Consider the following 133,861-nt stretch of genomic DNA (forward strand, 5'->3'; position numbering starts at 1 on the left):
GGCCTGATTGAAGTTTTGACTTCTATTACTCCAGTCATGGTGGAGTCCCTTGAGGATGAGTAGGAAATGCCGCTAGACCCTAGATGGTCTGTGCCTGATATCTGAATTCTCAGCCATTCCACACCTAAAGCGGCTATTGCTGTTCAGATTCTAATAATGTTTTTGTATGTCAATGCTTGTCTCCAATAATGCTCAGACATTACACAGAAATGGCATGTGGAAGTTCACATTCATCACTGTAGGACTGCACTAGAAAATGTCAGTAATTCACCCATATGTTTCTTTCTCCTCTTTTAATTTCTTCCTTCCCTCCCTTTTTTTTTTTTGATCCTTTCATCCATTTTAAAAGGAGGTATTCAAAAGATAGTACCTCTTGCCTTAAATCTGCTATTCTACCAGTGTTTAAAAGTAGGTTATTTTCCTTATTTATTGCCTTCATTCTTTCCTCTTTTAAAGCTTCTCTGGAGAGTATAAGGATGGTCAAAGAAGAAATAGGAAAACAGGAGGAAGGAAATGAGGGAATTCAGATGGTAACACAAAGGTTAATCGAGAGGAGTAACAGCCAAATATGAGAAGGGAAAAGTAAATTGAAGTTGTAAAGAAAGAAATACAAATGATAAATGAGTGAAAGTGTTCATCCAGTGATTTCTGGTAAGACTTATTATCCTGAAACTTGAGTTTGGTTTTCTATAAAATGGGAATGCTATTCCTTCTTGGTAAAATATAGTCTTTGAAATCTTTGTATTATAGTCAGTCTTTACCAGCAAATCATTAAACTTCTTCTTCTTCTTCTTCAAAAAAAAACCAAACAGATTTCTAGTGAATGCCAGCATCAGTTATTTTTCTCTGGTTTAAAGCTATAGCAGATATTGGAAAATATCGATTATTCAAAAATCACCTTGGGCCTTTCTGGCCGATTTTAGATAATACATTTCCCTCTTTTATCTCTTAGGATATAAATTTAATAAGTAGACAATTCTTAACAAATTGTGCCCTTTGCCATTTGACTGTAGGTTGCATGTGTGTGCTCCAAAGGTATATATAAGGCATTTTAGAATTATTTAACTTTTAGAAAATCATTATGATATTGTTATAAATCAGTCATTTTGTTTCTCTTTAAAAGCCAACCTGAAAGGACAATATTTGGACCATCCACTGATAGGTCAGCCTTCTGATCTTATAAACAGATTTCTTTACTTTGTCTTTCCAGCTGTGGCCCAATCCTGTCTTACTAAATTTGCTAAAAAAGATAATTTTTTAAAGTTCTATAAAGGACCCACTTTGTGGCCCAGCTCTAGAGCTTTGCCTCTCCTTCTTATTGTCTTATATTAGGTGAAGAAAGATTCTAAAAGAGGGATGAGTTATTCTTGCAAAGCTGCTTTTCTGTTAATATATTCCATATTCAACCTCGTGGCCTATACATTACTGCATTTTATATTACTTCATTACTGTACATTTTGTTATTGATTTTGATTAAATCCATTTGGAAGTCAATATTCACAACAGTAAAAACAGAAGGTATGTTCAACTATTATATACAGTACATTTATCCTCCTCTGTCATACCCTGAATGTGCATTATAGATCTGGGAGTCTCCTCTGCCTCTTCAGTAAATCTCATCATGAGGTGCTTCCAAAGCAAGAAATCATATCCAGCTCATTACTTATTGGTGCATTCCAAGCATGCAGAGCTTGGACATGTTTAGTGTTTATAAGGCTTAAAACACTCCCCGGTCCCTAAACTGTCTCTATCACTAATCCTGTCACCAGCCAATCCTGTCAGCAGCTGGCTGAGTTTCAGTTTATTATTTACCATGTGCTGGAAGTGCTCTGTGTTTATGAGAAAGCCCCTTAACTGGCCTTGCTGTTCCTTAGGCAGAAGGAGGCTTCAATAGTCACAGGGGAAAGTGACACCTTTGCTATTAGCATTGGCTTTGAGAGGAAAGAGGTACAGGGCCAAAGAATGAAGCCAGCTGAGATCAGTCAGCTGTGATTAAGACAGAGTAACTCACCAATAGTGAAAATAGCCAATCAGCTGGAAACAGGCTTCCAAAGCTTTCAAAACACAGTCACCTGCCAGCTGAGCAGCGACCACTCAGCATCTATTGTTGCTGAAGAGAACAAAGATCAAGTGTTTGCAAGTGCTCTTAAAAAGCTGCAAACAATAACCTTACCCCCCATGTTTCTGGTCCTACCTCTGGCCATTCTGTAATAGATAATTGTGTGAGTAATAATTTCTCATATTGTGGAAGACAAAATTTCTTAAATGTGGAAAACAAATATTCTACTAAAAATAAAATCCTATCTTTATTTAAAAATTTGATATCTCGTTCACCATGGAATTTTGCACTAATTTTGATTTTCAAGAATATTACATTAAAGTATTATTTATCTTGATTAAAGTTGTTTTGGTGTCCCCTTATATTGTGCACCTGAGGTAAGTACCTCACTCACTGTACCCTAGCCCCAGTCCTTTTTATTAAACATTACCATGTGCTCATAGCATCACAAGGAGACAGACAGTGTAGCCATTTTACAGATGGTCAGCTGAAGCTGGTGAAGGTTAAAAGTCTGGGGTTATTCAGAAAGGTCATGGCAGAAATGAGTAGTCTAGAACTCTGGGTTTCTGAATCCTGTTATGGTATTCTTTTCATTTTGGAAATTGCAGGCTATGCCAGTTGCACAAAAATTAATCTTAGCCAGTATTATAATTAACATACATATAACACTTTACATATAAAACATTGTTCACCCTTAATCCTCATAACAACTCTTTATATAAATAATATTCACTGTTCATAAAAAAAGAATTAGAGGGCCACAGAAGTTAAATATTTGACCAGGATCCCACAGGGAATAAATGGTAGAATATGGATACAACTGCAGGTTTTCTGAATTGGAATCTTATGCTCTTTTAAACTAGGTATGAAAGATTTTTTTAAACAAAGCACAAAAGCTGCTGAATATAAAATATTTATAAATTTGGCCATATTAAAATAAGCATATTAGTAGGTAAACTATAAACAACGTAAAATGACAAATTGCAAATGGGGAGGAAATATTTCTTATATATACATATGTATATGTATATATATTATATATATTATAAAAACTGACAAGATTGGTATGAAGAATGTGTAAAGAAACTTATAAATTAATAAGCATAATGAAAAATGGCAAAATGGACAAAACTGTAAATGAGCATATGAAGAGAGGATTCAACTTAATACTCTTTCAGAGCTTTGGGCAATCATTTATTATTTTATCCAGCAATTGTTTATCAAGTATCTAATATAGATCAGATTTTATTATCGTTTTAAATTATAAAAATGAACAAAATACAGATTCTACTAGGATGAATATACAATACGGTCAAAAAGCTATAGAAACAATACTTGCAGTGCAATGTGGTAAGTGTTTTTATAGAATATCAGCGAAGTTCTTGGGAAGCCAATAAGAGAAAGGAACTAATTCTAGAAGGAATAATTTTGAGCAGGAATTTGAAGGGAAGAAATACATGGAACCAATGAGGTGGTTCAAAGCTCCATTGAAAAAGTAGGATTTGAACTTGGGCTGGAAAGCTGGCTAGTACCAAGATGATGAGCAGGATCGGTAGTCCTCATTTGGAGGGGCAAAAAGAGGTAGTGAGAAAAGTGACATCATGGACACACATCTGAATAGAGAAGCCAGAAGTAAGTGAGTAGTGATTGGATGGGTTATATTCAACAAGACCACAGGTCTTGAATAAAGACTTATGACTTGATGTGATAAAGAGAGGACAGCATTTTAGGTTTCTGAAAGAGGGCATAACATAAAGGAGGTTTGTTTTCAGGTCTTCGCTGATGAGTGGCTTCCTTCAAAATTCCTTCCTGCCCTCTTGCACTGTTGGTGGGAATGCAAATTGGTGCAGCCGCTCTGGAAAGCAGTGTGGAGTTTCCTCAGAAAATTAAAAATAGACCTACCCTATGACCCAGCAATAGCACTGCTAGGAATTTATCCAAGGGATACAGGAGTACTGATGCATAGGGGCACCTGTACCCCAATGTTTATAGCGGCACTCTCAACAATAGCCAAATTATGGAAAGAGCCTAAATGTCCATCAACTGATGAATGGATAAAGAAATTGTGGTTTATATACACAATGGAATACTACGTGGCAATGAGAAAAAATGAAATATGGCCTTTTGTAGCAACATGGATGGAACTGGAGAGTGTGATGCTAAGTGAAATAAGCCATACAGAGAAAGACAGATACCATATGGTTTCACTCTTATGTGGATCCTGAGAAACATAACAGAAACCCATGGGGGAGGGGAAGGAAAAAAAAAAAAAAAAGAGGTTAGAGTGGGAGAGAGCCAAAGCATAAGAGACTGTTAAAAACTGAGAACAAACTGAGGGTTGATGGGGGGTGGGAGGGAGGGCAGGGTGGGTGATGGGTATTGAGGAGGGCACCTTTTGGGATGAGCACTGGGTGTTGTATGGAAACCAATTTGACAGTAAATTTCATATATTAAAAAAAACAAAACAAAACAAAACAAACAAAAAAAATTCCTTCCTGTTCTAAATGTTGGCCAAGCTGCATAACTCAATGTGGGTTTTGTGTGACTACATAAGGAAGGAGAAATGGTGATCATTGGCCTCAATCAGAGCCAAATCTGGCTCTCCCTACCGTGTCCGCTGGGTTTGGAGAAAGATTAGCTCTGTTCACAGAGGGCAGAACTCAAGGGAAGAAAAGAATACCAGAGTTTCAGGTTTCAGAAAAGAAGAGAGGCTTTAAAGCCTCAAAAATGACAGATCATAAAATAGAGCAGATGAAGGAGAGGTAGAGAAGAACAAAGGTCATCACTATGGGAAGTGGCTGCATAATAATAATTATAACACTCAATTAATACCTTATACTTACAGAACACTTTTGGCACTTTATCATTAAAAAATGATTTCACACTGGAGGGTCAGTTTCACAGATGCTGAACCTGATTTTGATCAGAGAACTGTTCTGAAAAGAGAAAGAAGATTGGACAATTGGTTGAGGGCTTTCTTTGAGAAGACAAAGGAGGTTTGGTGATTAATTATGAAAGCATGGCAATGAAGAGGTGCCCCAAATTATTAAGAATTAAAGTGGGGCCATATGATTTAATGAGATGTCCCTTTATTTCATTAAGGAAAAACCTAGGTAGGTCAGGGGACATTGATCCTAGAACTATGGAATTTTAGATTCAGATAAAATCTTTGATCACCTATTCCAAACCCCTCCTATGGTCCCGTAGCATATTATTTCTTTTTCTACAGTTACATTTCAGTGTTTCTTGTAGCAAGTATAAGTATTGCATTTGCCTTTTAATTCCTTGGAGTATTTTATAAACCTGGGTAATGCAGTCCTGTTTAAAATTGACAGTTATAGATGGTTTCATCTTTAGCCCACGTCTTTCATGACCTCAATTACTGCATTAAAATACTGTTAGCAAATTAAGATTCAAATAGCATTTATTACACAAAATCAAGTTCCCTTTACAAGTAATTTACATATTGTCACAATGACTCTGTGCCAATTGCTTACAATTTTGACATTGTGGGAGAGTGGCCAGCACTAATGCACAGGATTAAGACATAATTTATTATGAAACTTTCTCTGCTGTGGATATTTAGGGAAATAGTGCAACGTAACAGAAGTCAGTGCACATAATCAGTGTGGTTCTTTAGATTATCCTGTTTTAGGACATGGCAATGCAGTAATGGTTCTACCTGTTTAGCTTCTGGAGCAGAAGGAGTCCAATACTAAGATGATTTCAGGTATACAAGAAGGAAGAGAGATGGGCTTCTTTTGATAATTTGAGCCATTCTCATAAATCATCTTTTTGTCTCCATCTGTCTTTTTAAATTTCATCTCCTTATTTCATCTCCAGATAGTATAGTGATTAAGAGAAAAGATGTTGAGCAGGATTGCCTGGTTTCAAATTTTGATTCTGCTATATTTTTGTTGTGTGACCTTGGGCAGCTCATTTAACCATTCTGTGCCTCAGTTTTTTAATATGTAAAATGGGACTAGTCATATTACTGCTATACTGAGAATTTAAATTAATTAATAGAACAATGCCTCACTTACAGTAAACACCACAAATACATAGGCTATTTATTATTGGTCTTTGTGTTCTAGGTGTCTATATCCCCTTTCACTTTTTTCTTTCTATTATAGCACTAATGTCACATATATTTGGTCACTTTTTTTTTTCTTAACATGCTTGTCAAACTCCCTAATTCTGAGCTCTTCCATGGCAGAAACTGTGTATGCTTCTCTTTGATTCTGTCCCAGTATGTATATTGGTTTTATAGTTGCCCAGTTTGGGAGATAGATGAATACACATTCAGTACATGTAATTTTCAAAGTAGTTCTCTTTTTTCCCAAATAAGGTCAGTGAAAGAGAGCTTTTGAAAATAGAAGTCAGGTGGTGGGAGGCTTTGAGAATTCCTGTCTTTTGTCCTCTACCCGATCATCCCCTCTCAGCCTATCTGGTGATTGCTTTGGGTTTATCCATTGAGAACTACTGGCAAACTGAAATGATTTCTATCTTTCCCAGTGTTGGGATGGCAGGTGAGAATACTCCGTTTCTGTATCTCCAGGCCCCACAAAGCCCTCAGGGATATCCACACTCAAGAACCCATAAATGTCTTTTTTTCCTTCCTGCAGTAATTCTCATTACAGCAGAAATAATTTTTCAAAAGCAGTGCTTCTCTAAGAGTGATCCCAGGATCAACATCATCAGCATCGTCTGAGAACTTATTAGAAATGGGCAAACTTGGGCAAATTCTTGGCCCCATCCCAGACCCTAATGAATCAGAAGCTGTGGTGATGGAGCCCTGTAATCTGAGTTTTAACAAGTCCTCCAGGGTATTGTGTTGCATGGTAAAGTTTGTGAAACACTGCTCAACAGGGTCTTGGTTCTCTAACAGCACATCACTAATAGCAACTACCCTAGAGAGGGTAAAGAAAGGATTAGGCAGCTGTCATTGCCAATTAAGAGCAGCTACAACAAGCTATCACTGAATGGTCTGGGCCAGGGCATGGTAGTAAGTGCTTTCAGGTGTATTAGCTTATTTAATTTTGACCAGAGTATTAAAAAGGTGATAATAATCCAGTGTTGCCAGGGAAGAAAACTGAGGCACAAACCTTTACCCAAGGTCACTGAGCTGGTAACAGAGCCAGAAATTGAATCCAGGTCTGTTTGACTCCCAACTTATGCTTCTGCAACTATTTCACTTGACTGTCTCAACTTTTAAAATGCACATCCTTATTCTTTGTGCTGAGTTTAAATGATTCCTATTTCAGGCAAATATCCTTTATGTTTTTCAGAATGCCACATATTTGTGTGTATTTGTGTGATAGTATTATCGCTAAATTCTGTTTTTTGATAATGTAGGTTAACTATTTCATTTCAGCAAACATTTGTTGAGGACCTACTGTGTGCTGGGTATCACAAAAGCATACGCAGAGGTGCTCACACTGGCATCTTTGATCTCAAAGTGGTCACTCAGATAACTCACTGGGATCCAAAATGATTTGGGGAAAATAGGTTGAAAATATCCCAGATATTTAATGCATACATACCTTAAATATAAAAGATTTGCTATACTAAGATAATGAGAAACTGCTCAATAGGTAATCATAGCAGCTAATGTTGAGATTAATTAATATTGCTGACTAAATGTTATATTAGCTACTTTAAGTTATGGTCTGAGGTAAGAGACAATGAGCAGCATGTTTAGAATACCAAGGTTCATCCCCATGTTTATAAGCCTATTTGTTCTCTCCACAAGCATTATTGAGGGTTTGCTATGTATTCCACCCTTTACAAGGTGTTGCATGTGATAAGAAAGAACTAGAAAATAGTTCTTCCTCTCAAGGAGCTAGCAAGGGACTTTGTCCTTTGGGTTGCCCTGCTGTTATCAAGATCAATCACTTGTTTTAAAATGAATGTTCTATTCTGCTTAAGGCTATTAGTGATCATCCTCACATAAAAATGATTTGATTTCTCACCAGCATCTTTGAATTTCATTTAATATCCAGGGGTCTCAGCTCAGCCGACTTTCTTTTTAAAAAAATCAAATCTGTAGTCAAAGCATAAAGTCTTAACTAATGTAACAAATGCTTAACTTTTATTCATTCTGCAAATTGATGAGTGCTATGAGATGCAAAGATGAAAAAGAAAGTCCCTATGCTCAATGAAATCACAGTCAGGAATGCAAATGCATTATTACAATGAAAAGAGATGCATACTACCACAGGTGTGTGCAGATAACTAATGGTCATCAAGAACAGAGTAATACAGATCTGTGTGACGAATTGCTTCATTAAGGCAGTTATAATTAAAAAGAGCCTTGAAGCATGATTAGACATTCTTTGGGTAGACATAAAGGAAGAAAATTCTAAACATAGTGAACAACATTTGTAAAGCTATGGGTACATGAAGTAGCATGACATATTAAGGAAACCATGTTTAGAGTTTGGGTGTATTTAGGTGAAGAGAAAATAATTTAGGGAAAAGAAAAGTTTTGAATGCCATGTTCAGGAACTTGGAGCTTATTTGATGAGCAATGAGGATCTACTGAGGATGTTAAGCAAAGCCAGATGATCCTTAAGCAAGAGAATTAGAAGTTCATATCTGTGCATTGAGAAGTTCTATATGGCTGCAATGTAAATAATGACTGGAATTATTATGGAGTCATTAGGGGGTGGATAGTGAGGAATAGATAAAAGAAGACTTAGCTAAGAGTATACCTGACAGGACTTAATGATTGGATGTGTAAGGTAAAGAGTATTCAGCCTTGAATATTCAAATCTTCACTTTTTTACATATTTGTTAGTTTGTCTTTGACCTTTGTCTATTAAAAGTTGATAATATTTGCACTAATTGTGTGAGCACACAGACCAATGTGTGGTCTGTTGCCCCTTTCAAAGCAAGAACTTTCAAACTGTCCCTAACTTTAGAGGCCCACTTTCCACAGAAGTTTTGAAGAGATTGTTTACAACTTGAACTTTGAGACTGAGTCTATAATATTGCCTGGAGCCATCGCTTCAATACTGATCACGAAATAAGCAATGAAACACCAAATGATTAACCTGCTGACTTGCTGTTCATATACCCTAAGTGCTCAGCTATTGCCTGGATGGAGGCAGAAACAACTGATACACACCCAGCTTATACACATACATGCATAGTCAGTTTTTGATGGCATCTAGATGTGGCCTTGCATTCTAAACCATCCCTGATTCCCACCCTATCCTATCCCCCATCAAAAGTCTTCTCCTCCTCTATTCTCCTGAAATTCTCTGGTGGAAATAAGAGAGTTAACAGCAGAGTCTGTATATATGCCTGGATTGTAAGCTCCAGGAGGGCATGATCTTTGTCAGAGTCCTCTTTCTGAATCTTTGTCAGTCATGATTTTATATAGGACATAGAACATACTTATTATGGCTCAAATTTGCATTTCCACACTCTTGTAGTCTTTCTAATAAATAATACACTAATTCCCCCCGTCTGACCCTCAACTTATCCCCATGATAATGACCAGAACATAAACCTAAGAGCTTTGGCTATGCCAGCAAACTGACTGGTTCAGTGATGAATCAGCAGTGAGCAGGTCAATGTAGTCAGCAGAGATAAGAAAGTACGGCTGGCTTATTTTTGAGATGGAAAATGTACCAGAGGTAGTGAATTTTGAGCCATGTTTTTTGGTAAGTGCATAATTTCTCTTCAAAATATAATAGTGGCCTATGTTCTCTCTCTCTCAAAAATAAAAAAAAAAACCATAAACATAAAAAAATTAACTTATAAAAATGGGGTGCCTGGGTGGCTCAGTCACTTAAGCATCTGACTCTTGGTTTTGGCTCAGGTCGTGATCATTCTCAAGGTTTGTGAGTTTGAGCCCCACATCAGACTCTGTGCTGAGGCGGAGCCTGCTTGGGATTCTCTGTGTCCCTCTCTCTCTGCTCCTTCCCTGCTTGCTCTCTCTCTCAAAAATAAATAAATAAACATTAAAAATAATTTGTACAAAATATAATGGCCTAATGAAATACAAAGTAGAATATTTTTAGCACAATAAAAGGATGGTTAATATCTTCAGGAAGAGTTCTGATTAGCATATGATCAGAGAGAGTGTGGGGCAAATCTATATATACCCTACAGGGACCTTTGACCTAACATGGCCGAATTCTCAACTCCTTCAGAAACATATTACACTGTAACAGGAATTTCCCATTAGCAGTACAAGAAGCACAACAGAGATGCTTGTTGAATATAAATTACTTGTATGTTATCAAAGCAAGAGAAATATTGGAATGGGAATTTGGAAGTCTTTGTCACATCCCAATCTCACACTGGCTAGCTGGATGTCCTTGTGCAAATCATTTCTGTTTGCTGGCTTTTAGTTTATTTTTTATTGGATTGGATCAGGTGATCCTAATACTTCCCAGCTCTAACTCAATGACTCTATGATGCTGTGAAAAACAGTTTACAGATCTCTTAATGGAGTATTGTGCCTGGATGAATAAGTTACAAAATCTTAGAAAAAAAATTATCTCAATGATTTCCTTAAATGATATTTTATAATTTTGAATGAGTGATAAGTCTATGAATTTTACTAACTAACACAAGTAAACAGGAAAAACATGACTAAAGAAGATACTTAGTAGCATTCTAAGACAATGTTTTTGTTCAACCCACTTGTACTGTACTGGGTTATGTTTCTTTTTGGGAAACTCGTTGATGTGTATCTTCCATATGTAAAAGGTGCAGTTTTCTGAGTCAAGTAAAGGTTTGGCAAAAAGGCAGAAAAATCAGTTATTTAGAGAGAGAGATGTGATTAAAAAGGATGTTCCTCAGCCTCTGATAGATCTTCCCAATTCAAGGAACATAAATCCACTTGGTGTGATATTCTTGATACCAAGAAAGTGTTTCCTGCACAATTTCATTTATTATAAGTGGAAACTCATTGGAAGCTGGATTTTGGTAAATAACATGGTAAAAACATGGGTCAGGTTCTCAGAGCATTCATAATCTAGTCAACATAAAACAAGCAACCAAGTGGGGCGCCTGGGTGGCTCAGTCGGTTGAGCTTCCGATTTCGGCTCAGGTCACAATCTCACAGTTTGTGGGTTTGAGCCCTGCATCAGTCTCTGTGCTGACCGCTTGCTCAGAGCCTAGAGCCTGCTTCAGATTCTGTGTCTCCTTCTCTCTCTGCCCCTTCCCCGCTCACGCTTTGTCTCACTCTGTTTCTCAAAAATAAATAAATGTAAAAAAAATAAATAAAAAAGGCAACCAAGAGAGTTAACACACACAAATTACCAATATTTCAAAGTTTAAATATAAAGTTAGCATCATAAAATAATAGCATATTGAAAAGCAAGAAAAAGAACAGCCACTGAAAATGAAATGTCTTCCTTTCCTTACTGAAATGATTGGTTCTAGCTTTGAATTTCATAGTTAGAATTTTCTGAATGGAAGATCAAGACCAAAGGAGAAATTAGTACAGTAGAATGAGAAATAAGGGATCTGGCTGCTAATTCTGGCTCACAGACTGACTGAGCAACTTTGAGACAGCCTGTCCCTTTTTTTGGGCCTCAGTTTCCTCATCTGTAAAGTGAATAAATTGGACTTGACCACTGTTTCTCTGTCTTCAGAATTTGTGGACCTCTGTGAACATTTCCATACAGCCCAGTGGCCCATTACCCCCAGTTTGAGGAACACTACTTTAAAGTTAAACTTGATTTCTTGGCACAGTGTAGTTATAAAACGCAGGGCGAAATGCTGGTGCTGAAATCTTGGGTTTGCTTTCTGTTATGTGGTGGTCATCCAATTGATTCAAAATTTGTTTATCCTAATTAGTCCATTGAACAAAGTACTTACTTTATGCTAGAACTGTTCTAGGCACTTAGGAGTTATCTAAGAACCTAATAGACAAGATCATTGCCCTAACAGAGATTATATTCTAGGACAGAGAAACATATTATGAACTATAGAGATAACAAATAAGGAAATTAATTTTGAATTAAAAAATTAAAAACGTTTTCATAGGCAATTCAAGGACCCCTGAAAATATACCCATGGATTGCAGTTTGAGAAACATCTGAGCACAGGAACCCTTGAGGACTGTGCTTCAGTGACTGGTGGTCATACCTTTGAGATTGAGCAGCAAGCAGAAAGCTTTCTGCATCCAAGCATCCTAACTGAACAGAAACAGTTTTAACAGAGTCTCTTCAGATTCTAGAAGCAGCAAGGGATTTTCCTTACCATAGCTTTGGTTTGTGCCTCACCCTGTTCTGAACAGCATGGAGGTGTTTCTAGGCACAGAGCCAAAACTTCATCACAGGGCTCCAAAGAGCACAACTCTGGAAAAAAAAAAATCATTAAATTAGGCAAAGATCCAATAAACTTAAATTTTCTGTTTTTGATTGCTTGCTGTGAGGAACACTATGACATGATTTAAAACAATGATTTAATGTAGCAAGAAGAGAGGGACTCTAAAAACCAAGTAGTGCAGTCATACAGTTCTAATAAAATTTGTCTATTATGTGCAAATTGATTGCTGGTGCCTAGATTTACATGATGTTTATGATATCAGAATATCTGACAAAAATTGATGTCAATATTTATGCCTCTATAAATTACTCACACAGCACTATTATGATGGCTTCTAATTAAAGTGGAACCAAACTAATTGACCTTTAAATCCAAAGGACTTTGTAACCCAAAGCTCGTCCACATTGGTATGACAGGATGTACTAGCATGGGAAAAAATGGAGCCTTTTGGGTGGCACAGTATTTTAGCATGAAAAATAATTATACATTCTGCAAGAATTGGTTCCACTAAAAGATGGATTTTAGATTTGATTCACCCTGCATTAAATTGTTGCTGTGTAGGTTCATGACAAACCACATCTGTGGCTTTACACCTAAAGTGTTTGAAAGATTTCTTTTTCTTCAGCCACGAAATACCTGCTGCCTGTTTTTAAATATGTAAAGTGAGACAATCAAATCAAAGACCCTCCTGTTTTATTTTGAACATTTTATTTTGTAACAATTTTATGTTTTTAGGAAAGTTAGATACTAAACTTGTGCTCCTCAGAAATTATATTTTATTCATTTTTTAAAGTAATCTCCTTTAAAACTTAACACAGAGCTTGGCAAAAGGGAGGAGGAGTGCAATAGGATATGATTTGTTTTTAGGAAGAAGGCAAAAAGAATGAAAACAAGCACAGTTCTTGGTATAAAGATACCATTTTATGTATAAGATAACATTTTGTATTCCATTGTTATTCCTAACAAAGCTTGGCCCTTGGCTTTACTTCTCCTCCCATTAATAGATAGCCAATTGTATTTTCACTAGTTATTTTTAAAAATCCAAATATTATTCTTTGAATGCATATTACTAGAAACAAAATTAAAATAAAATTTAGGTAATTCAAGTAATCATGGGGGAAGAAACCTGGTTGTTAGTCTGGGGTCAGAATACCTGGATTCTTATTTTATTTCTGATAAAAACTTGCTCTGTGTCCTTGAGCAGCTAACTCTCGTTGAGCATCTTGCTTCCTCAACTGTAAAATGAGGAAGGTGAATTCTGTTTTTTCAGGTCCTTTGCAGCTTGAAAATGCTATTGCTTCCGATACAAGTCGGAGAGTGTGTGCATTTCCACTGGACTGCACTTACCTTTCCTCCCTCTGCTCTCATTTCACACTGCAACCGTGAAGAGGCAAAATGATGAGATGCAGTTATTATACTAGTGTGTATTTTGATTAATGTATTCAACTAAAGATTGTTGAATATTCAGAGTTCATCAGTCATGGTTTCCAAACTTGTGAGCCTTTTCAGTATTCAATTGCAAATCCTTCTTGTCTTTGTACTGAAAAGATTTCTATCTGCATTTCTTTTCCGTTTTGTTATAAAACTCATTACTTTTTTATTACAGACTTAGTGGAGCCTTCTCTGTTGAATTGAATCATATGATTCACTATTAGCTGGACATTTAATACTATATTGTCTTTATATTGTTCAGTATTCTTCTTGGTTCTTTTATTTGCACTTTGGAAATGTCTTGGAAGAAGAAATTGAAAGATGATATTACTTAGAAATAATTCACCCCTGTCCCAGGAAGGCAGTGTTTTAAAGATGATTATTTCAACAAAATGTACTACTTTTTTTCTAATTCATATTAATGTAAGCTCCCTACAATAATGAATAGAGAGAATGAGTCATTAGGTGATCCAGAAAATAAGATATTTTTTCACAAACGTGGCTGGAAGACCCACTTCCAAAATGGCTTCATTATTTACGTGGCTGGTGTGTCAGTGTTCCTTGGCTACTCTTTCTATGTGGTACCTCTTCTTCCAGGCTTTTCCATGTGGCTTAGGTTTCTTACAGTATGACACTCTCAGGGTAATTGGACTTTCTACATGGTAGCTTACTTCCCCCAGAGTGATAATTCCAGGAGGCCCAGGGAAAAATTATAAGGCTTCTTATGACCTAACCTCAGTAGTCTTAGAATATTACTTCCATCTCACTCTGTTACCTAAGCACATAACTCAGGCTGGCCTAGGTTAAAGAAAAGAGGGAGAATAGATTCTACCTCTCAATGATGGGATGACATAGGCAGACATGGAGAGAAGGAATTGATGGTGGCCATCTTGGACACAAGCTACCATAATATATATATTATGAGATCTTCTGAATTCTATATATAGTTGAAAAATTCATGGCGATAACATGATTCAGCTTCCTTTTTCTGTGGTCAGAAAATAATAATCAAATATTTATTGTTTAACTCCTCCATCTACCTATTGAAAATTGGCTGAGTTTGACCCTCAGTGGCAATAATAAATAGGTCCATCATTGCCTTCTTTGCTAGAAATCTACATATATTCACCAAAACTACCAGCAAGATGAGCTTGAAAATCTCTTGACTTTTAAAGTTTTCTCCCTTGCAGTAAAGTCCATTTGGCCCAAAGGGTGAGCCAATGTCAATTCTAAAAAACATTCAGATTCTTTACACTGACTTTAACCATGTTACCAGTAAAATCAAGAAGTTCTTCAGCTCCTGGATTCAGATCCCATTTGTTTACAACCTAAGACCATTTTCTTGAGATCTCATCCTTTGTATACTGTACAAATGTCTCCCAAGCTCCTCTTATAGTATAGCTACTTAGGCTGATGGTAGTTTGCTTCATTTGCATGTGGTTTTTCTCATTAGAATGTGATTAACATGAAAAACACCCCATACCCAGTGAAACTAGGAATGTATCCTTTGTGGTTCAGTCTTGGCACAAACTTACACTCCATTGAACTTGCAAGCTATGATCTTGGTTCTCACATTATAAGAATTTAAGCAATCTGTGATTTTCTCCTCTTTATTTTGTCCATTTATTATAGTATCAAGGACTTTATTCTTACTGAATGTCATAGGGCTAGAGTCTTCTCATGATGTATGTCCCTGTTCAAATGTCCCAGTTCTCTCTGTAACAAACTTATTTCTTTCTTAGCACTTATTTCTATCTGAAATTACTTTTTGCATTAGTTTACTTGTTTATTGTTCTAATTTCCACTGTTTTATGTCCAGCTCAAGTAACTAGTACCAAGTATCTGGGCAGGTGCTTAGTAACTGTTAAATAAATTAAATAACCACAAAAATAACTGAAAACACATTTGTCATTAATTGGTTTGTACTATAGTGACAAGGTCAAAGCATATTTTATATGTCAAAATAACACAAACAACATTATAATTTTTTTAAGTTTATGTATTTTGAGAGAGAGAGAGAGAAAACACGTGGGAAAGGCAGAGAGAAAGGGAGAGGGAGAGAATCTCAAGCAGGCTCTGCACTGTCAGAGTAGAGCCCAACCTGGGGCTTGAACTCACAAACCTTGAGATCATGACCTGAGCCAAAATCAAGAATTGTACGCTTAACTGACTGAGCCACCCAGGCACCCCAACACAATCAACATTAAATTAAAACTAATTTCTTCAGTGGGGAAGAAAATTTTCTGTTGAATTAAAATAATCACTGCATATTTATAATCAACAGTACTTGGTGCAGTTGTAGGAGGACAAGCAAGCAAGAACTGAAACATTTAATAGCACTTTGCGATGATAATGGTTCATGTTGAATAGATATTCTCAAACACTATTGATGAGAATGCAAATTAAGGAAAGCACATTACTATATGTATCAGGAACATTAAAAAGAGTCCTGTCTTTTTACCCAAGAATTTGATTTATGAGACTTCATCATAAGGAAAAATATGAAACAGAAAAAAATAATATATATAAGATGTTCATTGAGCTATTGGATATAAGACTCTATGTGTCTAACAATTATGGAAAGATTCAGTAAGCTATAACACACCTACAAATGAGAAATTACCTTAACAATAAAAATTACATTTACCAAGAGTGAATTAACATTGAAAACTACTTACAGAAAAGAATTTTAAGTATAAAAAGGCAAAGTGCAAAATTATATGTATAATATCATTCCAACTATGCCCAAATATAAGTGTAGAGAAAAAAGTATAAATTAAATATTTTGTGAATGAAAAAAAATATTTTTTCTTATTTATATTTTTATGTATTTTTTTAATCTCTTACAATGAGCATTCATTATTTTTTGAACATTCATTATTTTTATAAACACAAAAACGGCCTAAAATGAAAAAAAAAAAGGTTTATAATAGATCAGTGCAATACTATTAAACAGGACTCTTCCAGGCTTGTCAAAAAGACCTAAATTCTAGTTCAGACTATAAGACATGGCAATTGAATAAGGGGCAACAACAAAATGCTACTATTGGATGGTGTTTGAAGATCATTTTTTCTTTGTTTTTTGGTGTGTGTGTGTTCAAAATAATAATCCTTTATTTCACTTAAATATTTCTTAGAGAGTTCAAGTCTCCTTTTGTTCTTATTTCAATAGATAGTAGGTTGAACATGAAATTGCCAATATTTTGCCATTTCTGATCTATAAAAAATGACATTATCATGCATTTGACTTAATATTCTCTGTATCAAATATTGAGGTAATAACAATGCCTAGTGATTTTTATAATACCGTATACTATTTTGGTTTTTTTTTTTTTTTGCAAGTAGTGTTGATGCACATCTTTAAATAAATGGCTGTTCACATCCAGACTGATTTGGCAGAAACAGTAAGTTTTCATGCCAGTTTAGAGAGGGAAGAGGGGTTTAGGAAGACAAAGGGTTGAGAGAGACATTTTACAATATATCATATATGAGTAATGATATCTCAGTTTGTACTTTAAAAAGCACTGGTGATACTTAATCTTTCAATAACACTTTATAGCTTACAAAGCATGTTCTCATTAATTTTTTGATTTAATCCTCAAAACCTAAGAGAGATAATTTTATTCTCATTTTACTGTTTCTGAGTGATTGTGATTTACAAGGTGAGGCAGCTAGAAAGTGGAAAAGCTAAGATTTGAACCCAGATTAGCAATCTATATGCCAGGAAAAATTTGCTAGTTAATTTATGCATGAGAAGATATCTTAATTTTGTAGAAGTAAATTATAGCCAATAATTAAAGTTTGGAAATCTAGTCATTTCTAAAGATAATTGTTGTCAAAAGGTTGCCTGTATTTCTCTTAAATTATATTCTTCACAACTATATAATTTTTTCAGTTTTCTAAATTAATGTTTTAAATATTCTGTGAATGTAAATTCCATATCTTTGAATTAACAAAAATGTTTTGGACAGTGTTTCTGGCAAGTGTAAGAGCTGATTTAAAATTAAAATGTAGTTGGAAATCTATATAGTGGTCTGTGAAGTATGGATTTTTGCAATGATTGTTTTCCAAAATTCATGTTAATATTTTAAGGAAGAGGGAGAGAATCTTTTATTCTTAGAAGTCCTTGGAAGAGATCCACTTTGAGAATTATCTCCTTTTTTTGAATCTAGCAAATAATGTCATTGGAAATAAAAAAGCAACTCAGGGTAATAGAGAAGATGTCATGTAGCTTTTGTAGGCAGAACAACCCTGGGAATCATTTGCTTCTTGCCTAGAGAAAGAGGCATTTGTAAACACAGTATGAAGAACAGAGCCTAATTCCAATGGGGCTTTTCTGTTTGTCCTGTCAGTGGAGCCCTCCTTTTCACCTGATAAATAAAGCACTGCATTCCTCCTGATTAGGGTTTAAGAAAAATCCCACTAATTCTACACACTTCACATTTATGGAATGAGTGTTTGCCAGTTTCCTATTTGTTTGAGGCCATGTAAATCACAAAATAAATAACAGCAACCCTCTCTTATAATGCAATGAACTGTGCCACAGATAAGGGGGATCAAAATTATACTTATATTGGATTTTTCTGTATACAATTTCATTAAGGATCACATGCCCTTAAAGAAATTAAAAAAAAAACAAACCAACAACAACAATCTTTCACCCTCATCTCTTGGTCTCATAAATGTGTTTACTGAAGGAAAATTTTATATTGGGAAATAATTTGCTCCTCTCTCCCCCCAAATAGCCTGGTTTTCATTCTTTGTAGCGAACAGATACTCTATTTCAAAATTATCTACCTGTGTCATTGAGTGCTTCTCCTAAAACTGTTGAGAAAAATGCCCTTTATGAATCAACATTTTAAAAGAAATGCATGAGACTATTCCTGAGTCAACAGTAAATGCATACATCATTCACTTACAATTGTAATTTTAAGTGATCTGCTTAACCTTTGAAATTTTGAAAGTTCCTATTCTTGTTCCATATGCTAGTTTTTATGATGTATATTCATTTCAATGTGGAAAATCTCTCTGTCATTGTGAATGTTTTTTTTTTTTTTTTTTTTAAACAGACACTTAACAGTGTCCTGGTTTCATGTGTGGCTAAAGCAAACTCAATCTGTGAGCTGGAATGCATTGGACATTGTTTCCAGTAGGTCAATAAAATGACAGATGGATTTGAGCCAAGTTGTAGCAGAGGACACACATCCTCTGTTGAAATAGCTGAAAAGACAAATTAATATTGAAGTGTGGAATACTGAATTGGACTGTCTTTCAGTGCACAGAAATAGACTAAAGTAGATTACCAAAATGAGGCATGTGCACTTCAGGCAACTAAAACAGACTTGCTATGCAAACATGAGGTGGTAGATGAAGACTGGAATGAGATATTCTGAAAGTGGTTAACAGTTTAGCCTCTATAATATGCAGTAGGGGATCACAGAAACATCTTGAATCTCAGGACCCTTTCATTGCCTTGAAATTAAGGAATGTCTACATATACAACTCCTAGGTAAAATCATAGTTGTCATTTTTATTGCACTATAGGAGTATATATTAAAGTATCAGTCTCATTTAATAGTTTATTAATGCAGAAGAAAAAAAACATAACAAAATAACACAAAACTAAGTGTTGCATCAAAATCTGTGTGATACCAATTGTACACACACACACACACACACACACACACACACACACTTCAAATTGCTTTCCTAGTCTAACACCTGACGTATGACATGATCAGGCCTGTATTTTATTTTATAGACCAAAGTCTGGGAAGAAAATTGCACCTTTATTTTCATTAACTTTTAAATGAAATGTAGCATTTCCACTGATAATGAATGCAGGAAACCAACCACAGTGGTATTAGAAGTACTGTGACTTCATCACCAATAGAAATGACATATTTTCATATCACACTATGGTCATTGCAAGTCTTTTGAAATACATTGTTTACAACTCATTGTGACTTTGAAATTAATAAAACTTAAGTATATTTTTGAATATTTTATAACTGTATTTCACTATATTTGGTTTTCTTTGTAATTCTATTTATGCATTAAAAAAAATTTGAAGAGGTAGTCCACAGGCATCACTAGACTGCCAAAGAGGCCTATGGCAAAATAAAGGTTAATAATATTTAAAAAAACTGACCTAAATGATCATCTTTCAACTGCTGGGCACTCAATTTTAATCTTGTGCCTTTGCCTAGAAGGCTGTTACCCCCATGTTCCATCCTCATCTTTCATGTACAGTCTGGATGTTAGCACATCCATTAGATCACTCTTGATCCCACTAGTCAGAATCAGTTCATTTATATATCAGTTCCTTTATATTCCCTCGAAATTGCTTTTTGCCATTTCTTTTAGAACATACCCTGCCTTTTTTTTCTAATTAGTTGCTTTCTTCTGTGTCTCTGCTTCTAGAATATAAACTTCTTGGGGGCAGAAAGTTTTTCTTATTTAATTAACATTACATTGTTGAATCTAACTTAATCTCACTGTGGTTGGAAAATGTGGCCTCTATCTTCATACTTTGGAACTTATTGAGACTTGCTTTATGAGTTGGTACATGATCAATTTTTGTAAATGTTCCATTGATGCTTTGAAATACGGGATAATCTGAAGCAGTTGGTTGTGGTTTTGTTAATTGTGTGATTCAAATCTATATCCCCACTATTTCTTTTTTCCCTGCTTGATTTATCAGTTATTTAGAGACGTGTGTTAAAATATTCTGCTATGGTAGTAGATGTGTTAATTTTTTATTCTGTCATTCAACTTTATATATTTTGAATCAATATTATTAGGTACATAAAAATTTAGAACTGTTTTATCTTCCTGATGAACTAGACCTTTAATCAATATACAGTGATAATTTTATCTCTAGTAATGCTTTTTCTGCATTACAATACATTTTCTCCAATATTAATATAACCCAGTTATTGGGTTAGAATTTTACTGCTATCTTTTTCCTTTCCTTTGGTTTCAATTTTTCTGTGCCAGCCATAATGCTATAAGTGTGTGTTTTCACATGTAAGGTTTTATACTTTTAAAAATTCATTCTGAAAATCCTTGTCTTTTGCCTGAAGAGTTTAGGCAATTTCTAATGTTTGTGATTATTGAAATATTTTTATTGATTTTCATTTTTATTATTTTTTTAACTTTCAGTTGAGATATTTTCTCTCTCATTATATTTTTTCTTCTATTCACTTGAAAATCTTAATACTTTTTATATAATTTTAGTCATTTCTTAGAAGGCTTAATATACATTTTTAAAAGTCTAACATTTATCATTATCTTTGCCTTCCACTCAAATAATATGAAGAATGTTTGGCCCCCTTCTTTCTTGCCTACTTATTTGCTATTTTCTTTTTTTTCTATGTTTATTCATTTTTGAGAGACAGACAGAGCTTGAATGGGGAAGGGGATGAGAGAGAGACACAGAATCTGATGCAGGCTTCAGACTTTTTTTCTCAGACTTTTCTATCATCTTACTTTTGTCTTTAGAATTTCATTTACTCACATTTGGGGTGGGAGTAAAAATTCTATTTTTGTTTATCTACAATGTTTTAGTTTTACTCCGTCCTGCTTTTAAATAATTTTGCAGAGTATACAAATACAAGTTGAAAGTAATTTTCTCTAAGCTCTTTGAAAATATGATACTTCTGAATTTGGACTTCTATTTTACTAAGTCAGTTGTTAACTTTTTTTTTTCTTTGTAGGTAATCTGCCCCTTTCCCTCCCATCATAAACTGATTTTTATCTTTGATGTCACCACACTGTCTAGTTGTGGATTAGTTTTTATTTATTCTGCTTTAGATATGATGAGATTCCTAAAATTGAGGGCTTGATATTTTTCATCATAACTGGACAATTTTCATTCATTATCTCATTGAATATTTTAAGTGTCCCTCTCTTGTTCTCTTTCTTGTTGATTCTAGGTCTCTGACACATATTGGACCATCTTTTTCTATTCTCTATGTCTCCTAACTTTCTTCTCATATTTTTCACCTCTTTATTGTACTGTGCTACAGTCTAGCTAGGTAATTCCTTCGGGTCTATCTTCTAGTTCACCAGTTTTTTTCTTTAGCTGTGTATAATAAATTTTTTCTTTAGCTTAACATATGTTAAGTTTCTAATTTCAGCCTCCATGTTTTTCACATTAGAAATTCTATTCACTTCTTTTTCACAACTACCTGGCTTACTTTATGGCATCATTCCTTTGTCATACTTTTAATTCTCTCTTTTATTTCTTCAAACATATTAATCAATCTTATTTAATATTCTATATCTATGTAGTTCAACATCTACTGTTATTTGCAGGTATGATTCTTTAGTATGTTGTTCCTGAAGATTATATCTCATGATAATTTATTTATTGTATGATTGGTCATTTTGGTTTTTGTTTTCTTTTTGTGAGCTCACATTCCTTGGACTTTGTATTCCTTGGGCTTTCCTATTACTGCTGTAACAAATTACCATTAACTTGGTGGTTTAAAAGAACAGAAATTTATTCTCTTACAATTCTAGAGGTTAGAAGTCCAAAAAGAGTTTCTTTGGGCTGAAACCAGTTTATTTTCAAGTGTGCACTCCCTTCAGAGGCTCTGGAAGATGAGCAATTTCTTTTCTTGTTCCTTGTTCCAGCTCTTAAAGCTGTACTGCTTGCATTTCTTTTGTTTTTTCATCTGTTTTCTTTTATTATTATTTTATTTTTATTTTTATTTTTAATTTAAATCCAAGTTAGTTAACATATAGTATAAGAATGATTTCAGGAATAGAATTTAGTGATTCATCACTTACATATAACACCCAGTGCTTATCCCAGCAAGTGCCCTCCTTAATGCCCATCACCCATATATCCCATCACCCCACCCAACACCCCTCCAGCAACCTTCATTTTGTTCTCTGTATTTAAGAGTCTCTTCTGGTTTGCCTCCCACTCTGTTTTTATCTAATTTTTGCTTCCCTTCCCCATGTTCATCTGTTTTGTTTCTTAAATTCCATATATGAGTGAAATCATATGATATTTGTCTTTCCCTGACTGACTTATTTCACTTAGCATAATACACTCTAGTTCAATCCACATTGTTGCAAATGTAACATTCCCTTCTTTTTTTATTGCTGTGTATATTCCATTGTGTATATATGCAACATGTTCTTTATCCATTCGTCAAGTCAATGGACATGTGGACTCTTTCCATAATTTGGTTATTGTCAATAGTGCTGCTATAAACATTGGGGTGGGTGTGACCAAAAACAACAAAACCTAGAAAGAACCGGAGAACATCATCAGAAACACCAACTCTACAGGCAACACAATGGCACTAAATTCATATCTTTCACTAATCACTCTAAATGTAAATGGACTAAATGCTCTAATCAAAAGACAGAATACCAGAATGGATAAGCAAACAAGACCCATCTATATGCTGCCTACAAGAGACTCATTTTAGACCTAAAGACACATGTAGATTGAAAGTGAGGGGATAGAGAACCATCTATCATGCTAATAGACATCAAAAGAAAGCTAGAGTAGCCATATTTATATCAGATAAACTAGACTTTAAAATCAAGACTGTAACAAGAGATGAAGAAAAGCATTATATCATAACTAAGGGGTCTATCCATCAAGAAGAACTAACAATTGTAAATATTGATGACCCCAACTTGGACAAGCCCATATATATAAATCAATCACAAACATAAACTCATCAATAATAATATCATAATAGTAGAGGACTTCAACACCCCACTTACAGCAATGGACAGATCATCTAAGCAGAAGGAAGAAAAGTCTCAAACAACCTTATACCTAAAGGAGTTGTAAAAAGAACAGCAAATAAAGCCCCAAACCAGCAGAAGACAGGAAATAATAAATATTAGAGCAGAAATCAATGATATAAAAAAAAAAAAAAACATACACACACACACACACACACACACACACAATGGTAGTACAGATGAACAAAAACAGGAGCTGGTTCTCTGAAAGAATTAACAAAATTGATATACCCCTAGCCAGATTGATCAAAAAGAAAAAGGAGGGTTGCCTGGGTGGCTCATTCGATTAAGTGCCAACTTTGGCTCAGGTCATGATCTTATGGTTCGTGAGTTCAAGCCCCTTATCAGGCTCTGTGCTGACAGCTCAGAGTTTGGAGCCTGCTTCGGATTCTGTGTCTCCCTCTCTCTCTCTCTGCCCCTCCCCCACTCATGTTCTGTCTCTCAAAAATAAATAAACATTAAAAAAATTTTAAAAAAAATGAAAGATCCCAAATAAAATAATATCATGAATGAAAGAGGAGAGATCACAACCAACACTACAGAAATATAATAAGAGAATATTATGAACAATTATATGCCAACGAAGTGGGCAGTCTGAAAAAATGGACAAACTCCTAGAAACATATTAACTATGAAAACTGAAACAGGAACAAATAGAAAATTTGAACAAATCCATAACCAGTTAGTTAATTGAATCAGTAATCAAAAATCTCCCAACACATGAATCCAGGGCCATTTGGCTTTCCAGGAGAATGCTACCAAACATTTAAAGAAGAGTTAACACCTATTCTTTTGAAGCTGTTTCAAAAAATAGAAATGGAAGGAAAATTTCCAAACTCGTTCTATGAGGCCAGCATTACCTCGATTCCAAAACCAAAGACCCCACTTAAAAGGAGAACTACCGACCAATTTCCCTAATGAACATGGATGCAAAAATTCTCAACAAGATACTAGCGAGCCAGATCCAATAATACATTATAAGAATTATTCACCACGATCAAGTGGGATTTATTCCTGGGATGCAGGGCTGGTTCAATATCAGCAAATCAATGAATGTGATAAATTATGTTAATAAAGGAAAGGATAAGAACCACATGATCCTTTCAATAGATGCAGAAAAAGCATTTGACAAAATATAGTATCCTTTCTTAATAAAAACCCTCAAGAAAGTAGGGATGGAAGGAGCATACCTCAAGATCATAAAGGCCACATGTGAAAGACCCACCACTAATATCATCCTCAATGAAGAAAGCCTGAGAGCTTTCCCTCTAAGGTCAGAAACATGACAAGGATGTCCACTCTCACCACTGTTATCCAACATAGTGTTGGAAGTATTAGCCTCAGCAATCAGACAACACAAAGAAATAAAAGGCATCCAAATTGGCAAGGAGAAAGTCCAACTTTCACTCTTCACAGACGACATGATACTCTACATGGAAAACCCAAAGACTCCACCAGAAAACAGAACTCATACATGAATTCAATACAGGATATAAAATCAATGTACAGACATTGGTTACATTTATATACAACAATAATGAAGCAGCAGAAAGAGAAATCAAGGAATCAATCCCATTTGCAGTTGCACCCAAAATCATAAAATACCTAGGAATAAGCCTAACCAAAGAGGTTAAAGATCTATATGCTGAAAACTATAGAAAGCTTATGGAAGAAACCGAAGAAGTCACAAAGAAATGGAAAAACATCCCATGCTCATGGACTGGAAGAACAAATATTGTTAAAATGTCAATACTAACCAAAATAATCCATATATTCAATATAATCCCTATCAAAATAACACCAGCATTCTTCACAGAGTTAGAACAAACAATCCTAAAATTTGTATGGAACCACAAAAGACCCCAAATAGCCAAAGTCATGTTGAAAAAGAAAACCAAAGCTGGAGGCATCACAATTCTGGACTTCAAGCTGTATAACAAAGCTCTAATCATCAAGACAGTATGGTACTGGCACAAACACAGACACATAGATTAATGGAACAGAATAGAGAACCCAGAAATGGACCCAGAGTTTTATGGCCAATGAATCTTTGACAAGACAGGAAAGAATATCCAATGGAAAAAAAAAAGACAATCTCTTTAGTAAACGATATTGGGAAAACTGGACAGTGACATGCAGACAAATGAACCTGGACCACTTTCTTACACCATACACAAAAATAAACTCAAAATGTATGAAAGACCTAAATGTGAGACAGGAAACCATAGAAATCCTAAAGGAGAAAACAGGTAACAATCTCTTTGACCTCGGCCACAGCAACTTCTTTCTTGACATGTTTTTGGAGGCAAGGGGAACAAAAATGAACTATTGGGACCTCATCAAGATAAAAAGCTTCTACCCAGTGAAGGAAATAATCAACAAAACTAAAAGGTAACTGACAGAATGGGAGAAGATATTTGCAAATGACATATCAGATAAAGGGTTAGTATCCAAAATCTATAAAGAAGTTATCAAACTCAATACCCCAAAACAAATAACGTAGTGAAGAAATGGGCAAAAGACATGAATAGACACTTTTCCAGAGAAAACATCTAGATGGCTGACAGACACATAAAAAGATGTTCAACATCACTCATAATCAAGGAAATACAAATAAAAACCACAATGACATACCACCTCATGCTGGTCAGAATGGCTAAAATTAACAACTCAGGCAACAACAGATGTTGGCGAGCATGTAGGGAAGGGGGAACCCTTTTGCACTTCTGGTGGGAATGCCAACTGGTATAGCCACTCTGGAAAACAGTATGGAGGTTTCTTAAAAAATTAAAAATAGTACTACCCTATGACCCAGCAATTGTACTACTATTTGTACTACTATTTGTCCAAAGGATGCATTTCTTAATTTATGGCACCTTTTCTCCATCTTCAAGTCTTAGCAGTGTAGCATCTTCAAATGTCTCTGCAGTGTCCTCACATCACAGTCTCCTCTGTGTGAAGTTTCCCTTTGGTTCCCTCTTATAGAGGCACTTGTGATTACATTTAGTGCCCACTCAGATAATTTAGGATAATCTCTTCACATCAACATCCTTATCTTAATCACATGTGGAAAGTTTCTTTTGCTCTATTAGGTAACATTCACAGGTTTCAGCGATTAGAATATGGACATTTTGAAGGACCATTTTTTAGTCTACCACAGACTTTATCTGTGGAAATTACTTGAGACTTAGTTGTAAAATATGTCCCTCCATAGAAGACTTGTAATTCTAGTTTTTGATGGTATTTTCTAACCCAGAACTAATTTAAACTGTATTTTGGGAGAACCAGATGCTAATTATCTGGTTACATCTGCAGGAGTGTAGCATATGGAGATAACTTCCCCTTATTCAATCATCCAGAGCCAAGACCAAGATAATCATATATCAAAACCATCTTCTTTTGTTGGGTGATTTTTTTTCCCCTACTGAGGATATTATCCCTTGAAGATCCTGGTTTTAGGGGAAGCTTGAATCCAACTTATTACTTTACCTAGGTCATAGGCTTTTTCTCCTATTTCCTGTAGATATCTATTAAAACTCAGATTGTAGACTGTCAGAATGGATATATTTCTCCAGGGCAAATGCTGGTTCCAACATTCTCCCCTGTGCATTAACACTTCTATATTTTCTTTCTGATCTTGAAGTTCTCTTGCTTTCCCATCAGCACAGCCATACTTTATTTGTTTTAAATATTTTATTCAATATTGTTAAGTGTGCTACATTATCAGGGCATTCTTGAATGTAGGTTGCAATATTGTCAGAAATAGAAGCCAGATATTGAAGGGTCCCTCTCCCCAACAGCTAAAAGAAGGACATCCAAACTGTGACTAATAAATGCTAAATTAAATAAGAGCATAGCAGACTGGAGCTTGGAAAGACATTAAAATTGAGTAGTAACAGAGACCATATGGCCTGGGTGGCTAAAGTATTTGCTATTTGGCCTTTTATGGAAAAAGTTTGCTGAAGGATTGTCTACAGAGTTAATTTTGACCATCTCCAGGCCAGAAGAGGGATGATGATAAGTTCCTACTCAGAAGTCTCGGTTTGTCTTAAAGAGAGTATCCTTCATCTTGGTGATAAAGAACTACCTGCCTCAGAAGTGCCTCTGAACTTTATGAACCCCAGGACTCACCTACCATGCCTTTTTTCCCTGCAATCACTGATGTGGGTAATGTGTAAAAAGGTAGCATGTGAATATCTTTTAGTGAGACTCCTCCCCATTTCTGTGGGCCAACCAAATTGACTTATGAATTGCTGAGATGATTACTTATGGCTTCATGTTGACTTATAGATTTAATATGTTTGAGGGAGAAAAAAGAGGAATCTGGGTTGGTGTCTTGGCTCTGTTACCAATTAGCCAAATGGATGTGGAGAAGCCATATCGTATCTGTAGGTCTCACTCTTCTCATCTGTAGAAAGAAAGATAAATTTAGTAAACTGCAAGTTCCCATCTATTCCACTGTTCTCCGATTGTTAAGTCAGAATGAAAAGTTTCATCTCTTTTTCCCAAGGTACCATCCCTTCCTCCTTCATGAAGTTTACATTAGTAAATACATGTAAAGTCCTGAGAACGGGCTTGGCACAAAATACAGCCACAATGATTGTTAGCTATTGCATTGTTGCCACTAATATTACCAAAAAACTCTTAGGGTGAAAGCCTGAATTCATTAATCCTTTTTCAATGGATGGTAGTCCCTCATGTTCCCTAGTGAAAATTTGTTTGAGTATCCTAAGCACTGGAAAAAAATTCTCATTGGCATAAAACAACATCCCAATGTTCTCTGTGCCTTCACAGGGTTTGATTAACCTCCCCACTGCTGCTGCCAGCAGGTGAACCACAAGCCACAAAGCATTGACCAGAATCTGTATCTGCAGAAGAAAGAAGGGGAATAATAAAACTCAATTTTAAAACCAAAGACTGAGCCAGCTCTCCCTGGTGGTGTTTATGTGCTGAATGGGGGGAGAGTAAAGGTTATTGTGATGGTTATGTTAGGACAGTAGCAAGCTTATTGCAGAGGTGAGAATGACTCTCAGCCATACTTGCTTTCGCTAGAAATCCAATGTTCTACATGTATTCTGTATCATTCAGGGTCCTTGAAGGAAATAATTTATTCCAGATAGTTCAAATGAAGAAATAAGGTACAGAAGAGGCAAGGCTAAGGCAAGGTTAAAAATAACAACAACAACAACAACAACAACAACAACAACAACAACAAACATTGAGGGATGTTGAAGCAACCAGAGACTAGATTTAGTGGAAACTCTTATCACCACTAGGGCTAAAGGGGCTAGGAGAGCAAAGTGTGGTTGGAGCTCAGAGAGAAGGGCGGGCCAAGGGAGAGGGGCTTCCTGGCAAAGGGCAGATATGGAGGGATGCAATAACTTCCAGAGAGGAAGGAAAGGAGCAGGGAAGAGATAGCCCAGCTCCTGATATGTTTCAGTGCTTCTCATTGGCTGAAACAATTGGAAAACAGCCAGCAAGGAGACCAGGAAATGCCTCTATAGCACAAGGCAGAGCAGAGAAGAGGCAGAGAATGAATGAGAGGCTGCAGAGAGAACACAGAACAACTATCCTTTTCCTCTGGAGCTTTGCTCTCATGTGTCCCTGGCTAGATATTTTTCTTGTGCTTTTGACATGTGGTCTCCTATTGGTGTTTTGCGATGAGAACATGTGAGTGAGAGTAAGTATGTGTTGCTTTTGTCTAGTCTGTGTCTTCATGAAAAAAAGTACCCAGTTTAAACAAGGAAACCTGAATTCTGGCCTGTTAAAGAAAAAAAAATCATTCATGATACTTGTTAAAGTGGTAAGGCAAACTTTATTCAGGAGTGCTGTGATAGGATATTGCTGTAGGGGAAAGAGAGTGAACTCAACTTGGAATATAACAAGGAATAGTGGGCATTTATAGGCAAGGAACAGGGTGAGAGAGTCAATAGATGGAAAATTACTAAGAGGGGACATCAGGTGTGTGGGGGGTAGGGAGGGAACAGGGGGAACCTAGCTACACTTACCTAACAGGATTCTTGATGAAGGCAGGTCAGGTGGTTAGACATCATTTGGGAGATAGTGGGGGACAAGGACGTCGGTCAGATATTGGGGGTGGAAGATTCTGGCTACGTTGACTAAGTAGGATTCTTGCTAAAACTGTGCTCTTGAGGACATGGCCAAGAATGAGATGTGATCACACATAGAGGAGCATATCTAGAGTTTGGTCAAGGAAAGAGTCTTTGCCAGGTTTCAGTTCTGCTGAAAACTTGGATAATCTTAGACAAGTCACTTAACCTTTTATTTTTTATCTGTAAAATGGAGGCAGTAACATTTTTCCAGTCTTTCTCATGAGGTTTTAAGAATCAAATGGAATGATTGTTAAAAGCAAGCTGCAAAATCAATTTGACAATATAAGCCCTGAGACTAGAGTGGGAGCTGAAGGGAATGTCTTTACAGTGAATGTGATTCTTGGTGCCCAGGTTGTGTGGCTTGGGGGTCTGGCTAACAACACACAGAGAATGTGGCAGAGGTGGTTATCCACCTTCTTGCCTTTCTTCCACAACATTAGAATGATCTTTTGGCACATGACTGCCCAGAGACGTTCCATTTTCTAACTTCCTTTACTGGGTGTGGATATGTGGGTTGAGTAAATTATCTTCAGTGGCTTGTGAGAAGTGATGTGTGACACTTTTCATGTGTGTCTCAGGACCTCTTACATTCACTCTTCCATGTCCTTTCCTTTTTCTCCCTGGAAGGGATGCTAATAGAGTAATCTGGAAGCTACCTATACAAATTGCAGGACCATCACCAGTTTGAGTCCTTCAAAGACTATTAAGAACAAAGCCTGGGTGCCTGGTGTCTCAGTCAATTAAGCATCTGACTTCAGCTCAGGTGATAATCTCACAGTTCCATGAGTTAAAGCCCCACATTGGGCTTCTGCTACCAGCACAGAGCCTGCTTTGGATCCTCGGTCTTCCTCTCTCTGCCCCTTCCTCACTTGTGTTCTCTCTCTCTCTCTCTCTCTCTCTCTCTCTCTCTCAAAAATAAACATTAAAAAAAATAAATAACAGAGCCTCCTACCCCAAAATCTTCCTCAGTAAACTCAATACTCAATGTGTGAGAAATAGCAGTCTGTATTCCTTTAAATTCTGGGGTCTCTTTGTTTAATCCGTAAAACAGGGAGCGAGAACATTTCCCACACTTCTGCTCAGAACATAATCTGGCTCTGCCAGTATGGTGACCAAGTGGGGGAGAATACGGGAGATGGCATTTGAGAAGGACAGATAGCATCTTCACAGAAGCCATTGGCAGGCATCTCCATCTAGCCACAGCAGGATCTCCAGATACCAGGGCTTACAGGAAGCAGACATCAACAAAGAAGCTGGAGGAGAAAAATATGAGTTGATGTGCTTTTAACATTCATTCAGAAATAAATAAACGATACTTAAGGGTACAGGGAGAGCAGTTAATTCCTGTATGAGTAACCTAAGACTATTAGATGCATAAATTGCAATATTTATTGTTATTAATGACACCTCATTTTCACTTTGTATCAGAATGCTTTGGGATGCAAGAAACAACTTGAGTTGTTAGTTTAACTAATATATATGCTATTTATTTCACATAATAAGAAGTACCAAAGTGGAATGGGCCTCATGCTTTGTACAAGCAGGGTTCTACATCTGTTCTCTGTGATTCTCTCAGCTCTGTTGTTTTCCTTGTAGATGTTTTTTTCTCAGGTTGGCTTTTCTGATCATCACAGGATGGCTATCAGAAGCAGTTATTGCAATATGCTTACTCGTTTATTTCCAGTAAGAGGGAAGAGCAAGGAAGGGAAGGAAAAGAAAGAGGATGTGAGAAAGCAAAAGAGAGAGAGAACTGTTCTCCAAATGATAGAATCAGATTCTTTTCTCTGGTCTTACTGGGCCACCTCAAATCATGTGTTCATCCTTAGACCAGTAACTATTGTCAGGGAAATGAAGTCCTCTATGGAGGTCTTAAGTTAAGACTCCTGACTGTAATTGGCAAAGAGCATGGGATTGTCATGATGGCCTAGATCAAGAGCCTGCAAACTATGACCTGCAGCCAAATCCAGCCAGCTACTTTTTAATTATGTCTTAAGAGATGAGGATGGTTTTTACCTTTTTAAATGATTATGCCTCTTGACCTACAAAATCTAAAATGTGTACTATCTGACTCTGTAAGAAAAAGTGTCTAAACTTCTAGACTACTCAGAATCTGTATCTCTGGAGACAGGGATGATGAGACACTTTTCCTTGAGGCACGTAGGTGGTGTTAGGAGAATTCCCAAAGTGCTAAGGAAGTTTGCTTGAAAATATGAGGATAGATACATCTAATTGTAAATGTCAAATACTCATAACTTTGGTTAACTGTCACAATACCTCTCCATCAGTGCATATTACTAATTTAATAATTAATGTGTTCATTATTTTGTTCTGAACTCTGTTCTAGGTACAAGATAATAATCAGAACTCACCTATGAATAATTTCTCAACCATAATCTTGCCCAAACACATAACAGTCTCTCTGACCTTTGTTTTGGTGTGCTGTGGGAGATGAGGGAACAAAGGGTCTCAAGTAATACATATGTAAAGTGGACCGTTTAGTTTCTAAAGTACCACATCAAATGATATAAAACACTAAAAGTAATAAGATGTTCTCAGTACAGACCAGGGTCACCTGAAATGCTGTTCAATTAAGCTCTCCAAAAGGCTTAAACAATAATATAAAACTTGGTCTTGTGTTTTGAATGTAGTTAGAGAAATGTGCAGTTTAGATTTTAAAAATCAATGTAAATTAGTCTTAATCTGAATTCATTTCAAGAGAAAGGCAATAGTCTAGGATATAGTATAGTGATTAGAAATCAATTTTTACTGGTTTTATTTTTACTGGTTTTATTTTTTATTTTTTTTAATGTCTAATATATTCATTATCTAAGACCAGCTCTACAGAAAGGTTTGAAAAAAGATAAAACACCAGTAGATCATGGTGGGTAAATGCTTGCTGTCTATTTACTTAAGCAGCTTTGAGATTGTGGTTTAGTTTAGGATTTAATGGGCAAGGCTGAGATTGGAAATGGAAGTCCAAGGCAACTAACCATACTCCTTGTCCAACTATCTAGGGATACAAAGAAACTTAACCAAGGAGCAGGAGAAAACATTTACAAAATTGCTTATGGTCTCCAGTGAGGGCTGCTGGTTCAGAATACAGTCTTGTTTGAGGTGTTGATTTAGATCACTGCTTAAAATGTGACCTGAGGCACCATAAAAAAGAATGAAATCTTGCCATTTGAGACACAGTGGATGTACCTAGATGTATTATGTTGAGTGAAATGAGACAGAGAAAGAAAAATACCATATGATTTCACTTATATGCAGAATCTAAAAAACAAGACAAACAAAACAAAACAGAAGTAGACTCATAGATGCAGAGAACAATTAGGTAGTTTCCAGAGAGATGAGAAAATAGGGGAAGAGGACTAAAAGATACAAATTTCCAGTTATAAAATAAGTAAGATGTGGATATAAAATATACTGCATAGACACTATAGTTAACAATATGTAACAACTTTGCATGGTCAGGTATGGTAACTAGATGTATAGTGGTGATCACTTTGTAATGTATATAAATGTTGAATTAATATGGTGTACACCTGGAACTAATATAATATTGTATGTCAAGCACACTTCAATAAAAATCAGTGACCAAGACAATTTTGGTGAAATTTGCAGTTTGTAAACTATAAAATGCAATGCGATCAGTAGGCATTATGATTATTCTTCTATTTTATTTTTCCATATCAGTTCCCTCATCTACTCTTCATTGTTCCTAGAATCAGTATCAGGACCAATTCCTGCCAAGAGAAGAAGGCCACACCCAAAAGCATGGCCATTCTAGGCCTGAGAGGGAAATATGTGAGTGTGTGTATGCGTGTGTGTGTATGTGTGTGCACTTCTATGTTCTGGTTACGAGGATTAGTCATTGGTCAGATGGAATAATAAGAATCAAAATACTAGCTGCAGTTGAGCCAGATTCCATACAAGTCTCTTTGAGTATATTATTTCTTATCCACACACGTAAACTTAGGGTTACACTTTGTTTCTGGTCTATAGATAAGGAAACAGGCTTGGAGAAGTTTGATAGCCTGCCCACACATATACAGGTAGGGAGCAGAGAGTCTGGATTGAGAGCTTGGATATGAAAGCCCAAATTCTTCCTCGAACCTCCAAAGAACATCCACTCTGGGATAGCTGGTATATCTTGAAATGATCTGCCTTCTACCAGGCAGGGAGATCAGCCGTCAGTAAATTTCTAGTAGCGCTCCATTCTTTCTCTAGAGGTGGAGGACCTTTCAGGAATTAGAACAATTATCTTGGAAACCTGAGGTGGTGCTGGAACTCTCTCTCTCTCTGTTCAATAAAATAACAACAACAATAGTCGTAGTGCTTAACACTTATTGAGAGATTACCATGTATTACCTGGGAGTAAGTTTTATTATTACCCCATTTCCCTATTTCTGAATTGAATCAAAGAAAAAATGAGAAGTTTGCCAAAGTCACCTGGATACTAGAGGCAGATCCAGGATTCACATCCAGACCATCTGAAGGGCACTCACTGAGAAGATTCCTTGGCCAAGGCAATTGAGGTAGATCCCCACCTCTGCAGAAAACTGGCTAGTCTGGCCCCTTGAAGCTCCTGAGCCTCAATTGGACTCCCATCTGTATTACCGGGGTGGATCACATCTTGGTGGTCCTCCCTTCTGACTCTCCTTGGGTATAGGAGGAGCACAAAGATCAATGAAAGCAAAAAGCAAGATTCTTCAACTTGTGCAGTTTTTCTTAGGGGATGGCTTTTGTTTTCGTGGCACTCTTTGGCCTCTTTGGCCTGGCAGTACGTCTAGGTAAAGCCCAGAAGCACTTCTTCATTTAGGGCCCATCCAAGGTTAAAAAAACAAAACAAAACAAAACAAAACAAAACAAAACAAAACAGAAGAGAAATAAGGATCCTCTGCTTTTATATATCAATGAACCACACATGACTTGCCAAACTTTGCAATCATATTTCCCATGCAGTTTTTAAGTCAGAGGTTTGGTTGGAAGCTCAGAGTATTGTCAGGCATTTTCCCAGAGCAACTACCATGCTTGTATTTTGGAATCAGTTACTACTAGGAGATCTCCCACTAGAAGGGCCAATTCAAAATGCAGTAGGACAAGATACCCAGAACTCAGGCTTTTAGGCACCAAGACCCTCCTGAGCAGACTCCAAACATGGAGCATCCATGAGTACCCAGTTAGCAGCTGCTCCAGAAACCCATTAACTTTATGGGGTGCCTGGGTGGCTCAGGCGGTTAAGGGTCCAACTCTTGATTGCAGCTCAGGTCATGATTTCACTGTTGATGGAATCAAGCCCTGTATTGGGCTCTATGCTGACAGTGTGGATCCTGGTTAGGCTTCTCTGTCTCCTTCTCTCTTTGCCCCTCCCCTACTTGCTCTCTCTGAAGAAAGACAGAGAGAGAAAGGAAGGCAGGAAGGCAGGGAGAAAGAACAAAAAGGAAGGAAGGAAGGGAGGGAAGGAGGGAAAGAAGGAAGGAAGGAAAAGAAACCCATCAGCTTTAGTGCTGCTTGAGGCTATGCAGCTTGTGCCAGTTTTTCTCATCCCTAAAGGAAAGTAGCCCCTATGGCCACAAGCCAAGAGGCTCAGGTGGCAAAGGATCTGATGTTCTTCATAGTTGTATCACTGGAGCCCGGTACTGGGTCTGGCTAACAGTAAAAGCTCATGAAAGTGCCAACTCATTCTGTCTCTATGGCCATTTCACTTCTCTCAGAGACATTTTTTCCCACCCAAAAAATGGTAAATACTCATGGGATCATTTCAGGTGAAAATGAGACAATGCTTATGAGCAAGCTTGGTAAGCTTCAAATCATTATACAAATGTAAAGGACATAAGAAAGCTCTTTTTAACATTACCGCTTCTCAAATATACCCAAATAAGCAAACTGTCCTGGCTTATGGCAGTTGGGGTACAGGGCCATGAGAAACCAGGAATCCTACTTCACAGGGCGTTTTGGAGGAGTGAATAATAAAGAGGAAAACATACAGCATTTATTTGAGAAACATTTTGTAAATAGTATTCCCCCAACCCACATAAGCCCCATTGTTTCTGTACAGGCTGAGAAATTTCCTCAGTGAACCATTTTGTTTCAGTTTCTCCCCTTCGGTCACAGGAGAGAATTGCATTTCCCTGCCCTTCCTTGAAGGTGGGGTGTGCCTGTGTGCTGGGAATTCTCTGTTTGCCCATTGGATACATTGCCTTCCCTTCTCTGCTCTGCTGTACACTCCAGAGGGCTAATCCCTAAGGACTGCATATTCCAGGTGACTTAATTTTAGAGTTAGATGAGTTGTCTCTTCTTTTAAGATTCAGATGAAATTAATCTACCAGGTTCATGGATTGTCTTGCTGTCCTGAATGGAACTTTTTTCCCTCCCAGATATGGAATTATCCATTTTATTTATCTGTGCCCACTCCCCAAGCTCACAATTATAAGGGCTTTGTGTATATAACAGACTTCCCTAAATGTTTGGGAAAGGAGGCAGTTTATGTCACAGATGGGCAAACAACTTAGAACTGAATAGCAGATATTCTTATTCTGGTTATTGTTTCTTTGTTCTTTCCATCAATCCAGGCTTTCATCCTTCGTAAATGTGTTCATCCTTTTCTTTCCTTTGCCCTCCCTTCTATACCCAGCTCTGGGGCTCCCTTTGTGTAACCAAAGATTATTAATAGCTCTGTCAGATGAGGGGACATATTCTCTGGGCCTCCCCTCCTCCTCCTCTTCTACCTGTCTCTGTAGTGGGAAGGGAGCTGAGCAGAGATACATTCCACATCAATGTGGATTATGTCATGTCACCCTCACACCCTCCTCTACAGCTCCAGCCATCCCCAAGTCCTTTCAGAATACACCCGCAGGTACAGCTAATTGGGGTTTCCCTGCCTACCCCCTCCATACACATACTTTGTGTTCTAGTCTGTATTGACTTTCTTTTCTTTTGCTCATCATAGGTATGAGACCATCTTGAAGGTTCTGACCAAGAGTAAAGGGGCCAAAGAGTCCTGGCTATAATAAAGACCATAGACTGCCAGGGCTAACATGCAGTTGCTGACCACAGAATCTTCCCACTGGGGTGTGGGAATGTAAGTTGGCTTCATACCAAACTTCAGCTGCTAAACTTATTCTCTGAACAGAAATAACCTAGGGTCTTAAACAGGGTTGTTCACAGTTTGGGGAGTTCTGGCCATGTCTCCATTTCTTTCTACCACAAAACAAACTATCCAAAAAATTCCTCATCATGGGGCACCTGGGTGACTCAGTCAATTAGGCATCTGACTCTTGATTTTGGTTCATGGTCTTGAGTTCCAGCCCCTCATCAGGCTCTGTGCTGACAAAATGGAGCCTGCTTTGGATTCTCTCTCTCCCTCTCTCTCTCTTTGTGCCTCCCCCCACTCATGCTCTCTCTCTCCCTCTCTCAAAATTGATAAATATTAAAAAAAAATTTTTCTCATCTTTCCTGGGAAATCAACCAAAGCATATGCCATACCTTTCCTGATTCAGAATTGCACCACTTTCCCCCTCCTTTTCACTGGTGCTCTATTTCAGGTCCCCATCTCTTGCCTAGACCAGCACAATCTCCTAATGGCACACATGCCATCCACCCCACCCCTTCCCTACCTATCCTCTGCACTGCTCCTGGTAAGCTTCCTGAAGTCTGATGCAACTGAGGCAGCCCCTTCTCTGTCTGTATTTTAGTGAAAAAATATTATCTTTGTGGATTTTATCTTTGATGGCTCAGTCAGTTGAGTGTTCGACTCGTGATCTTGGCTCAGGTCATGATCTCATGGTTTATGGGATCAAGCCCCATGTTGTGCTCTGCACTGGCAGCATGGAGTCTACTTCAGATTCTCTTTCTTCTCTCTATGCCCCTGTCCTCACTGGTGCTTGCTCTCTCTTTCAAAAATAAGTAAATAAACATTTAAAAAAAATAATAGAGGTAGTACTTGCTCATTGATGCAGAAAATAAATATTTAGATAGAAAAAGTGAGAGTCCTTCTGACCCTGCTCCAATAACTCCCTAGAGGTAGCCATAGTTGATAGTTCATTCTGTATCTTTCTATACACTTTCCCGTGTATGTACAGACATATACACAGACATAAATACATGCACACACATATGTATACATACATGCACACTTCAGTAATTTCTGAAACTTGATCTTTTCATTTAAAAATATATGGAGAGATCTTTCTATATCAACACATATCAACCTACCCTTTATTTTCAAAAGCTGTGAAATACTCCATTTATTTTATGGATTTACTGATATTTATTTAACCAATCCCCTATTGATGAACACTTAAGCTGTAACAGTTTTTCCTGTTATAGACTATGTGATTCAATGTCATCTCTACCTATTCTTTTTTAGATTTTTAAATTCCTGCTGACTCTTGTTTTTATAAAAGGCCAACAGCATTTAAAAAAATAAAAATGTTTTTTAATGTCCTAAACATACAGTTAAAAATATCAAATGACACTTCTAAGTTTATAATGAAAAAGAGCAGTCCCTTGTCCTTCTCCATTCTGCAGTTCCAATTACAACTCTTTATGTAACATTTTTTTTAAGTTTTTATTTAAATTTTAGTTAGTGGTGTAATATTAATTATGGGTGTATGATGTGGTGATTCAACACTTCCATACATCACCTGGGGCTCATCACAAGTATACTCCTTAATCTCCATCACCTATTTAACCCATCCCCCACCCACCTGCCTTCTGGTAACCACCAGTTTGTTCTCTCGTGTTAAGAGTCTGTTTATGTGTTTGCCTCTCTCTCTCTCTCTCTCTCTCTCTCTCTTTTTCCCCCTTTGCTCATTTGTTTCTTGAATTTCACATATGAGTGAGATCATTTAGTATATATCTTTCTCTGACTGACTTACTTCACTTAGCATAATACTCTCTAGTTCCATCCATGTCATTGCAAATGGCAAGATTTCATTCTTTTTTATTGCTGAGGAATAGTGTTATATATATTATGTATATATGTAATATTAATATATGTAATGTAATGTATATTTATACATATATATAATGTGTATATTATATATAATATATATATATTATATACATATATATATATAATGTGTATATTATATATATAATATATAATACCACATGTTCTTTATCTTTTATATGGCTGAGTAATAGTCCAGTACACACACACACACTACATGTTCTTTATCTATTCATCAATTGATAGACACTTGGGCTTCTCCTAATATCTTGGCTAATGTAAATAATGCTGCTACAGACATAGGGGTGCATGTATCCCTTTGAATTCGTATTTTTGTATTCTTTATGTGAATACCTAGTGGTGCAATTGCTGGATTGCAGGGTAGATCTATTTTTAACTTTTGAGGAAACTATACTGTTTTCCAGAGTGACTGCACCAGTTTGCAATCCCACGAACAGTTATCAAAGCATTTCCCTTTCTCCCACCCACACCAACATCTGTTGTTTCTTGTATTGTTGATTTTAACCATTCTGACAGGTGTGAGTTGATATCTCATTGTAGTTTTGATTTGCATTTCCCTGAAGATGAGTGATGCTGAGCATTTTTTCATGTGTCTGTTGACCATCTGTATGTCTTTGGAAAAATGTCTATTTAGGTCTTCTGTCCATTTTTTAATTGGATTGTTCATCTGTTGGCTTTTGGCTACTTATAAGTTCTTTATATATTTCGTATACTAACACTTTAACAGATATGTCATTTGCCAATATCTTCTCCTATTCCATAGGTTGCCCTTTATTTTGTTGTTGCTTTCTTTGCTTTACAGGAGCTTTTTATTTTGATGTAGTCTCAGGAGTTTATTATTGCTTTTGTTTCCCTTACCTGAGGAGACATTTCTAGAAAGAAATTGCTATGGCCAATGTCAAAGAAGTTACTGCCTGTGTTCTCTTCTAGGAATTTTATCATTTCAATTCTCACGTTAAGTATTTAATCCATTTTGAATTTATTTTTGTGTATGGTGTAAGAAAGTAGTCCAGTTTAATTCTTTTGCATGTAGCTGATCAGCTTTCTCAACTCCATTTGTTGAAGAGACTGTTTTGTTTTGTTTTTTTTCCGATTGGATGTTCTTTTCTGCTTTGTTAAACATTAGTTGACCATATAGTTGTGGGTTCATTTCTGGGTTTTCTATTTTATTCTATTTATCTCTGTGTCTATTTTTGTGCCAGTGCCTAACTATTTTGATTACTACACTCTTTGTAATATAACTTGAAGTCCAGAATTGTGATGTCTCCAGTTTTGTTTTTCTTTTTCAATGTTGCTTTGGCTATTTGGGGTCTTTTGTGGTTCCATACAAATTCTAGGATTGTTTGCTCTAGCTCTGTGAAAAATGCTGGTGGTATTTTGATAGGGATTGCATTAAATGTATAGATTACTTTTGGTAGTATAGACATTTTAACAATATTTGTTTTTCTAGTCCGTAATATTGAACTTCTCTTAACATATTTACCTGTACTCATTTCTTTTCTCCTATAATTTATTTTCTCTAGAATTATTAATTGTCCTATTTCTTCATTTTCTTTTTCTTTTTTTTCTTTTTTCTTTTTTTTTTTTGGCAGGAGAGGCAGAGAGAGAGAGGGAGAGAGAGAATCTTAAGCCAGCTCTATGCCCAGCTCAGAGCTCATTGAGGGGCTTGATCCCATGACCTTGGGATCATGACCTGAGTCGAAACCAAGAATGGGTTGCTCAACCAACTGAACCACCCAGGCACCCCTATTTCTTCATTTTCTTAATTTCCCATATATGTATCAGGTATTAACCAAAAAGTTATCAATAGAAGTGAAAATCTTGCTTTAAATTTTTTTTAATGTTTATTTGTTTTTGAGAGTGAGAGAGAGCGAGAGTGAGCAGGGGAGGGGAAAAAGAAAGGGAGACACAGAATCCCAAGCAGGCTCCAGTCTCTGTGCTGTCACCACAGAGTCCAATGGCTCAAACCCACGAGCCATGAGATTATGACCTGAGCTGAAGTCGGACCCTTAACCAACTGAGCCACCCAGGCACTCCTCTTTACTTTTAAACTCTTTGGTTATTCTAGCAGTTTTGTTTTGTTTTTGTTTTGTTTTCTTTTTCTTTTCTTTTCTTTTCTTTTCTTTTCTTTTCTTTTCTTTTCTTGGAGGTATCTTTTTCTACAGATTTATACCTTCATTTTATAGGCAAGAGTCATTTTCTTCCTCCTACAGTTGCTATACAACTGTCAGTTATCATCTTGGTTCTTATATTCACATCAACCTGGGTACTGTCTTTGCCTCTCTCCTGTGTTGAATGTCCTGTTTCTTCAGTGATAGGTCTAACTTTGTATTGTTTATTGTCTTTCACAATACCTCCACAGAGTAAGCACTCAAATATTATTGACTGAGAGAATGAATAAACATGTGAATTGAATTAATGTCTTATTGCTGGCCTGGATCATTGGTTGAGCCTCCAAATAAACAGCATATCTCCACTTTTGCTAAGAATTTAGTGAAATCCCCGGAGAATAAACTTGAAGAATGTAGATAATAAGTTAACCCTCAAGTTTCAGCCTCATGGTCTAGCATAGTGGTAGAATCCGTGTCAGTAGAAAAGTATAAAGTTGGCTGGTCTTTGCAGAAACAGCCTCCTGCTCTTGGCTTCATTAACTCTCTATTCAACTGAGCCAACCAGCTGTAGGCAAGCAGCTCAGGAATTATCCTGGCAAGCTGGTACCCATATTACAGCCCCCAGCTTTTTGGCCCTAATGAGGATTGCTATTGTCCTTGAATTTAGCCCAGTTCCTCCCAGAAGGCTGCCCTTTAAGGACACCTCTCATTAGCAGTCACTGCCCCAACAAGGTGAGGAGGGCTTCCTGCTCTCATAATGACTGTCTATGTGTTTTGTCCAGACCAATTTACTGCTGAAACCCACCTTCACTGAGTAGAGCTTTGCTGTAAGCTCCAGAGGTTACGGTCAAGCTTTCTTCAAAAGTCTTTTTTTCCAAAACCTTAAATCATTAATTTGTTTGCCTTCCACTGCACTTTTTCAACCTCAGTCAGCATTACCCTTTCCTTGCCCACAGTTCAGAATTACAAGGACCTCACTGAACATGGACTATTTGCAGGCCCTCTTTGACTCTCAGATTTTTATGAGAGCAGAAAGCCCCAAGTAAAAAGCATTTTCTGCCACAGTGTATTTCAGAAGTCTTGGTGTCAGGGGCTGTTGCTTTCACCAGATTGCACAGATGTTGAACCAATCAAAGAAGTAGGTAAAGGTGAGAGGGTGCCTATAGAAAGGGAAGAGAGGGCAGGTGTGAGGAGGCAGGAGGCTAACTAGAGTGCAGGATGCTTGAGGCAGTTTTCTCTCCCATTTCCAAAGTGGGAGATTTTTCCTCAAAAATAATGTTGGTTCATTCTTACCAAGAACCTGCTCTATGCTGATTGTAGGCGTATATTATCTCACTGTATCTTTACCATAGCCTTATAAGGTAGGAAACAGGAGAAAGAATGGAAGAGAGTCAGGGCATCCAGGACTGGGGGTACAGCATCCTATCTCCTTATGGTGGAACCAGGCATATACCACTCACACCTCCTCTCTAGCAAGGTCTTGCTATCAGTTTCCATGATAGCCTCTGCCTAAAGCCTTTTCAAGATGTGCCTCAGCATCACAGCCTGAGCCTCAGTGACATATGACACCCAACCTGAGACAAGTGCTGGGGTAACCAAGTATCCCAATTTGCTGAGGATTATGGGGTGCCTGAAATGTGGGACTCTCTGTGCTGAAAAAGAAAAATCTTGGGCAAGCCAGTACAAATTGGTCATCCTATGACAACACAGATGAGCCACATCTACTCCACAGTTCCCCACTGGGTTGGCCAAGTTTTGTCTGACCTCAGACCTGATCACATCCTATTTGTCCCTCTGTCTGATCTGTTTCTTCCTCTCCCTGCCTTAGGTATTGATCTCTGATAAGCATCTTGCACATCAGATTCTATCTTAGCCTCTGCTTCTGAAGACCCCCCCTACAAACTCCCACTGCCATAAATCATCAATGCTCTGGAGGAAAACCAAACACAACCAAGCAAGTATAGTATGTAGGAAGGAGTTAGGTCAGAGGATCTGACATTTTCACTCTCAGACACAGAGACTAACCAGTTACAAAAGTCATAGTACACAGAACCAGGCTGATGATATTCTGACTTGTTAACCTCTCATTGGTTATGAGACAGGAAGAAACAGCCGAACAGTAACCAGAGACATTTGGAAGAATGCAGGGCGTGATGGGCAATATTGACTTGCTCAGACGTTTACACAATTGTTTCTCCTCCCCTTTGTAGGCATGTTCTTGGTACCCTCTGACCTCAACTTCTAGCCTGTACTCTTCTAATCCTACCTAGACTTTGCATTGCGGCTGCATTTTGGTGAGGATATATACTTTTAAATGTTTATTCATTTTTGACCGAGAGAGAGAGAGAGAGAGAGAGAGAGAGAGAGAGAGATAGGAAGAGAGAATGAGCAGGGGAAAGCAGAGAGAGAGGGAGACACAGAACCTGAAGCAGGCTCCAGGCTCTGAGCTGTCAGCACAGAGCCTGATGTGGGGCTTGAGCCCACAAACTGAGATTATGACCTGAGTCAAAGTTGAATGCTTAACTGATTGAATGACCCAGGCGCCCCTGGTGAGGATATTTTATCACTGACTGAAGGACTCTCTGGATGCCAGTTTCTTAACTTAAAAATGGATTTTGGTGAGGATGTAATTTTTCAATTAAGAAAAATCCTAATCCTAGCAATGATCTTGTCCTTAACTATAGGTCAGAGATGATGCCTTTTCCCTAGGAAAATCCACCTCCAAGTTCCAGCGTGGTAACATATGTCCTGTCTACTCAAATGTGCATGAAGATGGCACATGCCACTTTGCTACATCTCCTAAGGTTTCTGAAGTTGCCAAGGCAGGATGGTTTGGGACAGATGTTTGGACAGAAAGGTAGATAGTGGTTGGGGAGGCATCTCTTCTGATAGTCAAAGTCCTCTCTGTGTGACAGCTCTGCCACATCCACATCACATACTTCTTTACACTTCATCACACCTGTTCACACTTAAAGGCATTGACGAATCAATTAACAGCATCCTGTAGGTGCTCACACATCACTTTGCATCAAACCAGCCATACTTTTGACAGGGACTGACGTTTACCATCCTCAATGGAAACTTCCCAAGGAATGAATCAAAATGCAACCAAACTTGACTGCAAAATCTTTGGGAAGATTAGTAAGGGCTACAAACAATTCAAGTTTAAAGTGGGAGTGAAGTCTCTTGTTTATTTTAATGTGACAGCCATTATAATATGTGGTGTGCAACTGCCACTCACTTGCTATGCATTTGACCTTGGGAAAAGAGGATTCCCTCTAAACTGGGTTTCATCTTTAGAATAACTCAGATAATACGTTATCTCACAGGATTGTTGAAGATCTAATGAAAGGCTGTGTGTGAAAATACTCTTGCTACACAGCAAAGAACTATGTCAGTGTATGGTATTTTAGTGTACTGCAAAACAAACTGTAAAACAAACAATCCAACAATAATATGTTGATGAATAAATTCATCAGAAAGTCTGACAAATAAAAACAAAATAAAACAGTGGTATGGACCATTATGAGTAGCACAGGCAGATAGAAGGAAGCCTTATGAAGAGATTATTCTGCAAAGGAAATTTCTTACCTTATTTCCTACAATTAAGACACCAAAAGCTTGATTGAAATAGTTATACAAGAAGTCGTTCTTAAAACACTGGCCTGAAAAAGGCACAGAGAGGTTAAGCATCTTGTTTGAGGTCACACAGCCAGGAAGTATTGGAGCTAGCATTTACTCCAGGCAGTCTGTCCCCAAATCCATACATGTAGCATTCACTATACTGTTTCTCTGAGAGAAGAAGAAAAAAGGTGAAAAGTAAAATGTGTGATTGGCAGGCTCTGAGTGGAGCATGGAGACAAAAGTATCCTTCGCAGAATGTACTGTGACATGCAGCCCTGAGCACTGGCAGGAAGCTGTGGTGAAGGGGAGACCAGGGCAGCTGCCAGCCCACTCTGGCAGGCAGCAGAGGGGACAAGTGAGCCTTATTTTTAGCAAGAGCATCTCAGCAGCGTCTTGGACAGCTTGAGAAATGGCAGAAGTTGATCCTCAGACATGAGACCTACACGTTGCTGGTGGAGTGACAGGCTGAGATCATGGGTGTCTGGAAGCAAGAGGGCTGCAGTGTAAGCTTCAGAGTTTCGAGCTTCACACACATGTCAGAACAGCAATAACCACAGTAACATTGCCAATCAGAGGACACCAGCAAACTTGCACCAGCATTTCTATGTAAAATCTTAAGACTTTCCAGAGAGCTCTGAGACAGGCCTTTAGCCATCACCAAGTCAAACATGAGCCTTAAAGACGAGAGAGAATAAAAGCCACTAATGTGCAAAATCCAAGTCACCCCTTGTCAGTAAAATGCCTCCCTGGATACCCACACAGTGGGAGAAGACCCCTCCTATATCCAGTGTCCATGCCGTAATTGAATTTAATCCTCTGCCAGAATTCAAGGGAAGCATGCAAATGGATCCTTCATTCTGCCTACTTTAAGGTTTTTCTGTCTGCCATTTCCCACCCCCCCCCCCCCCCCCCCCCCAGCGAACTGGCATGGGAATTGGTTTGTTGATTGACTATTATTGTATCTCAAGAATGACTTTCTGGGATAGAGAGAATTTCCCATCCAAGAGTATAAGGATTTACTCTTCTTCTGAATTAGGAATCCTGCTAGGCCCATGGGACAGACCTTTGGTCAGCTTTCTAGCATCCTGCAATCACACCACAAAGGGAGCTCATGTTTTGCCCAGTAGGTGCCATTTGGGATACTTAGATGAGCTACCATGCTTCTTTTCCTTTCTTTCACCACCAGACTTCTCATTCCTTCATCCTTACATTTTGCCTCTCTGCAGGCACAGAGAGATCTCCTCAAGGTCACCAGTAACCTCCAAATATATCTGTCTTCCGTTAGTCCACATGCTTCATAATATCCAGGTTGCCTTCAACTTGGTTTCCCCCCAACACTTTCTTAAAACTGCCTTCTTCCTTGGCATCCATATTTCCACTTGGCCTGGGTTCTTCTCTTCCCTCTTTGAACGTGGTTGTTCTCCTTCCCTTGGCCCTTCTGCTTCCTATCACTGGGTCCCCAGCACAAGACTTAGCTCTTGGTGAGTGCTGGGCCCTGCCATGAAGTGTTGAGCAAACAGGCTGCTTCAGGGAGGGTTTCTTGGTTTGGGGGGCAGCTTAGAGAATTGGGGTAGGGGCCTCCTAACCAGAAACATACAGACTTGCAGAATAATTTTATCTTTCTGCACAGTTTTACCTTTAATTGGAGGCTCAGGCTCACTGAAGAGCAATTTTATTTTTGCTTATGTTTCAAAAGAGAAACTGCATGTTCTGACAGTTTGATGCAGTGTATGAAATTGCTGATTTATCTTGTCTTAAGAACAGATCTGACAGCTAAAGGTCTATGATGCTTATTTTTATAAATATAAATATATCATAGTCAAGCTTCTTTAAAGCACTGGTGTCAAGGGACAAAAAAGCCTCCGTTCTGATTGGGTGGCCACTTTATGTGAAGTTATGTTTTAAGACATGGCGCTGCCCTATGGTGAATCTGAATCAACATAGTAACCGGGCATGCTATAACACTGTTCAGCTAGGTAGTGAAATATGTTATGTTTGGTTTAAGATACACCAGGGTGATTTTAAGTATCATTTTCTCCATGAGCACTGTTAATGTTAACTGTTACGATCCCTCTTGGTCTCTACAGTGAGGTTTCCCACAGTTGCATCAAGAATAAAAGCAAATGAAATTTGTGTTAAGACCTTTTAATTCACTGAATTAAGGATTTCCCAATTAGAGGCAAAAGGCAGATTTAGCAAAAGAAATGTATAAGTATTTACTCTCTGTTTAAAGACTTTTTGGATTAAAAGATATTGGAACGGATAACAGCACAAAATTAGTTTTTCTGTGATGGCAAGGTTAAGACTTCTGCTGTTGCTAGGATATACCTCCCTATCACAGCTGATCTTGACGGTGAAAATTGGTGCCTTAATTTCCCAGCGGTCCGTGCTACTTCTGACTTAGGCCTCATTCTGGTTAATCACACTGTCATTCTCACTGCAGATTGCCTTTTGACATCTTCATCTGCACAAGGGTCCTACAGCCAAGACTCAGTGTGTGGAGTCAATTCAGTGGTCTTCAGTGGTCAAGACTTGGTTTCTGGGACCTAGTACTGATGGGGGAGGAAAGGGGCTTAGGAGGAATGTGTGTCACAACTGTGAGCAAGGTTGTAAGGAAAATAGTATTTCTCTCTGTGTACAGGGAGCTATGATTTGGAGCCACATGCAAATGAAATTATGGAAAGAATCTTTTTTTTTTTAAGTTTATTTATTTCTTTTCAGAGGGAGACAGCACAAGTGGGGGAGGGGCAGAGAAACGGTGGGAGGAAGAACATCTCCAGCAGCCTCAGCATTGTTAGAGGGGAGCCAGTTTCAGGGGCTTGAACTCACAAAAACCTGAGATTATGACCTGAGCTGAAATCAAGATTCAGCCACTTAACTGACTGAGCCACCCAGGTGCCCCTGGAGAGAACCTTAATGTGCAAAGTCAAAGTCTGAAATAATGATAGCCAGTGATTTCTAGTGAGGTAATATTAATGAAAAAAATATATCACTTACAATTTTGAATTCAAGGAAAATGGAAAAATCAGGTGTATTGTATTTGGAAATCTAGCTTTTATCAATCCCTATTTTATTTTATTTTTTTAATTTATTTTTTATTATTTTATTTTTATTTATTATTATTATTTTTAATGTTTATCTTTATTTTTGAGACAGAGAGAGACAGAGCATGAGCTGGGGAGGGGCAGAGAAAGAGGGAGACACAGAATCCGAAGCAGGCTCCAGGCTCTGAGCTGTCAGCACAGAGCCTGACACAGGGCTAGAACTCGTCAACTGTGAGATCATGACCCAAGCTGAAGTTAGACGCTCAACCGACTGAGCCACCCAGGCGCCCCAATCAACCCCTATTTTATACCTAACCAGTCAATATATAAATAGAACCTTGAGCCAGTACCTCATTTCCTAAGTCTACAGTGGCTCATCCAAAGTATTTCTGTATTGCCAGTTATTTAAAAATGTCAAGAGGGGCACCTGGGTGGCTCAGTCGGTTAGCATCCGACTTCAGCTCAGGTCATGATCTCACAGTCTGTGAGTTCGAGCCCCGCGTCGGGCTCTGTGCTGACAGCTCAGAGCCTGGAGCCTGCTTTCAGATTCTGTGTCTCCCTCTCTCTCTGCCCCTCCCCTGCTCATTCTCTGTCTCTCTCTGTCTCAAAAATAAATAAAAACATTTAAAAAAAATGTCAAGAATGTGTGTTTTTCATTAGAGTGTTATTGCAATAGAAACCCTTACCTTGAATTATCACCAGGATTTATACAGCATCCAGTTTTAGGTGTAGTGTGTAACAGACATATCTCTAAAGCTCATACAACTCTATGTGGTAGGTATGAAGGAACTAAGGCTTGGAGACGTTAAGTCACTTATCCAGGGACACAGAGCTGGTAAGTAGCAGAACTGATTTGAATCTCCTTGTCTCTCTGGTCCCTAAACCCATAGCCTTTCCATTGCAATACATCAAACTTCCTCCTGACTGAGTTGGAAGTGGTATAAGTATGTGACTTATAAGTTATATACAGTAATTATGGTAAAATAGACACAGGGTGTGTTTATGCCTGCTTTTCATTTGCAATATTTTGTCTTATGCTTATGTTATAGATAGAATTCTGGTCTGGGGCTACCAAAAGTACCCATACTCTGTTGGTAGAGGCTGCAGGGAGGGGCAGTAGCAGGTAATTTTGCAATTTTGTCACCACCAGTTGAGTCCTAAATGATATGCCTCCTGCAGCTCTTACCTGAGCATCACTCACTGAAGGATCCTTTTTTCCAGAATACTCACTGTGTGGAAATTCTGTTGCACCAGTGGAGTGAAATCCAACACTTAGAGTCTACCAGGGTTTCTATAGGTGATCCAAGTGAGTTGTTATGCATAGAAACCTGAGGTCTGTAGCCATAATTCTGATGTGAACCCATAGGCTGTAAAGGCAACAGTATAGGATGTACATAGGATGTAAAGGCAACAGGAATCACTGTAGGAAAACTCAGGGAATCCTGAGGTTGCAACCTAGATGAAGGAGAAAATGCACAGACCTGAGTCTGGAACACAAGCTTATGTGTTGGGGGAAAATACTTATGGCTTCTTGGCCATTACCTCTCAAATAAGGAACTTCATAAACTTTTTCTCTTAGATATTTGAATACCCGTGTACTTGCTTGAAAGACCATTTAATTCCTTCTTAATATTGATATACTCTTTCATAAAGAATTCTGGGGGCACCTGGGTGGCTCAGTCGGTTGGGTGTCCGACTTCAGCTCAGGTCATGATCTCACAGCTCATGAGTTCGAGCCCTGCATCGGGCTGTGTGCTGACAGCTCAGAGCCTGGAGTCTGCTTCGGATTCTGTGTCTCCCTCCCTCTCTCTCTCTCTCCTCTCCTCTGCTCATGCTCTGTCTCAAAAATAAATAAACATTGAAAAAAAATTTAAAAAAAGAATTCTGGGAAGTTACTTAGATGAAACGAAAGACAAAGATGACTCAGTCCACTAACTCAACTTGTGACTCTCTGAGCATCATTTAACTTCTCTTAGGGTTTCCACAAATTGAGTAGATGAGGCTGTGTGTGCTACAGAGTTCCATTCCAGTAAAAAATTATGTGACTAAAGCCATGGTGATTCACAGTGCTGATTTTTAGTATCTTCACATACTGACATGTCATATCCATCCAACTCATAATTACAGTTCAGAAAATGGCTGCCCCTCAGAGAAAATGCAGACATACTCAGGTTACAAGACAGCCTCTGGGGCCTTCTGTTTTATCAGGCAGTAGTCTATTTCCTCTCACATCCTTTTCATATCTCAGTTTCCATACAATAACTCACAGTTAAAAAAATTTTTTTAATGTTTATTTATTTTTGAGAGAGAGTGTGTAAGCAGGGAAGGGGCAGAGAGAGAGAGAGACAGAGAGAGACAGAGAGAGACAGAGTCTGAAAGGCTCCAGGCTCTAAGCAGTCAGCACAGAGCCCATTGTGGGGCTTGAACTCACAAATGGTGAGATCATGACCTTAGCCGAAGTTGGACTCTTAACTGGCTGAGCCACCCAGGCCCCCAATAACTCACATTTTTGAACATTTACCACATGTGTCTGTGAGATACTTTAACACAAATGGTCTCATGTCATCATCCTAACTTACCCTACAAGGCAGACACTTTTCTCATCCCAGTGTACAGCGTTTGGAAACCGGAGGCCAGGGAAGCAAAGGGACTGTACAGTTTGACACAGCTGATAAGTGGTGAAGACTGAATTGGAACCCCAATCTGCCTGACCCCTAGTCTGTGACATTCCCCTTCAGAGCACTGCCTCCTGATAAATGAGTATACCTGGTCTCATGTCAATAACTCCAAATATTAAACTCATGTGTACTCTACAGATGCCCGCATGAAAATATTCACTGTTCTGTTTAACAGAGAGCTAAGTTTAAAAAAACAAACACACACCCACAACTCTAGTTTTCCTCTCTGGAGTGCTCACTGGTCACACCTCTAGGATGGAGTATAGGTGGGGCCCTGGCTGAGAACAGACCTCACCTCACAGTGGGGCCCTCCCAGCTACCTTCCTCCTTCCTTATTGCCCTATCGATTGGCCTCTTTCATTTACAAAGAATGCAGCACTTGAAGAAGAAGATAAATGGCTGTGAGTGTCTGCCCTGATCCCCTTCCTTCCAGCTAATGACTGAAGGAAACCTGACTACTGGGTTTGGGGCCAACCAAACTCCTGGGGCCAGGAGTAAACACACCTTTCAATATGCAAAAACTAGGAGTCAAAATAAACAAAGAGGCAAAAACAAATCTGAAGCAGTCACCACCTCTTCCTTTGCCTGAAGTTGAAGAAAAACCTCCTAATGGCTTTATCATTTTTATAGACCAAATGGATTTTTCAGTTATAGAGAAATGTAGACAGCTAAGGCACTCTTTAAATCAACTTTTTTGATTAAAATTAGCAGATTGGCAAGTCAAAAAAGCACCATAGGGTACATTCCTTGTTGAACAAAAGAAAATCTTCGCCTAGAACAGGTCATCTCTATTTTCTTTATTAACCTTCTGTTACTGAAAATATCTAATATGTCCTTAGAACATATAGGGATTGGCCTTTTTCTTCTGCAGGGCCTGGTGTGGCATTCAGCATGTGCAGCTCAGAGATAAAGGGTAACTTATCTGTAATAATCCCCAAAATAGCATGCACAATATGCTGATAAGGATTTGCATGGAGCAAACAAGAAACCATTTTAAAAGGTGATGGGAACTGGGCCCTTCACAAAGAGCATGTAGGGCTGAAACAACTGCGATTATTAAAGAAATTTCAGAAGTGGATGCAGCCTGGCCCTCATCCCATGTGTCAGTTCACTTTCCTTTGTGTGTTGAGTTTGTCTTTGCTTTGGCACCATGACTAAACATCCCACTCAAAATGAATCTGTATTTCACTGACACACATTTGGTAAACGAGATGCAGTCCCTTTCGGCTCTGGCAAATACCAAGGGCTTCTTCCAGCTAACCATGTGTTTCCACAGTCAGTGCCAATCAGGTGGATGGAATTCATTTTTCTAGTACATCCCACCTGGTGCTCTATAGTTTTTAATCCATGGATTCCCACAGAAAAAGCCTCTTTAACTGTTTATAAGCCACACACTCTGAATAGATGTAAAAATGACATTGATTTTTTTTAAGCTTAGAAAGGGTTCACTTGCTCTTTCTGTAGAGGATGCTGCCAATAATTACACTTTTGGCATACGGTGCCAAGTTTTCCAGATCAACCACGGCAACTGAAATAGCAGGAATCATCTAGAATGGAAATGAGCAGCTTATTTCTTCTTTATCTTCAGTACATGTTTCAACTTTATCATTGCCTTGCCATATCTCTGTAGTAACGTGTGTAGCATAGATTTTCTTCTGTACCTTTCTTTCCTTTATAAAATAATCGATTATGATATCAATAATTATGATAATCACTTTCCAGCAAATAAATATATTCAATATACAAAAAGACTATCTAGGGTTTTTTAAACAGTCTTTTGAGGTAAAGAGTTATTCTTTTCTCTCTACTTGCAGAAGGCAAAACTGAGGCTCAGAGAGGTTGAGTGATTTACTCAAAGCTACACAGATAGTAAAGGGCGACTTGAAACATGAAGTCAGGCCACTTAATTTCAGAGTCCGGGCTCTTTCCATTATTCTATGCTGCCTGCTGAGAATGCCTTCATGGAGGGAATTTTTGCCTCTAAAACCCTGTAATGGACTTTTCAACACACTGAAGTCCAACTCAGAGAATCCAGGGACATATACCACCCAGGCCATGTCCACAAAGAGCAGACAGCCACAGAGCGATGCAGAGCATACAAACAGCTGCTCTAACGCCCAGCCATCAATATGGATTACTGCACAGCTGATGGAGTCCAAGGAGAGCTGCATCAATTTAGCAACAGGCAGTGATGAACAGCGTGAGCTCTGCCGTCGTCCATTTTGCTCACTCCTAGAGATGGGCGAATCTGCCACTTGAAAATAGTGGGGTACACAACCAAGGCGGCTCCCCTACAGCACACAGGTCATCTGTTATGGTCTGTTCCCCTGTGGCTCTGTAAGAGGGTCTGGACAAGCCTTGCATCATTATTGCAGCCCTTTAGAAGGGGATGTGGTTCAGGAGAACAGGCTCAGCCAGAGCCAGCTTCTATTGGCAAGTCTTGTACCTTCCCGTACACTCGCTCTGTCCTTCTCCTTCCCATCCCCCATGGCTGCCATGGAGCTGACAATAAAAAACGATGCCCTAGGCTGTCCTGTTTTTATTATTAGTTATATGGCATCATAAATGTACATAGAGATGTTCAGTAAATGAAATTGTGCCAAACACCAAACAGGGCCACTGCCCCAAAAGATCTTTTGGCCTCAGGGCAATGGCAGAACAATATAAGAGGAACAAAGGGAGCTGAGAGCCAGATGAGTGAGGTTTTAGTACTGTTTGGCGTTTCAGAGGGGGAGGAACAGGCTGTCCGGCAGGCTGATGGAGCGGTACAGACAGCATGCAAAAAGCATCGTGGCCACAAAGGAACTTTGAGGCCAGCAACCAGGCTCTCAGGAACAGGCTGAAGATGATTTTGGGAAGTCAGGGGAATCGGGTCCTTCTGTTATTTAATAAGGTAAATACATAAGGGGGGGAAGGAAGGTGTGATTATTTGCTTTTGATCACAAGCAGTCTGCCTCTGTTAGGAGAGGCATAAGCTGCAGGCTCACCCTCTTTGTAAGTGTCCCTTCGGATTCCACATAGTATTAAATTGCTTCTCCGGCAGATGCAATGTGTAAATATAGGACAATAACTGGAAATTTATGAGGTTAAATACTGAGGAATTGCTGAGTAGTAAAATGAAGAGACATAAATTACAGGAAATGCTGCCCTTCAATGAATACATTATGTATAATAATGAAACTTTTAAAAGGCAACAGAAACCAAATATCAGAAGAGGGTCTGGAAAGAGAAAAGCCAAGTAAAGAAGTAGGACTAGGACAGTCCAAAGTCAGCATTGCTTTGTCACTGTTAAACTGTCACATCTGTTCCCTTAGATTTCTGTGGCTCTTTGTCCTCAGAGAGGTGACCTGATGTAGTAAAAAGTATGGAGAGTGTGGTGGGAAGAGAAACTGCCTCACTACCCATATGACCTTGACCAAGTTACTTAATTCGTATGATCCTTGGTTTTCCCATCTGTAAAGTGGTTTTAATAAAACCTGATGTGGGGAACAAAGGCAGAAAGAAATGTAGATACAATTAAATTTCCTTATAACCTGCAGCCCATTGGCAAATACTTGAGGTAAGCAGAATATGACATTCCTCTAGGAACTCCCAACTCTTTTAACGTTAATGCTTTGCTAAAGGGAAAAACAACCTTAGCTTGACAATAGCTAGGCCTCCTGGATCCTGAGAGTCCTCTTTAGCATATGAAAATCCTTTCAGAAACTTCCCCTCTCTTTACTTCTTTACCTCCCTCAACTCCCAAGTATATAATCCACTGCTTCTGCCATCCCAGTGCAGCTCTTTCTGCCCAGGAGTCTGGTCCTTGTGCTTGATTTAGTAAAACCACCTTTTTGCAACAAGATGTCTCAAGAATTCTTTCTTGCCACTGGCTCTGAACCCCACCACAACATTTCCACATCAAAATCCATTTTTATAGAATTAATAGAATTAATAAGGATGGACTTGTAAACCACTTGGCCCAGCATATAGGAATGTTACACACGCATGCGCGCGCGCGCACACACACACACACACACACACACACATACACACACACACACACACACCACACAAATGAATTTCTTCTAAGGTTTATGTCAAATAATAATGAAGTATTAGCAAAATACAGAGGAGGAAGATGGGTTGTGGCCAGAAAGATTGGGGAATGCTTCCTAGGTGAGGGAGCTTTTGAAAACAGGGTTAGGTTTTAGTGAAGAGATGGAAAGGGTGTGAATCAAGGCAAGGCAGAGAAAGAACAAAGAGTGTTATGGGACAGGAAAGCAGTGAAGAGGGGATTAAGGAAGATGGACATTGGGCCCAAATCCTGGAAAGTCTTGACTGGCGTGCTAAGCATTTGACCATTGTTCTATAAGCACTGGGGAGACCAGAGGTAGCAGAACATGGAGTGACATGATCAGAGAGGTATTTGAGAAGATGTCTCTGGCGCAGCATGAGAAATATATTGGAGTGGGGAAAGACTAGAAGCAGGAGGCCAATTGGGAGAGTGTGGAGTAGTCCAGGCAAGCACTAACGAGGACCTGAGCTGGGACAGAGGCAGTAGGAATGGAAACAAGAAGACAAATATGGGGCGCTAAGGAGGCTGATATGGTAGGAGTGGGGTGAGGGACTACAAGAAGTATAAGAATGCTCCCCAGGTCTAGGAGACTAAGGATCTGATGGTGTCATTAACAAAAAGATGGGAGAAGTACATACAAGTGAGGTTTAGATTTACGGAGTCTCGAGTTCCAAGAAGAACTGTTGAAGAGGCTACTGGCAATGTAGTCCTATGATTTGAGTCTGGACTGATACCCAGATATGGGAGTCACTGACACTACAGTCTAAATTGATGCCATAGCAATGATGGGGTGTACCAAGGGAGAGAAAATAGAGTGTAGGTAGAAAACAGTGGGAAAGAAGGAAGGAGAGGATAAGGGAAAATTCCAGAAAATGTGTTTGTTTTGGGGCAGGAAAAAGGGGCTGCAAAGATATAGAGACAAAGCATGAGAGAGGGCCAATGAGGGTGTTTCTTGCTGACAGAACCATCAAAAATCAGAGAGCAGTTGAGATGAGGAAGAGCTAAGAAGAAGCCATAGGTCTTGGTGACTTGAGAAACTAGGATTTATTCCCTGCCTTCTTCCAAAAGGCATGTGAAGAGGCTTAAAAGATCACAATACTCTTTAAGCAGTACAATTCAAATTAATGTTTTAAGAAAACAACTCAAAAGCCAAGTAGAATGAGGCACTGGGGTGAGGTAAGTACCGTGGCTGAGCACTCCATTTAGCACTGACCTCCTTGGCACAGAGGAGATATTGAGGTCATGGTGTGCCTCTAATGTTTGGTTTCATAGAGGGAAGGAGACCCACAGCTTAGAATGCAAAGTGATATGAGGTGAGGTGGTGAGGAAGGAAGGGGAAAAGCACATCTAGAAAACGTCTAAGCGTGGTTTTGTGGTGCAGAGGAGAGAGGAGGACCATATCGGCATCTAGGGTAAAATGTAAGTTGTGGTGACAAGGAAGAACAAGGATGAACAGATACACTGTCCAATACACAAGACAGACAAAAGCAGCCTCTCATACATATACCTTTTCTATACATGCAGAAGCATGCACATGAAGAGGGACATCTGAAAGAGCAGGGAAGAAAATTCACACAAAAGATGCCACTCACTTAAACACAGGTAAGGATCTGGGGCAAGAACATTACACATGCAGCTAGAGCAAAGGTGCTGAGGTAGGATGAGGCATGGCACCTCTTGAGTGGTGAAGGGTTTCTTTCTCAGATCACATTCAGTAGTCTACCTCTTAAATTCCACTTGACACAAAGGTTTTATAAGTCTTTGAGTGACAAATAACTAAGTGGAGACATTTCCCTGGTACATTGCTTGGAGACCTTGCCAGAGTTTCTGCAGACAAAGGATCCCAGCAGCTACAGCATGGAAGGAAGTGGAGTGGCTGAGAGGCCCTAGGGAAAGGGCCACATTGGGCTCCCTTTTGAGCCAGGGGTTACAGGCTTCCCCACAGGCCTCAGGTCTGCTTTCTTCCCCTCTTCCATGTGCTCCTGTCTGGGGGCAAAATGTGGGGGGGAGTGTAGGTAGAATCAAAACACTTCTCCCTGGATGTGCAACTGCATTTCCCCATTTCCCAAGGCTTTACCTGTATTTGTGATTTTCAACCTTTCAGGAACCATAGGATGTTTTCTGTTTTTTTTTTTATGATTCCATAGAACACTCAGATGACATAACCTAAAAGTATTGTCGCCTTTGTTGTTGCTTTCTTAATTTGAAAATGAGGTTAAATGGGATGCCTGGGTGGCTCAGCTGGTTAAGCGGTCTGACTTCAGCTCAGGTGATGATTTCAAAGTTCCTGAGTTCAAGCCTCTCATCGGGCTTTCTGCTGTCAGCGTGGAGCCCACTCCAGATCCTCTGTCCCCCTCTCTCTCTGCCCCTCCCCTGCTTGTGAGCCCGCACACAAAATAAATAAAAATTAAATTAAAAAAAGAAAATAAGGTTAAATCATAAAAATCAAGCAGTTATTCACATTTAATGGATTAGCAATAGCCATTCATTGGAATATTTGAAAACTCGCTGATGTTTTATTAGATACTTTTGTTTAAATGTTGGATACTGTTGGGAAATACACTTTATTATAGAAACCATAACAGTTACTGTTATTGCCTTCTTTCGACTAGAGGTCCTTTTACAAAAGAAAAAGGGATTATACAGAAATTGAGGAATAATAGAACTGACAGTTTTTAGAATGTTTTCTATGTGTTGGGTACTTTGTGTCTATTAACATATTTCAGTCTTCAAACAGTGCTTTAAGGTATGTTAAAATGAGGCTCAAGGAATTTAAGTGATGCCCCACATGGTAATAGTGTCAGGAACTGAGTCCAGGAACATCTGACTTGAAAGTCTATCTTCTTTCTATTTTACCACACTGACTCCCAGAGCAGAAGACAACCAGTCTGAAATGGAGCCATGAAATGGGCTTCTTCTCCCTTAAGTTCCCCAAATCATTCCTACTGAGATTCCAAATGCCTGCCAGCATGCTTATGCGTTGGATCAATTGTGTATGTGCACCCCCAATGAGTATTTTGTTTTTCACAAGCGTTGTACAAGTGTTAGGTACAAGAGGGGTTAGGTTTGTTCTGTGCTGTTCAGGAGGCAGATCTTGGACAAATGGATTAAGATGAAAGGGGACAGATGGTAGCTCAACCCAAAGAAGAGCTTTCTGACAGAGTAACCCATTCTATGTGAAGGTATGAAAGAAAAATCACAAATAGGGACACAAAATGGATCCAGAAGGAGGTAAATAATAATAGGTACTATTATACCCCTTTATTCAGTGAAGGAAATGGAGCTACGGTACTTAGATAAATTGCCCAACATGGTGCAGGAATTTTCCTCAGTTTGTTTAAAAACTCCTTCAGGCAAAAGAAATAGGCCAGTAAGATGGGCCAGAGATTCTGTTGCGTATCAGCTTATTTTTTCCCCAGCTGGTGCTTGAATTCTAACATGCAAACAAAACAGTAGACTGAGACAAAAGGATAAATGGGCAGAGAAGTATCACTTTATCTTTTCAAAGCAGTCCTTTTACAAAGAAATTGAGTGGAATATCTCTGAACCATGACTCAACTCATTTACCTCTCTATATCTTCACAACAGTTAACTTACCTAATTATTCATTTGACAAACATTTATTGGGTATCCCTCATTCTTTTTTAAAAAAAGTTTATTTATTTATTTCAAGGGGAAGGGGGAGAGAGAATCCCAAGCAGGTTCCACCCTGTCAACACAGAACCTCATGCTGGGCTTGACTCATGAACCATGAGATCATGACCTGAGCCTAAGTCAAGAGTCAGAGGCTTAATTGACTAAGCCACTCAGGGGCCCTTGGGTATTCCTCATTTTAAACATGATGCTAAACCCTGGAGATACAGTGAGGACTAAGACATTGTTCCCTCCCTTAAAGGACCCCCATTTCCCACGAAAAGAAGCTAAACAAGCCAACGAATAATTATCATAGATCAGGCTGTAATGAAATACCCCGAGAGGTAGGCACAAGCAAGTGTTATGGGATTTGAAGAATGGAATAAGGAATACTTTTTAAAGGAGGTGGGGGATCTGGAAAGACTTCATGAAAACAAAATTACAACAGTACCTTTTGAAAAATGGATCAAATTTCAATAGAGATAGGAAGGGAAGATCTGAGCCAGGATCTTGACAATTAAAAAACAAGGGGTGTGCTGAGAATAAAGATATACAAATAGGGATCGAGGGAAGCGAAGATGCAAAGTCATGCCAGAACTGAAATATAAGCCATCTTGAAATTCATGGACTTTCGTTTGGACTTCAGGGGAGGCTATAGGAAGTATTTACAAATAGATCTCATAGGCTAATAACCAACATACCCATGAAAGACATGGAAAGGAGGACGGTCAGGAGGCCGCAATGCCAAAGAGCAGGGATGAGCCTTTATCAGGGCTTGGGAGTTAGCCAGGCTCCACTCTGAATCCTTACTCCTCCCAGCTAGTCCTACCGCTCCTAGCAGCTAGTTATTTCTTCTCTCTGGCTTTCAGTTTCCTCATATGTAAACACTTAGTTTGTTAGTTTGTTGGGAGGCCTGAATGAAGTACTGTGTATAAATCTTTGAGGAGACAATAAGCATCCATGAATGGTAGCAAAACCAAACTTAGGAACAGCCCACTGGTTCAACATGACTCATCGGCTCACCAGTCTTTCTGGAAAACCTATTAAGTGCTTTGTATGTAGATTTTTACACTCTCCCCTGGGTCTGACCTACTCTAAAGGAAAACACCATCACATCAGAAGACTTCACTTCCATTTTGCCATGGTATGCATCAGGGTAGTGGGGTATTCCCTGCAAGGTGCTTTCTCTATAGGCTCTTTTTGAACCTCTACCCAGCAATAACCACACTACATAGCCAGGATGATTATGCAGGACTGATCCCAAGGACTTACCTAGAGCACAAAAAGAAGTCTTGAGGAGAAGAAGAAACAATTAACTGCTTGGTGTCTGCAGGGCAAAAATAATGGGAAGAAAGCCATCTCAAATGACCATCCACAAGTTGGCCTGAGACACACTGACTAAGGAGAGAGAAACAGTGACACCTCTGTGAGGTCATACCTTTTTCAGATTTGATGTAGCTCATAAATGCACGGCACAGACTATTACCTGAGCTTTCCTTCATATACTGTGATTATGTGTTCAGTAAATAGCATGGAAGACTGTAAAGACTTTGTTGTGAAATCAGGCAACATTAACTCATTAAGTCAATAATTCATGGACTCTTTTATCTAAAGTGGCAACATCACACCATCAATTCACAAAACAGCCACTTCTCTGAAGTGTATGTGATGATAATAATGGATTTTCTAACAATACCCTCTCAAAGCAAGGTCACTGCGCTCAGATGCTGTGGACATACTGATCTGACCTAGGTCAGCAAAACAAGCTTTATTATTGAACCTAATTATGAACTATCAAGATAATGGTCTAGACTAAACTGTTTCCTAGGGGATTATTTAGAAACTAGTAAGCCATTTTAGTTTTAAATCTACTGTACTTGGCAGTACCTGTGATGATGCAGGAACTGTGTTTCCTACATAGAATGGACTACAATTCCTGCAAATACTTTGCAATCTTAGGAACAGTAGTGATATACAATGTTATGCTGTACTTGTACATAATTTTCAGGTTACTGCCTATGCTGTTATATACCCATCTTACAAATAGCTATATAGATATAGCTCAGATAATTAAAGCTCATAATGAAGTATGCAGTTCTGAGTGTTTGTAGTCAGTTATGTAATGTGACATACAGGGACACATGGTTTGCTGCCATAGCTTTTGTGTCTTAACTAGGGAACTGCTTGTAAAGATATTTATTTCTCGTGTCTGTTGAGAGGTTTTCTCCTGCCTATCAGTGGTTAATGTATTTCTTCTATTCAGATTCACAGATGGTACTTCATGATTGCCTGACATTGGGTAATGCACCACACTGGCTTGCTTCTGCATAAGAGTTAACACTAGCGGTAGAGTTGTGGAAGAAGGAACCAAAGAACACAGTATTTCCTGGATTGTAAACTGCACCAACAGGTTTACCACAGCTTTGAGGGAAAAATGCATTTTAGGCATAAGGAAATAAGATATATCCTATTTGGAGGCACCTGGGTGGCTCAGCGGGTTAAGCATCCAACTTCGGCTCAGGTCATGATCTCACAGTTGGTGACTTCAGGCCCCGCATCAGTATCTCTGCTGTCAGCGCAGAGCCTGCTTTGGATCCTCAGACCCCTCTCTCTCTGTCCCTCACCCAATCACACTCTCTCCCTTAAGAATGAACAAACATTAAAATATATATATAATATATATATATATATATATATATATATATATATATATAGCTCCTATTTGGTGAAGTCCTGGTAAAACTACTCATCTTGCATGAATAAAGACTGTACTTTTAGGTATGAAAGTAATAATTTGGCCAAGGAAACTGGTGTTTTGTGATTTCAGAGTGAAACACTGTGGTCATTTCAAGCCATCTTTGGTGATGTGCAATCAGATATAGGGTTTTTATCATTTTTTACTTTGTGTTTTTGTTTTTGTTTTTCTTTTTAGGGAGAGAGAGCAATTACAAGCAAGGAAGATGGGTGGAGGGAGAGAGAGAATCTTAAGCAGGCTCCATGCTTCATGCAGAACCCAACATGGGGCTCAATCCCACAACTCTGGGATTGTGACCTGAGCCAAAATCAAGAGTCAGATGCTCATCTGACTGAGCCACCCAGGTGCCCCTTGACTTTTTGATATTTTAAATGCAAGTCTCAAAGTGTACCTGAAAAAAGGTTTGACACACTACTACAACTAAGAGCATTATCAATCTATAGAGTTTCTGCTTCATAAATGTTGCATGGAATTTTACAGTGATTTTCAATGGTTTTTGAATCTCTAAAACTACAAAAGAGGCAAGTAGTATCGTACTTAATAACATGGTCTCAGTAATCAGACTGTTGGGTTTGTGTCCTACCTTTGCCACTTTCTAGAAATAACCATGGACATGTTGCTTTACCCTCTATAAGCCTCAGTGCTCTCAACTGTAAAATGGTGAGGATAATCTCCTACATTTATAGGCTGGTTAGGAAGATAAAATAAGGTCATATCCAAAAAATGCCTGGCACTAGGTAAGCACTACTAAATATTGCCTGAAATGATCATTTATAGGATTTTTCCTTGGGTTGTCTTAAAATTTTCCTCTCTTGACATAGATCAAGGAGCAGGATTCCTCTATAGTTGTCTTCTTCAGTCTTAGCCGCTTAAACCTTATGAACTAGACTCTGATTTAAAACGCAATGATTTGTTTTTCCTTGATTTTTCTTTCTTCTCTGTATTGCTAGCATTTTTTATAAAACTGTGTTATTGAATAATTGATGTGATGTGTGTGCACACACAAATGCACAGATGAAGCCCAAATTTAGAGCTATTTCAATGATTGTGATTTTGCCAAATTTGGTCAACAAAGTTGCCCAGGATGAATAAATAGATTAAAAATTGATCAGTGGACACATGTAGGAATAGACTTTGTTGAAATATCTGCTTGTGGGGCATATTAGTTTTTCCTATCTCTTGCCCTTGTTTCTTCACTTCTTCTTATGTTTTTAAACTTCACAGCAGTCAGTTTGGTACAGGAAAGAAATATTAATGGAACTTTCACAAGAACTAAAATAGTGATCCCACCTTATCTTCACCCTGTTCAGGTCATAATGAGATGATTTTCCATAATTAGTACATTTATTATAGATGTTACCAGCCATGAGGGTAGTTAAATTGCTACATTAAATGGGTTAAGAGAAACAGAAATTATATTTAAATACAATTATTTCATTGTATTCTATTCTGATTTTAAAAGAGTAAAATTAACTGATGCCTGAAACTTTAGTTAGTGGAAATACACTTCTGTTTCTATGTATAATGCAAAATAATTTTGCTGTATTCTTTTTATTCCCTTTATCTGAATTTTCAGTAATAATAATAATAATAATAATAATAATTGCTATTAGAATGCCAATTTGCTTAATGGCTTGGAATTCGTCATTTAATTTCAAGTAATCTTATGAATCAATTAATACAAAAAGGCCCAAGATCAACAGAGAATTCTTTGTATATGGGATTCCCCGAAAATAATTAGATGCTACTATGTTAAGAACTAATGAACCTCTTAGGAGTTAATCAACAAATTCTGAAATGGTGCCCAGGCCATAATTAGCCACTTGTTTCTCTGCAAGAGCACCCATCATGGTGAGGGTGCAGGGTTTGATTAGTATCATTTCACTCTGAAGGCTGCTTCCAGGCTGCATTTAAACAACTAATGTGCAACATCGCTCTTGGCTTTGGTGGCGGCTTCCCACATATAAGGGCTTCAGGATGGAGAAGATTAATTACCCAGACATGTAATTCACTAGAGCCTAGGCTCCTGAAGCTTGGTAACAAGGCTGTGTGAAATTGATTAGGGTGGTTCTGGTGAGGTTTGTGCTTCTAGTGCCATTGTCAAAATGGCACAATGGGATGGAGCCAAAGAGATTTTGATAGCCACATAGATGCAGAAGATTACCATACCACAAAGGGTCCTTTATTGAGAAGTTATCAGTTCTATCCCCTCATGCTTCTGCTGGAGCTCTGATTTTTTTTCTTCTGTGGCTTCTAGTTCACTTACTAAAGGAGTTTACATTTCTTATCAGCCAAAGTAGGTGGAGACCTTTTAGAATATCACGGCCACCTGGGAGGCTCAGTTTGTTAAGTGTCTGACTCTTGATTTCAGCTCAAGTCATGATCTCATAGTCCATGAGATTGAGCCTCACTTGGGGCTCTGCACTGACAATGTGGAGCCTGCTTGGGATTCTCTCCGTCCCTCTCTCTTTGCCCCTCCCCAACTTGTGCTCTCTCCCACTCTCTCTCTCTCTCTGAAAATAAATAAAATAAATATTAAAAAAATAATAATACCTTGCAGTTGGTGCCTAAAAACACTAAGAATGAATGAATGAATGAATGAATGAGCAAATGAATGCACTAAATATATAAAGTGCTTTGCAATGTATAGAATGTTCTCACATCTGTTGTTTTGAGCCTTTTAGCTCATGAGTTTGGTATCAGTGTCTTCTTTTTTTTTTAATGTTTTTGAGAGAGAGAGAGACAGAGACAGAGACAGAGAGAGAGAGAGAGAGAGAGGCAGAGAGAATAAGCAGGAGAGGGGCAGAGAGAGAGGGAGACACAGAATCCATAGCAGTCTCCAGGCTTTGAGCTGTCAGCACAGATCCTGATGTGGGGCTCAAACCCATGAAAGATGAGATCATGACTGGAGCTGAAGTCAGACACATAACTGGTTGAGCCACCCAGGAACCCCAGTGTCTTCTCTTTTAAAGGTCACCACCTCCTGTTTCTTTGACCCTCAACCCTTCTGACACCAAATGTGTCAGTTTTCCACACCAAGCAATTTTGACCCTAACTACCTGGAGTTAGTACAGACCCCACAGGTTAAGGGCTCACTCTTACAACACTGTCCCCAGTTCAGAGGCCAGTCACAAGTTCCAGATTGTCTCCTGTACTTCTGACTAACTGGCTATAAATCAGGGGTTCCTGCACCTCTTTTCTCAGGTTTGGTGATTTACTAGAATGACTTAAAGAATGCAGGAAAGTGATGTATATTCTATTATTGGTTTATTATAAAGAATACAACTTGGGAGCAAATAGAAGAGATGCATAGGAGAAGGTATGTAAAAAGAGGCATAGAGTTTCCATCACTGTCACAGTACCTCATTGTGTTTACCAGTCTGAAAGCTCTATGAATCCTGCCCTTCAGGGTTTCTATGAAAGCTTTATTACATAGGATTGATTGATTAAACACTGGCCATTGATGAACAAGTTAAGCTCCAGCCTCTCTCCTCTCCTTGGAGGTCGGGTGGTGGGACTGAAAGTTTCAACTCTCTAATCAATGCTTGGTTCCTCTAGGAATCAGTTCCCATGCTCCAAGAGTCATCTAATTAGCATAGGCTCAGTATGGTGAAGGGGCCTTATCAAGAATAAGAAGAGATGCTTCTGTGACTACAACCACTGAGGATGTGATAAGGGTTTTAGAAGCTCTTGGCCAGCAACTGCACAAAGACCAAATTTCTAATTTTTTTTATATCACTACATCACAAATTTGAAGGTGGGGAAATTGACATTCTGAGCAGTGAACCAGTCACATGTCAATTAGATGTGGCGAAACCAAGGCAAACCCCAGAAATTCTAAATACTAATCTACTAGACCAGAGAGACCGGACAGAGAAGACCTGGACTGGGCCCAGCAACAGAGATCAAGCAGAGGAGATGATGGAAAAGGAAGATGAGAGGAAAATGAGATTAAAAAAAAGTGGGTGAGGTGTTTCTTTGCTTGATTCTATATATGTACATGTAATAAAAATATAATGAGATAGATTTTAAACCAAAGACCAGAAAGTCCACCTGCAAATGTGTGGGGTTCTCTTCAGGATGGTTACCCTGGGGCAGGGGGAGAAGATCATGGCAGTATGTGTATTTCAGAGAAAGAAAGCTGCATGGTGTCCAAGGGAGCTTGGCTGTGCCCTCTGACTTCCACTCTACTGTGGCTTCTGAGGGACTGCTGAGTTGCTGGAGTGAGCCTCCACAGGGCCATGACCACTGAGGCATTCTGTCACTTTTACAACACAATGGCAATAATTCTTTTTGAATTTGTGGTGCACACTGTTGACAGTTTTCCTGACCAGATACAGCATTTCAATAAAGTGCTACTTCTCTTAATGCTTGAGTAGTCCTGTGAAATATGTATTATTTTTATTCCTGTTTTATAAATCATAAAATAGAGGTTCAAAGAAGCTAAATAACTGGTCCAGGATAACTCAACTAATCATAGACAGGGTGATGGTTTAATTGTTTGATTCATTCGTACAATAAATAAATGTGTATTGAATACCTTCTATATACCATGCTCTATTTTGGGGGATATAGCTGTAAACAAGACCAGTGAAGCCCCTGCCATCATGGAGCTTACATGTCAAACTTCCGATGATAAATGCAGTTTTGTTCACGTGAACCATTACTAAGAGTTCTAGGGCTTCATTTCAGGGCATAAACTCCTTCTGTAATGTGTCTTTCTCCAGGCACATTCTTTTTGTCCCTCTGGAGGGACAAATGCCTTCTTCCATCTGCATTCATGGGGTATGAGGACTGCTCTCATCCCCCTTGCAGTGGTCCTTGGCAAAGTGATTTAACGTCTTCCAGCAGTAGCAGCCTGAGATGCATCTCTTTGTGTACCATTTACATCATTGAGTGCATGTTCTATCTAGGCAGCTGTGACCCTGCCTGATAACCACTACCACAACCACAACTTCTCAGGTACTCACAGTCCTCAGTACTGTGCTAAGCCTATGGATCAACATATTCACTCCTCATAACTACCTTATGAGACAGGCATTTTTCCACTTGAGATATCTCAGTTGCCAAATATCTAGCTCAGGTCCCAGAGTAGAATGGAAAACCAGTTATCTGTGATTTGGAGCTGGGCTCCAACCATCATGTTTTCTAATGTGGAGCTGATACACCACTCAGGCCTCTCTGCAACGTGACTGGCTATGCTAAAAGTAGTTTTGCTGCTCTCAGATCTATTGAGTTACATGAGGAGCTGCAGCACTGTACAAATGATTGTTGATGATTAATCTTTAAAGTGGTTTAGAAGACAAGTTTTCAAATTAACCTTCCATTTTTTGTTTTTAAAATTTATTTATTTATTTAAAAATATTATTGAAGCATAGCTGACATACGTTATATTAGTGTTGGATGTATATTGCATTAATTTGACAATTCTATACATTACTCAGTGCTCATCATGATAAGTGTAGTCACCATCTGTCACTATACAATGCTATTACAATATTCTTGACCATATTCCCTATGCTGTACTTTTCATCTCTGTGACTTATTTATTTTACGACTGGAAATTTGTACCTCTTAATCTTCTTTACCTATTTACCCATCCCTTACTCACCTCCCCTCTGGAAACCACCATTTTTTTTTCTCTGTATTTAAGAGTCTGTTGGGTTTTTTGTCTGTTCATTTGGTTTGTTTTTTAGATTTCACATGTGTGTGAAATCATTTAATATTTGTCTTTCTCTGTCTGACTTACTTCATTTAGCATAATACCTTCTGGGTTCATCCATGTTGTTGGCAAACGGCAAGATTGCATTTTTTGTGTGTGGTATAATGGATTAATATTCCAGTGTGTGTGTGTGTGTGTGTGTGTGTGTGTGTGCATATCTCCATTCATTTATCCATTTATTCATTCATTTGTCAATGGAAACCTGGATTTCTTCTATGTCTTGACTATTGTAAATAATGGCACAATAAACACATGCTTGTATATATCTTTTTGAATAAATGTTTTCATTTTCCTTGGATAAACACCCAGTAGTATGGTATTTCTATATTTAATTTTTTGAGGAAACTCCATACTGTTTTCCATAGCAGCTGTACTAATTTATGTTCCCACCAACAGTGCACAAGTTTTCCCTTTTCTCCACATCATTGCCAGCACTTCCTATTTTTTGTCTCTTTGATACTAGCCATTCTGGTATGAGGTGATATCTCATTGTAATTTTTATTTGCATTTCCCTAATGATTAGTGGTGTTGAGCATCTTTTCATGTGTCTGTTGGCCATTTGTGTATCTTTGGAAAAGTGTCTATTCAACTCTTCTGCACATGTTTTAACCCAATGTTTTATTTTTTTGGTGTTAAGTTGTATGAGTTCTTTATATATTTTGGGTATTAACACTTATGAGATATATTATTTACAAATATCTTCCCCCATTCAGTTGGTTGTCTTCTTGTTATGTCAGTGGTTTCCTTTGCTCTGCAACATCTTTTTATTTTGGTGTAGTCCTAATAGTTTATTTTTTGCTTTTGTATCCCTTACCTAAGGAGACATATTCATAAATATGTTGCTAAGGCTGATGTCCAAGAGATTACTGCCTCTGTTTTCTTTTAGGAGTTTTATGGTTTTAGGCCTCACATTTAGGTCTTTAATCCTTTTGAATTTATTTTTTCTGTTTTGTAAGAAAGTGACCCAGTTTCATTCTTTTGCATGTAGCTGTCTAGTTTTTCATGTATTGAGAAGACTGCTTCCTATTGGATATTCGTGCCTCTTTTGTCATAGATTAATACACCATGTAAGCATGGGTTTATTTCTGGACTCTCTTATCCTTCCATTGATCTATGTGTCTGTTTTTGTGCTAGTACCATACTGATTTGATTAGTATAGCTTTGTATTATTTCTTCAAATCTGGGATTATGACACCTGCAACTTTGTTCTTCTTTTTCAAGATTGATTTGGCTATTCAAGGTGTTTTGTGTTTCCATACAAATTTTAAGGTTATTCATTCTAGTTCTGTGAAAAATGCTGTTGGTATTTTGATAGGGATTGGATTGAATCTATAGATTACTTTGGGTAGTATGCACAGTTTAACAATATTAATTTTTATAGTCCAGGAACATTACATATCTTTCCTTTTCTGTCATCTTCAGTTTTCTTCATCAGTGTCTTATAGTTTTCTTCCATGTTGTTTTCATCCATGAGTATAAGTCTTTCACCTCCTTGGCTAAATTTATTCCTAAGCATTTTATTCTTTTTGGTGCAGTTGTAAGGGGGATTGTTTTCTTAATTTTTCTTTATGCTGTATCATTATTAGTGTATATATGCACAGATTTCTGTGTATTAATTTTGTATCCTGAAAGTTTGCTGAATTCATTTATTAACTCTAACAGCTTTCTTTGTGGAGTCTTTAGGGTTTCTATATATTGTATCATGTCATCTGCAAAGAGTGCAGATGCCTTTTATTTCTTTTTCTTGTCTGATACTGTGGCTAGGACTTCTCAGTACTGTGTTGAACAAAAGTGGTGAGAATGGACATCCATGTCTTATTCCTGGTTTTAGAAGAAAAGCTTTCATTTTTTCACACTTGAGTATGATGTTAACCGTATTTTTCATATGGGGCTTTTATTATGTTGATAATTGTTCCCTCTAATTCTACTTTCTTGAGAATTTCTATCATGAATAAATGTTGCATTTTGTCATTTACTTTTTCTGCATCTAATGAGATGATCCTATCGTTTTATCTTCTTATTAATGTGATATATTACATTGATTGATTTGCAAATGTTGAATCCTTTGTATTTTTTGAATAAATTCCATTTGATCATTGACCATGATTTAATCTATTGTTGAATTTGATTTGCTAATATTATGTTGAGGATTTTTACATCTATGTTCATTAGGGATATTGGCCTGTAGTTTTGTTTTGTTTTGTAGTGTTTTTGTTTGGTTTTTGTGTTAGGTTAATGATGCCCTCATGAAATGAATTTGCCAAAAGAAAAAAAGTGAATGAATTTGGAAGTTTACCTTCCTCTTTTATTTTTGAAATCGTTTGAGAACAATAGGTATTAATTGTTCTTTAAATGTTTGGTAGAATTCACCTGTGAAACCATCTGGCCCAGGATGTTTTGGAAGTTTTTTGATTACTGACCCAATATCGTTATTCATTATTTGTCTGTTCAAATTTTCTGTTTCTTCCTAAATCAGTTATGGAAGATTGTATGGGAATTTATCCATTTTTCTAGGCTTGTCCAGTTTGTTGGCATGTAATTTTTTGACAGTATTCTCTTACAGTTATTCTGTAACTTGTTATATATAAGTTATATATATAACTGTGGTGTCTCTTGTTATATATATCCCCTCCTTCATTTCTGACTGTATTTGTTTGCGTCTTCTCTCCTTTTTTCTTAATGAGTCTGGCTAAATAAAGGTTTATCAACTTTTTAAAAGAATCTTTTCAAACAACCAGCTCTTGATTTCATTGACCTTTTCTATTGTTTTTCTAAGTCTCTATGTCATTTATTTTTGTTCTAATATTTATTATTTCCTTCCTTCTACTCACTTTGGGTTTTGTTCTTTTTCTAGTTTCTTTGGCTATAAGGTTAGATTGTTTATTTGAGATTTTTCTTGTTTCTTGAGGTTGGTATGTATCACTATAAACTTTCCCCTTAGAAGGGTGTATCCCAAAGATTTTGGACTGTTGAGTTTTCATTTTTATTTGTCTTCATGTATTTTTTATTTCCTCTTTCTTCATTGACCCATTGGTTGTTTAGCCTCTAAGTGTGTTTTTTTTTTTCTCTTGCAATTGATTTCTATTTTCATACTGCTGTGGTCAGAAAAGATGCTTGATATAATTTTGGTGTTCTTAACCTTTCATTTTTAAGGAATAAATGCAATTATTTTAAAACTTTTTAATTTTGCTTTGGGAGTTTTAATATAAAGTAGATTATACAACTTTGACTCAGCAGAAAATTTGTATTTATGTGTTACATGTCTTCTTGACATAGGTCTTTGGGTTCCCTAAGAACACCGTTTCTTTGGTATGCAAGGGAGAACTGAACATTGGGTAGCAGACAGTCAAAGCAAATTTGTGGAGAATTTTATTATAATTATGCTCATCTATTAGACAAGAAAAATGAGTTCTTTGGGGAACAGTGAAAAATCTTTCAGTTATGTGCTATATTGAAGGGTTCTGGGTGTTCAGTGACATTATTTTTTAGTTCTTTTTCAAAGAATTATAATTGCAGGACAGAATAATATACTTACTTTTAATATACTTTCATAGTTTATAAAAATTATAAAATTTATTGAATGTTTTTTCACTTGGAACATTTGTTGTTCTTTTGTATTTCAATTCTTTAAGAAATTTTGTTTAACTTTATATGTACAACATTGAACCATTTGATAGCAATGACATGGCATATACCAATCTTGGTGAGGTATGTACAAGGGTGCATGAAGCCAAAAGTTACATGATCTATGTATATTTTAATTGATTTGGAGGGAGAGAGGAAACTAATGTCACTACTTGGTTATTTAACTCTCACTTTGGATGAAGAAATAGGTATATTTGAACCAACCATACTAATTGTATCTCTGACCTACCTTACCAACAGGATTTGGCTTACCTGGTCTACCCTCTTGCCTTGTTTTCTAAAACTAGGGGGGAATCCATAATAAGAAAATCTCAGAGACTCTTTTACAGATAGGACAATTATAATCATTTTCTGACAACAGAGAAAGGTGAAAGATTTTTTTTTTCAATTTTTAAGAAAAACTATCTTTCAACCTTTCCCCTTCTTCACCTTCAGTATTGCAGCCATCACCTCTAGGTTTTGGCTTTAAAGACGTTGGTTCAATAGAAGGAAAAGGCTGAAAGGGAATGGAGGCCTCAGCCCAAAAGAAAAAAGAAAGCAGTAATCAAATCTCCAGTCTGCAAGGTTTAAGAAGGAGGCGACTCCATCTGTGTAGCAGTGGCATTCATGCCTAGGTGCTTTGCTGGACCTCAACTCCCCAATACGTCCAAACAGGTAGGGCTTCAGGGGATTCACTATTGTATGTGCTTTTGGAAATTTAGGGGTGTCACTCTCCCCACCCAGTCAAGGTAGAGCCTGGTTAGTTGATTTGGATTTAAATATTTCTACAACAATGGTACCTTACTGAGCACTATGTTCCAGGTACTTTACATATACCATGTCATTTGATCCTGACAACAAATCTATGAAATTGACACTACTTTCATCATAATTTTTTATATAGTTAAAGTGAAGCACAGAAAGGTTGAGTAGTTTGCCTACTATCATTTAAAGAGTAAGTGGTCCATCCAGGACTTAAATCTAGAAATTCTAATGCCTAAATCTGGGCTTACAGTCACTAAACGACACCAGAAGTCTTGTGGAAGATGTTATCTGAATGAAGTAATTTTAGAAGCAAAAACATTATTTGGAAGAAACTAAAAAAAACAAAAAGCTTAAAAAGCAGGGAAGGTGTTCTCTCACATGTCACAAGTCTAAGGGTAACAACTGTTAGCATTGGTCTATCAGTTTATTGATGTCAGGGTAGATGCTTCTGCCGTTCTCTACAGCTTTCCTCATGGGCATAATTTAATATCAGCAGCTCCAACCATCACATCTGCATCTCAGGCAAGGAGAATTAGGAACAACAGTACTAGCTGTATCTATCCTCCTTTAGCAGTGAAGCAAAAGCTTTATCTAAAACCCCAGCAGACTTTTGTTTTTCTTCTCATTGGCTAGAACTGTCATCTGGCATCCCTAACTGCTAGAGAGGCTGAAAAATAAGCAATTAGCTGGGCCCATTGATTCCTTAAACAATATTGCACTTTTATTAACTAGGACAAAGGAGAATGCAGAATGAGCAAATAGCTTCTATAGATAGCAAGCTATTTCATAGTATTTGTTCTTATTTTCTGCCATGGTAATAGAATATTAGCTGGGCATATGGCCACCCAATTAAAGACTTCATTCCATAGCCTCTCTTGCAGCTATATGTAGCCATGTGACTAAGTTCAGACTGGTGGTGTTTGTGTAAATATGGTGTGTGCTTTTTTAAGGTCTTGTCCATACAATGATTGGTTATGCTCTTATGTGGCTCTTTGTCTTCTGTTAGCAGGGAAATAGCAAGAACTAGGTAGGACAAGCCGCTTTGGTCCCATTGTTGAAAAGGGCAGAATTGACCACTTTCCCTCATTGGCCTGCCCACCTTTGGACTATTATATAATACAGAGATAGATCATTTCTAGTTTTGGTGGGCCAGTGTATTTTTAATCTTTGTTACAACAGTTTAGCTTGTACACTAACCACCCACAGCAACTAATATCTTCCACCTCATCTGCACCAGATCTTAGTCCTTTCAATGCCCTAAGAAACTGTACTCTGGTCCATGGCCACCAGGTCCTGGTCTCTCTGTACATATTGCTCACTACTATAATCAGTGATTACGCTGGGCCCAATAAACCATATCTTAGCCTTTTTTGCATATGGATTTCTGAGAGTCTGTGCAGTCCAGCCAGTAAAAGGGAAAATGTACTTTTTTGGTTTGGGAAAGGGAAAAATTATCACTAGGAGTCATTGTTTTCCCCTTCCCCAAACCGAGCCCAGGAAGCAAAGATCCAATCCTCCTAAGAGTTTTCCTGTTTCCCCAGCTTCAAACCTACCCCTTTCTGAGAAAGAGGAAGGGAACAAAAAGTGCTTCAAAAGCTATCAATTTAAGTCAGATGACTGACTTACTGATGGAAAATATCTTTGCTACTTGTATACTTCACATTCCTTCCTGCTGGTCATCTTAAGCCATTTTTTATTTTCTTAGTTATAAATGTTACTGAGTTTTATCTTTTGGTTTGATATTTGCTTTTTTTATATTTTGAACTACACCAAGCAGCATTTTAGGAAAAAATAATATGATGTGATATATATGAATGACGTAAGTTTTTAAAATGTGATTTGCATTTATCTTTTCCATATACATATGCCACAAAATTAGTTTATGGGCAGAGTTGATCTTATAAAACTGAGGAGTCAATAAACTGTCTCTTGCCCTTTCATTTTCTTGCATTTTTCCCTGCCCTTACAAACTTTCTTCATCCTCTTTCCCTCCAGAAGGTTTCTAGTTCATTATGCATCCCTGATTTCTATTGCTTTTAAAAGTACTTTCCTCAAAACTGTCAAGGTCATCAAAAACAAGGCAAGTCTGAGAAACTGTCAGAGAGATGAGACTCAAGAGACATGATGACAACATGTAAAATGGTATCCTGGTTGGGATACAGAAAAAAAACATGAGGGAAAACTAGTGATGACCAAATAATGGTTTTTGGTTAATAGTAATGAATCATTGTTGCTTTCTTTGTTGTGACAAATGTGTCTGATGTTAACAATGGGGTCAATTGGTTGTGGGCTATAGGCGACCTCTGTAGTGCCTTCATAACATTTTTGTAAGTCTAAAATTATCCTAACATATAGTGTTTATTTTAAAAAATAAGTAAACACTTAACAACTAAAAAAAAAAAAGTGGAGGAGAAAAAGCACCTCCTTCACACTAAGGATTTGGGGACAGAACGTGAAGCCACTCCTGGAGTGTTTCTATAAATCAGCATTTCCTGGAGTATGTTCCTCAGAATACAATCCGCTAGATGTTTCACTACCAAGTTAATTGGCGAAATTTTTGGTTAATGTATGTCTCCCTTAGAGATTCCTAATTTGTACACATAATGCATAGTGCATAGTATACATAAACTCAAAAAAGTCCTGAAACCAAGAGACCTCTTTATCTAATACAGAGTTTTCCACATTTATTTGGCCACTTGAACTTTTTGTCCTCAAATAACATTATCACTGCCTTTAGACATAATGTGCTGCAAATATACCCTAGGAAAGCTGGCTCAGAGAAAGCAGTCTTTGGAAGCATGAATGGTGGAAGTTTAGGGATGGCATTAAACCTCTGGGGGCAGTAACCTCATGGTTTTGCTCATGTCATTCCACACTACTCCGCCAAGCCACAAATGTGACTCCTCAGGGAATGATCAAGCTACAGGAAAATCACTAAGGTTTTATTATAGATACAAAGGATGCAAATTATACTTAGAAACACAAAATGTCAGTCTCCTGACTCTGCTAATTGACTCCAACTTTAATGGTGCTAGGCTCATTATTCCCCTTTTAGCAGTGTCCAACATCAGCATTTGGGAGCCTTTGAAACCATGTGTATCTTGAATAGGTTGCAGTTTGATCATTTAAAGCAGCAAAGATCAATTGCCCAGGCTCTAGCTATATGGAATTGGCAAACCAGACTGCAGGATGGCCAATCCTCTTACTTCAGCTGCCTTCCAATTGATACTGATTGCTGCATCCACATCAATTGGTCAGTGATCCACATCAATTAAAGCTGCTCAAAGGCATAGAGAGGAGTTGCTTTATCCAACTTCACTTCAACAATGTAGGAACAGCTAAAGGGAAAAAGGCTTTTGTGTGACTTTCAGTGGAATATGAAGTATGCTGATCTATCATTGATCAATATGCTATGAAGAAGATTGTAATGAGTCACTTTCTCCCTTATCAGGAGGAGTGGATCTGTGCGGCTTGCTCCCCATGCCCCACTCTTCTTGGGCACATTACAGTCAGTTTTGGGGACATTTGGAGAGGGAAGCCAGTGGCTAGATCTAGTCATTTTTCATTTGACATTAATGAGTTAAGCAATATTTAAATAAATACTGATCGAGTACACTTACTCTATGACAGTCCCTATGCTATAACACATCAGTGAACAAGATATGCTCTCTGTCCTTAAGCAACTCCCAGGCTGGCAGGAAAGGCAGACAAGAAAACAGACAAATATATTACAAAATGATATGAGCTTTAATAAAGGGAGGTTCCAGGTGCTTTGGCAACACTGAGAAGGAACCATGACCTACCTTGGAGTTGGGAAGGGGTGGAGGGGATTTCAAGGAAGACTTCCAAAGAGAGGTGACTTTGATCTAATAAAACAGTATGTTCTATTGCATGATCTTATATGGAGAGAGACTGTATACAATAAGGACATCAACTGAGCCACGGACTTCCTAAATAGAACAAAACTCTGGCATTTTGTTTTGCAATGGGGAAACTCTTGCATTTTATTTTGTTTATGTACCAAGTAGTCTTTAACCCATTTGGCAAATATTTATACGTAATGTAGAGCTAGAATGTCACATATTTGCGTGACGAATATGTTGAACAAGCACAACTTCTGATGTAATCAAAGTATTAGTCTACTGCTTTTTGTCCCTCTTGCTCACATTATTTAAAGTGAGCAGACTGTCCCTTCCCCTGAAAATAAACCTAGGCAGGTTCCTGATTTTACAAATCACTCTAAGGTAATAGAAAGGCCTAGAGACCCTTTAAGTCACAAACACTGCCTCAGTTCAGAAAAACCGAGGTCCAGAACCATGTAATAATAGAATCTCCAGATACAAGTTATGGGCCCTGCACTGGTACTAGCTAGCCTGGGGAGGGAACAGCGGGCTCCCCCTCTGCTCGCTTCATTGCCAGCTGTAGCTCTTGCTGTTTTGCTCCCTGTCTGTGTGGACAGAGGTGGTATGGTGAGAAGTACAGTGTAGGAATATGTGTACATGGCTATGTTACTTCTTCTCTTCTGGGCTATGGAGATGATTGAAGTTGACTCTCTGGAAAGAGTGATGGCAGGCCCTTGGAGGCACTCTCTTGAGCTCTGCTCTTCCAGTTTCCTGACCCTAGCATATACAGCTCTGTTCCAGTCTAGTGTCTCTTTACTCAGTCCCTGGGAATCTGGTGCTGTTTGCTAGCCTTTACTTGCTGAAGCCAACTCACTTCATGTAGGTGACTCCCTTGAGTAAGATATACATCATCCTACATCTGCACCTCAGGAAACACTTCCACAACCTACACACCTTGCCCTTGAGAACTCTGGGAAAGCAGCTCCAAGTATTCCCATGGAAACTTTTTCACTGGGCAAGAGGTGAAAGGGTAGCCACTGCTCTACCCTCTAGAGACACATTCCTGGAATGGGAATAGGGGATATTGGACTTGCTTCCATAATGGGACAGATAGCAAATATTTCAGGTTTTGTGGGCCATATGGTCTCTGTTGTGACTATTCAACTCTTCCAATTGTAGCACAAAAGAAACTGTAGACAGTACCTAACAAGTGATCATTGCTCTGTTCCAATAAAACTTTATTTACAAAAACATTTTGCCCAATTAAAAAAATGGGCAAAGGAATTGAATAGATATTTCTCCAAAGAGGATATACAAATAGCTAAAAGCACATCAACATCATTAATCATTAGGGAAATGAAAACCAAAACCACAATGAGATACCACTTCACACCCACTAAAATGGCTATAATAAAAAAGACGGACAATAACAAGTGTTGACAAGAATGTGCAGAAATTGGAACCCTTGAGTCTTGCTGGTAAGAATGTAAAATTGTGTGGCCCCTTTGTAAAAAAGTCTAGTAGTTCCTCAATTATTAAACACATTACCATATGAATGAGCAATTCTCCTCCAAGGTATCTACTCCAGAGAAGTGAAAATATATGTCCATGAAATTGGTACAGCCTCTATGGAAAACAGCATGGAGTTTCCTTTAAAAATTTAAAAATAAAACTACCATATGATCAGCAATCCCACTCCTGGATATATATATCCAAAGGAAATGAAAACGGAATCTCACAGAGGTATCTGCGCTCCCATGTTTATTGCAGTATTGTTAATAGCCAAAGTATGGAAACAACAGTTGAAGTATCATCAATAGATGATGATCATTAGACCATCAATAGATGGATAAATAAGATATGGTATATATACAAAATGGAATGTTATTCAGCCATGAGAAAGAGGATCCTACCATTTTCAACAACATGGATGGAATTTGAGGGCATTATGCTAAGTGAAACAAGTCTGATAGAGAAAAACAAATGCTATATGATACCATTTGTATGTGGAGTCTAACAAAGCCAAACTCATAGAAACAAAGAGAGGAATGGTGGTTATCAGGGGTTGGTTGTCAGAGAAAATGGGGAGATATTGGTCAAAGGATACAAACTTTCAATTATAAGATGAATAAGTTCTGGGAATCTAATGTACAGTGTGGTGATTATAATTAATAATAGTCCGTTACACTCTCGAAAGTTGGTAAGAGAGTAAATCTTAAATGTCCTCAACATACACAAAAAAGGCAATTTTGTGATGTGATGCAGGTGTTAATGCTATGGCTAATATCATTTTGCAATATATAAGTGTATCAGATCAATACATTGTGCACCTAAAACTTAACACAATGTTATATGTTAATTATATCTCAGTAAAACTTAGAGAAAAAAATATATATCCATGCAAAAACTTGTATACTTGTTCATAGAATCATTGTTTATATCAAAAAAAATGGAAACAACCTAAATGTCTATCAACTAGTGAGTGGATAAACATTTGTTAAATGGATAAAATGTGGTATATCAATGCACAGGAATATTGCCCAGCCATAAAAAGGAATGAAATATTGATACATGCTACAACATGGGCGAGCCTCGAAAACATTTTGCTAAGTGAGAGAAGCCAGTCACAAAGATCACATAATATATTGTCCCATTTATATAAAATGTCCACAATAAGCAAATCCACAGAGACAAAAGTAGATTAATGATTACCTTGTGCTTGGGGCAGGTAAGGAGGCAGTGGAGAGGGACAGGTAATGGGTATAAACTTTTTTTTTTTTTAATTCTTAAAATGCTCTAAAATTAGAGTGTGGTGATGGTTACACAACTCTATAAATATAGTAAAAACCATTGAATTGTGCAATTTAAACAGATGAATTTTATGGTATGTAAATTACATCACAAAATTAATGACAGACAGAAACTTGGATCTGGTCTGAGAGACATTCTTTGCTGACCTCTGGTCTACAATATTTTTGCTCTGTTCAGATCATCTCAAATCTCCTTCTCCTTCTCCTTTTCCTTCTCCTTTTCCTTCTCCTTTTCCTTCTCCTTCTCCTTCTCCCCACCCCCTCCTCCTCCTCCTCTTTCTTCCTTCTCTTCTTCCTCCTCCTTCTTCCTCTTCCTTTCTCCTCTTCCCTCCTCCTTCTCCTCCTCTTCCCCTTCCCCTTCCCATTCTTCTTCTTCCTCTTCTTTTTCTCTTTTCTTCCTTCCTTTCTTCCTTCCTTCCTTCCTTCCTTCCTTCCTTCCTTCTTTTTCTGTTTTGGCTGTTGCTCTCCTCAGTGTGTGAAAAGTATACTCTTAGCTTATTTCTTTGGCTGGTCCTTGAGCCATGGAGCTGCTTTGCCCAGGGCACTTTAGAGTTTTAAAGTTTTCATCTCAGGCGAGTGGTTAACCAGTAAGTGTCAAGTTGGGGCTTATGAAAAGCCAGTTCTCTTGCCTTGGGATGGGATAGTCTGAGACACAACTTACACTCTTGCGTTCCTCTGGTGGATCACCTGAAACTACCTTTTACAGGATCTTTGCTAAGATACAGATCTTCTTAGCTTTTTCTCCTGTCTGTTACAACTCCCTCACTCCCTTTATAAGTAATTACTTGCATATGATTGAGGATTTTGACAGGAGTTTTTCAAGAAAGCTGTCTCTCTGAAGAGGTGAATTTAAGCTAACACCTGAAGAATGAAAAGGAGCCAGTTACCTGAAAAGACAATGAGCAAAACAAATCCTTGTTAACATTTGTTTCTTAAGTGGTTTTTTTCCAAGCTACTGGTCACATGTTATTAATTCAAACGTCAGACTGAAATATCCAGGTGTGTGCCAGGTCAGCTTTACCTGTATATCTAAAATTGTCCTGTACCGGGCTTTTTAACTCTAATCCACCAATCACATCCTCCACTCTAAAGCTCCTACCAGAATTTTCCTTTTGCTATATCTCAGTTGCAGTTAGTGGGATGACCATCTTCCATTGTGTTCAAGTCAGAAATCTAGGAGGTTTCTACTGCTTCTCACCACCCCTAATTGTTTTCGACCCCACCCACCATATTCAAACACTACTGAGCCTTGCCAAATGTATCTTATAAATACTTCATTAGTCTTTCTATTTCAATTAATTTTAGTTCCTACTGCCATATTCTGGGCCTTAATCATATGCAAAAGCCTCCTGATCTTCCAGAGTAGGTTCTTGCCCCTCTAATCTATCTGCTTCAGAAAATAGGGAAATCTACACAAATGCAGATTCGTACATGTCATTTCAAGGCTCGTAACTTTTAGAGGAAGTTCTAATAGCTATAGGATTAATGTCCAAATTTAGTGTAACAAATGCTTTCTCTTGCTTCTGCTCTTATTTTCCTGTTGGCCTCAATTCACTACCTCTTATACTCCAACAACACAAAATGAGGCAAAGTACACCATATATATCATTGTTTCAAAGCTCTGTGCCTTCTCTGCCCACACTTTTTTCTCGTTTCAGTAAGTGACACCTACAGTCATTTCTGCCATTATATAACATGTATGTTCCTAAAACACACTTCTGTGAAAAACTGTACCTTAAAAATCCCCCAAAATGGGATTCAGAGCACAGCACTCAAAAACTTCCCAAGTGACGAATATAAATATAAGAGAGGATCCCAATAAAAACAACAGCATAGCTTTATATATGTCAGGGTTAAGAAGAACACAAATACTACAATAAATATGGCACTACACACTTGGAAAAGACCTAAAACTTGCCTGTGGAAATGGACAGAGGATCTGCAGTCTATGAGTTATCAGAAACAGCAGAAGGGGGTTATATGAAATTGGATGTAACACCACACGTAAATGGGTGTAGCTTTTAACGCACAGTAAACTGAGGCAGGTGCTAGATGTTTGAGGTGTGTGCATGTGTTAATTTTGTTATTTTTATGCAGCACATGTCAGCAGAGTACAGTTTTCTGTGTCTCCTCAGTGGAGGTAAACAAAGACTAAGTTTGTGTCATGCACAAATTATTCTTTAATATAACAATTACAGTGGAGCAAATTTATATCTTCAAACAAGTTGATAGCAGTACTGACTATACTTATCTTTAAAAAGATAGAAGAGTGGCAGGAAATATGAGCCTGGAGCGTGTTGGAGTTTCAGAGTATAAGAAAGTGCTCAAAACGTGAAAATAGAAACAAAACAAAAGTGTAATGATGAGATTATGCCAAAGGGGCAAAAGAGTCACTTGAAAGAGTTCCCAATGGCCAAAGTTGGAACAGTTTGAACAACAAAATCAAGTAACATTGGATGAATACTCAAAGTATAAGATAAATGTCTATGAGTTCATACTGATGATTTACTATGAGTAAATGATTAAATAACTAAATAAAGGGAGAGGAGAGATTAATCTGCAAAGAATTTCAATTAATGATGTATATACTCTACCCTTAAGGAGAAGGAGTGTAACTGGGGGGTTGGAAGTCAACTTTACAGTGGAGAAACCTGACAAACAGTACCTCAGCCAGGTGATCAAAGTGAACATTAACAGTGATAAGTTATGTTGATGATATACACCCTTTATGTGGTGAGATGAAAATGTCAATTTACCTCTGTGGTCCTTCTGTCAAAAACTATCACCCCAGGCTAATCATAAAAAAAGCATTAGATAAGGGGTGCCTGGGTGGCTCAGTGGTTTAAGTGTCGGACTTTGGCTCAGGTCATGATCTCATGGTTCATGAATTCGAGCCCCGCGTCGGGCTCTGTGCTGACAGCTCAGAGCCTAGAACATGCTTCGGATTCTGTGTCTCCCTCTCTCTCTCCCCCTCCCATGCTCATGCGCGCGCTCTCTCTCTCTCTCTCTCTCAAAAAATATAAATAAATAAATAAACATTAAAAAATAAAAAAAAGACAAACATTAGATGAATCCCCAAAGAAGAACATTCTATAAATGGCCAGTAAACCTGATAACTTCTAAGATCAAAGCAAAGAAAGTCTGAGAAACCGAGAAGCAAAGGGGGCCTAAGAAGCATGTCAACTAAATGTAATGTGGTTTCCCCTTTGGGATCCTCGATAGGAAAAAGGACTTTAGGTAAAAACTAAGAAAATCTGAATAAATTATGGACTTTAGTGAATAATATATCAATATTAGTTCATCAGTTGTAACAAATATTCCATACTAATGTAAAATGTTAATAATAAGGGAAACTGGGTGCAGAATGGAGGAGAGCTCTGTACTTACCTTTGCATTTTTTCCTGCAAACATAAAACTGTTCTACAGAATAAAGTTCATTTTTAAAAATATGGAGGGGGGAGCAACACATCTCTCACAAAACCCCTTCTTAGATACCCTGCAAGCTAAGTCAGTCAACCTCTGGATTTGCAGAGCACCTTTGTCTTAATCTTACTCTCTCATGTACTCCATCCCAGGGTAATCATGTTTCCTCCCTCACTACACCACCATCTTAGAGAAAGGAATCAGGCCACATGTATTTTTGTATGTCCAGTATTTAGCACTACTCGGGTTAATAAAAGTTGCCCACAATGCATATATTATATTGACACAAACTGTAAATATTAATGATATTACTCTACTTTGTGGAGCTCACATTTTTTCCCTTCTCAGATAGTAGAATGCCAAAGAGTCAGACATATGTTAAATACATATGTTAAATACAACTGACTTTTCTTTCCGACATTTCAAAGTCTTTCCTCTGGTTGGGACCTGAGAGAAGAGAAAGTAAGCAAGTGAGCCATATTTCCCCCTCTGTCTTTTGTACTCCCACTGAGCAATAGGTTTCTGATTTTGCCACTTTCATCTGCATTTGTCTCTGTCTTCTGTAACTGTGTGTCAATCTAACAAATCAAAGCAGTTCTAAATAATCCATATGGCCAACATCTAAGTACTTCTTCCTTGAATTGATGTGTTCCATTTCTAAGGTCTCTTAGGTGACCCTCAGGCAGGGAGCTCTAGGATGGTGCTGTTTGCAAATGATCACTTTAGCTCCTCATTGGCCATAAGACTTGACTTCTGGTTCATCTGTGTTACTTATCCTTAATTCAAACTTCCCTCAGGACCTAATGAGTTGGCCAGACTGCCTGACTGATGGGGGTCAGTGCTGGTTCAAACATTGGCACTCGCTTTCCCTTCAAAAGCAGTTAATTTCAGGAAGAAAATATTGACAACAGGACACTTTTTATTTTAAAACAGCTGCCCCAAACAGGAAAACATATTAAGGCAGGTAGCTGGAAAGAAACTGTGGTTCCTTTCTCATTTAACTGAAGAGTCAGAAACTTCATGGTGAATATATTATTTGAGGGGAAAAAAGCAATTAATTTTACAGTGAGTTTATGTCTTTGGTGGATTTCATGTTCAGCAGAAATATGATGTTTTCCCATAAGTATGCATAAATAAATAATCTCCAAAAGACCTCAAAGGCTGACATGCCCCAGAGGATTCATGCATAAGACAAGAGGTTGGACTCAGTGGTCTTTAAAGTAAATCTTTTCCAATAAGAGAAGACTTGATCCCAAGATTCTGTATAGTCTATAGTTAGGAATATCATATAGTATATCTGAATCAAAATTTGAGGGAAGGAGAAAAAGGTAATATTTTGAAACCGAAACTAGTGACAATAGAACACACAGATAAGAGTATCAGCAAAGTGACTTTCATTGGAAGACGGTTTATATATATATGCTCCTAGTGGAAACAGAAACCAACATGTATTTAAATCAGTGTCCTGATTCTTACAAAGAAATTGTGCATAGGAGATTGGAATGTGTGTCCTGGTTAATAGGTGTGTTCTTAGGTAGACTATACCTTGGATGATATATAATAGCTTTAATTTAATAAACATCATTGGTATTGGACAAGGAAGGGACTACAGGGAAAATGAGATATAAAATGCCTCAATGCCATCCTTGAGAAATAGGGTAACTATTTCTGTAACATAGAAACAACCTTCTGCTTAATTATTGTGTTAATAGGGTATCTTAATATAGAAAACAGGGACACTATGGGGAACTGGCACAAGAGCTCTGGTCACTGGAAAGATGTTCCACATTGTAAGCAATCTCACATTTACGTTTACAAATCAGCCACTTATGAGTTTGGCTAACATAAGTCAGACATGAGCATATGGTCATTCCTGATGAAATACATTAAAACAAGTTTTTAAATCTGAAAAGCTGAGGTGAGACCTCGGACCCATGGTGACCCTGTGGATAGGCACATCTGAAGCTCACCCTGGATTGGCAAAGTAACCTCATGTTTAATAACACTGTGGTACAGTATTAGCTTCATCTTCAATACTGTCCACTACCCAAAACATACTCTCTCTTATAAAAGTCTGTATTTGACTTTGGAGCATATTAACATTCTGAGGAGTATACTTTTCATCATGGTTTAAATATATAGTGAACTTATTTTTTCATAATATCTATCATTTCACTATTAACCAAGAGAGAATGAGAAAATAAGGAAATAGTAGGACCGGGGTACAGTGGATTGAGATAAAAATTCATCCTAGGCAATCTACAAACCTGGTAACACTCACAAGAAGGACAGTGGGTTCTCACAACTTTTCAAAACAAAAAAAATTGGAAAAAATCAGCAAAAAAAAAAAAAAAAAGAAAAAGAAAAAGGAAGGACTGTGGGTAGGTACCTCTATCTATTTTTAATCTATTTTGCATGAGCATACCTGATTTAAGCACATTTCTTTTAGACTTCACAGACTTAAAATTATAGTTCAGAGAGTCTACTAGATCAATAACCAAAGCAAAAGATTCAGGAGGCAGATAATATTTGGATAAAGGGATATATGCTTCCTGTCTTTCAGATCAGAGCCCACAACTCTGAGTTTCTAACCTCATGACAGCGTTCAACATACTACAGAGGAAAAGAATAAATCCTAAACCTGTGTGACATCACTCCTTCTAGCTGCTTTCTTTATCTTTCTGTGCCTACATTATTTATCAAGGAAGAGGCTCTCAGAATTCGATGCAAGTTTTTTGTGATGATCTGGACACTGGTTCAGGAAAGAAAAATGATTTCTTTGTTGATTCAATCGGAGATGGGTGAGCCGCTTTGAAATATGTTTGTCTTTGGCTACTAGTCATTTTCTTCAAAGATCCTAACCATCAATAAGAATTATAACCTCTGAAATGTTTTTCCCTAATGAAAAAGTATTTTCATTTTGATAATGTAACATTGGATTAGAAAGACTCTTTAATTGACTTACTTTCTGGAGTTTTAAAATGGTTTTGAAATTCTTCTCAGAATTTTATTTCTCAAAATAAAAGCTGGGTTGACCTTCCCTATTTGGGTTCAAGCAGTTAAATCACTAGCCAAGGGCTTCCCTTTGTTGTTCTGTTGGGTAGGTCCCCTTGGGCAGCTGCCCTGAGAACAGCCTGCAAGTTTACACTGCAGGTTGCAGGCAGTTATATCAGCTCCTAATCCCTGAGTATTTATTATGCATAGATATTCTATAGGTACTCCTTATGAATTATCTGCCTCAACCATCACCACAACCCTATAAACAATTACCCCCTTTTACAGGAGACGAAATTGAGTCTTATAAATCCAGTCGTTTTCCAAGGCCTCATGATAGGGTCAGGATATCATTGGAATCCAAAACATACTTTTTTGGCCAATGTGCTGTACCTTCTTCTAGTATACAATGTGTTAGGGGTATTTAGAGACCTAGAAAACTTGTTTTGTTTCTCTAAGAATTTTCATTTCTCCTTCTCTGACCCTGCCCACTTTCTCTCTGAAACTGCCAAATCAGGAGTGTATATTTTTTTTTATAAAATTTGGACCTTTCCTAAAACAAAGTGTACTTGGCAAAGACGGGTCCTAACAAGCAGGGGCTAATACTTATGTGACTTAACATATTTCATCCAACTAAGACACATAGACTGTAAGATGCACCATTTATTTTATATACTTTGGAAAAAGGGAAAGGTAACCAATTAAGTTGACACTATGTTTTCTTATCATTTAGAATTTTTATTTTAAACTTCTTGGAACAATTTATTCAGCCCCCAGGAAACATAATTTTTTATAGCTTATCATCCAAATGTATACATGAAAAGAAAAATATTTTAAAAAGTGGATATATTTTTAAAACTCCCTTATGTTTATAGTCTCACTCATCTGAATTTCTTTTTTACTTAGCTATGACTATGCTTTTCCATACAGTATCATCCTTTATGCCATCAAGTGCATTGAAGATATAGCATTTCTGAAAGAAATCCATAAGTAAACTAAAAACCATTCATTCTGGGCTCCTAGACTTGCTTTGCAATTAAGTAGAGCTTGCCTAGCTTTGGGAATGTTGCTAAACATGTCTAATTATCCTCTTTCCCAGCACACAAGCATTTGGTTTTTAGAGATTAAAAGGGTACTTCATTATTGTCCCCTTGACTTTCTTCCAACCCTGATAACTATTCTGTACGTTTTGATATTAATGCATTTATGTTCTTTCAAGCATGCTAGCCTGTGGTTCTGAAACCTGAGTTTTTCACAATCACCTGGAGTCTTATTAAAACACAGATTGCTGAATCAGGTTTTCTGCTTTAGTTAAGTCTGGGGTGGGGCCTGTGAATTTGCATTTCTGTGATTCCTGGGTGATGTTAGTGCTGCTTGGGTGAGGGAGCAGACACAATTTTAGAACCATTGGTGTAAGCAGTCTTAACCAAACTACTGCCATGCTGACAGCCATTCTAAGACTTTGTTTTAAGAAGCAGTGTGATTTTAGAAATATTAAAATTTGAAAAAAAATACACATCTTTGAATTGATGAAATATGGTAAATCCCATTTTCCCATTAACTTCAGCTATACTATTATTTTCATTCTAATTGATTATCAATTGACTTGTATTTAATCTATTCATTCAGTTATTCATAATATTCTCTGGTTGTTTCAAAGATTAATTGAAATGGTTTCCATGATTTTAGGTAAGGTTTTATACACACACACGCACACACACACACCCGTATATGTATATACATAGAGCAGCTTAGTCTATATGCCAAACCCTATAGGCTGATAAAAACTGCCTCTGACCGGGAACTCTACTGCCTCATGATGAAGCCCTCTTTATTTCCTATTACTGGAAAGGACTCCTTTATATATATGAACTAAAAGGCCAAATAATTAACTGACATTATGAGATGATTTAATAATGAATTCTGTGAGATACATGACTGTACCTGGACATCACATACTTCTTTTATTCTGAGAAAAGACATGAGAAATATTTCTATCCAGTCCTCGTATTGGGAACGTTTGTGTCTATCCTAAATAAGTATTTGTTTTGTTTTGTTTTTATAGATAAATGTGTGATTGATCATGTTTCCCTTTTTTCTTTTGCTCCCTGGTAGCTTAGAGTCCAGTTTCTTGCCAGCTTTTAGCAAATAGCAGACTATGCTCCCGCTCTGTTCCTGGACCCCTGTGATTACTCAGATCTTTACTCTCTGGTCTTTACCCTCAGACCAGGTTGCTTACTACTGCATAGACGTCAATTCCCTGCGTGATGCTGAGGCTTTCTTGCTGGGATTCACTCAATCAATAGGATCCTAGAAGAAAGATTAAAGTCACTTTCTTCATCTGTTCCTGAGACTTTCTTACACTGCAATCTTTGCAAGCTGTATATAACTCCTGGGATGGCTGGGTGCCCACTGAGATGTGGTGGGTGCATCCTGCTGGCAGCCTTGAACAGGTTACACCCACCATGTTCCACATTCCTCAATGCCAAGTGACCATCCTGGACACAGGTCCTCTTCTCCAGCCCCTTCTGTGTTTCTTCCCAATCCAGTCCTCCCCCCTCTCATTCTTTCTACTCCTGTCTCAGAAACCTTGTTTTTGGATTAACAAACTCCTTTGCCAACTTCATTGATCATTTCTTTCACCTCCTTTCCTGTCAGAAATCTGGCTTCTCCTTGAAAACTTTACTCTCTTCAGCCTCTTAAGGGGAGGCATAATTTTCTTTCACTCCAAGTGCTTCAGAATCAGGAGGTAAGGCCAGCATCTCCTGATAAATACCCCTTTTCATTGATATGTGTGTCATTTGGTTTAACCACTCTCTCCATCTCCCCATTACTGTTACCTACCAATATTCCACTTACTCCTTATCTATTGAAAACAGGGACACCTAACTGTTTCCCCCATCCCTTTCCTGCTGTTGTTCAGGGTGACTTCAATTTGATATTGATGTTGTACCAACACATTTGCTGCTTAAATTTTTGACTAGACAAGATGAAATAACACAGAATGGATTTACCCTTCTATCTGAAAAAAATTAATAACAGTGGTTTTCAAGACATTAGATATTAGGCAATAAAGGACAGGGAACCCTGAAGAATGGGGAGCAAATGAGATGAAGTGTATGATTCCCCAGCTAACTTCCTGGAGAAAGTTCCCAAGTTGTGGTGCAGGGAGACAGGACCCAGGTAGACCAAGGTGGCTAGAGGTTCATAAGACAGGATCACAAAGAGAGTTTTACACAGAAAGAGACTCTCTAAAGAGAGGCTCCCTCAAATCTAATTCGTATATGCATGTTACAAAACTACCTGAGGCTTGGGGAAGAACCAGTCAAAAGGATTAGAGGAAATAATCTTCTGAGTGCACATAGTGTAGCAGTGGTTTCTAATTTCATTCCCACAAGCCAGAGAAGAAAATATCACAACTCATGGGGTATTTGTGAGAGTACTAAGGAGGAAAAAAAAAAACAGTCTTAGACCAAAGTGTACTCTGATGCTCTCTAACAGAATTTGAAAGCAAGATCTAGTCTATGGTCCTACAACCCTGAACGCTCCCAATCTCCTCTGATCTTGGAAGCTAAGCAGGGTAGAACCTGGTTAGTACTTGGATGAGAGAAAATGAAAGCAAAAACCAAAGGGATCAAACTGTTTACAAGAAACTGCTCTGTATCCCAGAACAAAATTCAAATATATTTAGAGCAATACAAAAAACCTAGCTTTTAAAAATGTAAAATTCACAATATTTGCATTCCAATCCAGCATTACCATGTATACAAAGAAGAAGGAAAATATAACCCACAATGAGGAGTGAAATTAATCAAACCGAACCATCCCAGAAATAACTCAAATGATAAAAGTATATTCAAGGACACTAAAACAGTTATTATAGCTATATTTCATATGGCCAAGTAGCTGGAGGAAGGGTTGAACATGTTAAGTAGAGACATTAAATATATTTAAAAAAAACCCATATAGAATGTAAAAACCACAATGCCTGATACAAGAATAGAATGCACTGCAGGGAATTAACAAACAGATTAGGCATAACAGAAGGGAAAATTTATGAACTTTAAAATATAGCAATAGAAGCTATGCAAAATAAAATACAGACAGAAAAGTTTAACATAACTTTTTGGAGGTACACAATTCAACATAAGGTGAGGCTACAAGAACATTACACAATAATCAAATATATTTCTGTATATTAGTGATGAAAGTTAGAAATTAAAACAATAAACAATACATTTATAAAAGCATCAAAAAATGAAATACTTAGGGATAATTATAACAAAACACGTGTAAGGCCTATACAATGAAAACTTCAAAATGTTGCAGAGAGAAATTAAGGAAAACATAAACAATTGGCAAGATACACTCTCCTGGATCATCCTCAACAGACTTATAACTGGTTTCCTCGCCTTGAACTTTTTCCTTTTTTCTAATCCCATTTGGGTTCTGAAAATCTGCACTTCCCAAACATCACTGACCTTGGGACTTCATTGTTCCCACTTATGCAGGTGAGAACTTCAAGATCATACTCACTAGCAGCATCAGTTTTCTAGGAATGACCACTAGCAGTAATAATACTGACACTTCCTTTCTATAGAACATTAGACTTCAGAATGCATTGTCACATACATAATTCATCCTCAAAGGTATTCTCATCCACATTTCATAGATGAAGGAAATGAGGCTAGAATATTTGAGCCACATTCAGTGTTCACATAGTAATAACATAGTAGGGTTCTCCATTCTTTTATGTCTCAACCCAATGCTCTTTGCTGTGCTCCAAGCTATGCAATAATAAGAGACTGCGTTTTACACTGAACGTGCCAATTACTCAGCTCTTAAATAGGGAAAACCATAGAAGCAGTCAGAACCAGTCCTGCGCAAAGCTGTGCATATGCTCACTGAAATGAATGGGGTGGATGAGCCTTTCTCTAATGGGCTGGCCATTCAGATAAATGTGAAGGCAGTGTTAATGCAGCACCAGGAATGCAGTCTCACAACAGCAAAACCAGAACATCAGTTATGCCTATCACAACAATATTTAGAAACAATAATAGTGACCATCTTTGCTTTTTGGCTTTTTTTCTCATATTCTTTGCTAAGAAAAAAAATCAGCAGAGTCTATCTCATTTGTCCATTTGTTTGAGAGAGAAGTTGCTTTATTTTCAAAGTTACAATCAATAATCTTGAAAATAGAAACAATACTCGTAACTGACCCACACATTTTTTATAGAGGTAAAGAAATCCAATGAATGCATTGAAAGTTTAGTTCCAAAGCAGAGAGTGCTATTTGTCCCTTTATTTGAGAGCCCTGGGCTCTCCCACTACCCAAGATGCATTATGAAGCTGGAATGATGACTGTAGTTAATTGAGGAAGAAATAGTAACCTACAGTCTGATCTGCTATAGGTGACATTTGCCCTGTTCACCAGGGAACAGCTCTTTAAAGGGTTTCAAGAAATAGCCGCCAACAGCCTTAATTTAATAGATGTGCTGAACTACTGGGGAGCATCCAGATGCGGAGCCATCTGTGGGAAATAAAATCCAGCTGAAGGAGGAAACTAATGGTTACCCTGTGGGCCTAGGATTCTTGGCTGGAAGAACTCAGTGTGTCCATCCTTTCTTTGTTTAAGGGGGTTACCAGCCTAATTACTCACATGCAGGTCAGCAGATGTTTTCCCAGCTGAGGCACCTCATATTATATTGTCTTCTTCAAACTGTGGTTATTTGTCATATTATAGAAAATAGTGAGGGGAAGTAGTGTTTGTGGGTATAAACTTACAACACCTCCTGTAGCACCAAAGTTTGATAATGAGATGAACTGAACTTTATTTCAATTCTGTGACTTGTTCTGTATTTCTCCTTGTTCTTTCTCACTTCAGTTATCACCTTCTCCTTGGTGTCCATCGCTGGCTCTAATTACACAGAGTTGTATTATTTTGCCACAGCATCTAAGAACTAGTTTTGCTATTAAAATAACTCTATTCCCCAACCCATAATTCCCTCCACTGCGGGAACTTCAATACCAAGGCAAGTACACAATGATTAAACAAAAAAAATGGTGGTGACTATTCCATATACTTTGCTGGTATGCATAAAATCTTAAAGAAGTGCTGAATTGAAATGATCTGATGTGCTTCAAGCTTCACCTTCAGAACTGCCATTTTTATTAATTGTCCAATTCAGAATTCAAAAATAATTCTAGGCGGATACTGTTCTGCCTCGAAATTCAAGGCAAATTTAAGGAATAACTCAGCAAAATATCCATTGTATTTTGTGCATAAAATACATATGTTTTGAAGTGGGTTTTCTTCTGCAACCACATAGAGGAACTAAAACTCTCACTCCAGATAGGAAGCAAATTTTCAGAGGTCCTTCCATATGTGGAAGCTAGGGTTGGATTTACCCGTACTTACCGAACAGACTCTAAACCATAAAATGATTATTCCAATCTATATTACTTTCTGCAAACAAGTTGTTGGGGCAAGGTTTGGGAAGAGTGGGAGGAATTTAAGAGCAAAACAAATGTAACCATAATATGAGAGGCAAATGCAGAGACCCAGAGGCCTGGCTATCTGAGTTCCAGTCCTAGCTGTCACTAATTTCTAGGCAGTTCAGTTCAGTTCACCTCTCCAGGCATTAGTTTCTGCATTTGCTAAATGAAGGGCTTGTACCAGATGAGTAGTTGGCTCTGACATTGTACATTTTTGTGGGATATGGGAAATCTTATAAAAGCAGATAATGATTGAGCATTCCCTCGGATACAAGAATCTATTTTCACGAGTGAAACTGGGAAAGCAAGTAACTAACACCAAAGAGGTGGCAGAACCAGGGGAAGTGACCATCTCAGCAGATAGGCAGCTAAACCCAAGGGAATCATCACTGCCTTCAGACAAGCAATGAAACTCTGAGGGAGGAGATCTAATCAGAAGAGGCAGCTCAGGCTGCTTGTGAGCAAGTCAGGGCCAAAGAGTTGAAAGGACTATACAAGGGAAACACACACACACACACACACACACACACACACACAGAACAAGATTTCAGGCAGTCTCCTTTTTATGTGGCTCAAGCTTGGAAATCAAACCTATTGTTCACCCAGAACAATTTTTTTTCTCTCCTTCAATAATTAGGAAAGCAGTTTGCTAGTCTATACTGTTTATTTCATTACTTCCAGCACCTACGTCTCACTTCTAGCCTGAAATTATTAAATGGCAGTTATGACTGGTAACGAGTGACACAGTGAGTTTCTAATTAGCATAGACACCGCATTGATGGGCTGGAGAAGGAAAGTTCAGGAAAATAACGACACAGTAAGGTTCCATACCCAGTCCACTTGTTCTCTTGGATGGAATGGCTCACTGGAGAATCATTTTCATTTGCTCTCATCAAACTCCCATGTGCCATATTTGTCCCAGTCTCTCTTGTTCCACTATTTTGAAAATGCTGTCCACAATGTTTTTCTTGAAAATTTCTTCTCCTGCTTCCCCCTGCGTAGATTCAGGAGGATTTCTTTAATTTTTCTTTGTCCTTTAGAAACAGCAACAACAGTTATAATTTTTAGGAGCTTTATATATAAGTGGTTATACATGTTTGACTTTGCAGAAATGAAGATAAATAGTGAAATTCTTGCTTCTGTCTGATTTGTACAGTGAGGGGGGTGATCATACCTCCCTCCCTCTACAGGAATTCCCTTTTTTCCCTTCTTTCCTTTCTCTAGTTCCCTACTCTTCAATGTTGATTCTGTTTCTTATACAGACACTTCACAAAAATGGGCATTTGATAGCTAATTTACAAATGCAAATGGATCAACTTTATTATTTAGAAGGGAAATATAAACTAAAATCATAATGAGATAGCTATATTACCCATTAGAATGGCTAAAATTAAAAGAATTGACAATAATAAGTGTTATCAAGTTAGCAAGTTGATGCAGAACAATGGAACTCTCATACAGTGTTAGAAAGGGTGTAAAATGGTAAAAATTGCTTTTAAATTACTTTTAAATTACTTTATCAAAACTGTTTGATAATATCTGCTTACTACTGCGATGTATAACAACATGAATGAATCTCACAGACATAAAGTTTAATGAAAGAAGTCAGGAAAAAAAGAGTATATACTCTTAACTAATTCATATGAATTAAATACAAAATCAATCTACACTATAAGGGTGAGAACAGTGGTTATTTTTGGCAAGGAGTAACTACTTTTCTCACCTTGGTTACTGACCAAGGGAAGGAACACAGGAAGCCTTCTACAATGGAAATAATCTCTGTCTTGATCAGGATCATAGCTACATGAGTGTATTCTTATATATAAGTTCATCCAATAGCACACTTAAAGATGGTGCATTGTTGTTTATTGTGCTATAATATATCAATAATGGCATATAATCAAAGTATATAATCAAAAATACTTTGCCTTGGGCAGTGAATGTAGCAGAGCCTGGTGATTTTACTTGTCATGTATCGTATGCTAAGTCAAATGCTACGCAATTGTCTTAATGACAATGTTTTATTTATTTTTTGTTTTTTTTTAATGTTTATTTTTGATTCAGAGAAAGCATGAGCTGGGGAGGGGCAGAGAGAGAGAGAGAGAGGGAGACAGAGGATCTGAAGCAGGCTCTGTGCTGACAGGGGAGAGCCCCGACTGGGGACTCAATGTGGGGCTCATACTCACAAACCATGAGATCATGACCTGACCTGAAGCTGGACACTCACCCAACTGAGCCACCTACATACCCCTTAATGACAATGTTTTAAATGCACTGGATGTTACCATCTAAGGACTCTGCTTCCTCGGACGTCTTGTGAATCATATTTGGAAGACCATTGAACACTGAAATGAAGTCTAGGAGTAGCTGCTTTATAATTGAGAAGTGCCTTTAGTTTGAGTACTCAACTAGATACCTGAGAGAATCTTTCCAAATGGTTCAACAGTAGGCTGACACTTATGCCATAATTATAAGCACACTGGTTCCACTTGCAATAAAAGAAAAATTAATAAAAGGAAGGGCATCAGATTGTGAACATCATTCAGTCAAATAAATATTTGCTCTTATAGTAGACAGTGCTACAGGAGCTCAGGTGATTCAAAGATGAATAGGACATGCTCCTACTCTCAAGGTGCCTGTACTTGCTGGTTGTGTGAGGCAGTTATGTGTGGACTAGGTATCCTTTAAGAAAGATTACATGGTCATTAAAATATTACATGGTCATAACTGAAGAGATGGGAGAAGGCTTCCTGGCTTGATATCAGTCTACCTGAATCTTGAAGGATGGGAAGAGATTTCACTGATGTAAGTGGGGAAATGGAAGGAGAAAGGGACACATTGTTATAGAAAGAAAACAAAGCTAAATTTGATATGACTACCCTTAGTTTGAAGGTCCCTGTCTCGTGTAATGGCTCACTTGTGCTGACAAGTGTTCTAGTCTGAACCTGGTGGCTGCCTCCCCACCAGAAGCATCTGACCTCACTGCTTCTGCTCCAGATGTTGATATATGAGAGTTTGTGAAATGGGCAGTGAGAGGTTCTCCGTAATGTCACTTTAAGACCTACAACATATTAGTGAAAAGGAGACCTTTGAACATGAACCCCTGGCACCTCTGCGGCACTTAAGAGCCCTCACTCTTCTGACTTGGAGATAACTTACCAAAAGGCCAAGCATGGGATTAATTTATTGCCAAACTGGTTTTAAAGTGAGAGCAAAAATAGACTTTAGCATTTGTTTTTTTCTAATTTACCATGAGGTTGAAGTCCATCTCTTGTAATAAGAAATCACTCTTATGGACAACTGGGGTGAGAATCTCATCCTGTGTCACATTTTATGGGCTAAAAAGCCTGAGGATAAGAGTTAAGTCTTTTAACTTATCTTATTTGACTAAAAAGATACTTGATCTTTTGTCAGTCTCATAGAAAAGACTTTTGTTTCTTATTTTCCATTTTTTCAAAAAAGATCATGAAACTTCACATGGATAAAGGCTCCCTTGAGTATAGGGTGATTGCTTAATGTATCCCTCATACAGTGGTATCTTTGATAGAGTATTGGGTGCTCAACTTGGATAAGATATCTGGACATAGATATAATATAGGACTGTCATGGACAAACTAGGATATATGGACTTCCTACTTATTATGGAGAGAAAGATGTAAGGAAACAAAGTAAATTTTCAAACAGTGCCTTAAAAATAAGCATCAGATTTGGTAATCATCATTGAAATACCCTACTACTATAAGACAAGGTAGTTCCCACAATTTTTGAAGAGAAAGGATCAAGTTTCATCTCTCGTATTTCACTGAAGAGTTAGAATCTCATTTCCTATCCTTGGCATATTTTACTATCTTTGTGACAGTGAAATATAGATGGAGCTCTGAAATAATTATTTCTGGTGTTTTCTTTTGCTCCCCAAAAGAGAGCTCCTATCAATCAGTGTGCTGATTGGTTTGGTGGGGAGTTGAACAATGCAGGGCATCACACACAAAGGTTTTTCTAATACAAAATTCATCATTTAGATACTTAGAGTCATGAATGTTTGACTAAGTTTAACATTTCCTATTATATCATAACCATGTATTCTATGCTTTAGTTTATACTTGTCCTATTTTTTTTAAATGACTTTTAAGTATGGATGCTTTCACCAGCTAATACACACACACACACACACACACACACACACGTTAATGGTTGTGGGAAGCAGGTGGATCACTATAGATCACTCCATGTCCGCAGTGATATAGATCTGAGCCCAAATTTATTGATCATCTGACCTCCATAAGCCCCTACTGTGACTGGTGTCCCACAGACTGGCATTTTGAGTCTCCAGGAATCTGTGTCAATTTAGAGCTATTCTCTAGTATTCCCCTTCCTCAATGCACAGTCACTGTCATGAAAGGCCACAGCCCCTGTGGAGAAGACTGAAGGAGAAGATACACACTCTAAATTGTTGATGGTATACAGGGATGCTTCCTCAAAGGTATCCAGACTCCCCCTCATTCAAGGGGCTTTGAGTTTGTAAACTGCCCCAATCCTGGGAATTTGTGACTCTCTTTTGTGGTAATTCCAGTCAGACTTCCTTATTACTAGACTTAGAGCTTTCCCAGTGATACAAACTAAATAAGGCTTTAGTTGTCTGCCTATCTATTTCAATTCTATCTAGCCAGTACTAATCTCTGTGGGTTGAACTATTTTGATTACTACTTTGACTTTGTTGCCCTTTATAGTAATCATGTTCACATAGTTTTTGGTGATTATTTGACAGCATTCATCATTCTGAAAAAATACTCTTAAAATTGGTAACGTTTATAGTATGTAAATTACACATTAATAAACATTATTTATTTATTATTATTATTATTTTAATGTTTATTTTTGAGAGAGACAGAGACAGAGCATGAGTGGGGGAAGGGCAGAGAGAGAGGGAGACACAGAATCCGAAGCAGGCTTCAGGCTCTGAGTTGTCAGCACAGAGCCTGATGTAGGGTTTGAACTTTGAAACTATGAGATCATGACCTGAGCTGAAGGTGGATGCTTAACTGACTGAGCCACCCAGGCGCCCGTCATAAATACTAAACTGAATGGAATTGTTTAGGCAAAAGTAAAATGATCTCAGAGAAAAACATGGAAATATGGGAAGAAATGAACACTAGAAAGGACAAATCTGTGTGTAAATCTTAATGAACACTGGTCGTACAAAATGATAAATTTTAATGCCTTCCAGAGTTTAAAATCTGAAGATAATTAAAATACATGTCAAAAATACAACAGAAAGTTGAGGAATTAATGTGTCTAAGGTCCTTGTATTTTCATGGAAATGGTGAAAGTAGTAACTTATATTCATCTCCATTAACTCAAGGATACATGTGATATTCTTTATGGCAACCACTAAGCACAGAATAGAGAAACATAAAACTAACAAGCTAACATCTTTTATTAAAAGATTACTCTTTTTAAAATCCTATATAAAAGATTTGGATAACTTATTTATGTTTATTATTAGGTATCTTTTATTTTTGTTGCTATTAGAAATGGCACATTTTAAAATATTATTTGTAACATACTGTTCCAGTATATAGACATAATTGCATTAATATGCTAATTAATATCTAATCAACTAGCTAAATTCTCTTATCTAGAATAATAATTTTTTGGAATTTCTATTTGACAATCTTACCATCTGTGCATATTGACAATTTTTTCCCCTTATCTTATGTCTTTTTCTTTCTCTAAACAAGAGAAATGTTTGTTGGTAATACAATGTTGAATAAAGCAGAGACTCTGGACATCTGTCTCCTATTTTTGGTGTTTAAGGAAATCTTTACATAAGATATTTGCAATTGTTTTTTTTAATAGATATCCCTTAGTAGGTTGATTAAATTCTGTTCAACTTGTAATTCACTAAAAATTAATGTATTTTAAATATTACAAAATAATTTTTGTATATCTACTCAAATCATTTCATTTTTACTTGTTCACCTGTCAATGTAGTGAATTACATTTGTAGATTTTTCTGAAGTTAAACCAATCTTGAGTTAATGGAATAAGCTCAACCTGGTAATGATTTATTATATTTTTTATATATTGCTGAATTTAATTTGTTAATATATTTTTTAAAGTTTGTTTATCTATTCTGAGAGAGAGAGAGTGAGAGAGCTTGAACTGGGGAGGGGTGGGGGAAGGGAAAGAGAAAGAGAGAGAAAGAAAATCCCAAGCAGGCTCTGCGCTGGGCTCTATCCACAAACTGAGATTATGACCTGAGCTGAAATCAAGAGTTGGATGCTTAACCAATTGAGCCACCTGGGTGCCCTTCCATATGCCAATATTTTATGATCCTTGCGTCTATGTTTATAAATGAAATTGGCCTATAATCATTGTCTCTTGTAGTGTCCTTACCTAGTTTTGATATCAAGATTATACTGTTTTCAAAAACTGGGGAGTATTCACTCTCTTTTCCAATTTCTGGAAGAATTTGCATATAGGTGAAAGTATACTTCTTGAAAGTTTTTAAAGCTTATTTTTAAGATCATCTGGGCTTGGGGTTTTCATTGTTGGAAGATTACATATTCATTTTCTTTTTATTTCTTGATTCCCTTTGGAAAGTGTATTTTTCTAGTAATTTCTTTAAATAGTTTAAGTGTTTAAATTATGTAAATTTTAAATTTTTTGAGAAGAAACTATTTTATTCTGATTAATTCCCTAACATATTTCTAGTTTCTTTTTTTAAAAATTGCTGGAATATTTGTATTTTCTTTCTTTTCCTGATCAGTCTAGCCAGAAGTTTATCTATTTGTCATTTCAAAAAATCAAATTTTGTCTTTGTTGGTGGTCTATTTTCTAGTTAATTAATTTGTTTTTAACCTTATCTCTATTTTTTCTAGTTCCTTTTGTTTATTCTATATTATTTTTTTAGCTTATTGTTTGAACGCTTACACTGTTACCTTTCAACCTGTCTTCTTACATAAGCTTTTAAAGTTATATATTTCTCTCAAAAGTACTGCATGAATTTCATCCACATGTTTTGATATGTGGTTGTTCTTTTTCAGGTCCATCTCTCCAGTCTTCTTGCTTACACAGCTCTCTAATGCCTTAAAAATATGAGTTTTATAATTTATTGAGATTTGCAGCTGTTCTCAGTGGGAGTATTGGCCTTTTCTAAGTCCACCCTAAAACAAAAGTAATCACTTTTTTAAAAAATAGACTTTACTTTTTAGAGCAGTTTTAGGTTCACAGGAAAATTGACAAGTAAGTACAAAGAGTTCCCGTATACTCCTTGTGACCCCAAACAGCCTCTCTCCTTATCAACATGCCCCACCAGAGTGGTGCATTGTTACAATCAATGAATCTACATCACCTGTAGTCCATAGTTTACTGTCCGGTTCACTCTTGGTGTTGTACATTCTGTGGGTTCTGACAAATGTAAATGACATATATCCACCACTATAGTATCATACAGAATACCTTCACAACCATAAAAACCTTCTGTGCTTTGCCTATTTATCTCTCCCTCCCTGCAGCTCCTAGCACTTTACTGTCTTCATTGTTTTGCCTTTTCCAGACTGTCATACAGTCAGAATCATATGGTATGTAGCCTTTTCGGACCATCTTGTTTCATAGTAATACACATTTAAGATTCCTCCATGTTCTTTCTTTCATGGCTTGATAGCTCAGTTCTTTTTAGCACTGAATGATAGTCCATTGTCTGGATGTATCATGGTTTGTTTAGCCATTACCTACTGGGTATCTTGTTTGCATTTAAGTTTTGGCAGTTACGAATAAAGCTGCTATAAACACCTGCGTGAAGGTTTTTATGTGGACCTTAGTTTTTAACTCAGTTGGTTAAATGCCACCAAGCCTAATTACTGTATGGTATGGTAAGAATGTGTTTAGCTTTGTAAGAAACTGCCAAACTATCTCTCAACGTGGCTGTGCCATTTTGCATTTCTTCCAGCAAAGGATGAGAGTTCCTTCTGGCATTTGGCATCAGTGTTTTGGATTTTCACCATTCTAACAGGTGTGTAGTGTCTCCTTTTAATTTGCAGTTCCCTGATGACATATCATGTTTAGAATCTTTTCATATGCTTGTTTTCCATCTGCATACCTACTTTGGTGAGGTTTTTGTTCATAACTTTTACACATTTTTTAAAAATTTATTTTTATTTTTATTTTTTGTGTGCATGCATGCAAGTGGGGGAGGGGCAGAGAAAAAGGGAGGGAGAGAATCTTAAGCAGGCTCAACGCTAGGATTTCAGGATGGTGAAATCATGACCTGAGGCAAAATCAAGAATTGGACACTTAAACAACTGAGTCATGCAGGCGCTCCATCTTTTGCCCATTTTAAAGTCAGATTGTTTTCTTATTGTTGAGTTTTAAGAGTTCTTTGTATATTTTGGATACTAGCCTTTACTAGCTAGGTCTTTTGCAAATATTTTCTCTTAGCTTGTGGCTTTTCTTCTCATTCTTTTGACCGTGTCTTGACAGTGATCTCTGGAGGGAGATAGAGCAGAAGTTGAAAAATTTTAATGACCTCTATCTTTTTTTTTTTTTTTTTAAACGTTTATTTATTTTTGAGACAGAGAGAGACAGAGCATGAACGGGGGAGGGGCAGAGAGAGAAGGAGACACAGAATCGGAAACAGGCTCCAGGCTCTGAGCCATCAGCCCAGAGCCTGACGCGGGGCTCGAACTCACGGACCGCGAGATCGTGACCTGGCTGAAGTCGGACGCTTAACCGACTGCGCCACCCAGGCGCCCCGACCTCTATCTTATCAATTATTTCTTTCATGGATCATGCCTTTGGTGTTGTATCTAAAAAATTATCACCAAATTCAATGACATCTAGATTTCTTCTGTCTTATATTCTTCTAGGAATTTTATATGTTTTTATTTAGGTCTGTAATACATTTTAAGTTAAGTTTGGTGAAGTATGTAATGTTTGTGTCCCAATATGTATTTTTTTAATATGTGGATATCCACTTGTTCCAGCACTATGCTAATCTGGTTTGTGAGTTACTCCATGAGTTTTTTTTTATTTCATTTATTAATTGTAGGATAGTTAATATATAATGTCATATTAGTTTCAGGTGTACAGCATATTGATTTGATGATTCTATACATTACTCAGTGCTTGCCATGATAAGTATAGTCACCATCTGTTGCTATACAACATTACTACAAAATTATTGACTATATTTCCCTATACTATACTTTTCATCTCCATGACATATTTATTTTATAACTGGAATATTTTTTACCATTTAATCCATTTTACCTATTCTGTTTTCCATTGTTAAAAGCTAATTTGGTTTATTTATAAGTCACTTGATTATTTTTTATAATCCTTTTTCCTTGTTTATACCAACTTCAATAATTTTATGTACAGTCATCTTAAGTCTGTGATCATTCCAATATCTGATATTTGTCAGTTTAATTTTTGTGGCTGCTTGGTTCTGCTCTTAGTCAGGGTGGCTTACTTCCTTATGTTCATGGTATTATTTTTTATTATGAGCTTATATTTTGTCAAACTGAATTGATATTTCAAGGGACCTGGGCTGATAATGCATTCCTCAAAGTAAAATTAGTGTTTACTTCTGTCAGATGTTGGGGGCATTTCTTAGCATGTTGTTCCCATAACTAAATACATAATAGAAATTTGAGCTCAGACCTGTCAGCTGGTCTTTGGTTAAAAATTCTCAGGAGATACAATGATGATGATGATGATGATGATGATGATATTATTATTAATTGTCATTACTATTACTTTCTATCTAGAAATGTGGTGATGGCAAGTTTCTATATCGTCTCACTTGGTACCAAGCAAATTTTTATCCAGGTATTCAAAGTATACTGGCTTTATGTGGAGTTTTCAGATTCAGCTCCAACTTGGCACTGGTATAAGATAGAGTCTTATTGTCCACATATTACCATTAGCCCCCAAGTTCTACCTTCTGGTTAATGGCATTTGCCATCAGGATAACCTGTACTCATTTAACACTCTGGTTTGTGCAATCTATTCCCTTAACATTATGGCTTCAACTCTCTTTTAGGTATTTTCCTTTTTTAGTGAGCTCAGCAATAGATAAGCATATGTGTTAAAGTTTATACATCATGTAGGGGTTTTATAAAGGGAGGACATCCTAAAATATTCTGTCTAACATACTTCCAAAAGCTGAAGCCTGATTGTTCTGTTCATATATCAACCTATAGATTCATTGTCTCTTCAAATCTAAGGTTATTGATTAGAGGTTTTTTCTTTTTTAAAGTTTCTTATGTCCTCCAAATTATTTTTTCTAGGGGCTATGTCTTACTGTTTATTTTTGTATCTCTCTAACATTCTAAGGGGGGTTCCTCAAATGTCTAGTTGCCTTGGCTTGTTTACTTACATTTACTTACATATAACAAAAAATCTGATTGATAATGTGTGTTATATACCAGCAGAACTATTTTATTTAACTGTTGTGTTATAAGTGCAGAACTCACAGTAACAGGGGGAGCCCTAAGAAACCACAAAGAAACCCCTGAAGATATTCTCTTGAAACCCTCTTAAGAGTTTCTTAAGAGGAACCTTCTGACATCTTTGTCTATGGGATAGATGCCTGACTGTCTTAAAGGTGGTCCATGCAAGAGCAGAGGAGGAATTGGAGGTAATGATTCACTGTTCCTTTGACAAACTTTCAATTAGTTACAGTGTTTCCAGTTCCACATCTTAATCTGGCTCTCATCTCCATTATTCTTGGTGTATTTGAAACTCAACCTTTTTGTGTTTTTGCCAGACCATTGATATCCTTAGCTGTAAACCTCTGTGCTTATCCTAAGCTAGGACTTTCTCCTGTGCCATCAGGTACCACTTCTCCATCTGTTTAACTTGTGGAAACATTTTTCCCACTGATGAACTCTCCCATTTTCTTAGTTGTTTAAGATTTTATTTTTTTTTCCTTTATTACTTTGATAGTGAGATTTCTAGAGGAAGAGCAGATAAATTCACAGGGTCAATCCAGTTTGGTTTTTTTTTAACTAGAATTTCTATATACCTGAATCCTTGTTTTTTGGGTTTTTTTTGCTTTTTTTAACAGAATTTCTATATACCTGAATCCTGACTGTAATGGTTGGGTAGATTGTCTTACTCTATTCAGGTGCTATAACAAAATACCATACACTGGATATGAACAACAGGAATTTATTACTCACAATTCTGGCAGCTGAAGTCCAAGATCAAGGTAATAGCAGATTCAGTGACTAGTAGGGACTTACTTCCTGGTTATAGATGTTGGTCTTCTTATTGCATCATCATTTGGCAGAATAATGGAAAGAACTAACTCTCTTGGGCCTCTTTCATAAAGGTACTAATTCTGTCCATGAGGGCTTCACCCTCATGAGCTAACCGTCTTTCAAAGGCTTCACCTCTGAATACCATCACTTTGGGGATTAGGTCTTAACATGTGAATTTGGGGCGACACAAATATTAAGTCCATTGCGTACTCTTCCCAGTTCCAGTAGCCATATATATAGCTATATGTGAAAGGATTCTTTAGCTAAGGCATTCTGAAGGTGAGAAGAAAATATGTTGGAAATAGGTGACTTCATACTTTCAAGATAGCTTCCATAACATTTAAGAGCATTAACTCTGAAGTCAGAAAGATCCAGGGTCAAACCCCAGCACTGCCACTTATCCATTTCATTCATTGTGTGTGACCTTAGGTAAGGCACTTTACCTTTCTGAGCTTCACTTTCCTCATGTCTAAAAAGGACAACCCCATACTTACTTCCTAGTTTGGATGGAAGAATTAAATAAACATTATGTAATGAACATTGAGTAAAGGCAACTCCTATAATTACTGTAACCTATAATAAGAGCTATATACAGTTTGTTCCGCATGGTCATATACAATCTTGTCCCTGATGCCTTATTTCTCAGACGTCACTTTTGTGTTTGCTGACTTTAGCTGAGAAATTCATATTGATTTCCATAGGAGGTTCGTTTTCTTTCAGCGCATCCTACAAAATGGCATGTTTTCTACCTCTCTAACCTTAAATTCTCTGTCTATGTGAGTTGGTCACCAGGTTCTCCAAAATATAGTCAGAATTCTTTCATATAACATTGTGATGGAAAAGAGCTGAAAGAGTACAACTTCTTTGAGTCCAACTGAAGACGTATTACCATCATTATGTAGAACCATGATAATTCTTAGTTAACACTTAAGCCTATGAGGTACATGCAGAAGTATTACTCTCATTTAACAATTGAAAAAGTTGAGACACAGAGAAATTAAGTTGTGTACCTTGTCCCTTTAGATTTAAAACTTCACCTTATTCCGGCCCTCACATGGTGGTTGAGGGAATGCCTCCAGTTTAAGTCAGGCTCTTTTTCACCCTGCAGTTTCCAGCCATATTTCCTGTACTTTTGCTTTGTGATTGTGAAGCATTTGCTGAAAACTGGATGGCTCGATAGGAGAGGAGTTTGGGTGGTATACAAGATGTATGCAAATCTCTGAGTGCACAAATAATGATTGATGGAAGATGTTCTAATACGTGAATTAGCTGTAAATGTATTTTTGTGATTCGATTTAGGTTGGAGGATCTAACCTTAGAGGTTCCAGGTAATGAGGCATTAACTTCACTGCTATTTCTTTCAAACTACCACAAAATATAAGCACATGTCAAAAAATGAATCAGATGATGATAGCTGTTTTATGGGTGGTATTTTAAATAATGTCATTATTGCAATTGCAAACCCAAGCAAAATGAATCTGATCATTTTAGTAAAATCCCCAGTGAGCAATAGTATCCATTCAGAGACAAGGCTCACATCTTGGTAGGTTTGTCCACAGCTACTCAAATGGGGCCTAAGTCTGTATAGGTCTTCTTTCCCAGATTGAGGAGGGCTCTTCTGTGTTAAGGTGTCTGATTTAGCCATTCAGGGCTAGCTCATAAAGGAAACTGATAAATTTGTCTTTAGGATCTAGAGTAGTCCTATACCTTTTTCCCTAAGAGAGTTGTTAGCTCTGCTATTCCAAGAGTCAACTTAAACTTCTTTTATTATCATCCCTCCTTGACTTCATTTCTAAGGTCTTCCTCTCTGTCCAGTTCTATACAAACTTGTGACCTGACCTCTCTTCCTTGTTCTGACCTGGTGCTCCCATGGACTCCTGCTACTAGTAACTATACCCTGGAGACTCCTACTAAAACCTCAGGCAACAGACTTCCCCAACATGGCCCAGCTCAGGAACCCTGCATTGGTCAGGTTCCACATAAGCTCCAACCTTCATTTGTTCTGGTAAGGGGAGCAGGGTGGAAGGACCCTCTTCTTCTCTGTGGCTCAGTATTTAGCTAGCCCCTTCTTCCTTCTCCATACATACCCAGTACCCTCAGAACTGCCATTTTCTTTCAGTTTCACATGACTGATAACACCAAACAGTGTTTTGTAAACTTTTTAACCACCAAGGACGCGACTTACTACACCCCCCTCCATAAATACCATGTTTTGAAAGATTTTTAATGTACCATGCTTTATTAATTTATTTTTAGACTTCTTTATTTATCATAAATGCAAATCAAATTTTTGTTTTTGTTGTGATAAAAACACTTAACATAACATCTACCTCCTTTAAAATTTTTAAGTGTACAATACAGTTGTTGACTATAGATAAAATATCGTCGGTAGAGCTCTAAAGCTTATTTATCTTACTTGACTGTTGGTAAGTGATTTCCCATTTCCCCTTCCTCCCACCTCCCAGAAATTATCACCTCACTTTTTGATTCTATCAATTTGACTATCTGGATACTTCATATAAGTGGAATCAAGTAGTATTTGTCTTTCCATGACTGGTTTATTTTACATAGTATAATGTCTTCAAGGTCTATCCATGTTGTATATTTTAGAATTTCCTTATTTTTAAAGGCCAAATAGTATTACATTGGGTGTTTATACCACATTTTGTTTATCTATTCATCTGCCAGTGGACATTTAGGTTGTGTCTACATCTTGGGTATTGTGAATAGTATTGCAATGAATGCAGGAGTTCTATATCTCTTCAAGATCCTGCTACCAGTTCTTTCGAATAAATACCCAGAAGTGGGATTGCACATCCTCACCAACACTTGTCATTTCTTTGTCTTTTTTGATACTAGCTGTTCTGACTGGTATGAGGTAATATATCATTGTGATTTTGATTTGCATTTTCCTGATGATGAGTGATGTGGGGCCTGGTAGTTGTATTTATAATTTTTTGAGGAACCTCCACCCTGTTTTCCGTAGTGGCTGCACCATTTTGCATTCCCATCAACAGTGTGCAATAGCTCTAATTTCTCCATGGCCTCTCAACAGTTGTTGTCTTTTTTTTTTTTTTTTTTTTTTTTTCTTTTTCTGATACTAACCATCCTGACAGGTGTCAGGTGATATCTCACTGTGGTTTTGATTTGCATTTCCCTGGTGATTAGTTGCCTTGGTGGCATTGTGGTGAGCAGAACTGCTTTCCAATCAGATTTTATCAGTACAAGATAACCAGGCTTACCACACTGACTTGATAGCATCATTCCAGCCAAAAACAAGGAAACTTAAATTGTAATTACCCTTTGAATCCTTATTAATATCTTCCATTCAGCACTTCTATATTAGAATCTTTACTCATAAACTGCAACTACTGATTATTGTTTATTCTGTCAGCAGAATTTCATCTGAACAGGGAAAAAAGTTTCAAGCTAGAGAAATAAAACTCAAAAGGGAAAATCAGGCAGTTGATAATGAAAGATGTCTAGGGACATTTGGAACTTCTTGAACATGTGAAATAATTCTTATGAAGTTAGATCTTCAGTTAAACTGAGAGCTAAAAATAGAAAGTGCATCTAAGAAAAACATAATGGAAGAAATTTCAGGGAGAGTGTTGGACATAGTAAATGTCAGTAGCATCTCTGGCATGGTCATAGTTATAATGGTATGATTAAACCCAGGTACATGGAAAAGGTGATTAAAGAAGATGGTGCTAATGAATAGAGATTCTGTTTAATTGGTATGGGAAGGTGTGCATTAGGTAATTCTAATATGCAACCAGAGTTGAAAAACCACTGCTTGTAATTGGTCTTCAGGCCATTGGTTCTAAACTGTAAAGTACATCAGAATCACCTGGAGGGCTTATTAGACCACAAATTATCCCACCCCAGAGTTTCTGATTTAGCATGACTCAGGTAGGGACTAACCATGCATTTCCAGCAGGCTCCCAGGCAATGTTGATGCTACTGATCTGGGAACCACACCTTGAGAATCTAAGGTAGTGATTTCCCTACCGTCTCCCTCTAGACTGCAAGCCCTGTGAAGGATACGGGCCTTGTCTTGGCCAATTGGTAATACTATGTCTGGCACATACTGAACATTTAAGAGATACTGTATTATAGATTAACACATTAAATTTCTGATAGAAATCAGTGTTACATAAGTTTGAGGGTGGCAAACCTAAGTCCCAAAGTTCAGTTATTCCCATGATGGCTCCAGCCTGAAGTTTCTACTCCTGCAAGGCCAATTGCTGTGCTGCCATCACCCCCACTAAGGTTTTCAGGCTGAATCTCCTTGCTCAAGGACTCAGCCCAAAAGCCTATAAGCTCATCTGTTTTCATCAACTGCACTGTACTCTTCAATTTTAAGGCATCAAAGATACCTCCCTGTGCACTAGTATGTTGTTTTTTCCTAAACACTTACTTCAGGCAAATTACTCATACCTTAGATATTTATTAATTAGTTGGAAAATGATGTTCTACAACATATTAATGATGAAAAAAATTATCCTGATTTAAAAAATAAAGTTTTGCAGACTAATGGCTATCATAAACATTTCTGCTTTCCTCTTTATCAGTTTTAATAAACACATTTTTTAGGAGTTAGATCTTTATTTAGCAAAGCATTGCTAACCTTGTAGCATCTGTGTCCTTTGTTCAGGAAACACATGGATGAGCAAGATTCAGCTGTGGCCCTCCAAAGGCCCACAGGCCACTGAGCCAAAGGCAGCTTGGAGAGGGCCAGAGGTGGTTATCAGTCCCCTGTGTAGTCCAGAGCAGCATGAAGGAGAAGCCACGGCCCAGTTCAAGAGAGAGGTGGGGCCATACAGTGGATGTAGTGCCAACCCTTAGAAAGGAGACATTTTTATTCCTCACTTGGTAAATCCTTCTGAGGCTGCTTTTAATAAGGAAAAAAGAAATGATGAGTAATCGTCATTGGGACCCAAATGATGAGTAAGTCCCATTTCAGAAATACAGGGAACTAATAGGTTTCTTTGGTAAAATTAACTATGGGTTATAAGAGAGCGAAAGTGAGATTCTGGGATCTGTGGGAATTTTTTTTGGTTGGTTTTGGTGCGCGTATCCCCTACCTCCAACTACCACACAAACCAATGCTCCACCCCCTCCCTGCCTATATGCAAACACACACCCACCAAATTTTTTATAATTTTTCAAGTGGATCCTTTGTTTGCTCTGCTGTATGCCCCGTACCAGCCATTCTGATTCCCTGGCAGACAATAAGGATAAGGAAGCAATTACACTCTTGAAAAAGCACATTTATGAACACTTTACATGTCCATTCAAGCCCTTTCCCATAGCATGTCTTGCCTGTGGCTGCCTCTAGTTAGGAAGGCCATTTTAAAGCCATTATATGTGTGTATGTGTGTGTGTGTGTGCATATGTGTACAATTACAGCTTCAGAGAGCATTTATACATTTAGAATCCTTTCTTATCTTTGCCTTCTGTTAAAACAAAGATTATAATACTTAAAGTGTGGGGTATTACTTTCAAAAAAAGATTTATCCGACCCCCAAATATAACTCCTTCGGTTTTCATGGCTTGCAGAGAATACATTCTCTTGTAAAACAAGTTCTTTTAAAAAACCTCATTGATTTTTAGATGGGCTTTGTGGTTAGGGTGTGCACATTGATTTCTATTCAGGAATACCTCTGGAGTTCTCTTTAGATGGGGCAGTGTGCTTGTTTTACTACAGAGCTATGGTGAGATAATTTTAATCTAAAAAGGATATTTTTTTCTTTACTATTGAGCATATTTTCAAGTTTGTTTTTCTGAATCATTTTTAATCTTAAATGAAAGAAAGATGTGCATTTCTACTCTTTTCTTGATTTTCAGGCTATTTTTTTGCACATCTTTTTCTCATCAGAAATTGTACTTGAGAAGAGGCACCTTTTTTTTTCTTGCTTGTCTATGTCTGTGGAACTTCTCTATTTTTTTCTGTACATCTGTAGTATCTTTGTAGAGGCCTGATTAGGGCCTGGCTTTCATCCTCCAAAACATTCCACTCTAAAATAATTGTCCACTTGCCCTTTGGACAAAATCATGGACTACAATATTCGTAGTTTAAAATGTTAATTCAACTCAAGAACAAGATAAGTGAAAGGACAAAAACACAAGATGAGCAGAGACATTATTTTACACATTTTGTCTGAAATAGTACAAAGAGGGAGGATAATTATATCTCTGTCCAAGAGTTATTATGAGGATTAAATTAATTCATACTCATAAAGCAGTTATAAAGGTCTGACTCTATATGTGCTCAATAACTGTTAGGTATTATTATTATCTGAAAAAATAAAACATGGGGTTTAGAATAACATTTATACCCAGTATTTTGAGGTAGAGGAATGTGGTCAAGGATTATAAATACTCAATTTTACATTTATTTTAAATTCCCCAGTCCCTTGCCTTTTAATTTTCCATCATGCTGGATAGCAGTCAATATGTTTTCCACATTGAAAAGAAAAAGCCTCTCCCTGGTGACCTCTAAGGCATACACAAAACAAGTAATTAAATAATAGTAACAACAACAACAACAACAACAACAACAACAACATCAAAATCCTTTCTTGAGGCCATCCTTCTCTAAATCTGGGTTTGTTGACCAGCCATTGGTTCATCATTAAGAGGGCTCTGGGTTTGGGGCTACATAAGGAGCTCTCCCTCCAACAATATGACTCTCTGCTAATTGGAATGAGAAGTTAATCTCTCTCAAACTGAACCCAGCTGAGTCTCTGAGAGCAGTGATGTATTTAAAAGATGCCTGGCAGTCCAGGGCATGTGGCACTAACCGGATTTAGCTCATTAGCAAATCCGCAAGGCCCTGCTGACACTGCACCCAGAATAAAATACATGAGGCTGGCCCATGCCCTGTGGGCACCTACAGCATGACTACATAATAAAAAGGCATTTATTAATAATCTCATTGGTCACACAATACAAAGGAAGGCAACGAGAAGTCAAATGCTGTCATTTGTCGTGACTAGAGAAGCATAATTAAAATAAGTGTCATGTGATTAACCTTTGAAAAATTAATCTGCTGTGAAAAAAAGACACAAAAACAAGGAAGATAGGCTCTTAAAGTTAATTTAATACAATAGGCAGCTGTTGTGTACACTTGGTTCAAATTCCGTGTGTTTGTGAAATATTAGTGCCATTGATAGCAAAGAGCAATTAGCAAATTTAACAAGTGGAATGTCTGTTATTAAAGACAACAGAAGGCCACAGAATGAGTGTGTGTAGTGGTAAAGAGAGTAGGATTTTGGTGTCATTCCTCTGGGTGTGAATGCAAGTTCTTCCATCTACCAGCTATGTATTCTTGGCCAATTTTCTCAACCTTTTAGTAATTCAGTTTCCACATCTATAAAATGGGGATATGAATATCTCATGTGGTTTTTTGATGCCTAAATAAGATCATATATGTAAAGCTTTCAGCATAGAGTTAGGCACATTGTTAAGTGCTCAAAAAATATTAGCAATGATAGAAAGTACTTCAGTCCTTGATATGCAAAAAGTAGTTGGCTCTGCATAGGAAACACATGAAGTGCACCCTCAGCGTTGTGATCTGTGATCCTCAGTGCTGGTCCATGGAGTTATTTTCAGGGTTTTGCTGACAGTGATCTTAACTTGTGATTTAATGTCAAGAGTGGCACATTGGTAATCCTGAAGGAATATTATAGGCTATGGCAAAACATGTTTCCTGAATGTTAGAGAATAATATTTGTACATTTGGTCTAGCCCCAGAATACTCAACTCAAGTCCTACAGGGGTCAGGCAGTAACTGAACCAGTCAGGAAGTGGTGGGGGATGCTGAGAAATCAGCAGTTACTCTCCAGTCGAGGCAGCCGCCACTTGGATAAAGCCACCTTTTGCCATATGAAAAGGCAAGTCCAATGTTGCCATTTTTTCCAGTTTTTACAAGGGATGTTAGAAATACTGATTTTCATGGGAAATGTTCCATTTTTAAGAACACTCTGTTGGTCACATCCAGACCATCCAGGACTGGGAGTAAGGTGAGGCAAGTGAGGTACTGGTCTCAGATGCAGCATTTAAGGGGGTGATCAAAACTCAGAAGCGATCAAGGTAAGTAATATCCTTTTTTAACATAAGTAATATCTTTTTTTTAAGTTTGTTTGTTTGTTTGTTTGTTTTGAGAAAGACAGAGACAGTATGAGCAGGGGAGGGGCAGAGAGAGGGGAGACAGAATCCTAAGCAGGTTCTGCACTGCCAGCACAGAGCCTGACTTGGGGCTTGAACTCATGAACCATGAGATCATGATGTGAGCCAAAACTAAGAGCAGGATGCTTAACCGACTGAGCCACCCAGGTGCCCTAAGATAAGTAATATCTTAATGCATTATTTTAAAAATAAAAATTAAAACAAAAAATCCATGATGAAGAAAATATTGAAATCTTAAATTAAGACATGATCAGTATTGCTTATTTTTCCTTCCACCTCAGGCTCCAACATAGCTCTGAGCGGCACTGCCTTTAGCAGCTGTCTGGATTCTAACACAGTGCTGGCACCTACTTCCAGGCTTATTGCCAGCTTTGCACTGGACCAATTTATGGAACAACCAGGATACTGCCCCAAATAAAATGATTGTATAATTTATCAATTAGTGTTAAGATAATTCCATCTTTATACAACAAAATTTCACTAACATCAACTAAGGAGGAACTGATGAGAAGCCAGAATTAATCTATTTGCAAATAAAAAGGTTGCCTTGCTTTCTGATACAGTTATCCAAAAAACACTCTGCTAGCAAAATGGTTTAGAATAGATACCCCACTTTTATGAACAGAAGAGATTTAAAAATAGGCTGTAAGATAGGCATTCTTGAGCCAAAGCCTCTTTGAGGTCATATGTAACATTTGGAACATGTTTTGCTTCTCACCTTTCATCATATCCTTATGAAGCCTGGGACTCCCAGATGACCAGGAATTATCGTAATAGAGCATGAAGGTGAGAACACAGGCTTTGATGCCAGCCAGACCTGGGTTTAAATGCTGATTCTCCCCTACTGTGATACCTTGGACACATGAAATAACATCTTTATCAGTTTCCTTATCTGTAAAGTAGGACCATTTCATAAGTTTGTCATTGAGATCAAAGTCAATAATATGTCACATTATCTCTTGACTCTTGGTCTGGCCACAGACATGTGGCATATTGGCAGTTGTTACTATCATTTAGCATATTCACTCCAAATCATTTCCTGCCAACATACCTAAAAACACATAATTAATTTAAGTAGGTTAAATGTGTTCTTTAACTATGCTGTCAATTTGCTTATTCATCTTTTCTTCAAAAATAGCACACAATTCAGCTCAGTTTGGATGGAATTAGCACAAATCCTGGATTTAATGAGGTCTAGATTAGAAAAATTTAACTGTACATGATTTAGCAAGCTTTTCCCCGTTTAAATTACAAAGACATAAATAGCTTTAAAAGAAACAATAAACTCTAAAAATAGATGACTGCAGTCTTACTGCACATTTTGAAAGGAGAATGACCAGTCAGTGGTACAACCTAACAGATGACCATAGTGCCGTGGGATCTAGCCCAATAGAATTAACAACAGAAATCAGCTTTGGCAGCCAGGGTTTGGTTTTTTGGTTTTTGTTCTTTTTTGTGTTTTTGGTTTCTTTTTTCTTTTCTTTTTCTTTTTCTTTTCTTTTCTTTTTTCTTTTCTTTTTTTTTTTTTTTTTTTTTTGGTGTTAAGCTTTGCAATGATGTTCTTGATGTCTCTATAAATGTGTGTGCTCCCGAGGTTAGAAATGACATCATAACTCAGTGGCTCTGGGTTCAAATCCCATCCCTGCTGCAGATTTGCAGAGTGACTGGGGGCAAGTTCAATTAACTTATCTGAGCTTTAGTTTCACTCGTTGTACATCATTTCACACAGCACTTTCCACTGGTGCCCTGTCATGTGCATTTAAGAAAAATGTGAAATCTTGCATAGCTTTGCTGTCCTCTGCAATACATCTTTATTTTATGTTCTTTTTCCTCCTAACTATTCTTCTAAGAAGCTGCTAGAATTTCTCATTTAATCAGGAAGCCGTTTTTTATCATCAATGAAAAATGTAAAAACTCTATCAGTTAAAATTGGATATTTATGTCAGGTTCATCTCATTAGAACTTAACTCTATTTTATTAATACGAAGAAATGTCACCCTTTTAACTCATGAAATGCATCCATAATAGGGCTATACTTTTAAAGGCACATCATCACAAATAGCCATATGCGAAATGCCCTTTCCAAGTACATGCAAATTCCTCAACTGCAGTCTCTCTCTCCTCTTCTATGCATCCCTAACCCAAGTGAAAATTACTATTTACTAGAGAAGGCCATGTTTCATTATAGAGAAAAACAATTTTGATTGCTTCCCCACCTTAGAAAAATATTCCTGAATTAGCCTCTCACATAGGTATACTTTAAAGGTGTCATAAAACCTTTACTTTAAAACATTCAGTGCCACAGATGGCCTTGAAAATGTGTTGGAAAGGAGCAGGGGATGTATAAACACATTTGAAACCAGGTAATTTTGAGGCTGTTCAGTCTCCACTAACTGTTTTCTCTGCTGCTCTCCTCCACCACACTACCAAGTCTGTGACTGGAGGTGCCCAAATAAAGGCTTTTAAAACATCCCCCAAGTCTGGTTGGGAAGGCCCATCCTTTCTTCCTTGTGGCAGCATCTTCAAGAAAACGTTGCAGTAGCAAACAGTAGAGTCTTCAAAAGAAATCACTGAATAGATCATGTGTCTGGAGCTGACCACTCAGCTTTACACTACAGCATCTGCTGGTTTAGCAACAAACCACCGTGAACACAAGGTGGTTTTTCATCTTCTCTTCTCTCTCTTTTTCTCCTCCCTCTCTCCCTTTTTTCCTCTCCTTGTCTCCTTCTCCCTTTCCTCCCTTGCTTCCTTTCCTTCTTTTTCCACCCATCTATTAGTTTATTCAAAAAACATTTATTTAAGGTTTGGTATTGCTGAGTAAAGTATTAGGTTCTGGGAATAAAAAATGAATGCCCTTAGGGAGCCTCCAGTTAAGTGGTAGGAGGTCTTTATGTGTTAAATAATCCTAACAGTGGGAAGATGTGTAATGAAGCTGAAAGGTGTAGGCTCACCTCTGCGTACCGGAGTCAGGGAACAGAGAGGCAACTTTGCAGTGGCTTGTGGAAGAGCAGTCATGTACTCAGCAGGCAAATGTGGACATTCCAGGCAACTCGGCGCATGACAGTACTGAGGCAGCGTTGTGCACTGGGACCACTCTAAGTGGGTGGTTTAGAGGAACCTGGATGTGGGGACAGGTTAGCCAAGGACAGATGAAGGAAGACTACCCAAAAAAATTTCACAGATATCTTTGGATCCTTATTGTAGGTCAGACACTGTTCTTGGTACCTGGGACACAGTCTACACTCAGGAAGCTCATATTATTTGATGAAAAGACAGACAATAAAGAAGCAAGCAGCTCTAATCTGTCAGACCCTGATAAATGCTATTAAAAAAATAAAACAAGGTAATAGGATTGAATAGGACAGAGACCAATGGGAGCATTCTCCTTCAGATAGGACAGGCAGGGAAGCCCTCTCTTAAGGGCTTCAAAAGAGTATGTACTTTTCAGATTTAGTACTTTTGAGGTGATACCAGGACATCTATACTTATAAAAACCATCCCAAGACTCTGATGTGCAGCTGGGGTAAAGCAGCCTTACCCTAGGCAGTGGGGGCCACTGGAACAATTTACATGGGAAGGGAGGCCTGGCTTGGCATGTGCCCTGTAGTTAGCTTACAGTGAGGAGCACTGGGAGCTATGGAGAATGCAGCTTGGATGTTTTGACTGAAGGCAGGGAGGCCTGTTGGGAGACTACTAGGTTATGAGGGATTGCTGACAGGTGGAATTATATCTATGGGCTTCTGCCTGAACAGGTAGAAAAAGACTTGGGCTGAATTGGTATCAAAGGAGCTCAAAACTTAGGACCCAATGTAGGAATTAAGAACTACAATGAGTTGTGGTGCTAAACTCTAGGCCAGCCAGCTACCACCTTGGATAGCTTTCCCAGAAAACCCTCACCCAAATATGGAATTCATTTTTGCTTTGCATAAAACTAAAATGTTCTAATCCAGGGTTCAGAAAACTTGTAAAAGAAAAAAGAAGTAAGTATTTTCTGTTTTGTAGGTCATACAGTCTCTGTCACAACTCTTCAACTCTCATCTTAGCTCAAAAGCAGCCATAGACAATATGTAAATGAAGGGGTGTGGTTGTGATCCAAGCCACACCTACTGTGACATGGTTTATAAAAGCAGGCAGTTGGCTGGTTTGGCCCATGGGTGATAGTTTCCTACTCCCTGAGTTATTAGTCTTTTTGTGAGATTCTTTGGGTTGTGGCTGTTGGCTCTAATGGAAGGAGGCTGATGAGTATTTTACCTTCTTGTAAATGTAAATGAGGATTTCTTATTTTTATTAAGCAGCAAGTTTAGACTCTATTTCTAGCTCTGCAGGTCTTGGTTTTGTGCTTTATTGGCTAGTGGAATTGTCATACACCGTAATCACTTACGGCGATAATATAACAAATGTTAAGAACAGCTGCAGAGATCAGCAGACCTGGATTTAAAATGTTCGTCTACTGTCTAGAGTGACTTTACCTTTCAGAGCCTCAGTTTCCTCTTTAATAAATTGTAAGTGTTGGACTAGATGACTTTTAACACTCTATCTGGCACTAATAGTCTATTTCTGTGTGCGTTGTTCATTAGCTGGAATGCTAGTGATATTTGATAAATAGATTCCCAAATAGAAGAGGCACAAGTCAACCAGGTGATAAATGACACAAGTCTAGAAGAAGGGATTGGCATCATGGATGGAGACGCCAGCACACAGATGACATATGTTTATGGTATGATGCCAACCACACTATTAAAATGAAATGAATGAGTGAGGTTGTCAATGTGAATGGCAATTAGATGGATATGGGTACTACGGGATAGGAAAGAGTAGAAGATGATCATAAAACTTTGAGTCTGAAGGACAAAGGCCTTGGCCATACTCGGCTTGGATGAAGGATAGGGAATAAATGGAGGCAGACCCCAAAATGGTGACTTAAAATAAATCATAAAGTCAGGGTTGAAGGAGTCCAGCTGAGAATCCTTTAAATATGGGCACATCCACTACCTGCAATTGACCTCTACTTTGCCCCACCCATTCCATCAGGTATATAACTTCCAGACAAATATTCCCCAGCCCATAGCTTTCACCCTGTTAGTTGACTGCTCAAGAAACCATGGCTCCTTATTACCTGTCTCCTTATACCAGCATTCTAGATCACTGATAATTTGGCCCGTCTGAACTTTTAAGTCCTATGCTTGTCTTAAACCTCTGTACAAATCCTATACCCCCGCATCCTGGCATCTCATTGACCCCTGAGCACACCTGGGCTTTTTCACCTCCATGTCTATCTTGATTCACATGCTTTTCTTTTTATTTGCTATTTATTTTTATTTTTTTAAGATAGGGAATACTTTATTCAAACCCATAAGAGAAATGGACAGCTTGAATCTGTAACAAAGTGTCATGTTTTAAAGCATAGGTCAGTAATTGTATGTGAGAATATATACTTCTGCGTACAAATTAACTGATCAGACCACAGCTTTTCAGTGTTTAAAACAGAATAAGCTTCCTTATAAAAGCAGTACCTTTGTGACATTTTTAACTTTAGGATTCTTCTTCTTCATCTCTCCTTCAACAGAATCCACACCAACCTCCTCATAATCCTTCTCAAGTGCAGCCATTTCCTCCTCGCCTTAGAAGACTCTCCTTCCTCTATTAGCTCACCCACATACCAGTGAAAAAAGGCACGCTTGGCATATATCAGGTCAAACTTGTGTTCCAAGTGAGCCCAGGCCTCAGCAATGGATGTGGTTTTGCTCAGTATGCACACAACTCACTCACTATACTTTGGCCAGGTCCCCACAAGGTACCACAGTGGAAAGCTGGTAATTAATGCCAACTTTTAAGTGAATGGGGCACCAGTCCACAAAGTGGATGGCACACTTGCCCTTGGTGGTGGCAATGGCAGCATGACATCTTTGGGAACTACCTTGCCATGGTACAATAGGCAGCAAGCCATGGATTTACCATGGCAAGGGTCACATTTTACCATCTGATTGGCTGGCTCAAAGCATGCATTTGTGATCTCTGCAATTGAAAGCTGTTCATGGTAGGCTTTCTCAGCAGAAATGACAGGGGCATATGTGGCTAGAGAGAAGTAGATGCAGGGTAGGGCACCAGCTTTATCTGGATTTCTGGCAGGTCGACATTTAGGGCTCCATCAACTCTGAGGGAAGAAGAGATGGAGGACAGAATTCGACCTATCAACCTATTCAGATTAGTGTTGGTTGGGAGTTCAATATTGAGGTTTCTATGGCAGATGTCATGGATGGCCTCATTGTCTACAAGGAAGGCACAATCAGAGTGCTCCAGGGTAGTGTGGGGAGTGAGGACGGAGTTGTAGGGCTTAACAGCTATGGAAACAAGGCGGGCTGGGTAAATGGAGAACTCGAGCTTGGACTTCTTGTCATAATCGACAGAGAGACGTTCCATTAGCAGGGAGGTGAACCTAGTACCAGTTCCTCTCCAAAACTATGGAAAAAACAGGTAGCCCTGAAGACTTGTGTGCTGATCAGCAAGTTTCTAAATTTGGTGTAAAACAAGGTCAGTGATCTCCTTGCCAATGGTGAAGTGCCCTTAGGCATAGTTATTGGTAGCATCTTCCTTGCCTGTGATGAGCTGTTCAGGGTAGAAGAGCTGGTGGTAGGTGACAGTGTAGACTTATTAATGACTGTGGGTTCCAGATCAACAAACACTTCCCTGGGCACATGCTTGCCAGGACTTCTTCTCATTGGAGGAGGTGTTGAAAGGGTCATCTCCTCCCCCAGAGGTTTTGTCACTTGGCACCTGACCATCAGGCTGGATGCCATGTTCCAGGCAATATAGAGCTCTCAGCAGATATTGCCAATTTGGACATGCCTGGCCAACATGGATGGCGATGCATTCACGTATGGTTGCTACTTTGCAGCTGCCAGGCAGATGGCAGAGAGGAAAAGGAGAGTCGTTGCTTTTCATAGCACAGCACAACTCTTAGGTGGTTGATGTAAGAGAACCTGCCTACTTTCTCCCTTTTTAAAATGCATCTGAAACCCCTGTCATCAAATCTCACTGTTAGTCTGAACTTTTGACGCTACCAAGTCCACAGTGTCTTTGTTCCTCCCCAAACTTCCCAACACCTAATGCCTGTGGCCATGTATGTGGTGTTTTTCACATGCTGTGTGATGCCAGCACTTTACATCTGTGGCATGTCTCCTTTACATAAATGTGTCACCTGTGGCGGATATATATAACCTTTGGGAAACTGAGAATTTCAGTTCCAATTCCTGTTTAGTGTGAATGAATCTCACAAGATGGGTGCCAGCTGACAGGAGAGAATAGTTAGGGACCTGAAAGAATTAGCACTGACTGGGCACCTGCTATGCATCAAGCAGCTGTTTTGATACCTTAGAAACAGTATTTCACCTCACTTTGCAGTAACTCTGCAAAGTAAGTTGTATATTCCCCAGTTTTCTAGGTGAGAAAACTGGTTCAGAAAAATTAGGTAAATTGGCCAACATTGCAAGGCAACTGAGTGACGGATCTGCAGTCAGCAGGGATATGTAAGACAACTCACATGGTTGTTAAGGGGGAACAGCAGCACTGCAAAGAACTTTGGAGGCAGGCAGGCCCCACGTTATTTTGGAGATTAAATGTGAAGATGTCTAACCATGCCTGGCACAGAGTAGGTGTTTAACAAATTATGGTTATTGCCATTAAATCATATATAGTATTGTAATTTAATGTTTGAATGTCCCATATTACTTAGCAAATGTATGACTTAGCATTTGTCATACAGTTGGTATAAGCCATTTGATTTACATTTTGCTAAGCAGTTGGTTTGACTTTATTCAAGAAAAGGATGGGTATACTGTCTCCATGTCCTCATACAGAAGAACAAAGTCAAGAGCCCGAGAATACATGGTGTCTCTTTTAGTCTACGGTAAGTAGTCTGAGTAAAGGCTATGTTTATTTTCATTACTGCCATTGCTGACACATAGGTGCTCAATAAAAATGTGTCCCATAATACTGGTAAATAAATGGCTATGTTTAGGAAGTACCATCAGGAATCCTATCATTCCTTTGAGCACATTCACTCTTATTATGATGATCCTATTGAATTGGATGTAGATACCATTCCAGTTGTTGTTAAACTGGCTCATCATCAGAACTTGTTTTTTGTTTTTTGTTATTTTTCAAATCACAGGTTTCTGAGCTATATCTCTTGAGAATCTGATATATTGGCTTTGGATGTATAGGGTTCCCCAGGAAGTTCTGCTCACCAGCCAGGTTTGGAGATACCACATATCTGGGTGGTAATGACCAACCTCCACCCCAACCCCTGGCCACACACATTCTCTTTCTCTTTTATGAGGCACTCAATGGCCTTGAGTCAAATTTCCTTGCGGCTGACCAACCATGGGTGGCAACATCACTCTTTCACACCATGCTGATCACAAGCTTCCTGAAAATAATGCCCATTGGAAGTGGAACAGCCACTATCATTCAGGTCTACATCATGTTTGAAAAGCAAAGAAAAGAGAAGGCAGAGGGTAAGTAGAGGTGCCATTGGTCCCATAGGCCACACTGCCAAAGAAGGCCACTGACATTGCTAAGTGCTTGTCATGAGGGCACCCTGAGTCTATATTTTCTGTCTTATACTTTCTGTCTGTTTTCTTAGACAACATGCCTGGAGGCTACCCTCCACCCTTCTTACTGTAACTATCCATGCTCAACCTATTGGCCTTTACCTCTGAGGAACTGAAAGTTCTCTTGAACTTTCTAACATCCCCCACATGGCCTGATGTCAGGCTTAAGGACAGGTCTCAGAAATATCAGGATGGCAAATGCTACTCTTTGTGGCAATTCACTGTGTTAGAGGGGAAGCAGGAAGGGCACATGAAATGGGGACTCCGTAGCCATAGGCTGGAACCAGCCAGCTTTTTGCCTGTGCCACGCTCTTACTCTGTAGCTCCGCTCTTCTTTTTCTGAGCCCACGAAAGCCCATCTTTCTTAGACAGGCACCAACAAACCCTCAGCAAGGCACCGCCTCAGATTCAGATTTGTGTTTTGTTACAGATTGTGGGAAATATCAATTTAGAAGGGTTGCAAAGAAAATGTGATTTTAAAATGTGCTTTGAAAAAATTAACATCCTAAATATTAGAATATGTAAAAATTTTAGTGGGAGCCTACTTAATTCTTGAGAATATAAAGAAGATGTGAAAAAGTCCTAGAAACATCAATAAAAATTTGTTTGGATATTATCATTATTTGACACACAAAAATATTCTAATGAAAAATTTTCACTGTATTAAATTTTAACATTCATGAAAATAAATAGTATATATTGTTCTAGATAGTTTAGAAATTTCTACAGTGATAGAAGGTTTGTTTTCTTTTACTTTTTGTTTTCTCATTATGATATACACTGAGGATAATGGAGAGATTTTTTTTATTATTGTGGCAAAAAATACATAACATAAAAGTTACCATTCTAGTTATTTTTAAATGTACAGTTTAGTGCTATTGAACAGATTTTTTTTCTCTTTTATGTTTTTTGTGTTCTCTATATTATCCTTGCTAATTTTTATTTACTTTGAATAGATATTCAATGATACTTAGGTATTTTGATGTCATGTAGATGCCCATCTTTGATTAAACGCCTAAACATGTACCAGTTAATGTGCTAAGTTTTTCCTAAGTGTTATCTCACTTATTCCTTGGAACAACCCTCTGAGGAAGGCACTATTAATATTTCCACTTTACAGAGGAGGAAAGTGAGGGTCAGAGAAATTGTATTGGCTGTTCAAAGGCATATGGCTAATAAGAGAAGCTGCTAGGAAGAGTTTTGTTTATTGCAGAGCCTGGATGGTAAAACAACATTATTACTATCTTTGTGGGTTTGGATACCACAGATTGATGCACTTTTCTGAAGACAAAATTAATGCATATCCAAAGTGTGTGCTTACACATTTTGAATTTTGCCAATGCAAAAAAGTTTCAACAAATATAACAGAGCCTCAATGCATTTTACAATTTGTGTTAGGTCTCCCCAAAGGCTCTGAATAACTGTCACAACCCAGTATACCCAGTGATTTTGTAAAACTGTTTTTATTTAACCCCAAACGGAAGCATAAATTTCTCATTTGCATACAATGGGAGGGATAAACATTCATCTGTTATCATGTGGTGTGGTAGCTAGAATTCAAGCTCTGTAATCAAGCCAAGTACAAACTGACTCAGGTTTTTAGCTACTATTTAACCTCTCTCTCCCACTCTTTACAATGGGGATGAGAGGAATACCCACCTCCTCAAATTGAGATGATTAACTAAATTGCCAGGTATACTGCTAAATTCTAAATATAGTTTCCAACTTACGATGGTTCAGTTTAAAAATTTTCGACTTTACGACAGCAGGTAAGTGATACACGTTCAGTGGAAACCGTACCTCAAATTTTGAGTTTTGACCTTTTCATGGGCTACCTTTATGCAGTAATAATACTCTCTCATGACTCTGGGCAGTGTTAGTGAGCCACAGCTCCTAGTCAGCCACGCAATTGCAAAGATAACCAACCAACACACTTATAACCATTCTGTAGCCATATAACCATTCTGTTTTTCACTTTCAGTATTCACTAAATTACATAAGATATTTAACATTTTATTATAAAATAGGCTTTGTGTTAGATGCTGTTGCCCACTTGTAGGCTAATGTAAGTGTTCTGAGCATGTTTAAGATAGGTAAGGCTAAGCTATGATGTTTGGTAATTTAGGTGCATTAAGTGCATTTTTGACTTACAATATTTTCAACTGACAATGGGCTTATTGGGATGTAACCCCATTGTAAATTGAGGAAAATCTGTGGAAACTAGTTATAATTAGTCATTCATTTGGCAAATATTTATTGAATTTATCCCCTGTGCTAGGTACAGTACTGAGTTGGTACAGATAATTCAATGTGGTCCTAGCCTTTCAGACTCTGGAAAGGGTAGACATGGATGAACAACACATTATATTATGGAGGATATTATAACAATCTCTACAAAGTGGAAGAATGAAGGGAGGAGAGGAACTAGATGGGAGCAGTTCGGTGAGAAGGCTTCAGGGAGGAGGGGACTTTTTCTTAGCTAATATCTGCATTTCTATGCCACACAAAACTGTGCTGAATATTTAGTCCAAAAATTGGGTGTACAATGTAGTGATTCAACAGTTACATACATTATGAAATGCTGATGATAATTAAATGTATTACAATATTATTGACTACATTCTCTATGTTGTACTTTTCTGTGTGCTGTGACTTATTTATTTTATAACTGGAAGTTTGTACCTCTTAATCTCCTCCACCCATTTCACCCATCCTCCCACCCTCCTCACCTTTGGTAACCACCAGTTTTTTCTCTATATTTATGAGTGTGTTTCTCTTTTTTGTTGTTTTTTTGTTGACTTGTTTTGTTTTTTAGATTTCACATGTAAGTGAAATCATATGATATTTGTCTTTCTGTGTCTGGCTTACTTCACTTAGCATAATACCCTTTAGGTCCATTCATGTTGATTTGAACGGCAAGATCTCATTCTTTTTAATGGCTGACTACTGTTCCATTATATATATATCACATCTTATTTATCCGTTCATCTATCAATGGACACTTAGGTTGCTTCCATATATTGGCTATATCCAATAATGTTGCAGTAAATATAGGAGCGCATATATCTTTTTGAATTAGTGTTTTTGTTTTCTTCAGGTAAATACCCAGGAATAGAATTATTGGCTTATATGGTACTTGTATTTTTAATTTTTTTAAGACGTTCCATAATAGTTTCCAGAGTAACTGTACCAATTTACATTCCCACTAACAGTGTGCAAGAGTCCTCTTTTCTCCACATCTTCACCAACGTTTATCATTTCTTTGTCTTTTTGATACTAGCTATTCTGAATGGTGTGAATTAATGCATCATTGTGATTTTGATTTGCATTTCCCTGATGATGAGTGATGCTGAAAATCTTTTCATGTTTCTGTTGTCCATGTATTTGGAAAAATGTCTGTCCTGGTCTTCTGCCTATTTTTAATCAGATTATTTGTTTTTGTGGTGTTGAGTTGTATGAGCTCTTCATATTTATAAATATCTTCTCCCGTTCAGTAGATTGCCTTTTTATTGTGGACCTCACCTTTTTGTTATGCTGATGAATTCCTTCACTTTCCTTTTATTTTGATGCAGACTCGATAGTTTATTTTTGCTTTTGTTTCCCTTGCCTAAGGAGAGAGATCCAGAAAGATATTAAGGCTGAGGTCCAAAAGATTACTATGTTTTTTTCTTAATAAAATATTTAAAATTTATATATTTTTAAAAACCTTTATGCTCCTTAACTAAATTATAAACAAATCGCACTTAACACCAGAAAAGGAGAGAAAGAGTTTTTTGATGATGAAGAAAAGAGGTTAAGCAGAACCCTCCCTTGTCATTGGTAGTGTTCTGTGCTATGGAGAACTCACAACTATCTTTGGGTCCCGGAGAGCAGTTCAGTATGAACTGAATCTGACATTCTGAACTATTTTCCTAAGTCAATATCACCATTGAAAGGAAACCATTGATCAACCAAGTGAAGCCGCTAAAAATGGATTCCAGCCTAGGAAAAATTCACCAGGGAAGCTGTAAATGTGCCTGGCCTGTCTTGGCAAGGTTGGGCTCTTTGTGATTCAACTGGGGGACAGCTGAGGGCTGCTGGCCAGGTAAACCCCTAGCAATGACAACCTGGCTCACCAGGCTCCAGATCCGCAGTACTCACTCCTAGCACAGTAGAGGGATGGGAGGAAGAAGCAGCCCTCACCATGGTGGACTGGGCTGAGGTTGGGTCTGTCTTTGCTCAGTGTCCATCCTCACACCCTGGTTAATTCCAGCCTCCCCAGAAGTGTGACTCTATAATGAGGGGCTGGTGGTGGCCTTGCAGCCTCCCTGCCCTCCTTTCTTGCCTAGTGGCTCATCACACTTTAATGGAGACGAACAATGAGGGGAGGGGCCAGGAGGCCTGCGGATTACACAAAGAATGAAATTGTGCCTTGGCCAGATCCACGCCAATTATGTCTGAATAAACAAATCCATAGTACAAGCTAAGAGCCTTCCTTCTACCCCACCTCCCACCCCCGCATTTTATTTATTTTTATCTTGGTCTGGAAAGTTGGACATATTCCCTGTACCGTCCTGGTACCCAGATGGCCTGTTTGAGTAAGCAGTGGGGAAGAAGGTCAATAATACATCAGCATGCAGAGTCTCCGCTAAGGTCAGTCCTGCATAAAATATACCGTGACAACCTGAGGGCAAGTTTAAAATGGTGCTCCACGACAGGGTAGGGGTGGGGGTGGGGCTGGGGTCAGTACAGATGCTGCCTTCTCACAATCGCTGCAAAATTCTGGCCCCCCAAAACTATATTCTACTGGGTTTGTGTAGTGGTTCTTTAGGAAAAGTTTTCTTCACACACAGGAGTGCTCATGATCAAGTAAGGAGGATTTTAAGAGGGTCTGTCTTCATATATAATTATCTGTCATGTTGAGAGGCTTTTTTGAAAATAATCAGATCCAATTGTCCCAAACAGGAACATAATGGCTACTGTGGTGTCAAATTCTAATCTGCTGAATGAGTTTTATGTATTTGTTTTGTCTCCAGATATGTTTTAATAAGATTTGAATGCTGAACTAGGCAATACTTACAAGTTTTTATCTGTTGTAAGATTCCTATTCTTGAGTGGCACTTCACAATTACATTTGATTATGACTGTTTAATAAAGACACAAGCAGATACCTGTGTATAGAGTCACTGGGGATTTTACAAGATTTCCTTCTGCTTTCTTCTTCCTTTTGAAGATTAGGGTAAACCCAACAGCACCTTTTAATGTAAAAAAAGAAAAGTCCGTTTCACTTTGGGAATTTATTCAAATTGGAGGCGAATACTGACACAAATATTCTTGAAGATTGATCCAGGTTGAAGCGTGTTGTGCATGGGTTTACTGTTCAACTTGCAAGTAATTTGTAAAGCCAGAGTCAGTCTTGACTATGAAACATTGTATCACTGTGATTGGAATCAATAGTTCTTGCACTGTCATTTGTCACATATTTACAAGCTTGAAAAATAGTTCATTTTGTCCTCATCCCATAACTCAAAAGATTGAATCAGAGCCCTGGAGGGATCTGCCAACAGGACACATTCATTACTGATCACCCATCTTGGTGAGGCTATAATCACAACCATACCAAAAATAGAATATAAATAAAAATTAAAGCACTATTCATTTGGTACACTCTTAAATATTTTCAGCTTCAAATATTTAAAAGTCTGCTGGGAGACTTCAATCACCTTGGTGACCTACATCAGTGGCCACAAAAAGAAAATTCATTGAAGCTGATTTTCCCATCACTCTCTCAAAACATTCAAAGATACAATTTTTTTGAATGAAAAAAAAAGCAAAATCTAGAGTTAATGGTCCAAAAACTTCATAAAGTGTACTTCTTTTATTCACCTTGTGTATAGTTCATAAATGACCTTCTATTCCCATGAAAGATTTGTAGAAGATGTTTAAAGATAATGCTTTCCATTTTAAGATAAAAGATTTATGAATGATGGAACTTGTGTCTATGAAATCGCTAATCCCAACTCTCTAATATTTCAGATGGAGAGCTTCATAAAATGAAAAGACTGCCCATAAAGTTGTACTATACCTGCTGTCAGAGACAATCAGTAATGGAATTGCAAAGTGAATATTGAAAAGGATGTGAGACATGCACATTTTGGGTTATAATAATGTATTTTAAGTCCCCTTCACTTCACTGCCGTATTGATAAAGTATTAATGGTTGAAGTGTTGGGAGGCAATTATGATTCTTTAAACAAGTCCCCAGATGTTAACAGATGAACACATTGTTCATCAAATTTAGTTGCTAAAATAACCCCAAATCGTAGGGTTGCCCCTAGTTTCTGCAGACAATTTTCCTGACTAAATTCAAACTATGGGAGTTTGACCCATTTATCAAGTCTCAGCCTGAACCAACCTAAAAATTCCAGATTGCCTTCGAAATGCTCAGTTGGGTGGTACTCTACAGATATGGCCTGACATTCCTTTTACTAGAACAAGATTGAAAATTGATGCCATATACCAGTTGTTTCCTCCCTAACTCTCTAATTTTAATTTTAATATTTTAGCTTCTATGACTTTACTATTTATTTTATGAAGTGACACTATTTCTTTCATAAACATCCTCACTGAAAATGGATCTTGTCTGTCTCCATTGCTTTGGAGAAAAGATGGCAAGGACACCTCATAACAAAGGAGACTTGAACTTGAACATATGTGCATTAGAGTTCATGATGTCTGCCCATCTGTGCCTCTAATTTCAGAAAGAGAGGGTGGTAGACAAGGAGACTTGTACCCTCTGTCCCTGCAGCCAACTGGAATAGGTGTGGGCCTCTAATCCAGAGGTGACCCACCCATAAACTAGTCAGTGACATAGGATTATGTGTTCTGGTTTGAAAAGAAGAGCTGGGTAAATCAGACTCTTTGTCTGAAATATGGAACTGAGAGATGAATGAGAAGTTGCCTGTGGGGTATGTACTCAAGGCAAGAGGTTTTATAGGGATATGGTGAGGCAGCCATTACTGACCATGTGTAAGATGAAACAGCTTACCCTCAGAAAGAGGAGAGAATGCAGCTACCAGGCAGGACGTGCTATAAGGGAAAGAGAGAGAAAAAGCAGCCCTAGCTCTCGTGCTTTTATAGCCACAGTTTTTCAGCTTTGTTCAGATTCTTTCTCATGGAACTTCTGAAAAATGTCTCCTTCTTTGTTTGGAGCTGGTTTGAATGAACATCTGTCCCTTGAAACCTCAAAACACAGAACAAGATGTATTTAATATTGCTTCCAAGTCAGAGCTAGCCTCTCAATTGGGGATATTTTTCCATTTGTTCCATCTTACTGGCATGCTTGTTTGAGGATCAGTGCATACTGAAGTTTAGGGTTGATGCCTGTCTTTGTACCTACCTCTTCTTCTCTAATAGGAGAGACAAGGTACTCAGACACAGAAGGAAACTGCCTGGTAAAATGGATAAGTCATTGTGCTGAGATAGGCTTGGGATTGTGCTTATAACTAACAAACTAATTGGAAGCCTCAAATATCCTACTAATAGAGGTGGGTGACTTAAAATTTGAGGATAGGAATATGGGGAGGTGACACAGCCCAAAGGAACATCATTTTGAGTGGAAGAAAGTTTGTTCTTTTAGGTAAAAAACATAAGGTAGCATCAATGAAGTCAGGGTTTGAATTCTGACTCTGTCATTTCCCATCTGCATGACCTTGAACAAGGTACTTGATGACTCTGAGTCTCAATTGTATTTATGAAATTACGATAATAGTTACTTTTTCCACAGAGTGGTGATAATTAAGTAAAATAATGTATGCAAAATATCTGCATCATTTTCTGAGACCAATGGAAAGCTTCATCATTGAAGCTTATTTGCCTGTCACAAAGCTCATCATGTGTGCTTTAAAATCTTTTTTGGGGGCGCCTGGGTGGCTCAGTCGGTTAAGCGTCAGACTTCAGCTCAGGTCACTATCTCACAGTCTGTGAGTTCGAGCCCCGCGTCTGGCTCTGGGCTGATGGCTCAGAGCCTGGAGCCTGCTTCGGATTCTGTGTCTCCCTCTCTCTGCGCCTCCCCCATTCATGCTCTGTCTCTCTCTGTCTCAAAAATAAATAAACGTTAAAAAAAATTAAATAAAATCTTTTTTTATACAGGGAAACTCAGGAAATTTAGTGAGAATACGCTCTACCTCACAAATCATTTCTGAGAGCTGGTTTGGTGGCAAATGTTAATGCATATATTTTACTGATAAGGAAGCCGTTTCTCAGAATAAATGAAACTCAAACTCAGATAGAAGTGAAATACTTGAAAATGAATCTGTAGGGAATTCGGGGGCAATATGACATATCCTCCTGAGTTTATTAGGGGGACTTGTGATTGTTGCAAACCAGAACCACTGATAGACTATTTCATTGCGTGGTTCTAAGATCTGATAAAGTACTTGTTTATTGTTTTTCTTGTGGCAGAAACCTCAAATGTTTAAACAATAAATTTCCTATGAGGATATCCTTAAATAGTCATCATTATGCAATTCCAAAAACTGAATTCATGTCTATCTACTTTAAAAAGGCATTAGGTTGTGATCATTACTAATACTTTAAGCTTATAATGATCATTTCTGATATTAATCTATGTATATGCTAGTCCTTCATCTGACACTCTTAGCAGTTGAATCCTTCATTAAGATCTCACCCACTTCATTTGTGAAGACAGGTGGAAGATAATGCCAAATGTTTATTTCTTTGTTCTCTATATCCTAAACTTCATTGTCATGCTTAAAGACCCAAATTGCCCTTGACATTTATCTCTGTGCACATGAGAACTAACAGATGAAACCATATATATAATATATATATATATCATATATATATAATATATATATATGATATATATATATATAATGGGATGCTTATTAGTTACTATTTCTTCTGCCTTTCTAACTTGCTGTAGCCCCTTTGTATAATCTGACTAATTTTTCCTGGGACAGAAAATCATAGAGAATTAACCATAGCAGAATTCAAAGAAACACAAGCTAAAGCCAAAGGAAATAAGGGAAGGCACCCAGCAAGAACACATTTATAAATGTCAGATGTGTTTGATTTGTGGCAATTATGTGGAGAAACTTAATGATACATCCCCAAAGTAAGTAGACTATGTGACATTATGAAGCATCGGCATATAGTGAAAAAGGTTGGCTATGCAATAAGATAATCCCATCTTCAAAATTATTGGGAAAGAACTGGATGTGAAAGAATCAAGTTTAGTCCAAGGAACATATACCACTCTCAGAGAAGCCAGACTAGAATGTTATTAAATAAGGAAAGGTGTGGATAAGACGAACTGAATGTTACCTGGATTTGGAGAAAAAAAATGTGTGGGTTGAAGGAAGACAGACCATCTGCATATACCCAAGGAAGGAGAACCCAGGGGTAGAGGTCTTATAGTGTATCTTCAGCATGGTACCCTGGCCACAGAGTGCCCTGACTGGAATCCTCTTCTTAAATTCACTCAGCAAGTAATATTGACTGCTACTCTGGACCATAAACTGTGCCAGGGCCAGGGCCAGTACAGAAGAAGATGGATAAGCTTTCTGCCTTGTTCCTTGCCTTTGTGTTAGCAAAGTCTTTTTCTCCTCAGTACTTAACATCATTTAACATAGCATTGTGTTTTTATTTACTTTCTTCATTCTCTGTTTTCCCTGCAATAAAATGCAAATGTTATGAAGAAGATAGGGATTTGTATCTAGTAGTATCAGTTCACTGCTCTGTCTTCATTGTCTAATACAGTACCTGGCACACGATAATGCTCAGTTAATTTTGTGAATAAATAGAACATAGAGGTAAACAAGTAAGGAAACAAACCTAAACAATTAAGAAAGCTATAAAGAAGAGAAATAAAACATCTATTGAATCCTTCCCTCTACCTGCATAAGACACTTGTGACAATGCTCCTTTTGGTACATATCCTTCCCTCCACAAAAAAGTGAATGTGTTAATCTGTGCCTTCTATTTCACAAGCCTGTGTTTTCCATAATATAGCTTTATATTGGTTGCATAGTATTCTGTTGTTTGGCTTGTGCCATATATTTAAGCAATCCTCTATTAATAAACATTTAACTTGTTTCTTTTACTTTGTGTTATAGACATTGTTATGTTGAGACTTTGTAAACAAGTATGTTAACATATTGTCTGATTTTATTTTTATAATTAATTCCTAAAAGCAAATTCACTAAGTTAAAAAGTATGTATATTTACATTTTGACATGTATTTTTAAATCATCCTCTAGGAGCGTACAATTTATATTCCTAACACCAGAGAAAGAAATATCCATTTCTCTCAACACCTACCAACTCCCAGTATTATTCTTTTTTATGTTTGCCAATCTGATAAGGAAAATCTGTACTTATCATTGTCTTGATTTACATTTATTTGATTTCTATTAAGATTAGACATATTTGTATATGCATTGTAGCCATTTGTATTTGTATATGTGTGTGTGTTGCTTGTTCTTGTCTTTTGCTCATTCTTCTATTGTATTAGAACAATATTTTGAAACATTTAAACATTTCATAAACATTTAATTAGAAATCTAATAATTTTTCCACTTTGGCTCATATTTAAAAATTCAATATGGAAGGCCTAAAAATGTAGAATCTTTATTTCCATAGGAAATGAAAAGTACAAACACACATTGATACAGTAAAGCAGAATCCCATTAGTCATTTGATAGTGGTAGTATATTTCCTAAGAATTACTGAATTCTAACTTCAAATATCAACTTCAATATAGCCTTTTGTTTGTCACATCATACTAAGATGTGACCATGAGGTCATAGTGACACTAAAACAGCAGGAACATGAAAACTAGTACTATTTGGAGTAAGATTAAGGACTAGCTCATGTAAATGGACAGCATTTGGATTATCATTTCTTCAAGGATTCTGGAGCCAAGCCACTGAGCCACCACACTCCTTAAACATTCTGGATATGCTTGGGAGTTGGTGTATTGCCAGTTTTACCTATCTACTGCCATGGTAGCAAAGGCTCAATCTCTTTCAAACTGCAGCTTTTTGGCAATTTGGAGCAGTGGCAGTGAAACTCATTTATGCTGGTCCCATGTGTCTCTGTGTCTGTATCAGATCTCTTGGTCCCACCAGAAAACTTACAAGCTTGATGCTAAATTGCCTCCTGTGTGTCATTTTGGCTCATAGCATTTTGTTCAACCTGCCATCCTTCTCTTTGTGTCCTTACAGAAATATATGAAAAGGCCCTCTTGAAGGACATACACAATCCCTAAATACCCAAGCAACATTGAAATCTTGCATAAAAAGCATTGTCCTTTACCATATGCCTCCTTTCTAATTAGAGTAAAAAGATGAGCAATAAACCATGGCTGGCAGCTCACAAGTTTCTGTTTGGTCAGAACCGTAAAGGAAGAAAACTTTGGAGCTGAAATTATTCTCCTTTTCTTCCCCTACTGTGTACTTCTCTTCCATATATGTCTCATCCATCTCAAGTCCAGAGTCGTGTCACTACAGAGACACTTGTCTTCATTTGCACAACTAACATTCCCTGAGACATGGGCATGGAGGTTCCTCTCACTTTCTGAAAATGGTATTCATACTTTTCTCTAAAATGTACATTTCTAAACTTGACTAGACTTGTTTATGGACTTTCCAAATAGAAATTAACTAAAATGTACTGAAAAAATTTAAATTCTGCTGGCAGATGATTAATAGGATTTTTTTTTGATGCCTTTAATAAATTGGATCTCAGAGATGTTTCTCATTTAAATGTGGCCAAGGAGTGGCACCTGGGTGGCTCAGTCAGTTAAGTGTCCAACTTCGGCTCAGGTCATGATCTCGCAGTCCATGGGTTCAAGCCCTGCATCCAACTCTGTGCTGACAACCTGGAGCCTGAAGCCTGCTTCACATTCTGTGTCTTCCTCTTTACTTGCCCCTCCCCTGCTCACACACACACACACACTCCCTCTCTCTCTTTCTCTCTCAAAATAATAAATAAACATTAAAAAAGAAAGAAATTATAATAAAAAATAAAAATAAATGTGGCCAAGGAGTCACATCCCACACAATTTCTTTTTTTTTTTTTTTAGATTTTTTCAATGTTTATTTATTTTGAGAGACAAAAGACAGAGTGTGAGTGGGGGAGGGGCAGAGAGAGAGGGAGACACACAATCCTAAGCAGGATCCAGGCTTTGAGCTGTCAGCACAGAGCCCAATGAGGGGTTTGAACTCACAAACTGTGTGATCATGACCTGAGTTGAAGTTGGACGCCTATCCGACTAAGCCACCCATGCACCCCACATCCCACACAACTTTATCCCAGAATTAATTAATTAATTAAATTTTTAATGTTTATTCATTTTTTTGAGAGAAAGAGAGACAGAATATGAGTGGGGAGGGTCAGAGAGAGAGGCAGACACAGAATCCGAAGCAGACAGCACAGAGCCTGACATGGGGCTTAAACCCACAAAGTATGAGATCATGACCTGAGCTGAACTCAGATGCTTAACTGACTGAACCACCCAGGCGCCCCAACTTTATCCCAGAATTTAAAAAGTAAAAGACTGTTTGCTTTTCTGTTTTTCATATATGAATTCAAAGTTTGAACATATTTAGGGTAAACATAAATATGGCCAATTTTTTTAAATGATATACACTATACATGAATTATATGTAAGATATCTATATCTTGGATTTTAAAAGTAGACATATGTCCTTATTTATTGTTTAATTTATTTAACAAATTAATAAAGCCAACACAAAAGTGGGCTTTTCAGCTTCTTATTCTATTTATTTTATGTTCATCCTCCCCAATTTTACTATTCCTTCCCTGAGACAGTAAAGCTCTTTAGGATTTTAGTGGTCATCATTTCAAGATCATGCAGGCATCTATTCCAAAGCTATTATTAAAATTGCTGAAGATGTCCTCTGGCATCCTCTGGCAGATTCAAAGACTCATTTCCCTTTCCTGTAGACACTTGTTCCTTATTTGGAAGCACTTAATAATAAAGCAGGAAGCAGCAAACACAGCCCCCTCTGAAATGGCTGAGCAGTATTCAATCTGGTGGCAAAAAAATAAATAAATAAAATTAGGCTCGTGATGAGACACCACTTCCATATACACTCAGGAAGTGGAGAAAGGACATCCACTCTGGGACTTTATAACAAGGCACATATTAGTGTGTCTTTCCATCTAAAAGGAAGGGTTAACCTCACTTAGCAAACAGTACTGCAATAGGGAGGTGGGGGCCTAAAGAATGCCATTCCTGGTTCCACCTGATGGTTGGTTGTCTTCATGGTGATTGGGGCAGTGAGAGGAGTCTTTGAAACATTATAGCAGCAAAGCCCAGAAGGTTCTTTCTGAGGCTCCCAGCCAGTGTCTATGCCAAGCCTCTCTCTCGATCACTGCCACTGGACCTGGACTCACCTTCTCAGTCCTTCTGAATATGTCCTCCTACTTCTTTGACATTTCTGGCTCAGGTTAAGTTTTTTGTCTTTCACAAAGCCTTACCTGGAGGCAGCATGACCTCGGAAGTGTGGTATTTAGAGCTAGATGAGAACCACTGTTTTCTCTGCTGTATACTTGCTCCGTGGCCTTAGGCAAGTAACCTGAAGTCCCCAAACCTTTAAAAATGGCTAAGATTAATACCCATATTTCAGGGTTGTTGTACTAATTATAAAGTATTATTAAATGCTAAGTACTTAAGTTAATAATGAATGCACAGGGTTCTTTGCGTTATTCTCTTTGCTTTTGTGTATGTTTGAGCATTTTCATAATAAAAATATTTTTATAAAAGGGAATGTATATAAAGCACCTAGCACATAGCAGACAATTCTTTCCTTCCCACTCAATCTTCTCTCTCTTTCTTATCCTCTGAGCTTTCATGGTTAGTCATTCCTAGCCTTTAGGTAGGTGTTCTTCAGGTATGGAGTGACTGAAATATAGCTGGAACCCCAGGACCTCTGCATTACCCTCAGATGCTCCTTAGTGAGGACCCCAAGGAAGACCTGGAAAGGTGGACACCATCAGACAAAGGAGTTCTTGTTATAAGCTCAGGACTCTAAATGCAGACCCTAGTGAAGGCACCGGGGACCTGGCCCTCTGTGGAGTCTTCAGGGCACCTTCCATAGGCCAGAGGCAGACCTAAAACCTCAGCCAGCTAAGTAACTTCTTGGGTCTTTCCTTTGGGCTCATATCCTAATTTTGAATAGGTAGATACTTCAACTCTGATGATGAAGAAAAACAAACTGAAGGGAATGAAGAGGGAAAGAAAGAATTTTTCCCTAGGGCCTAGAGTGGAATCCTGCTCAGCTGCTCACTCTTGACTGCCACAGAGATGGCCCCTTGTCCCCAAAAGGGGACAGTGCCTGCCTCTTCTCAGGGACCACGCTCTCAAGAAACAAGCCATAAAATGGAGGAGTGTGGGAGCCATGAGGAGTAAATGAGAGAACTCCTCAAGAGATTCTGAGTTTTATTCCCTCCTTTCCTCACTCCACCTGGAGGCAGCCGAGGCAATGTTCTAATTCTTGTTACCCTCTTCCTGAGAGGAGGCAACACCTCAGGGGATGGCAGTGGGAGGAACCTTGAATTCTTTCCAGAAGAAATGGAAGCTTAGGATAAAACCATGTATTTGCTTTCTGTTATAAACCAGAAGGTTTCCTTCTTCAGAAGGAGGAAACATGCATAGATTAGAAGGACCAGTGTGACAGGGAATGTAGCCTTGTAATTAGGAGTCTGACTCCATCTTTTGATGTTTGACTGTAAACGGCTTTTACCTGTTTACCTCTTTCCCTTCTGCCCCATATCTGAGCAGGCTGGCATCAGTGGAAGATTCAGGCCATGAAATCCCTCCGGTGGGAATTCCCACCCTGGCCCCATCCCCAACCATTGTGAAGCCCCTAGCAGGTCTCCTTTTCTTGCTCTCAAGTGATTGTCAGACCATTTTGGGAGGTATTTCCTGCTCTCGCAGAAAAGTCTCAAATATATAAATAATAAAGCTTTTATACCCTTTTGGGGTGTGTGTGTGTGTGTGTGTGTGTGTGTGTGCGTGCGTGTGTGTGTGTGTGTGTAGCATCATTAGTTTCAACATCTGTATCAAATTCATAACACTCCATCCTGTTTTTCCAAAGAGTCACTTCCACAGGAATAAAAGGGAGGAAAGAATATAGCATTAGCCATTTTTGAGTGGTGGGATTATGAGAGATTTATTTTTCAATTATTTTTCTTATTTTACTTTTCTGTAAAGGTCCAAATTAGTAAATATATATGACTTTCCAAGCCAGAGTTACGACTATTCAACTCTACTCAACACTCAACTCATAGCGTGAAAGCAGCCATAGACAATACTAAACAAATAGGTGTGGCTGTATTTATACTTTATTTAAAAATACAGTTGGAGGACCAGATTTAACCTGCAGATCATAGTCTCTCAACCTCTGCTTTAAAATGTTTCTACACTGAAAGTCTAATACCTATATGATTAAGAAGTTGGGACACCCTGGTAATCTTAATTAAGACCTAGTGATTGGCTCTTGTGCGGGTGATAAAAGGAGACAATAAGAGAT

At 38.0% G+C, this 133,861-nt stretch overlaps 1 pseudogene; it reads right to left on the reverse strand.

The window, feature by feature from the left end:
• Positions 1 to 51,552: 51,552 nt before the first annotated feature.
• On the reverse strand, positions 51,553 to 116,629 carry LOC125910385 (tubulin alpha-1 chain-like; annotated as a pseudogene).
• Positions 116,630 to 133,861: the final 17,232 nt, after the last annotated feature.

The sequence above is a fragment of the Panthera uncia genome (genome assembly GCF_023721935.1).
Source record: "Panthera uncia isolate 11264 chromosome B3 unlocalized genomic scaffold, Puncia_PCG_1.0 HiC_scaffold_1, whole genome shotgun sequence".
NCBI classification, from domain to species: domain Eukaryota; kingdom Metazoa; phylum Chordata; class Mammalia; order Carnivora; family Felidae; genus Panthera; species Panthera uncia.